The 113760-nt window shown below is 45.8% G+C and overlaps 5 protein-coding genes, 2 long non-coding RNA genes, 1 other non-coding gene and 1 pseudogene across 13 annotated transcripts; 3 read left to right on the forward strand and 6 right to left on the reverse strand.

Moving 5' to 3' along the window:
- The first annotated feature begins 4414 nt into the window (after window positions 1–4414).
- Window positions 4415–12189, forward strand: PSMC4 (proteasome 26S subunit, ATPase 4). The gene is made up of 11 exons (XM_028529889.2): window positions 4415–4494; window positions 5376–5474; window positions 5599–5785; window positions 7198–7344; window positions 7427–7536; window positions 7638–7731; window positions 10861–11028; window positions 11113–11189; window positions 11324–11492; window positions 11706–11761; window positions 11950–12189. Exons 1-11 carry the CDS (start codon window positions 4459–4461, stop codon window positions 12061–12063), a joined length of 1257 nt encoding a protein of 418 aa, XP_028385690.1. The 5' UTR covers window positions 4415–4458; the 3' UTR covers window positions 12064–12189.
- Window positions 12190–21620: 9431 nt separating this feature from the next.
- LOC114510576 (vomeronasal type-1 receptor 4-like) lies at window positions 21621–27736 on the reverse strand. Its single transcript, XM_036012440.1, has one exon. It carries the CDS (start codon window positions 23854–23856, stop codon window positions 22885–22887), a length of 972 nt encoding a protein of 323 aa, XP_035868333.1. The 5' UTR covers window positions 23857–27736; the 3' UTR covers window positions 21621–22884.
- Window positions 27737–52784: 25048 nt separating this feature from the next.
- LOC118497490 lies at window positions 52785–61540 on the forward strand. The gene is made up of 3 exons (XR_004900014.1): window positions 52785–52794; window positions 53939–53948; window positions 61461–61540. It is a non-coding gene; the product is annotated as an uncharacterized LOC118497490 (long non-coding RNA).
- Window positions 61541–61696: 156 nt separating this feature from the next.
- LOC118497489 lies at window positions 61697–85458 on the reverse strand. Of its 2 annotated transcripts, XR_004900013.1 has the most exons (5): window positions 85301–85412; window positions 65210–65339; window positions 64721–64865; window positions 63841–64054; window positions 61697–61824 (listed from the first exon to the last, which is right to left on the reverse strand). It is a non-coding gene; the product is annotated as an uncharacterized LOC118497489 (long non-coding RNA). The 2 variants fall into 2 exon arrangements; XR_004900012.1 differs by lacking the exon at window positions 64721–64865 and having other exon boundaries at window positions 63841–64057; window positions 85301–85458.
- LOC114511729 lies at window positions 70350–70865 on the reverse strand (annotated as a pseudogene).
- Window positions 74041–74150, reverse strand: LOC114511772. Its single transcript, XR_003685739.1, has one exon. It is a non-coding gene; the product is annotated as a U6 spliceosomal RNA (small nuclear RNA).
- Window positions 85459–85545: 87 nt separating the features above from the next.
- Window positions 85546–101917, forward strand: MAP3K10 (mitogen-activated protein kinase kinase kinase 10). 4 transcript variants are annotated; one of them, XM_036011906.1, is made up of 10 exons: window positions 85546–86776; window positions 90705–90885; window positions 93726–93874; window positions 94328–94503; window positions 95025–95271; window positions 97200–97316; window positions 99372–99546; window positions 99641–99753; window positions 99989–100732; window positions 101327–101917. In XM_036011906.1, exons 1-10 carry the CDS (start codon window positions 86092–86094, stop codon window positions 101647–101649), a joined length of 2910 nt encoding a protein of 969 aa, XP_035867799.1. In that variant the 5' UTR covers window positions 85546–86091; the 3' UTR covers window positions 101650–101917. The 4 variants fall into 4 exon arrangements, 3 of the variants coding, with proteins under 3 accessions (XP_035867799.1, XP_028385389.1, XP_035867800.1); XM_028529588.2 differs by having other exon boundaries at window positions 85548–86776; window positions 100067–100732; XR_004900011.1 differs by having other exon boundaries at window positions 85549–86776; window positions 100119–100732; window positions 101327–101459.
- On the reverse strand, window positions 99018–105450 carry TTC9B (tetratricopeptide repeat domain 9B). Of its 2 annotated transcripts, none has more exons than XM_036011908.1 (3): window positions 103905–105450; window positions 103140–103322; window positions 99018–99102 (listed from the first exon to the last, which is right to left on the reverse strand). In XM_036011908.1, the coding sequence occupies exons 1-3, from the start codon at window positions 104317–104319 to the stop codon at window positions 99092–99094; spliced, it is 609 nt and encodes a 202-aa protein (XP_035867801.1). In that variant the 5' UTR covers window positions 104320–105450; the 3' UTR covers window positions 99018–99091. The 2 variants fall into 2 exon arrangements, with proteins under 2 accessions (XP_035867801.1, XP_028386091.1); XM_028530290.2 differs by lacking the exon at window positions 99018–99102 and adding an exon at window positions 102091–102304 and having other exon boundaries at window positions 103905–105441.
- A 1698-nt stretch (window positions 105451–107148) lies between these two features.
- Window positions 107149–111136, reverse strand: CCNP (cyclin P). Its single transcript, XM_036011910.1, has 7 exons — window positions 111082–111136; window positions 110814–111011; window positions 109370–109459; window positions 109141–109296; window positions 108402–108560; window positions 108149–108306; window positions 107149–107426 (listed from the first exon to the last, which is right to left on the reverse strand). The coding sequence occupies exons 1-7, from the start codon at window positions 111085–111087 to the stop codon at window positions 107180–107182; spliced, it is 1014 nt and encodes a 337-aa protein (XP_035867803.1). The 5' UTR covers window positions 111088–111136; the 3' UTR covers window positions 107149–107179.
- Window positions 111137–113760: the final 2624 nt, after the last annotated feature.

Below are 113760 nucleotides of genomic sequence, written 5' to 3' on the forward strand. Positions count from 1 at the left end.
GCTGTCCACTTTCACCACTTCTGTTCAATATAGTACTGGAAGTTTTAGCCACAGCAATCAGACAAGAAAAAGAAATAAAAGGCATCCAAATAGGAAAGGAGGAAACAAAACTGTCACTGTTTGCAGATGACATGATAGTATACATAGAAAATCCTATAGACTCTACCAAAAAACTGCTTGACCTAATAAATGAATTTGGCAAAACAGCGGGATACAAAGTCAATATCCAGAAATCAAAGGCATTTCTGTACACCAACAATGAAACAGCAGAAGCAGAGATCAAAGAAAAAATTCCATTTGAAATAGCAAAAAGAAAAATAAAATATCTAGGAATAAACCTAACCAAAGAGGTAAGAGACCTGTATTCAGAAAACTATATAACACTCAGGAAAGAAATCAAGGAAGACACAAACAAATGGAAACATATACCGTGTTCATGGATTGGAAGAATTAATATCATCAAAATGTCCATACTACCCAAAGCAATTTACACATTCAATGCAATTCCTATTGAAGCACCAATGGCATATTTCACATAGAACAAACACTTCAAAAATTTATATGGAATTATAAATGACCCCGAATAGCTGCTGCAATTTTGAGAAAGAAGAGTAAAGTAGGAGGGATCACAATACCTGACACTAAACTATACTACAAGGCCACTGTAATCAAAACAGCCTGGTACTGGCATAAAAACAGGCACATAGACCAATGGAACAGAACAGAGAGCCCAGAAATAAGCCCAAGTCTCTATAGTCAATTAATATTTGACAAAGGAGGCAGCAACATAAAATGGAGTAAAAATAGCCTCTTCAACAAATGGTGTTGGGAGAACTGGACAGCCACGTGCAAAAAAAAAAATGAAACTTGAGCACCAACTTACACCATATACAAAAATAAATTCAAGGTGTATAAAAGACTTAAATATAAAACATGACACCAATAAAGTCCTAGAGGAGAACGTAGGTAGGAAAATCTCAGATATTTCACGAAGAAACTTTTTTACTGACTTGTCCCCTAGAGCAAGGGACATAAAGGAAAGAATAAACAAATGGGACCTCATCAAAATTAAAAGCTTCTGCACAGCCAAAGAAAACAGTATCAAAATTAAAAGAGAACCAACTGTATGGGAAAACATATTTGCCAATGATACCTCAGACAAGGGTTTAATCTCCAAAATATATAAAGAACTTACAAGACTGTACTCTAAGAAGACAAGGAATCCAATTAAAAAGTGGGCAAAGGACTTGAAGAGGCACTTCTCCAAGGAGGACATACAGAAAATCCAAAGACACATGAAACGATGTTCAATATCGCTAGCCATCAGAGAGATGCAAATTAAAACCACAATGAGATACCACTTCACACCAGACAGAATGGCCATCATAAACAAAGCAACAAACAACAAGTGTTGGAGAGGTTGTGAAGAAAAGGGATCCCTAGTGCAATGCTGGTGGGACTGCAGACTGGTACAACCACTATGGAAAGCAGTATGGAACTTCCTCAGAAAACTAAAAATGGATCTGCCTTTTGACCCTGCAATTCCACTGCTGGGACTCTATCCTAAGAATATTAAAACACCAATTCAAAAGAACCTATGCATCCCAATGTTCATAGCAGCACAATTCACAATAGCTAGGTGCTGGAAGCAACCTAGATGCCCATCAGTAAATGAATGGATCAAAAAACTATGGTACATTTACACAATGGAATTCTATGCAGCAGAAAGAAAGAAGGAGCTCATACCCTTTGCAACAGCATGGATGGAGCTGGAAAGCATTATGCTAAGCGAAACAAGCCAGGCAGTGAAAGACAAATACCACATGATATCACCTTTAACAGGAATCTAAACAACAAAACAAAAAAAAAACTAGCAAAATATAACCAAAGACACTGAAATAGGGGATAGTCTGACAGTGACCAGAGGGGAGAGAAGAGGGAATTTCAGGGGGGAATGGGTAGGGTTTACAGGAACAAATTTGGAGGACACATGGACAAAAACTAGGGGTGGGGGGTAATGGGGGGGAAGGGGGAGGGTTGGGTGGGTGGGCTGGAATGGGAGTAGGGGGGAGAAAACTGTACTTGAACAATGATTAAAATAAATAAATAAATAAATAAATAAATAAATAAAAAGAATACTAAAACACCAATTCAAAAGAACCTATGCATCCCAATGTTCATAGCAGCACAATTTACAAGAGCTAGATGCTGGAAGCAACCAAGATGCCCATCAGTAAATGAATGGATCAAAAAACTATGGTACATTTACACAACAGAATTCTATGCAGCAGAAAGAAAGAAGGAGCTCCTACCCTATGCAACAGCGTGGATGGAGCTGGAAAATATTATGCTTAGCGAAACAAGCCAGGCAGTGAAAGACAAATACCATATGATCTCACCTTTAACAGGAACCTAAATGACAAAACAAAGAAACAAACAAAATGTAACCAAAGACACTGAAATAGAGGACAGGCTGACAGTAACCACAGGGGAGAGTAGAGGGAATTTAAGGGGACAGTGGGAAGGGTTCACAGGAACAAACTTAAAAGACACATGGTCATAAACTAAGGGGAGGGTGGTAATGGGAGGGAAGTGGGGAGGGGTGGGAGGGAGGACTGGATTGGGAGTAAAAAGGAGAAAACTGTATTTGAACAATGATTAAAAGAAAGAAAACAAACAAACAAAAAAATACTACTGTACACTTAATAGACTACAGTATAGTGTAAACATAACTTTTATATGAACTGGGAAACCAAAACATTCATGTGACTTCTCTTCGATATTCACTTTATTGTGATGGTGGGGAACCAAACCTGCAATATCCCCCATGTATGCCTGCACTTAACAAAGACTGTAGCTGGTATGACAGCAGCAGTGTATCCCTGGGGCCAAAAGCATAGGCTTTGGGGATAGACAGATCTGGGGCCCTGTGATCTGGCCCTTGTGACTGGCAAGTGGCTTCATGGCTCTGTTTCCTTCTCTGTAAAAGAGCAAACATAATGTCAAGATTCAATTCATTGTTGCAAATAAGACTTAAGCACAGGGCCTGGCATAGGATTGCAGGTCCCTCATGTTAAAGAACAAGATCCAACCAAGTAAACTTGTTGATCTATGAATTGGGCAGTATCCCATCTAGCAAGTAGAAGGGCACTCAGGTGAGCTGTGCAAAATGGAAGGTTTTAACAGGGAGAAGGAAGGTGGGACTAAGGAGTTAAAAGAATGTATTACTTCAGGCAAGGATACCTTCCCTTAGAGCAGGGCTGTCCAATCCCACCGCCAGACTGGCTATGAATGTAGCTCAACACAAAATCATAAGTTTACTTAAAACATTAGTTTTATTATTAGGTTTTATTACTTAGATATGTACATTTTCTATATTCATGATCACGGACTTGGGACCTGCTCAATGATTTTAAAAGATTGCTGAAAGGGCTGCTGCATAATTAGGGTTATTATGTGAAGACTTTTTGCTTATCTGTGGTGGCAGATTATTATGAAAATTATGCATGGACCTTTCTTTTGCTCACTGGTTTTCGTTAGTGTTTGTGTATTTAATGTGTGGCCCAAGACAACTCTTCTTCCAGTGTGGTCCAGAGAGGCCAAAAGGTTGGACACCCTGCCATAGAGGAAGGGGGGTGGGGGGCTGTCAGGCAGATGACCTCAGTAGTGATGATCAGGAACCACCAGACTGATTGGCTTAAAATTCCACCCCTGGGAGTGGTTAAAACTGCAATTACTAGGTTAGTTACCAAGTTTTGGCTTGGTGGACTGGTTTAGCAAAAGCAACTCCATTTTGGCCTGTTGTTCCTTCCTTTTCTCCCTCTTTCCCTCCCTTCCCTTTTTAACACCTGTGTGACTCAACTTCTGGAACCACTGCTTATTTCCCCCAGCCCTCACATGCCTGGGTTCTACTAGATTCTCTGCTAATGCTAACCAAGGTTTGGAGCTGAGGCCCGATGTCACTCTGCGGGGTAGCCCGGGCTTTCAGACCCTTCTGCGGACAATCCACCCGCGTCGCCCACGTGGGGCTTCCCTGAATGGCGCCCCAGGCGTCTCCAGCCCCGCCATTAAATAAGGGCGAAGAGCACTTGGCTGCCAAACTTCCTGAGAGGTTTCCGATCAACTCTTCAATTGAAAGAGCGGCAGAATAGTGCCTCCTATTGACCAGGAAACCGTGACCGAAGCTGCCGCGCGAGGTGGCGCCACTACGCGCTACTGCGCACGCGCACCGCCGGGCCCACCCACACGCGGTACGACGTAGGGAGAGCTCCAGATCGTGGGGGCGGAGCGCAGGGCCAGGGCCTCCTTTCCCTCGGTCCTACCCTTCCCAGTCAGCTCGCTCTCGGCGACGTCTTAAACTACGTTTCCCACAATCCACCCAGGCCCTCGTCTTCCGGTGGCGGCAGCGGAAGCGGTGACTGGCGCTGGCCGGGCGGCACTCAGGCGGGCTTGGTCACTATGGAGGAGATAGGTATCCTGGTGGAGAAAGCTCAGGTCAGGTGGGGGCATGGCTCTTGGGGACAGGGCAAGACTGATCTGAGTGGGGTGCTGAGTGACTGCAGGGATCCGGTCCCGGTCGGGGTGATTTTGGAGCCCTCGGTGGAAAGCTTTGTGCAGTATCGAGGCCTGGCCTGAGAAGCTGAGTGATGTTAGAATGGCAGTAAGGCTCGGAACGCTGGCATGGGAGAATGAGTGACGTTAGAGGTTCTTTGAGTCTGAATGATTTAGAGATCTCTCTGAGAGTGCTGAATGACATCCGGGCCCCGGCGGAGCTGGGGCTGGGGTAGGGTGATGAGTGATGTGTGGGACTCGGCCTTGAGGCCGAATGATATCGGAGGCTGGGCTGGGTTGCTGACTGATGTTCGGATCTTGGCTGGCGTTGGAGGGCTAAGTAAAAACTGTGGTCTGGCCGAATGTTTGGGGCCTACCCGGGAAAGTGGATGACATAAAGGCCTAATGTGAGCTGGGGGTTCTGTGACATGAGGAGTCTTTTGGGGCGGGGAGGTAACTGGGTAATTCCACGACTGTTTGAAGGCATGGTGACTTTAACAGCCTATATGTGAGCCATATGACATTAGGGACCCGTTGAGGGGGCTGGAAGGCATTGGAGTCTGGTACAGAATTGATGAGACATTTAGATCCTAGTTAGGTGACATTGGAGACATGTTACAAGTGGCATATGATAGCAAAAGATCTGTTTGGGAGACTAACTGACATCACGGTCCTATTAAGGTGCTACAAGGTTTCCAGGTTCTATTTAGAGGGTCTGAAGGACGGCAGGAGCCTGTTAGGGGATGTGTGACTCCATGGTTAAGTCAGAGTCTTTCATGAGCGGGACCCTCTTCCTCCAACCTGCATTTCCCACCTTGGTTTAGGATGAGATCCCAGCATTGTCAGTGTCACGGCCCCAGACTGGCCTGTCCTTCCTGGGACCTGAGCCTGAGGACTTGGAGGACCTGTACAGCCGCTACAAGGTACATTTATCCCCAATCCAGACCCTGCATAAGGTCCAGTGTCCCACACTCCCACCACCTTCCACTACTCCCTGGCTTAGCAAGGCCTGGAGCTGTCCCCTACGTCTCCCCTCTCTGCTCACAGAAGCTGCAGCAAGAGCTGGAGTTCCTGGAGGTGCAGGAGGAGTACATCAAGGATGAGCAAAAGAACCTGAAGAAGGAATTCCTCCATGCCCAGGAGGAGGTGAAGCGAATCCAGAGCATCCCACTGGTTATAGGGCAGTTTCTGGAAGCTGTGGATCAGAATACAGCCATTGTGGGCTCCACCACAGGTGTGTGGGGGGGTGGGGGGCGTGGGGAGCACGTTGTTTACTCATCTGTTCATTGAACAACTGTTCAGTGTTTCCTGGCATGTGCCTGGAACTGTGCTGGGGCCTTGTGACAGCAAACAAGGCAAGACAGTATAATGGTGTTTTTCCAAGTATTTTGAGTCTGATGCAAAAGTGGAAATATGTTTTATATTCTCTCTTTTCCTCTGTGCATGTGTGTATGTGTATAATTTATGTAGTAAAAGTTTGACCAAATGTTATTTAGCCCTACATTGTGTGATATACTCTAATTGCTTTTTCATTCTGTTCTAGTCTTTTGTTTTAAACCTTGTTCTGGTCATGACTCTCTAAGTTAATTCCATGACTACTTCTGGGTTGGGACCTGCATTTTGAAACTATGAGTACAGTGTTAAGAGATTGGGCTCTGGTAAGGACTTACTGTATGGGAGCTGCTGCTATTAACATGCGTCCAGGCTCTGCCTTAATGATGGTCGTTGTCTCCGTATCTTATCTGTCTTTCCTGCTTCTGCCCACTTCTCCTCTGGACCAAGCCATGTTCTGGTGAAGGTTGTAGGGAAGAGTGTGTGACTGGGCCTGTAATTGGACTGATGGGCTGTTCGTGAGGTAGTGAAGGAAGAGAGAGATCCAGAATGAAGCCTGTGTCTTTGACCTGTAGGACATAGGGTGACAGTGGGGCTATCCCTGAGGTGGCAACATGGTGAGAGGAGTAGATTTACAAGGAGACAGTGAGGGCAGTCTAGGACATCACAGGGAGGTGTCTGGGAGGCTACTGGATGTCCAAGTCTGAAGGTCAGGAGAGAGACTGAGACTGGAAGGAGATGTGTACGTCACTACCATAAACAGAGAGAGGGGACTGGAGAGGTGAGACAAGTCTGAGTGAGCAGGAGAGAGTTAGATGGTAGGACTTGAATCAGGGTAGGACCTCGGGAGAGGGGAGGAGAGATTGGTTGCAGTGACATTCAGGAGGCTGGGTGGAAGGTCATAGCGACTAATGGGTCGTAGTGACTAAAGAACTGTGAAGGGAAGAGGAGGAAAGTCCAGGGTGAGGCATGGGACTCTTGCTAGTGACTAGGAACTGTGGGCCTGCCTGAGACAGACCCAGGAGGAGCAGCATAACTTGGGGGAAAATACGGAGAACACATAGGGACACAGCAGTGAGAGATGGCCAAGAGATAGCCAGGGGAAAGTCAGGCAGAAGCCTTCCAGGAGGCTGCTGAACACCGGGGTGTGTGTGTGAACGACAGACTAGAGGGACAGACTAGAGGTGAGGTGGGGCAGTCTGGGTTTGAGTGAGAGATAATGGTGGCCTGAAGGGCACAATTGTGAGGTCGCAGGGAGAGGACAGTTCTGCCACTTCTCATTTTCCCCTCTCCCTTTCCTTCCCCTTCCCAAAGGCTCCAACTACTATGTGCGCATCCTGAGCACCATCGACCGGGAGCTGCTCAAGCCCAATGCCTCTGTGGCCCTCCACAAGCACAGCAATGCACTGGTGGATGTGCTGCCTCCTGAGGCAGACAGCAGTATCATGATGCTCACTTCAGGTGAGGGGGCAGCCTGGGGCCAGAGGGGCCTGAGAGGACCCGGTGGGCCAGGCTGGGAGTCCCAGCTCTGCTCTCCCACCAGACCAGAAGCCAGATGTGATGTATGCGGACATTGGCGGCATGGACATCCAGAAGCAGGAGGTGCGGGAGGCTGTGGAGCTCCCGCTTACACACTTTGAGCTCTACAAGCAGGTGAGGAGCTGCAGTGGCAGGGAAGGAAAAGGTCCTGCCGAGTTTCGGGTTGTTGACGGGACCCCCTGGCTCATCCTTCTTCCTCTACTTCTGCATTTCAGATAGGCATTGATCCTCCCCGAGGCGTCCTCATGTACGGCCCGCCCGGCTGTGGGAAGACCATGTTGGCAAAGGCCGTGGCTCATCACACCACTGGTGAGCCACTCAGTCTCTCCCTTGGGCTCTGGCCTGGGCTTGTCCAACCTTGCTCGCTCATCCTCCCCAGGAGGTGGCACAGTGCGGTGATTAAGAACACTGGCTCTGGGGTCAAAAGCCCCATTTTGCCTCCTACTCATTGGCTGTGTAGTCTTGGACAAGTGACTTCACTTCATGCCTTAATTTCCTTATTTCATAGAAGACTCACTTCACAGGATGATTGTGAAAATTAACAAAATAGTTCAGTGTTTTACTATAGTGGGTTGTGGCCTATTAGTAATTAGGAATTTGAATTCATAGGTTCAACCAGCATTTTATTTTTTTTAAGTTCTTTAGTATATTTTATTGATTATACTATTAGAGTTGTCCCATTTTTTCCTCCCCTTTATCTTCCTCTGCCCTGCGCCCCTCCTCCCTCCAGCATCCCCCCGACCCACCCCTGCGTATTTTATGTCCACGGGTCATACATAGAAGTTCTTTGGCTTCTTCATTTCCTGTATTATTCCTAACCTCCTCATCTATTTTGTGTCTACCATTTATGCTTCTTATTCCCTGTGCCTTTTCCACCCATTCTCCCCTCCCACTCCCCACTGATAATTGTCCATGTGATCTCCATTTCTGTGATTCTGGTCCTGTTCTAGTTGTTTGCTTAGTTTGTTTTTTTAGGTTCGGCTGTTGACAGTTGTGAGTTTGTTGTCATTTTGCTGTTCATAGTTTTGTACTTTTTCTCAGCTAAGTTCCTTTAACATTTCATATAATAAGGGCTTGGTAATGATGAACTCTTTGAACTTGACCTTATCTGAGAAGCACTTTATCTGCCCTTCCATTCTAAATGATAGCTTTGCTGGATAGAATAATCTTGGATGTAGGTCCTTGCCTTTCATGACTTGGAATACTTCTTTTCAGCCCCTTCTTGCCTGTAAGGTTTCTTTTGAGAAATCAGCTCATGGTCTTATGGGAACTCCTTTGTTGGAAACTGTCTCCTTTTCTCTTGCTGCTTTTAAGATTCTCTCCTTCTCTTTCATCTTGGGTAATGTAATTATGATGTACCTTGGTGTGTTCCTCCTTGGGTCCAACTTCTTTGGGACTCTCTGAGCTTCCTGGACTTCCTGGAAGTTTATTTCCTTTGCCAGATGGGGAAGTTCTTTATTATTTGTTCAAATAACTTTTCCACTTGTTGCTCTTCCTCATCGCCTTCTGGTACCCCTTTGATTTGGTTGTGGGAATGTTTAAAATTGTCCAGGAGGTTCCTAAGACTCTCCTCAATTTTTTGAATTCTTGTTTCTTCATTCTGTTCCAGTTGAATATTTCTTTCTCCCTTTTGCTTCAAATCATTGATTTGAGTCTGTGTTTCCTTCCCTTCACTGTTGGTTCCCTGTATATTTTTCTTTATTTCACCTTGCATAACCTTCACTTTTTCCTCTGTTTTGCAACCATACTCCATCATTTCTGTGAGCATCCTGATTACCAGTGTTTTGAACTCTGTATCTGAATGGTTGGCCATCTCCTTATCGCTCAGTTCTTTTTCTGAAGTTTTGATCTATTTTTTCATCTGGGCCCTATTTGTCTTGAACACCTGTTATGTGTAGGGGGTGGAGCCTTAGGTATTTGCCAGGGTGGGGCAACCCACTTTGTGGTATTGTGGTGCTGTATGTGGGGAAGGGGTCAGAGATGGAATAATGCTGCAACCAGCATTTTAAATAATGAAACAAAAGATGTAAGAGTCCATCCCACACAGTGAGATGTCATGCTGTTTTGATTGCTTCACACACCTATATATTGTGGTTGTTTATAAAAGTATTCTGGTAGGTTCCAATCAAAATGTCAGGAAGTCAATGCATTACTATTTATAAAGCATAAAGTCAAGGCTCAGTACATCTTAAAATCTTAATACATGGGAGGCAGGGAGTAGAAGGCAGTGGTTTAGCAGTGGGTTTTCTGGGCCAGACTGCCGGGTTTGAAATCTGTCTCCCCTACAACCATTTGTGTAAGTTAGTACTACTTAATGAAGTTAGTTTATGTAATTACTCAGTAAATTAGCCTCTCTGTGATTCCTGTTTCCTATATTTCTGGATTCAGAGGATTAAATCAATATAAATCTTCTAGAAGTATACCTGGCACATAGTAAGTAGACAGTGGATGTTAGCCATTGTCATTATCATTCACCTGCTTAGCAGTTCATTAGACTCCTGCTCTCCCAGGCTCTGTGCTGAGATACAACAATGAATCAGAATTGTCCCCTGGTCCCTGGTCTTGGAGAAGCTCCCAGCATGGCTGAGGACCCAGAACTAAACACTTAGAACATAGTCCTACATTTACTATATACTGACTGAGTGCCTAATGTGCCAAGCTGTGTTCTAAGTGCTGGAGACATGACAGTGAACAGAACAAAGTCTCCATCTCTCATGTCGTCATGGAGGTGGTATCTTAGCCGGGGAAGCTCTTGAACAGATAAGTGAGTAGATTATATGTCACACAGTGCTGAATTCATGAAGAGAACAACTAAGCAGAATAAGGGGATAGAGAATAATAGCCACAACTTTACATGTTAAACTTTAAGAATAAGCTGAAAAGGAGGGAACCAGAACCTGTCTTCATCCCCATTGCCAGTTGTCAATTATGTCAGGAGACGTGCTTGTGGTCCCTGATTCTTGCAAGATATTCAGAAGTGGGTCCTTATAGCAAAGGGAAGTTGGAGCCCGTAGTGAGGTAATATGATGTCTTTGTGTGTGGCAACTTACCTGTTTTCTTACTAATTGTTCAAGTGCTCTGGAAATCCAGTTTTTTCTGTATCTGGACTCCATGAATGTCTCTAGCTCTTCTCCATATAGGCACGTTGAAGCACATACGCATTTTTCTTTAATGTCCTGATTGTTAAATGTTGGTGGGGGGGAAGACCCACCTGTAGATAGGGTTCATGATTTGTGCTGCTGGGTGGCTGTGGGATGCAAGCAGATGGCTGGTCCTCAATGCTACAGGACTCAGTGCAGGGTGTTAAAGAATGACCTGGCTACTTGGAGTGGGCATTCAAAGGAAGGGATGTGCTCAGGGAATTCCTAGTTTCAGTTACAGCAGAAGGGGCCTTGCAGGCGGCCCATCCTTGTCTAACCCTTGTCATCTTGCCATCAGCTGCGTTTATCCGGGTTGTGGGCTCGGAGTTTGTACAGAAGTACCTGGGTGAGGGCCCCCGCATGGTCCGGGATGTGTTCCGTCTGGCCAAGGAGAACGCACCTGCCATCATCTTCATAGATGAGATTGATGCCATAGCCACCAAGAGATTTGATGCCCAGACAGGGGGTGAGTGATGCCCAGACAGGGACTGGGGTCTTGGGCAGGCCTGTCGTACATAATGCCTTGGACTGACTGTGTTGCATACTCCAGCTGACAGAGAGGTTCAAAGAATCCTGCTGGAGCTGCTAAATCAAATGGATGGATTCGACCAGAATGTCAATGTCAAGGTTCGGGGTTTGTGATGGGCAGGTGTGGTATGGGAATCTGGAAGGTGGGGCTGGCATGTGAAGGGGTGGGTATTACGGCGGGAAGGAGGATGTAGCAGGGATAGAGGTGTGAGCTGGCCTGTCCCCAATGGCAGGTGATCATGGCAACGAACAGAGCAGACACCCTAGATCCTGCCCTGCTGCGGCCAGGACGTCTTGACCGTAAAATCGAATTTCCACTCCCTGACCGCCGCCAGAAGAGATTGATTTTCTCCACTATCACCAGCAAGATGAATCTCTCTGAGGAGGTTGACTTGGAAGATTGTATCCTGCGCCAGAAGTGAGGGGAGGGTCGCATTTGGGAATAGGGATTGGCTCTTCACTTCTACCTCTTCCATCACCGTGACCCACATTGTAGAGATGGGACACCAAAGTCCAGGGAGGGGAGTGGTGACCAAGATGGCCCAAGGATGACTTCCAGCTCCAGGCATTCACCCCATCATGCCGGGAATGGTTTCCTTAACTCACCCACCGCAGATGTGGCCCGGCCAGATAAGATTTCAGGAGCAGATATCAATTCCATTTGTCAGGAGGTGAGTGAGAATTTTTCTCTGGATCCAGGCTGGGGGTAGATGAAGACCCTTCCTCTTTGAGAGCACTCTACTGCAATGCCCCACCCCTCATTGCCTCCCTGGGATATTGGGCCCTGTCTGTCTCTTCCTTCACCCTCACTAGAGGTGGGGAGTGCTGGGGGCAGGTTTTAACTCTCACCCTTTAACAGAGTGGAATGTTGGCTGTCCGAGAGAACCGTTACATTGTTCTGGCAAAAGACTTCGAGAAAGCTTACAAGACAGTCATCAAGAAGGATGAACAGGAGCATGAGTTTTACAAGTGACCCCCCCCCCCCTCCGCACAGGACCCGGGGACTTACTGCACTTTCCCAGCCTCTGTCCCCAGACCTAGTTCTTTTTTCTCTTTACCCAGGATTGATTTATTCAATAAATACACAAGAATGAATCCATTTAATTTCTTGGAAGTCTTAAATTCTTTGTTATCCTGGGCCTTGAATAGGATCCTTTGTGCCCTTCCTGTTCTGACAGATGAGTGGGTAAGGTACAGGGCCTGGGCTACAGCTTGAGAAGCAAAGAATTCGAACAGAATGACTTCAGAAACTTGGGGAAAGGGATGGAAAATGAAATTCAGACCATGGCCCCTGACCACAAAATAAAGCCCCCCGTATATCTCCCACCCCTGTTTCCTATGGGTAGAAGGCCATTTAAGTCTTTGGTGAGTCCTGCCTTCCTCACACTCAGGTATATCAATGAAAGCCACAGCCCCACAGAATCCTTCAGAGCAGGGATGGGGGGTTGTGAGGGGTGGGAGTTGGATGCCCTGGTTTTGTTACTGCCTCTGGCTCTTCTCCATATGGTTTTATCAGGGCACAGATGCTTTTGGTTGGACCAAGCCCCACTCTTAAGGTCTCAGCTTAGACACCTCTCCCTCTGGGCAGCCTTCCCTCATGCTCCAGTTTGGGCAGGAACCCTTCCTCTGTACATGCCTGGCACCCCCGTGTGGCCAGACTTGCTCACTGTGCTGGCTCCAGACTGAAACCTCCTGTACAGTAGTCAGGGATTATAGTTTGACCACAGTTAAGTCTCAGCTATTTCCACACACAGCAGACATTCAGTCTCTTGAACAAATATGTGGATGTTACTGTACACTTTGAAGTGAGATGGGAAGAAGGTATAAGGAAAAACATTTGGGGAATCAGATCTTGAAGGAACAGGGGTGATTCCTCCTTTGATGGGCTTGGCAGGTTGAGCAGAAAAAACTTCCTCCTTCCTGGAACCTCACTAAAAGGAAAGGAAAGGAAACTGACAAGGATGCAGGAGAGGAGATGGCACTAGTGCAACTTTGGAAAGAGGCGGATACCTTCTCGTGGGTGTAGCAGACCTGAGGAAGCATGAACCTGAACTGAAGGGAAGCACAGAAACATGCCCATTTCACAAATCAGGTGCTAGGTACTGAAGGGGAGGGCTGGAAATGAGTACCTGAAAAGTTATATAAAAATCAATTCATCCGAGGACTTCTGGCAAGATGGAGGAATAGGTGGACGCACCATACCTCCTCGCACAACCAAGATTAGAACAACGATAATTTACAACAATAATTTACAGTCAAAATAACGCCCAGATCCGGCAGAGGATTTATCTGAATGGAAGTCGGGCAGCCAAGAAGTTGAAGTAGACGCGTTCATCCGGACTGGTAGGAGAAGACGAGCCGGGCGGGCGCGGGGCTGGCTCGGGTCGGCGGCGCGCGGAGGTCGGGGAAAGTTTGGCTCGAAATCGGTGCGACAGCCATCCGGGGCACAAGAACACAGCGGTGATCCCTGAGTACGCAAGGTGCGACTGGCAGACCCAGAGGGGCAGTGATTGTGGACCAGGGCAGAACTCGCAGCCCAGGAGCCCAGAGAAGGGTCTGAGTCCAGGAGAACGGAACTACCACCATTGTTTTCTCCCATCCCCGCTCCCGCCCCGCCCCCACATAAACGTCACAATCTAGCGACTGGGGTGCCCAGCCCCGGTGAACACCTAAGGTTCCGCCCCCCACCGTAACAAGAGCGACCAGACAGGAAAAGAAAAAAAAAAAGAGAGAGACGGGAAAAATATGTTTTCAACAGAGCAGATCAGTCCCCCAGGACTCATCCTTTTGAGCGACCAGGAAATAGCCAATCTATCAGATGCGCAGTTCAAAACACTGGTGATCAGAAAGCTCACGGAATTGGTTAATTTTGGGCGCAATTTAGATGAAAGGATGCAGGTTACCATAAAAGAGATGCAGGAAGATATACGGAGGAGAGCCAATAGTGAAAGGAAGGAATATGAGTCTCAAAACAATACAGTGGACCAGAAGGAAGATAGAATCAACCAACCAGGAAAGCATGACGAAATAAGAATTCAAAAAATCGAGGAAAAGATTAAGAGCATCCAAGACACCTTTAAACGTTCCAATATCCGAATTATAGGGGTACCAGAATCGGAAGGGGAAAAGCAACAGATTGAGCATGTATTTGAACAAATAATAAAGGAGAACTTCCCCAATCTGGCAAAGGGAACAGTCTTCCAAGAAATCCAAGAAGCTCAGAGAGCCCCAAAGAAGTTGGACCCAAGAAGAAACACACCAAGGCACATCATAATTACATTAGCCAAGGTAAAAACGAAGGAGAGAATCCTAGAAGCAGCAAGAGATAAGGGGATAGTAACCTACAAAGGAGTTCCCATCAGACTGTCAGCTGATTTCTCCAAAGAGACCTTACAGGCAAGAAGGGGCTGGAAAGCAGTATTCGAAGTCATGAAAGGCAAGGACCTCCATCCAAGATTGCTCTATCCAGCAAAACTTTCATTTAGAATGGAAGGGCAGATAAAGTGCTTCTCGGATAAGGCAAAGTTAAAGGAGTCATCATCACCAAGCCCTTATTCTATGAAATGTTAAGGGGACTTATCTAAGAAAAAGAAGATTAAAAACATGTACAGTAAAATGACAGCAAACTCATAATTATTAACAACCACACCTAAAATGAAAACAAAAACAAACTAAGCAAACAAACAGGAACAGAACCACAGAAATGGAGATCACATGGAGAATTAGCAACAGTGGAATGGAAGGAGGAGAGGGGAAAAAGTACAGAGAATAAGTAGCATAGATGGTAGGTAGAAAATAGACAAGAAGGGGGTAAGAATAGTATTGGAAATGCAGAAGCTAAAGAACTTATAAGTATGACACATGGACATGAAGTAAAGGAGGGGATGTAGGTGGGAGGGGGTGTGCAGGGTGGAGGGGAGTGAAGGGGAAAATGGGACAACTGTAATAGCATAATCAATAAAGCATATTAAAATTTTTTAAAAATTAAAAACAAAACAGAAAAAGAAAATAGCAAAATGATACATTACTCCAGGCTGGTTATTGAAAATCAAATCTAAAACTAATAAAGGGGAGGGTTACTTGTGACAAAATTGTACATATTGCTAAGCAGGTAGTCAAAACAGCCCTTAGTGACTCATTGAATAAATGACTTTTTTATTAAGTGCCTATAAAGTCTGTTGGTGAAAATTTAGAAATTATATCCCATTCATCTTTAACAAAGTATATAGTTACAGACCATTTAGATGACTAAAGTGATGAAATGTCTTCTCATATGTAGATAAAGCAAATTAATAAGGCCTACTTAGAAGATTCTCAAAAAGCTCACTCAGTGGACAAAATTATTTACTCAGGCATGTTTTTCTCTGTAATTGCAGAAATTTATTTTCAGAAGTTCATTAAACACACTGGAAACCTTAGAAATTCTCCTTTGATTCTTTTGGCCAAAAATATTAACCAAAATAAAAGATATTTAAATTTCTAATAAATGATATGTTATGACAAAGCCTAAAACTAATGTTTTAAAGACTTACATTTTTAAACTTAAAACTTAAGTGTGTAGTAAAACCGTGATTTGTCAGTTTATTTCAGAAATTGTCTTTACCACATTATTAAGAAAAGCAAATATACAACTTCTAATTACAGAAATGGGGTGTCACCTATCATCCCAAACACAGCACACACCACTTCATTCTAATTTTGATTTTACAAAATTCTACAACTCATATATTTATAGCAGATTGGAATGATATACATCCAAGGCAAACATGACCAGAATTTCTTTTTTCTTTCTGTTTGATGACATTTTAGTCATATATTTCATATTTTCTTTTATTTGTTTATCTCAAGTTTGGAAATATTTGGAAATGAACAATTATTATTTATATAAGGAGAAAAATGGGTCGCTAAAAGAAAAAATAAAACTCAGTGACAACAAGCAACTTACAGAATACTGAGATTCAATCCAGGGTAAAGTAACAGGGTCTTAGCTCTCCTGGAGTTCAGGTTGTCATTCAAAAATCTACTGAGTATTACTTAAGAACATTGCACTGTCTTCCATTCATGTCATCCTTTATAGATTTTTATTGAATTTATTAGGGTGACATTCATTCACAAAATCATACAGGTTTCAAGTGTACAACTCAACAAACATGAGCTTCACACTGTATCGTGAGCCCATCGCACCAAGCAAAGTCTCTTTCCTTCCTCATTCTCCCCTTCTTTGCCCAACACTTACCCCCCATTCCACTTTTCCTCTGGCTATCACCAGACTTTTGTCTGTATATATGGGGGGGGTTTGCTTAATCCCTTCACCTTCTTTCATGCAGCTCCCATCTTCCCTCACCTCTGGCAGCTGTCAGTCTGTTCCATGTATCCATGCCCATTACTATTTTGTTTGTCAATGTATTTTGTTCATCAGATTCCACATATAAATGAGATCATATGATATTTGTCTTTCTCTGACAGGCTTATTTCACATAGCATGATAATCTCCAGGTCCATCCATGCTATTACAAAATATAAGATTTCTTTCCTTTCCTTTTTAGTAGCCAAGCAGTATTCCATTGTGTAAATATACCACAACTTTTTTATATACTCATCTACTGATGGATACTTGGGCTGTTTCCAGATCTTGACTATTCTAGATAATGCTGCTATGAACATAGAGATACACATATTCTTTCAATTTAGTGTTTTGGGTTTCTTCTGATATGTCACCAGAAATGGGCCCTGGCCCATTTGGGCTGTTGTGGCTCAGTGGACTGAGCGTTGGCCTGTGAACCAAAGGGTTGCTGGTTCAATTCCCAGTCAGGGCACACGCCTCAGTTGTGGGCCAGGTCCCCTGATGGTGGATGTGCAAGAGGCAACCACACGTTGATGTTTTCCTCTCTTTCTCCCTCCCTTCTCCTCTCTCTAAAAATAAATAAATCAAATACAATATTTTAAAAAAAGAAGTGGAATCACTGTGTCAAAAGGCAGTTCCATTTTTAATTTTTTGAGGAAATTCCATACTGTTTTCCACAGTGGCTGCACCAGTCTGCATTCCCACCAACAGTGCACTAGGGTTCCCTTTTCTCCACAACCTCTCCAACACTTGTTGTTTGTTGATTTGTTTGTGATGGCCATTCTCACCACTGTGAAGAGGTGTCTCATTGTGGTTTTAATTTGCATCTCTCTGATGGCTAGCGATACTGAGCATCTTTTCCTATGTCTCTGGGTCCTCTGTGTGTCTTCCCTGGGGAAGTGTCTGTTCAGGTCCTTTACCCATTTTTTAATTGGGTCGTTTGTCTTCCTGGAGTGGAGTTGTGTGAGTTCTTTATATATTTTGGAGATCAAACCCTTGTCCAAGGTATCATTTGCAAATATGTTTTCCCATACTGTTGGTTCTCTTTTCACTTTAATGCTGTTTTCTTTAGCCATGCAGAAAGTTTTTATTTTGATGAGGTGCCATTTGTTTATTATTTCCTTTATGCCACTTGCCCTAGGGGACATATCGGTGAAAATATTGCTGTGTGGAATATCTGAGACACCAATTTAAAAGAACCTATGTACTCTAATGTTCATAGCAGAACAATTTACAATAGCCAAGTGCTGGAAGCAGCCTAAATGCCCATCAGTGAATGAATGGATAAAGTGGGCTTTTAAAAAAAAACATGATTGTACTAATTTGCACTCATAGAAAGTACAGAAGAGTTCCAGTTGATTTTCAATCCACCTCAGTACTTGATATTTTCTTTTTCAGTGTGAACATTCTGACTTGTGGGTGACAGTATTTCTTTTCTGTGTGTTGTTAATCCACACCCAAGGATATATTTATTGACTTGAGAGAGGTAGGAAGGGAGAGAGAGGGAGGGAGAAACATCTATGTAAGAGAAAAACATCCATTGGTTGCCTCCAGCACACACCCCCACCAGGACGGAACCCACAACCTAGGCAAGTGCCCTGAGCGGGGAATCAAATCTGTGACCTTTTGGTGCATAGGACGGCGCTCCAACTAACTGAGTCACACTGGCTAGAGCTAGTACTGTTTCTTTGATCCACTTTTGTTATATTTACTGACCTTTGGAATATCCTCTCTAGTGAAGTGGCTTACCACATTTTTTGTTACTTTTTCCTTTTGAGATGTATTTTTCTTATTGATTTTTAGAAGTTTTTGATGTATTGTGGATATAAATCTATATCATTCATGTGTATATATACATATATACATATGGTACTCTCTCATTTTATGGATTGATTTCTCACTCTCTTAATGTTAATATTTTATGAAAATGTTCTTGACTTTAATATATTCCAATTTATAATATTTTTATTTTATGGCTAATGCTTCTTGTGTCCTGTTAAAAATATATTTGTCTACTCCATGGTTAAAATTGTTTTTCTGCTCCCTCTAAAATCTTTATTTTATATTCAGATTTAGAGTTTCAAATATCTGGAATAATTTAGGGCAGCATCGCTGCTCTGCAGTGACACCGTTGTCATGAATCAGGTGGCCACATTATTCTGTTCCCTTTGTCAGTGTGTCTCTCTTTGTATCAGTATCGCACTGTCTTAAATTTTGCACATTTATAATACATGACAGAAAATGTCCAATAGCTGTATTATTCTTCAATACTGCTTCAGTTCTTTTTGGTCTTTCCCATTTTCATGCAAATTTTAGAATCAGCTTGTCAATTTCCAAAAAAATATATCATTTTTAATCAGTATTGCATTACATACATTTGGTGAAATTTTCATATTTTTACAATATTGAGCCTTCTAGTCTATTAATGTTATATTATTCTTTATTCAGGGCTTCTTTAATTTTCTAAATAAATTGATCAGGGTATTAGAGGGCTTGCACATTTTGTTAGATTCTTTCCTAAGTATGTGTCATATTTTAATGTAAATGGAATTGTTTTTCACTTTTATTTCTTTATTGCAGATATATAAAAATACAATAGGCTTTCATTTATTGACCTATACACAGAAACATTGCCAAATCCACAAGTTAATACTAAGCTTATGTAGACTGCATGCCTAGAAAACCCAAAGCAAATACAATTTGGAAATAATTACAGTTTTGGTCTTTCCTTTCTAGTTTATATGTCTTTTAGGTTTCTTTATACCCTCATTCAATCACTAGAACCTTCACTAGACTTTTGAATAGTGGTTGTAATAACAGACATTCTCGTTTTATCCTGAATGTTAGAGGGATGCTTTTAACATTTCAATATTGAGAATACTGCTTGCTGTAGGGGTATTTTTTTGTAGATATCCATGAACAGATTCAGGAAATTGTCTTCTATTTTCAGTTTGCTAAGAATTTTCATCATGAGTGGGTTTCACATTTTGTCATATGCTTTCTTGGGATGTATCAAGATGATAGTATAATTTTTGTCTTTTTCTTTGCTGGTGTGGTAAAATACACTGAATGTTAAAAATACATATCATTCCTGGAATAAACCTTACTTGTTCATGGTATAATATCTTTTTATATATTACTGGCTTTGATTTGCTAATATTTTGTTAAGAATTTTTGCACTTGTGATTTTGAGAGTTTGGTCTGTAGTGTTTCCTCTAATATCCTCCTGAGACTTTGGAATCAAGTTTATTCCAGACTCACAAAAAAAGATGGGTAGCGCTCCCTTTTTATATTTCCTGGAGGAGTTTTCACATAGTGTTAAGCATAGGGTTTTCCTTATGAAAAATTCTTAAATAGACTGCTCAGATTCCCTATTTTTCTCCTGCTAATTGTGCAGTGTTGCACTGCCATACAATGTATGGGAAGCAGACAGCAGGTCAAGTAAATAGGAGCCTGGAACTTTTATAAATCTCATCTGTGCTGGAAGCTGGCACAGAAATGACAAGGCAATAAAGACCTGTGTTTACCTGGGGATTTAATGACCTCAGAAAAGAAAAAAAGACAAGTGTATAAAAGTATATGTGATTTGAACAATGCTCACCACTTCCACTGTTATGGCACTAGTCCATCATACTTCACTGGATCATTCCAGTTTGCCTTTTAAATGGTCTCAAGTCTCCTACTTTGATCTCCTGAGCAAGAGCACAGGAGAAATATCAATGTATCTGTTAGGATTCAATCAGAGAAGAAGAGGGATGTGGAATATGAGATTTTTAAAATAAGGATTAAGCCCTGGCTAGTGTAGCTCAGTAGACTGAGCACAGGCCTGTGAACCAAAGGGTCCTGGGTTCAATTCCTAGTCAAGGGCACATGCCTGGGTTGCAGGTCAGGTCCCCAGTAGGGGGGCACACAAGAGGCAACCGCAGACTGATGTTTCTCTCCCTTTGTTCCTCCCTCCCCCGTTCTCTATAAATAAATAAAATATTTTTAAAAATAAGGATTAGACTCTTCACAATTGTGGGAGCTGGTAGAGAAGTCTAAGGGAAGTCTCTGTGTGTTGGGGGACCTAAGGCCACTGTAGATTGGCAAGCCTGTCATTGGCATATAAAAGGTGGACATGAAACATGAGAATGAAGACAAATGGGAACCTGCATTGGTGCCTCATGACCTCCAACTTCTACAACATGGGTTACCTGCAGAAGCTGGCCCCCTGCCATAACCTGCACGCACACCTGGCCCACACGAGGAGAAGAAGAGGACACCTGGCAAGACACAGGCAACTGCAGGCCCAGGTGGGCCATCATTCCAGCATGTCAGTAGATGAACAGCAACGTGGAGAGTGGCAGCAGCACCTGAGGTCGACACTGCCCCTCAGAGCACATGGCTGCTTCTTTTCTGCCAACTTTTAAATATGGCACAAGTGTTGCCTTGACCAACCCTAACTGGAAACCATTCAGAAAGGGAGCTCTTCAGCTCAGTCAAATTGAGGCAGTATAAAACCACCACCATCATTCTTTTTAAAAAAATCAGACCATGTCATTCCTCTGCTCAAAAACCTCTAGTGGCTTCCTATCTCTTAGGGTAGGTAGAAGTCAAAATACATCCACTACCTGCAACATTTCACATGAGCTAGCACTTTCACTCCTATACTGGTTCATTCTCACTGTGTGGTTCCTCCCTGCAGCCACACTGGTCCCTTGTTTTTCCTTCATCACACAAACAATGGTCCTTCCTCAATCTTTCCTCTGCTCATTTCCTCCACTCTCTACATTCTTGCCAAGGGCTATATGCATTACTTCCTCCCTCAAGTCATTCTGGGCTCAGGTGAAATATAACAATCTCAGGAAGGGATCTCCTGACCAGATTCTTTAAAACTGAATCACCTACCTTGGCCTGCGTGGTTCAGTTGGTTGGGTGTCATCCTGCAGGGTGAGAGGTCATAGGTTCGATTCCAGGGCCCATGCCTGGGCTGCAGGTTTGGTGCCCGGTCAGGGTGCTGTGTACCAATTGATGTTTCTCATATCAATATTTCTCACCTTCTCTTTCTCCTCCTTTCCCCCCTCAATAAAAATAAATAAATAAAATCTTTCCTAAAATATAACATTACATTTTATTGAGTGTTACATTTCCTGTTGAATGTAAACTCCATAAGAATCATTGGAGTTTCTTTATTTTTCTCATTTTCTTTATTAATATACCCAGTATCACCTGTGATTTCACAATGACTGGCATATAATAAGGGATCATTGAATATTCTTGATAAAATCAATGAATAAATGAACTAAAATTGTAAGCCCACCTCCTCTATCTGATCTTTAAATGAAGCTAACTTATAGACCTCAGGCCTATCCTCTCCACTCTCAAATTTCCCTTTCCCTTATTCCAATGCTACCTAAGCTCCTATTACCAATATATGTTGTTGACAGACAAATGTGCATTTCCAAAACAATCCTTCCATCTTTGCTCCACTCATATATACGTGTGAGTGATATAGGACCAGAGATATGCATGTTGCAATGCCTTAGAGACATAACACACTCAGCATGCTAAAAAGAATGTGCAGTATCTTTACACCCAAACTACAGCTGCCCCAGTTTTCATTTCAAAAAACATCATCACAACCAATTCAGTTGCTCGAGTCATTATGAGTCATTGTCCGTACTGGCCTTAAACAACACTTTATGAAACAATTGTCAAGTTCAGTGCATACTTCTTTCCAAGGAAGTATTTCTCACGTCCTTGTGGTCCCCTTCATGGTGATTTTCATCATCTTTGTCAGAATCCTCATCCTCTCTCACCTGCTTTACTTCAAAGTTCTCCTTATTCTTTCTCCCAAGCTTATTCTTGATCAGGTCAATAAACTGTGCCCATAATTGTTAGCCAGATTGGATAATTTCTTAAATGTCTCCTTTACCCTTAATAGAAATCCTTAAACTGCCTGAAATTACTGTTGGGATTCATGGTACAAATTCTTAACCTAGCCTGTAAAATCTGGCAAATTGTCATCCACCCTAACACAATAACTTCAGCTCCTACTGAATTCTCTTGTTTTCGGCACATGAGACACATAGGGTTTCTTTCAGTTCTTTGTATGCTCCATGTTCCTTCCTGCAAAGTGTATTCAAACATGCTTTTCCATTTGCCTAAAACATCCACTATGGTGGATGGACTCCTTGAAAATGTTCAGGGAGTAGTCTAAAGTGCAGATACAAAGGGAAGCTTTCTGTGGTTCTGAAACATGCTATCCTGAGCTCCTTATTGCAGCAATCTGTGCACCTCTTGTGTATAACGGTTTGTTTGATGTCTGGGTTCCCCATAGACTTTATTGGAGCAGATAGCCTCTGCTCACCACTGTGCCTAAAGCGTGTGTCATATACAGAAGTTACTTTGAAGTGTGAGATGATGGATGAATCAATATTATACAAACATAGGGTAAGTTCTACAACTTCCTCAGCAAAAGGAGCAGAGGCTGGAGATATGGTTGTCACTTTTTAAGAGCAAAAAGGGACTGAAGGTTGGAAAACAAGATGTTAGAAGCATGCTGGTGCTCACCAGCCGCCATGGTGGATTGTCAAAAAGATAGACCCACGTTTCAAAAGCAGAAGAGAGAGAATAAAATAAGACAAACATGCTCACAAATATCAGGATAAATTTTGTGGCTCTGGTCTCTGAGGATATTTGGGGTGATTTCCTAGTTCTGTGAATGTATTGGACTTGCTGTTTGTGCCGGCAGAGGAAAAATATCATGGATCCACTGGCCCATATCATGAGTCCCAAACAAATAACATCAACAGAGGAGAAAATAACTGAACACATTGTTTCTGTAATTGTGTTAAGAAACACACGAGAGCAGTGTCCAAGATTTAATTTCATGCTGATATTTTTGCTATTCTCTGGTCCACTTACTCTCATAGGAACAATGGTATTTACCAGCAAATGAAATATCCAGCTCAAGATACATGAAGAATTGACATACTTTGGGGATTTGAATTTGAGTTTTGCCCATCTGGAGTTCGTGGGGTTAGTATGCAATGCTTGGAAGATACCCAAAAGACAGGTGATGCTGAGGGAACTTCCCCAGGCCACTCTTTGGAAATACAAGACAAGTTTACATCCAACATCATCTAGGAAAAATTTCATCCCAAAGGTTGCCATTGTCTGAGGAAGTCCTCCACAAAGAAGGACCAAAGTATTGGCTAAAGCAATATGGTTGATTATTTGCTCTAAGGGTCTCAATACATGTCTCCTAAAGAGAGAGCAGATATAATGGCAAAAGAGTAAGGCATTTCCCACAATCCCTATCCCAGTCTGAGCAAGGATGAGCATAAGTATTGGCAAGTCAACAGAAATCATGCCGTTAGTGTCTGAGGTACAATGACTTTGCTCAAATCCATAGAACCTGGAAAGAACAGAAAGACACATGAATTTCTTAAAGTCCAGTGAAATACAGTTTCCATTATAATTTCTTTAAAATTATAAAGAAATCTCCCTTCTGGGAACCCTGTTCTATTGTCATGCACTAAATCCCTCCAGTTTGTTTCTACTCATCACCTAGGATATTTCTTGTGGTCTTTACAACTGAACTTATCTTATCAGATGGTCTTATTTCTACAGAAGGAAGACCATTTCCTCCAATAGAAATATGAGGGCCATGAAATCAGGGATCTTTCTCACTAGTTTTCAATCCATAGCTAGGGTTTGGAACAATCTATTACTAATAGGTAGTCAATAAATGTCTATTACATGAGTAAATGAATAAACAAATTAATGACATGAACTTTCATATCAAAAGTTATTTCAATATGTTCTTTACATTAATAGATTTCTTAACATAAAATGCAGACTTTCTACTTAATAATTTTAAATATTTGGTGCATTAAATCACTAATTGTGTTATTCAAAACTACATATCCTTGCTTGATTTGAAGGTTTTATTTGTTTTTATTGATGTAAAAGCTTGACCTTTCTGAGAGATAGGTGTTCAAGTATCTTCTGTAGCACTAGAACCTGTCAAACACTCTTTATTTGCCCAACATTATCTTTCTATAAAACAATATAATTTTTAATACAACTTTTGAATCAAGGACCTAAACTTAACTGAGCAGTATAGCTTAATAATAATCCTAATTAATAATAATAATAATAACTAGCACAGCAAAGATATATTTCAAAAGTACACATGATTAATATGACACTGAACATTAGAAGCAATCCCATTTCATTAAGAAAAAAAACTAACATGATCACAAGCACACAAGTATTCAATATTTTTCTGACTTGGTCAATGAAATGACAGGAAAAAGTTATTCCTCTTTGAAAATTAGATCATTTGTGTTACATTGAAAGAGCCAATGGAAATGTTTTAGATGTAATAACATTGTAATTTGTTCAAATATTACACAAGCAAATATTTAAAATATATTGTGCATACACACTTTTAAAATCTTAGGATTAAACTAGACCAGTAATATGCTAGAAACATAGAAGTAAAAATTTAAATAGCATAAAAGAAATCATAAATGAGTAGAACTAAATTCCATGTTCTTGGATGGGAAAATATAATATGTTGTCAAGATTTGAAACTTCCTCAAATTTGTAGATTCAATTTAATATCAATCAAAATAGCAAGAGAATTTTTGAGCAACTAGGCAATTTCTCTCAAAGTTTATCAAAATTTTCAAACATACAGTCACCAAGTCATTTTTTAAAAAATACATGAATTTTAGGTAGAGATGCCTCCCTACACTAATCCATGCACCTTGAGGTACAGTGAAATTTCACTAAATCATCAAACCCATATGAGTCCTGTGCTAGTCACTGCCCTGACCCATCATACTTGCTCTCAGGAAACAGAGAACAGAAGGCAAAACCCACATCAGACATCTGATGGTAAGACCAATATCACATCTCATAATCTAAGTCTCGGACCCAAGAATGTAATCAGGAATGAGGGCCCAGCTGTGAGGATATTCACTGGTTAGCATGCCTTCTTCTGTAATCGGGTATTCTAACAAATACTATTTTGACTTGAAGATCAGAATTTATAATAACATGTAATGTCCTAGTCTATCAATTCTGATGTAGATTCTGACAATGTCTTAAAATTTCCATGCAGTCCACACATAGAATTTTTCAGTATAAATGAATTTCCCAATTTCAGTCTCACCTACATAAGGTCCAGTGGAAACAAAAAACATTAACTTTTACTTAAGATGGTCTGTACCCCAGCCTTATAATGTTCTTTATTATATACTTAATTCATCTTGATCCCATGCTTAGGGAATCTCAGACTAAGAATGTTTTATCAAAGAACAGAAGTGATGATTCTAACAGACCGAATGCAGGTAAAGAATCAATGAGACACTGTAAGCAAGTGGGTGGGAAGAGAATCTTCGCAGTCATCAGAGAACATCCCTTCCCAGGTGGGCTCTGTTAGGGACTCTCATATGCTTTTGTGAAAAAGCGTAAAATGTCTGGACATTGTGTAGATTTCCACCTTCAGATATTCATCCCATTTCTTTCCCAAGCAGTTTCTAAGTCTGAAATAAAACTCCACTCACCTGAGTAACCTTGGTTCCAGAATGTTAGACCCAGTGATTACCAGGTTTGACATGGGACAGAAAAGCTGAACTCTCAATTATAGGTTTGGTTTTCCTGACCTCATCTCTCTTGAGCTGTGATTATTATGTTATTCCTAACATCAATGACAGCGTCTCCAAGAAAAATCTCTAAACATTTTTCTCATCATACTAATTATACAAATTAATTATGAGTGTTGAAAAAGAATATCCCAAGACACTGTCATAGGTAACTGAAAGAAAACATTTCTCTGAATGCTCTTCTGGGATAAGGTCAAATAGTTGTGAAGCTTGAAAAGTGAGAGCTTAGAGAATAAACAAATGACCCTGTCTATGTTCTGAAAATCTCTGAGGCATGTATTTCCTAGAAAAGAACTTTTAGATTTCTAAAAACTTTAATGAATTCCACCTATTAAAAATTTGGTAGGAAAAAAAAGAGGCCTTCCAAGGAGAGGGTGTGGGGGACATCTAAATAAGGTAGCAGGTGTTGACAGAGAACCCATTAGAAAAGGTAAAATAAGTTAGATGGGGCTGTCTGGTGAAACGTCAACTTACTATGGACTCAATGTATGGGAGTGAGGAAATGGAGGGGAGAGAAGATCACCCTCAATAAATGTAATTGTAAAAGAGTAACCAGATCCTCATGGGGTGGAGGGATGGTTTAAATACTGCTGGTAGATAAGAATTTGTTAGATCAGGATTTGTTGAATCACAGTAAATATATATTTTATGTTCATTATATCAAAGGCCATTATTAGTAAAAAAAAATGGCATCCATGCATAAGTAAAGAAATTAATCTTGGTTCTAAAAAGGTATATGTCAGTCCATTTAACATATACTCAGGAAAAAAGAATGGGTATAAAGTGAGGATTGTTCTAAATTTTGGAAGGAAATAGAGGCACTTCTCAACAGATGGAGAAGCATAGAGATTTCAGGATAATTGAGAGTATTTGAAAGCATAGCAGTAGATAATGACAGAAAGAGTTGAAAGTGAAACAGAAGATATCTTTAGGGCAGAATCACAGGAGGAGCTCAGGTTACCACCAATGAAATATTTGCATTGACACCAGTCTACCCAGTTCTGTACGCAGCTGCACAAAACTGCCAGAGTAGCCCGCCCTGGGGGAAAATGGACACTAAATTCACTCAATGCTGAGGTTTTTCCAGGTCAGGGTGATGAAAAGAAACAAGAAAGGAATTAAGAATGCTGATACTGGAAGAGACTGAGAGGATCGGCCAGGAAATTAAACTAAGGAGAGAAAAAAAAAACATTGACAGAGAACTAAGAATATATATAATGGGCTCAAAAGGTAATGAGGGACAATGGAGAGCTATGCAGAAAAACTGCTCTGGAAATCTGCATGGGGCCTCCTTGAGCCTCTGATGAACACTATGCTGTGCGTGCATAGCATGAAACTCCTTGAGGATGCGCATACAAAAACCAGCTAACTGTGAATTAAATAGCTCCTAGAGCTCATTCAAAGATGGAAAGTGCTCAAGATACGACTAACCAGAAAAGAATCCTCACTAATCACATGCAGCATTCAGTGGAGACACCAGAGGGGCTATGACTTAGTAATTGGACCAAATAGCTCTACAAAGAGAGTTTTTCTAAACCCACTTAACACAAATTGAACGTAAGCTTTGAAAAAATTAAACTGAACCACAAGTAAATTAACTGCATACAAGAACCAGCCTAATGCTCCTTTTAAAAACAAAATACCCTGGCCAGGTAGCTCAGTTGGTTAGAGCATTGTCCCAATATGCCAAGGTTACAGGTTCAATCCCAGTCAGGGCACATACAAGAATCAACCAATGAATGCATAGATAAGTAGAAAAACATATCAATCAAACTCTTTCTCTCTGTTTCACTTTCTCTCTCTCTCCTCCTTCCCTCCCTCCCTCTCTCTCTCCCATCACCCAGTAAATAAATAAATAAATAAATAAATAAATAAATAAATAAATCAGGCAAGCCTAGGCACTCAACAAAGTAAAATTGACAAGGTGCATTAAAGAATTAAAAATTATTAGCTATGCCAAGAAACCAGAAAAAAAATATGTTCCATGAACAGGAGAAAAAAGTCAATAAAGTAGATGCATATAACTTTTTTATTTGCTTGTTTTAATCACTAGATGGGAGTAACACATACTGGAGAAGAAATGGTCAGTTAACTAGAAGATACATCAGTAGAAACTATCCAAAATGAAGTTAAAGAGAGAGACTTCCGGCCAGCAGGCATAGGTAGACACACTGTACCTCCTCACACAACCAAAAGTAGGACAGCAATTTAAAAACAAAAAAACAACCAGAACTGACAGAAAATCGAACTGTATGGAAGTCCGACAACCAAGGAGTTAAAAAAGAAACATTCTTCCAGACTGGTAGGAGGGGGAGAGTTGGGCAGCCAGGTGGAAAGGGCTTGAAGCAAGGGAGACGCTGGCAGACCCAGAGAGACAGCAGATTGTGGAGTGGGGTGCTGCTCAAAAGGCAGCTGGTGGACAAGGCTGGGTGGTCCCACATTCACATGCAGATAAACCAGGTGAAAATAGGTAGTGGGACAGACTTCACAACTCAGGGCCCCAGTTTGGGGAAATAAAGCCTCAAACCACTGATTGAAAATACCTGTGGGGGTTGAGGTGCCAGGAGAAACTCCCAGCCTCCCAGGAGAGCTCGATGGAGAGACCCACAGTGTCCTAGAACAAACACAAACCCACCCACACAGGAATCAGCACCAGAAGGGCCCATTTGGTTGTGGGAAGCAGGGGTAGTGACTGAAATCCAGCAGAGAGCAGAGCCAGAGCCATTGTTCCCTCTTGGACCCCTCCCTCACATACAGCATCACAACACACCTACAGGGGTTACCCTGCCCTGGTAGACACCTAAGGCTCCATCCCTCATACATAACAGGCATGTCAAGACAAAAAAAAAATGGCCCAAATGAAAGAACAGATCAAAACTCCAGAAAACATACAACTAAATGATGAAGAGGTAGCCAGCCTATCAGATGCACAGTTCAAAATACTGGTAATCAGGATGCTCACAGAATTGGTTGAATTTGGTTGCAAATTAGATGAAAAAATGAAGGCTATGCTAAGTGAAAAAAAGAAAAATGTACAGGGAACCAATAATGATGGGAAGGAAACTGGGACTCAAATCAACAGTGTGGACCAGAAGGAAGAAAGATACACCCAATCAGAAAAGAATGAAGAAACAAAAATTCAAAAAAAAAAAAAATGAGGAGAGGCTTAGGAACCTCCAGGACATCTTTAAGTGTTCCAACATCTGAATTATAGGGGTACCAGAAAGGGAAGAGGAAGAGCAACAAGTGGAAAAGTTATTTGGACAAATAACAAAGAACTTCCCATTCTGGCAAAGGAAATAGACTTCCAGGAAGTCTAGGAAGCTCAGAGAGTCCCAAAGAAGTTGGATCCAAGGAGAAACACACCAAGGCACATCATAATTACATTAGCCAAGATGAAAGAGAAGGAGAGAATCCTAAAGGCAGCAAGAGAAAAAGAGACAATTACCTACAAAGGAGTTCCTATAAGACTATGAGCTGATTTCTCAAAAGAGACCTTACAGACAAGAAGGGACTGGAAGGAAATATTCCAAGTCATGAAAGACAAGGACCTCCATCCAAGATTGCTCTATCCAGCAAAGCTTTCATTTAGAATGGAAGGGCAGATAAAGTGCTTCTCAGATAAGGTCAAGTTAAAGGAGTTCATCATCACCAAGCCCTTATTCTATGAAATGTTAAAGGGACTTATCTAAGAAAAAGAAGATAAAAAACATGTACAGTAAAATGACAGCAAACTCAAAATTGTTAACAACCACACCTAAAACAAAAACAAAAACAAACTAAGCAAACAAACAGGAATAGAACCACAGAAATGGAGATCACACAGAGGGTTAGTTAGCAAGAGGGGAGTGGAAAGAGGAGAGAGGGAGAAAAGGGACAGAGAATAAGTAGCATAGATGGTAGGTAGAAAATAGACAAGGGGAGGGTAAGAATAGTATGGGAAATGTAGAAGCTAAAGAACTTATATGTATGGCACATGGACATGAACTAAAGCGGGGGAATGTGGGTGGTATACAGCATGGAAGGGAGTGAAGGGGGGAAAATGGGACAACTGTAATGGCATAATCAATTAAATATATTTAATAAAAAAGAGAAATAAAAGACTGAATTTTTTAAAGGTAACAGAGTTTAATTTACCCATGAGATAATATTAAGCAGGCTAATATTCATGTACTTAAAATCCCAGAAAAGGGGGAAAATATATCTTTGGAAGAAATAATGGCTGATAATTTTCTAAGTTTGATGAAAACTATAAATTCACAGATCCAAACACACCAAAGCTCATGAAAATTGAATTCCTCAAAAGTAAATATAAGTTTTTTAAAAAAATTTAAATTCTTTTATTTTTGAATTACAGTTGATGTACAATATTTTATTTGTTTCAAGTGTACAACCCCATGATTAGACATTTCTATAACTTATGAAGTGATCACCTCAATAAATCTAGCACTCATCTGACACTATATGTAGTTATTACAATAGTATTGACTGTATTCCGTATGCTGTACTTTACATCCCCATGACTATTCTGTAAATGCCAATTTGTACTTCTAAACCCCTTCACTTTTTTCATCCATTCCCCAACCCCTCCCAATATGGCAACCATCAAAATGTTTTCTGTATCCATGAGTCTATTTATGTTCTGCTTGGTCACTTGTTTTTCAGACTCCACATGTAAGTGAAATCATCTGACAAATTTTCTTTCTCTGTCTGACTTATTTCACTTAGCATAATACCCTTTAGGTCCATATATGTTGTTGCAAATGGCCAGATTTAATTCCTTTTTATGGTTTAATCATACTCCATTGTATATATGCATCACTTCTTTTTTATTCATTCCTCTCTTGGTGGACACTTAGGTTGCTTCCATATCTTGGCTATTGTAAGTAATGCTGCCATAAACATATGGATGTATATGTCATTTCAATTTAGTGTTTCAGGTTTCTTTGGATAAACACTGAGAAGTGAAGTTTCTGGGACCTTCTTTGTCTCTTGTTATAGCCTTTGTTTTAAAGTCAATTTTTGTCTGGTATAAGTATTGCTACCCACAAACATCAAATCATAAAAGCAACCAAAGAAAAATACACATTAGAAAAAGAGGGACAAAGGTAAGAAACACTTATGACTTCTTGTCCGAAGTTATGTGGATTGTAAAGACAATAGAATTATCTCTTTACAGATCTGAAAGAGCAAAATGTCAACCTAGAATTTCATACCCAAATACCTTTCTCAAGTGAATTTAAAATAAAGACTTTCTCTGGTTAAACCAAAAAAATAATTTGCCACCAACAGACATTTATTATTTTAAATGGAATGAAAATAATGCCAGATGGATACCTAGGCAAACACAAATAAATAATTAGCACTGGACATGGGAAATACATAAGTGAATGTAAATAATTTTTTATCTTTACTTTCTTTTTTATTTAGTCTTTACTATAATTTTTCTATTACCATTTAGTCCCCTTATACCTGCCCCCCGGCAATCACCACACTGTTGTCCATGTCTATGAGCCCTTTTTGTCCTTTTTGCTTAATCCCTCCACCCCTTAGCCACACCCCCCACTACTAGCTATCATCTGCTCTCCATCTATGAGTCTGTCTCTGTTTTCCTTGTTAGTTCAGTTTGTTCATTAAGTTCCACATATGAGTGAAATAATGTGGTATTTGCCTCTCTCTGACTGGCTTGTTTGACTTAGCATAATGTTCTCCAGGTCCATCTTTAATTTCTTTTTTTTTTAATATATCTTATTGATTATGCTATTACAGTTGTCCCATTTCCCCCCTTCTCTCCCCTCCACCCTGTACCCCCTCCCACCCACATTTCCCCCTTTAGTTCATGTCCATGTGTCATACTTATGAGTTCTTTAGTTTCTACATTTCCCGTACTATTCTTGCCCTCCCCCTATCTATTTTCAACCTACATTCTATGCTACTTATTCTCTATACCTTTTCCCCCTCTCTCCTCCTCCCACCCCCCTGCTGCTAACCCTCCATGTGCCCTCCATTTCTGTGGTTCTGTTCCTGTTCTAATTGTTTACTTTGTTTCTTTTGGTTTTGCTTTAGGTGTGGTTGTTGATATTTGTGAGTTTGCCGTCCTTTTACTATACATGTCTTTTCTTTATCTTCTTTTCTTAGATAAGTCCCTTTAGCATTTCATAAAATAAGGGCTTGGTGATGATGAACTCCTTTAACTTGACCTTATCTGAGAAGCACTTTATCTGCCCTTCCATTCTAAATGAGAGCTTTGCTGGATAGAGCAATCTGGGATGTAGGTCCTTGTCTTTCATGACTTGGAATATTTCTTTCCAGCCTCTTCTTGCCTGTAAGGTCTCTTTGGAGAAATCAGCTGACAGTCTGATGGGAACTCCTTTGTAGGTTACTATCCCCTTATCTCTTGCTGCTTCTAGGATTCTCTCCTTCGTTTTTACCTTGGCTAATGTAATTATGATGTGCCTTGGTGTGTTTCTTCTTGGGTCCAACTTCTTTGGGGCTCTCTGAGCTTCTTGGATTTCTTGGAAGACTGTTCCCTTTGCCAGATTGGGGAAGTTCTCCTTTATTATTTGTTCAAATACATGCTCAATCTGTTGCTTTTCCCCTTCCGATTCTGGTACCCCTATAATTCGGATATTGGAACGTTTAAAGGTGTCTTGGATGCTCTTAATCTTTTCCTCAATTTTTTGAATTCTTATTTCATCATGCTTTCCTGCTTGGTTGATTCTATCTTCCTTCTGGTCCACTGTGTTGTTTTGAGACTCATATTCCTTCCTTTCACTATTGGCTCTCCTCCGTGTGTCTTCCTGCATCTGTTTTATGGTAATCTGCATTCTTTCATCTAAATTTCATCCAAAATCCACCAGTTCCGTGAGCTTTCTGATCACCAGTGTTTTGAACTGCGCATCTGATAGATTGGCTAATTCTTGGTCGCTCAAAAGGATGAGTCCTGGGGGACTGATCTGCTCTGTTGAAAACATGGTTTTTTTTTCCCCCCTGTCTCTTTTTTTTTTTTTTTTTTTTCGGTCTGGTTGCTCTTGTTACAGTGGGGGGTGGAGCCTTAGGTGCTCACCGGGGCTGGGCACCCCGTCGCTAGATTGTGACGTTTATGTGGGGGCGGGGCGGGAGCGGGAGCGGTGCGGGAGAAAACAATGGCAGTAGTTCCGTTCCCCTGGACTGAGACCCTTGTCTGGGCTTCCGGGCCGCGAGCTCTGCCCTGGTCCACAATCGCTGCCCCTCTGGGTCTGCCAGCCGCAGCTTGCATACTCAGGGATCACCGCTGCCTTCTTACGCGCCTGATGGCTTTTGCGCCGATTTCGCGCCAAACCTTCCCCCGACCTCCGCGCGCCACCGACCCGAGCCAGCCCCCGCCCACTGGCTCGTCTTCTCCTACCAGTCCGGATGAACGCGTCTACTTCAACTTCTTGGCTGCCCGACTTCCATTCAGATAAATCCTCTGCCGGATCTGGGTGTTATTCTGATAGTAAATTATTGTTGTAAATTATTGGTTTTCTAATCTTGGTTGTACGAGGAGGTACAGTGCGTCCACCTATTCCTCCATCTTGCCGGAAGTCTAATTTCTTTAAAATATTATTTTTAAATAAAAATTATGGCAATGTGTTAGGTTTATAACATAGGTAGAAATAAAATATGTGACAATTGCATAAAAATGAGTGGAGAAATAAAAATATATTGTTGCAGAGTCCTTACTTTATATGTGAAGTGGTTCAATATTATTTTATGGTAGGCTATGGTAAGTTGTCTATTGTAAACCCTAGATTAACAACAGAAAATAACATAACAGTGGATAATCTAACAGTGGAGATAAGAAATCCTTAAAAAATATTTAATTAATCCAAAAACAAAAAAGGGAAAAAATAAATAACACTGAGAAAAAATAGAAAGAAAGTGTCAAAAGGGGTAAATTTAAATTCAACAATATCAATAATCACATTAAAAATGGTCCAACCTCTTCAATTAAAAGGCAGAGATTGCCAGACTGGATAAAAAGGCAAAACCCAATCATTAGCTATATGTAGGAAATTAATTTTAAAATTTAATGTAAAGAGGCTGCTGGAACGTTGTCCATTTCTCCATCTGGAAGGATGTTCACGCTGAGGAGAATACAATGACCATGTCTCCCAGTGCTTTGACAAGAATCTCAAGTGTGTGGCCCCCTGGCCAAGCACCTGCAATTTCATCTTGTTGGGGCCATCCTTGTATTCCCGGGGGTTGCAGCTTCCTATAAGTTTGGTGTGGCTAAAAAAAGAAAGACAGCATATGCATATTTCTACAGAAATTATGATTCCAGGAAAGATTTTGAGGAGATGAGGAAGGCTGGTATCTTTCAGAGTGCAAAGTGATCTTGGGACATAAAGAATTTCTTTGGCATGAGTTCCATGGAAGGTTGTCACTGACCTGTGTTCCTGAACTATGAAACACGAATATTTGAGCTAAGAAAAAGCCTCTCTTGGTAAATAAACAATTAAGAAATACTGTGGAAAAAAATAATGTAAAGACATAGAGAACAATTCAACACCCATATGCAAAAAAATGAACCTGGACCTGTATCTCACACCTTATACAAATATTAACTCAAATTTGATCATAGAACTAAATATAAAAGTTAAAACTGTATATGCACCAGGAAAAAAATATTTCCTTCTCTGAGGTAGGTACAGAGTTCTTAAATAGAACACAGAAAGTACAAGCCATAAGTGAAATAAGCTAGGCAGTGAAAGACAAATACCATATGACCTCACCTATAAGTGGAACCTAATCAACAAAACAAACAAGCAAAGTATAACCAGAGACATTGAAATTAAGAACAAACTGACAGTAACCAGAGGGGAGGTGGGAGGGAAGCAACAGGGGAAAGAAGGGAAAGGGTCATCAAAAAACATGTATAAAGGAGCCATGGACAAAGCCAAAGAAGGGTAGGATTGAGGGTGGGAGCTGGGGGTGGGTGGGATGGGGGAAAGTGGTGGTGGGGAAATGGAGACAACTTTATTCGAACATTAATAAAAATGATAAAAAAATAAAATAGAAAAAAATAAATACTCTGTACATAGTATCAAAAAGAAGAGAAAATTTTGATCTTCATTAGAATTAAATTCTGTTCTTCAAAATTCACAGTTAAGAAAACAAAAAGGCAAACCACAGGCTAGAAGAAAATATTCACAATACTATACCTAACTTGTATCTAGCATATATAAACAACTTTGCAAATCTATAAGAAAAATAAAACTCAATTTTATAATGAACAAAATATCTAACACTCACTTCCCAAGGGAGATATAGAAATGGTCAATGGGCACTTGAAAATATACTTTATATCGTCAGTCAACAAGGAAACACAATACCACAGTGATATACCACTATCCAACCACTCAAATGCTAAAATTAAAAAGACCTCTCATATATGGCTGGCAGAAATGTAAGACCACTTTGGAGGACAGTTTGGCAATTTCTTATAAAGTTAAACATACACTTTTATAATTCAACAATTTCACTTCTAAGTATTTATCCGAGAAGTGAAAATGTATGCCCTCACGAAGCCTTACACATGATGTTCATAGCAGCTGCATTAATAATAGCCGAAATTTGAAAACAACCCAATGAACAGATAAGCAAATTTTGGTACATGTTACCCAGCAGGAACCAGGCCCAGAGTGGGTCTGCCTAGGGTCGAGTGGTAGTGTGTGAGTTCTTGACTTTGTGCAGAAAAGATTTCACAACACAAGTCCAGGTGATTTTGCGAGTATGTTTATTAAAGCTGGGACAGTGAAACCAGAGAGCTTAGGAGAGAAGCAAAAGGAGAGAGCCTGGATGGGGCTGCTCTGGCCCCCTGGAAAGTCAGAGGAAAGGGGGCCTTGGAGGCAGGTTCCAGGGATCAGCCCATGAGGAGCTGCCACTGCCCATTGCTTCCATTGGTTGCCCATTGGTTGCAGGTCTTGTGGGAACCCTTAGAGTCTAGAAGATGCATGCCTGAGAGAAAGGAAAGGTGCGGGCATGCTACCAGGAAGGAAAATCCATCCTGAGTTGCTCATCTTGAGGGTTTTAAACCCTGGGAGTTTAGGGGAAATCTTAGGGAAGGATCTCAATAGAATATTCATCAGCTTCATGCTGATAAACCAAAATGAGATTTATCCTCTTAACTTCATCTGTCCTTGGGTGTGGTTAGCACAAATGGCACTAATTAGATTTCAATTTTGTATATAAAATTTTTATATCCCTTCTAACCACTCGCTTCTCCAGCCCCGGGTGGAAAATTTCACAGCCTGATGTTTTCAAAAAGCCTGTCTTTTCGTGCAAACCCAGTTTGTCCCCAGCTTCTAAAAGCAGCCAAGCAGAGCCAGACCCTAAGCTAGTTCAGAGAACCTTCCTTTCCTCTGTGCCACCTTCTCTGTGCTCAAGCACAAGCTTAATATGATCTGTTTGGAAATTTCTTTGGGGTTTTCTAACTTGGGGAATCTAAGAACCCCAACACCAGTGACAAAGTGGCTCTGATTTCCCCACTGCATTTCTCAGTGATCAACATTTGGCTCTGTTGGTGCAGCAAGCAATGAACTCTCCGTCCAGTTACACTTCCAGGGTTGCGGAGCACCAGGCCACCAGACTGATGAGAACAACTCCAGAGGGCACAGATGGAACCCCAGGAAGCCAAGAGCTTATCATTGTTAGGGCACCAAGCAGGACATGCATGGGTGAGGCAGGACCGGCTAACAGGTCCCCCAGGGTGTCCACTCTTTCTGAGCCCTCGGCCTCAGGTTTACCAGACTGTGGAAGAGAAGGGGCCACGTATTAATATAACAAACTCAGGGGACGCCTACTTAGCAGCCTTACAAACTCAGAGACCTAAAGTAACCACAAAGGATGGCCTGAAATTAAAACTTATTAACTAAAAGCAGTTCATGGTGGTTAGTTAGCTAGAACTGAAATCAGGTTCCAATGTGAAGAAAGATAAACTATTTTATTTGGAATTGCTCGGCCCAGGAGAACCACAAGCTAATGCTCAAAATCCCAACTCCCCAATGGCTTAGAGTCAAAAGTTTTTATAAAGCTAAAATCATGAGTTAGGGGTTTAGGATCATGGGTTTTGTTGATGGGTCAGTAATTAGGTAATTATTTAATTTTCATCTTTTTAAAGCATATTTTATTGATTATGCCATTACAGTTGTCCCATTTTTTTCCTCCCCTTTATCCCCCTTCACCCTACAACCCCTCATCCCTCCAGCATCCTCCCTACTTAGTTCATGTCCATGGGTTGTACATATAAGTTCTTTGGCTTCTCCATTTCCTATACTACTCTTACCCTCCCCCTGTCTATTTTGTACCTAACATTTATGCTTCTTATTCCCTGTATGTTTTCCCCCATTCTCCCCCTCACTCCCCACCCCACTGATGACCCTCCATGTGATCTCCATTTCTGTGATTCTGTTCCTGTTCTAGTTTGCTTAGTTTGTTTTTGTTTTGGTTTTGGGTTTTTTTTAGGTTCAGTTTTTGATAGTTGTAAATTTGTTGTCATTTTTCTGTTCATAGTTTTGGTCATCTTCTTTTTCTTAGATAAGTTCCTTCAACGTTTCATATGAGGGCTTGGTGATGATGAACTCCTTTCATTTTACCTTATCTGGGAAGCATTTATCTGCCCTTCCATTCTAAATGATAGCTTTGCTGGGTAGAGGTCCTTGTCTTTCATGAATTTGAATACTTCTTTCCAGCCCCTTCTTGCCAGCAAGATTTCTTTTGAGAAATCAGCTGAGAGTCTTATGGAAACTCCGTTATAGGCAACTTTCTTCTTTTCTCTTGCTGCTTTTAAGATTCTCTCCTAATCTCTGATCTTGGGTAATTTAATTATGATGTGTCTTGGTGTGTTCCTCATTGGGTCCATCTTGTTTGGGACTCTCTGAGCTTCTGTACTTGAATGTCTACTTCCTTCACCAGATTGGGGAAGTTTTTTTTCACTATTTTTTTAGATAAGTTTTCAATTTCCTGCTCTTCCTCTTCTCCCTGTGGCACCCCTATGATTTGGATGTTGGAATGTTTAAAGTTGTCCTGAAGGTTCCCAAGCCTCTCCTCATTTAAAAAAAAAATATTTCTTTCTTTCTTTATTTCTAGAGAGGGGAAGGGAGGGAGAAAGAAGGAGAGAAACATCAATTTGTGGTTACCTCTAGTGTGCCCCCAACTAGGGACCTGGCCCACAATCCAGGCATGTGCTCTGATTGGGAATCAAACTGGTGACCCTCTGGTTCACAGGCTAGCACTCAGTCCACTGAGCCACACCAGCCAGGGCCTCTCCTTATTTTTCTTTTAATTCTTGATTGTTCATACTGTTCTGACTGATAGTTTATTTCTTCCTTCTGCTCCAAATCACTGATCTGAGTCCTAGTTTCTTTCCCTTCACTGTTGGTTCCCTGTATATTTTCCTTTATTTCACTTTGCATAGCCTTCACTTCTTTCTTGATTTTGCATCCATACTCAATCATTTCTGTGAGCATCCTGATTATCAGTGTTTTGAAGTCTGCATCATATAGGTTGTCTGTCTGCTTGTGGCTTAGCTCTTTTTCTGGAGTTTTTATCTTTTCTTTCATTTGAGCCATATTTCTTTGTCTTGGCATGCCTGTTACTTGTAAGGGGTGGAGGCCAAGGTACTCACCAGGGTGAGGCAGACCACGTCACTGCATTGTGGTGTAGTCTGGATCAATATTTCTTCTTTACTCCTTGGTTGTCAGACTTCCATACAGTTCGATTTTCTAGCAGATCTGGTTGTTTTTTGTTTTTAAATTGGTTGTTGTCCTCCTTTTGGTTGTGCGAGGAAACAAAATGTATCTACCTATGCCTCTGTCTTGGCCAGAAGTCTTTAATTTTCATCTTTTGATCCTGGTGTTTCCTTATTTGGGTTCTTCAAGGTTGCCGTGGGGTGGTGCTTCTGCTGTACAACTCCAGACTGCAAAATACCTTAACAAGGTGTCAATATCATCTCGGTGTGCAGAAACAGGTGCTATTCATCTTGTGGCCATTACTCATTTAATGCTAATATTGCTTTGTGCTTGACTAGCTGTACTTTTCTATTATCTCAAGCAAAGTGTGCTTTTAAACATTTTCCTGGAACTTGTTTTACAAATAGGCCTCTAGATCAGGACTACCACTCTTTCTTAATCTTTGATTACAAGCCACAAGACAACCAAAGTAATCAAGACATTTAGTTAAAGCTAATACCTCTAGATTCTATGATTTCATACCTGAACATGTTTAATGTTGACTGTCAGTTTCAGAATCATACATTAGGAATATAATTAATCTGTGTCAGAAATACAGAGCTGATCAGCTCAACTTACACAGTCCTATCAGGAAATAAGCCCTTTCTTGTGGGAACTGTAAGTGACCCCAGTGGTTTAGCCAGCATGCAGTTCTGCCCCTACAGGGCACTACCCTAACCCTGTAACAGTGTCAGAGTCTGTGAGTTCTATTTACCGAGCCTACGACTACTTTCTGTTCAGCACAGTTCATGTCAGGTTTTCATAAACTCACATCCCACAATATATTCAACCACTCACTAATGGAAATTATAATTGCTTTTAAGTTTTCTGCTTCTAAAAATTGTGATATAATGAAAATTTCACACATACATGTCATATATACTGATACTTTATTTCAATAGAGTAGACTCAAAGAATATTTCTGGATTGAAGGGTATATGTATTTTTTATTTCAATATATAATGCCAGATTATTTCCAGAATTTCTGTAACAAATCACATTGCTACTAGCAATATGTGAGAAAATCCTTTCCAGACTTCCCACCAGCATTATTAGCTTTATAAGTTATTTTTGGTTTTACCAATAAATGGGTATATAATGATGTCTTATTCTTGCTTTAACTTTCATTTCCCTGGATATTAAAAGTCGAGTATCATTTCCTATGTTTATTGATCTCTTGGATTTTCAATTTTATAACTTATCTATGTATGTTCTTTGCCCAATCTTCTACCTGGTTATTGTTCTTTTATTTACACAACTACCTTTCATCTGCCTTGCATGCTATCATTTTTCCCATTGCCTTGTTTATATCATCTGCCATTTGATTTCTATATTGTCAAATATATTCATATTTTATTACATGGACTTGAGATTCCTTATCTTAGTTAAAGGGACTTGCCTATCACAAAGTTGTACATAAAATCTCTTCAGTTTTCTTCTAAGATTCTTGTTCTTTTTTATCCTTAATTATTTTGTCCACTTGGAATTTTTTTCTGTATGGCATTATATAAGGATCATACTTTATTTCCTTCCAGCTATGCCAGTATCACTTTCTAAATAAACAGTTCTTCTCCTACCAAGTTCTAATACCACCTTTATGTGTAATAAAATCACATCCTTTCTGAGCTTTATTTCCAAAGTCCCCCATGTATCTACCTAGTCACATGGTACTACTACACTGTTTTTATTACAGTGACTGCATGGAGTGTTCAAATATTGGATAAGAATAACCTCCCCTCAGTTTTATGTTCATCATTTTATTGTGTTTTATGAGATATTTATTCTTCCATGTAAACCTTAAGATTATTTTAGTCAATTAAAACGTCCTTTGGGGATTTTAACTGGCACCATGCTGAATTCACACGTTCTTGGAGACACTGTGCGAAGTGCTAAGTTCCCCTTTCAGAGCGCGGCCCGGCTCTCCACCGGGCAGGCCGTGTTCTGCGCTGTCCGCGATGGTTTTACGGAGTTCATTTCATGCAGGTCCTGTGTCTGTCTCTCTTGTTTACTGTACTGAATTTTAACCCTTCCGTTGGTCGTTATTTCTTACTCTGGTTTACTTCATAGTCACATCCTCACTTACGTTCTTCAAACACAAACCCACCAGACAGAGAACGTTTATCCCACTCGGGGTAGGCTCCGTCATGCTACAGGAACACACGGCCCCCCAAATCTTGGCACTTTAACATAATACACGTGTATTTACTGCTCATACTATATGTCAAATGTCAGTGAACAGGAGGCTATAATCCTTCTAGTCACTAAAGGACCCAGTCTGACGGTGACTCATCTCAAAATGTGTTTTCGCGATGGCCTCCGCAACAGGGAAGGGCAGGAGCGAAGGACATATTTCCTCTTCTCAGTTGCACTGACCGAAGCCTGGTTTGTGACTCTGCCTGACAGAGCGCGAAGGGGGAGAAACGGACTGTGCAGACGACCCTCACAGAGTTTTCCTGGAAGCACGCAGCATCCTCGTGTCCACTCCCCTCGCAGCAGACAGGGACGGGGGACACGGTGATGTTTATTGGGTAGGGACAAAGGTGCACACTAATACTTATCTACCATAAGAAAATAACAGGATTGGCATCATCAGGAATGACGAAGTAGAGACCACCAAGATTTTTTTCCTCTATCAAATTAATGATAAAACTTGCAAAAAATAGTCCAGAATCAACTTTTTCAGAATGCTGGGAATTAATCAAAGGATTACAGCAATGTGGGGGGCACTTACTCAGTATAAATGTCTAAAACTCAGCAAGATGAGTGAGGTCTGTGGAATTTTAATTCACCGCTGTCCCGTCTCCTGCTCTCCAGCCCCACTGCCCTAGCTCGCAGTCACAGTGGAGACGCAGCGGCCTCGCAGTCGCGGGAGGGAGCGCAGCAGGGCTGGAGGCGTTCTAAGCCACACTCGCAAAGAGTTGTCACGTTTAACCTGCGTGGTGGACCCTGGAGACCCCACTCTCAAGGCTGTCCATATTTGACCTTAGAGTTTTCCCAGGGGAAAATGTCTTCTCACCGTTGGTTGGAATGTGTTAAAAAGTTACTAGCAATTGTTCAATGCCATGGCTTCCTGAAGTGGTGAATAATAGTACAGACAAGCAATTTACTAACAAAGAAAGCCACAAGGAAGAGCTGCAGAATAAGATTTCCATGGGACCTTTGAAAATCTCTGACATATTTTGAGAATGTAGAAAGCCATTCACTGCATAGTACGCCCAAAGGTCCGTGCCTGCTCAGGAAGGACGTGAGAACGCCCTCAGCTGTCACCTTGGCTTACCGTGAGGCTTCACAGAATGAGACATTGTTTCTGTAAGTGCTGACTCTGACTAATATAGGGCTTGTACATGAACAGCATGTTTGTGTAAGAATCCTAGGAACTAACTTCAAATGATACAGACTCTGACCTTAGGCACCCCAGCTCCGGGAGATTTGCCGACTTTCTTCCAAGACAGGGTGATGTGAAGCCAGGGTGACACACACCAGGCCATCACTTGCCCTATCGGAATGGACTGTGCTCATCTGCATGTAGAGAACTTTCAACCCTCTCCCTCGATCTTTTGATTCTCTTTCCCTCTCCCTCTTTATTAAAAAAAGAAAGAAAGAAAGAAATCCCTGCTTCCAGGTGGAGATCGACTTAAAAGCATGAGCTCCCCATCTTCCCAGGAGATGGGCTTGGAGGTGGGCTTGGCCCCCCATCTTCCAGGCAGCCGGCATCTGCAAATAAACCACTTTCCTTTCCATCAGCAACTGCCAGCTGGACCTGCCTTTCGGTTACAGTTTTTGGCACCTCTGATGGGACCATGCAGACTCCAGGGAGGCCTGGAGGCCCCAGGCTGAGGGTCCCAGCTGCTTGGGACAGGCTGACCCCATGGCAGGCATTGCAGGAGTTTCCCAGTTCCTTACCTCAGGGACTCTCCCTGCTCCCGCTCAAGGCATCAGCTGCCTTTAAACACTTTGTTGGTGAAAGGAAAGTGGTCTCTGGGGAGGTGGCAGGTTCCAGTCTCCAGAGTTGATGGACTCCAATCTTAATAGTTGTTTTTCCGATTTGGAATATTATTGTTCAGAGAAATCTGCATGGGAATCATACTGCTCTTTAATTATCTGTTAGTTTTGTTTCTCTGTTCCTCAGTGGGAGGAAGTCGGTTTTGGTGTGAGAGCTCTCCTCTGTCTGTCTTGGTTACAGTTACTCTCTGCTTGCTGTCTTATGACTCTGGGACTTGGTTTGATCTTTGCTGTTTTGTATACACTGGGAACCCTCTGTCTCCACCATTTGGGCTGTGCCATGGGGGCCTCGTACAGGTTATTCTGTGCTGGTCAGTACTGGTCGGTGTGAGGTAATGTCTGCCACTGGGGCTTCGTGCCATTTGGACCTCAGCAGGATCGTTTGCAATACGGGTTGATGTGAGATATGATTCTAAGTCTGGTATCCCAGTCCCTCCTGGAAATGTTGTCTTGCTTTTGTTTTTGTTTGTTTTGAAAAGAATGGCTCCACCTTGATCTCAAATTAGTTTTCCAAAGGTCTGGTAAATGGGATAAGATATCTAATGTGCAAGCTTTTATGTTGTTACATCACAAGGATTTTACTCAGAAAGGATTTAAATTGATGGTTTAAAGAGAGGGAAAGAGCTCCCTTCCCTCTCAGACAGTAAAACTCAGGGAGAAAAGAAAAAAAAAATGAGGGAGTGAGTCTTTTAAACACTCTGAATCCTCCTTCTGGAGAATCCAGGAGCTGTTTCAGTCCCGGTAACAAGCTGTGCCACGCCTGGCATCTCCTCCCTCCCTCTTCTCCAGCCTCCTCAAAGTTACCGAGGGCACTAGATAATGAAGCAGCTGGCTTCTGAGCACACTCGAGGAATGCAGTCGTCACCAAGAACCCAAAGGAGTCATTTAAGTTCAGATGATAGCTCTTAAAGTTATTAACAAAAAAAATATATTGTTTTTTCCTGGGTTTACAAAAAAGTTCATGTTATCTCTCTTAAGCCTCTTAAAAATGTAAATGTATTTGCCAATGGAAGTGAAAAACTGTTTCTGAAATTTACAAAGTTTATTCATAAATCTGTCAATTGAAAGAATGCTAATTACTTTTAGTTGTCACTAAAAATTGAAAGTTCTAATTAAGTAGGGAAAGAATACATGGCTCTGGTAATAAAAGGTGTAAAGTGTGACAATATATTTGGAAGAAGAACAAGCTGAAGGGGACTGGGAAAGTCGCAGAGGGTCTCTGTAAGATGTAGAGGGCTCGTATAAGTTGCAGAAAGTCTGTGCAAGTTGGAGAAGGATTGTGTAGAGAAAAGAAGCAAAAAGTCAATGAACTGAGGAAGTGAAAAAAGGTTAGAACGGATAAAGAAAAGATGTACATGTTACAGGAAGAAAGGACATTTGGAGTAGGACACTCAAGAAGGGAAATGGAAAGGGGAAGAAAGAATTAAGAAAGGAAACTAGGATGCAATTACAAGAAGGAAACTTTTTGTCTCTCCATGACTTCTTTCATGCTCTGGATCAGGTTGTGAAATGGGAATTGGAGGAGAGACCAGGGGAGCATGGGCGCAGAGAGCTAACCAGGTGAAAACACAGAAAGAAGGGAGCATCAGAAAGCCGAGGAGAGAGGCTTCCAGAAGAACCCAGCCTGCAGCACGTTGGTCCCTGGTGTCCAGCCTCTAGAACCAAAGCTTATCCTGAGCAAGAAGAGAAACATGAATTCAGAAGACTCACTGCTGAGAGGCACAGACCAGAGGGCCAGTGAGGGACCGTGTTAGGCTTTTGCTCCTCAGGCCACGCTGTGCGGGAAGTCTCTTGAACAGTCAAATGTAAAACTGGACATGGCCAAGCATTCCTCAGTCATTTCTCCTTTCCTCCCAGCACACCCAACTTGCTCTGGCCTGGAAACAACGGAACCTACAAATCTAATCTACTCCTAGCTTTCAGCAAATGAACTTCTGTACTTTCACTGCTGGATCCCTGATCTCAGTCGTCTCTGCCTTCTTCCTCCACTCATTTCTGTCTTAATCCATTGCAACTAACAAGCTGCCCTCCTCTCTATTCCCTAACCCTCAACACTCATGCACATTAAATAAATAAATAAATAAATAAATAAATAAATAAAGGCACATAGGTGGATGGTAAAGCAAAGTGATAATTTTAATGACAAGTGAAAAAGCCAAAAGCTCCCTCTAATTTTCCAAAACCAATTGTTATTTCCCAACAGAAACCCCAGGTACAGCTGGGGAACAAACCAATTGATTTCTTGACCTGATATATTTTCATTTGTAATTCTGATTGTTAACTTAAATGTTGTTACCAAAAAAACCACAAATTTCTTTGTCAATTGCATTGTAGTCAGATCTATAACCATGTCATTTAATATTTTGTCATTTATAGAGTTATTGTGTTACTCTGATGCATTTGCAAATATGTTGTATCATCAAAAGATCCATGGAAAGGACTCTGACTTATTCTAAAATATGAATTTCTGAGAATAAATTTACAGATCATACCTTTGAAATTAGTGGGGATCTGTGGAGCTCAGGGGAATGACTAAATTCATAGAGATGCTGGTGGATAATCAGGATAAACAAGAACTGATTATGGGACTGAATGAACTGAGGACAATTATTCTTGTGACTTTGTTTAAAAATGCAGGGACTTCGGGCCAAGATGGAGGTGTAGGTAGACACACTGTGCCTCCTCGCACAACCAAAAGAAGGACAACAGCAAATTTTAAAACAAAAAACAACCAGAACTGACAGAAAATCGAACTATGTGGAAGTCTAACAATCAAGGAGTTAAAGAAGAAACATTCACCCAGACCAGCAGGAAGGGCAGAGACTGGCAGCCGGGTGGAGAGGACTCACAGCAAGGCAGCAGCTGGTGGACTGGGTGGTCCGACATTCAAGTGCATATAAATCAGGAGGAACAACTGGAGAACGAGACAGACCACGCAACCCAGAGTTCCAGGGCGGGGAAATAAATCCTCAAACCTCTGACTGAAAACACCTGTGAGGGTGAGGCGGCAGCGGGAGAAATTCCTAGCCTCACAGGAGAGTTTGTTGTAGAGACCCACAGGGTCCTAGAATGTACACAAACCCACCCACCCTGGAAATAGTACCAGAAGGGCCCAATTTGATTGTGGGTAGCAGGGGAAATGACTGAAATCTGGCAGAGAGCAGAGCAAGAGGCATTGTTCCCTCTCAGACCCCTCCCCCACATACAGAGTCACAACGTAGCATTGTGGGTTACCAGGCCCTGGCGAACACCTAAGGCTCCACCCCTCACTACATAACAGGCCCACCCCCTCAGCATTTCTGTCTACTGGGAAGTTATCAGAAAAACCTGCCTGGAGGAGAGGTAACCAGCTCTGGTAGAGGAAAAGAGCCAGGCATGGAAAAGAAGGGGCTCTCTGGTGGAAGAACAGTGTATGCCTAGTGGGGACAGGCCAGTTGCCTGGGCTGCAGGAGGCACCTCACCTGTGAGCATACTGATTTCTCCTCTGTCTCCCTCCTCGAGCTCGCTGTGTCCTTAACGAGAGTGGTGGTCATTGCTGCTTCAAGCGTTGAGTGTTCCCTTACATGCTCAGCTGGATTTCATCTTTAGCCCAGTTCTAAGCAGGTGAATTCTGAGTTAGCCTCATTTTACAGATATAGAAATTGAGGGTCAGAGAGATGAAGTAACTCACTCAAGATCGCACTGGATACAGCTGTCAAAACTTATTGTTTCTTTTTGTTAAAGTGTTTTTTAAAATTGATTCTAGAGAGAGGGGAAGGGAGGGAGAAAGAGGGGGAGAGAAGCATGGATGTGGGAAACACCAATCAGCTGCCTCTCACACGCACCCCTACCACAGATTCAAGCACAACCCAGGCAGGTGCCCTGACTGGGAATCAAACCCACGATCTTTCCATCTGCAGGACAATACCCAATCAACAGAGCCACACCAGCCAGGGCAAAATTTATTGTTTCTATGAGTATTGAAGCCCCCAACTATTATAGTACTAGTGTTAATTTCTGCCTTTATGTCCACTAACATTTGCTTTTTATACTCAGGTGCTCCTAAGTTGGGTGCACTGATATTTGCAACTGCTGTATCTTCTTCTTGGGTTGATCCCTTTAAAATTATGTAATGTCTTTCTTTGATTACCAGAAGAAAGGGGTCAGGGGCTGGGTGAAAAGGTAAAGGGGAAAATAGTCAAGAACATTGTGACAGTTTGCATGGTGACAAATGGTGACTGGAATTAGTGGGGTGATCACATTGTAAGGTATAAAAATGCTGAATCATTATATCACACGCATGAAACTAACATAACCAATATAAAATTGTATACCAACGATACTTAAACCTTTTACAACTAAAAAAGAATACTAAACCTCTTTGATGCCAAATCCCTGCTCTTTGTCATTGCCTCATATTTTATGGCTCAGATGTGTGCCCTTTCGGAGCAAGTTCCACTTACTGTTCATGGCTAGTCTCCGCTGCCCTGTGCCTGCACCACTGAATTGCGACAATATGGGCCCTCAGCTTATGAAGTAGATGCTTCAGCTTCTCTCCCTGACTGCACCAGACCTTCCTGGAAACACAAACCTTGCAGGATTTTGCCGAGCACATAGCATATGCTATACGAGTCCTCGGCATCTGCCTATAACAATTCATTTCACCTTCACAGCAACCCTAGGGGATGGACACTGTTGTCAACCTGCTTTACAGCAGAAGAAACTGAGGCACAGAGAAACGTCTGGCTCCATAATACTTGGCACACCTAGCAAATGTCAAGCCAGTGGGTGAGTTCCTCAGTTCACACCTGACCACATGATGCTGTGTCTTGGAAGGCATGAGGGAAGCACAAGGAGGTGTGATTTTTGCCAAGAAGTCCACCATCAGGAGGCAGGCTGGACAATGGCCCCAAAAGGTGTCCTTGTCCTAATTCCCAGAACCTGGTTATATACCCCTTACGTGGCAAGAGGGACACCGCAGATGTAAAGATGTGCAGATGTTAGGGATCTGTGGGTGGGGAGATTGATCTGGATTATCCTGGTGTCCCAATGGGATCACAAAGGTCCTCACAGAAGGGAGGCAGGAGCATCAGAGCTGGAGACGGAAGACGTGAGGGCGGAAGCAGAGGTCAGAGGAAGAAGATGCTGTGCATCTAACTGTGAAGGCAGAGGAAGGGGCCATGAGCCAAGGAATGCAGGAGGCCCCTGGAAGCCTGAAAAACTGGGGAACTGGATTCTCCACCAGAGTTTCCAGAAGGAATCCGTCCTGCCAACACCTTGATTTTAGCCCAATGAGACCCACGTCAGACTTCTGGCCTTGAGAACTACAAAACAATACATTTGTGTTGTTTAAGCCCAAGCATGTGGCTATTTGTTATGGCAGCAACAAGAAACAAACAGTCTCTTCAGTAGCAGGTGCCAATCTGCCTCTCCTGTCAGACCCACAGTGCGAGGGGGTTTCACAAAAATGGGAGGAATATTTGGCTCCTGGGCAGACAGTGGGAAACGTCCATTACCCACATGATGGGGGGCTTTGCGCTTCCTACTGTTTTAGTGACTCCTGAGAATACATTTATCTACCAAGAGTTGAAATTAAATTAAAGAAAGAACAAATTCACTCTCCTGTAGCAGTAAGTGCTACACAAAATTCATTCTTGCATTCATTTAAAAATATTGATGAAGCACTTGCTGTGTGCCAGGCACTTTTCTAACACTGGAGACACAGCGAGAATGGAAGGGATAAAATGCCCAGTGTGTCTTACGCACGCTGGTGGGGAGACAGACAACGGACAAAAGGAGGAAGTAAAGTACATTGGATGGTGACGAAGGCTATGGAGAAACATGAGGAAAAACATGAGGCCTCTGTGCCAAGAAGACGCAGAGTGCCGAGGCAGGAGTTGCGAGTTTGAGAAGGTTGTCAGGGACACCCCCGCTGAGAAGGCACCTTTTGAGCAGAGGCCTGAGGGGTGGAAGAGAGGGAGCCATGGGGATCCGAGGGGAAGACAATCCAGATGGAGCAGAGCAAGTGAGGAGGGGAGGAGAACGGATGAAGTCAGAGTTCATGGGGGTGGCAGGGGTCCTTGCCATGCCCCATGGGCCGCTGAAGGGGTGCTGGGATCACTGTTAGTGAAGCCACTGGTGGTGACAGCAGAGAAGGGGCGTGGTCTGGTTGGCCCTTCAACAGCAACAAACTTAGCAGGGCAGGGGTGGAGGCCCGGTTAAAAGCAACTGCAAAAACTCAGGGAAGAGGTGATGTGTATCTTGGTCCAGGGTATTCACCTCTGGGATATTTCACAAATCAAGTCAATGGGGCTTGTGCACAGATCAGATGTGATGTAAGGAAGCAAGAGGGGCATCCATTGAAGGTGATTCCAAAGAATCTGGCCTCAGCAACAGGACTGACGGAGTTGCTGTTAACCAAGACAGGAAGCCTGCAGGAGGAGCAGGTTTGGGAGGAAGACCAAGAGCTTGACTTTGGGCACAAGCAGTTTGAGATTCCCCTAGATATCCACATGCAGATGTGGGATAGATGAGTCCAGAAGTCAGGGAGGAGTTTGGCACTGGAGATGGAGCAGCAGGACTTGCCACTCCAGCAGCTGGGAATGCCATCAGCTCCTTCGAGGTCAGCCTCAGCTGCAGAAAGCCACCCCGCTCAAATCCGGGCCGGTGCTGCGATGGCCATGTCAGTAACTGACGCAGGCTGGGGCGGGGGGCCCAGGAATCCGAGCCACAGGGGATAGCCCGAATGGGCTCTCCATGCTCTGGAGCTCTTCACAGGTCAGCCAAGGCCAATGTGGTCCCTGCATCACAGTTCAAATTCTCCATCCGCCCAGCCCTGGTTCCTCCCTCTGCCATCCACAGGTGTCAATCCCCAATAAACATTCTGCATTTCCAACTGCACCTCAGTGTCCATCCGCTTCCAGGGATGCCAGGTTGCAGTGGGAGCCTTCGGCATCCAGAAGGTGTACAAAGCCCATTTAATGTACATACAGGACCCCCCGTGTTTCAGCCCTACTTCCCAAGGCGCAGACTCAGATCTCTGCCCTGGGCCTGGCATCCTGGCCCTGAGAAACAAGGGGAGAATGTAAAATAGCTGCCATAAGCATTTCAGACCGGCCATGACAGGAAAGGCCAAAAACGCCCAACGTTAATCATATTCAGTGTTCAGAAACAATCTTGTTAAAACCACAGAAGCATGCCATTTCACATACATCAGAATGTCAAAAAGTAAAAAGTTTCTTGATATCAAGTTTTAGTCCATAGAAGGGAACAAATACCCACATTCCCACACCAATCTAAGTAAGTGATCAAACAAGTAAGCAAATGGGGAAGAGAGACAGCTCTGGGTTTCAGCAGAATTTAATGGATAAATGGAGAAGGAAACAGAGGCATGAAAAACCACTATGAGGCAGATGCCCAGGAATAGCTGTTACAGACAAGATCCACCACTGGATGTTAAAGTCAGCGGGCGGCCCTGGCTGGTGTGGCTCAGTGGATTGAGCATCAGCCTTTCTAATCAAAAAGTTGCTGGTTCGATTCTCTTCAGAGCACAGGCCTGGGCTGCGGACCAGGGTCCCAGTTGGGGGTGTGCAAGAGGCAACCAGTCGGTGTTTCTCTCCCTTCCCTTCTCCCTCCCTCCCCTGTCTCTAAAAATAAATAAGTAAAATCTTTAAAATTACTGCATGGAAGTTTGAGGAGAAACAAGACTATAGGGTATAGTCTTGGAGTATTTCCCTAAGGTACTTATTAATTACAAGGAGAAAGACAATTACTTCACAGTGAGGAAGTGCAGCTGCGGCACGATAACCAAGTGGTCAAGGTCAGCTTCACCAGTAATGAGACACATGGGACACACGGACGTCATGAAACCCCTGATATGATGCATTCCATTGTACTTGTGGGGGAAAAGTGCATAACTTCATGCATTTCGACCATTAAAAACATCAGGAAAATCCAAATTAAGGGACATTCTATAAACAGCTAGTCAGTACTCTTCAAAAGTGTCAAGGTTGTGAAAGACAAGAATACAGAGGAACTGTTCACAATAATACACTATTGCTTTGAGCAGCCTTTTTGGAGAAAAACTGCTGTTGTGCACAGTGGCCACCAGATGGCGTTTGGATTCCAAGGATGGAAACCTAAACGTTGCCTGCATTATAGAGAGGTCAGTTCATTGCCCCGATTTTGCTTGTAAATCTATGCTAGTCCAATAAAAATGTCATCGGGTGTTTTTTTTTTCTAGTTAGACAACTTGATTCTAAGGTTCATTTGGAAGAACAAAGACAAAAAAGGAGGAGGAAAAGTGAGGGAGTAGCTCTGCCAGACATAAAAACAATATAAAACAATATTATTGATACACGAATAAGCACAAAGATCAAGGGAAAGATTAGAAAATCCAGAAATAGAAACAATTGCTTATGGAAATGCATTATGTGATCGTATAATAGTTTTAATTTAGGAAAGAACTTGAGAGAAATCTTTAATGTAATAGGATTGGAGCAACTAGATAACCAAAAGGAAAGCTCGAATCCACTTCTCACACTGCATACCAGGTTAAATTCCAAGTGTATCAAAGATCTAAGTGAAAAACACAACCTCACAAACAATAAAAGGAAACTCTGCTGAGTCCCCTAATGACCTGCAATAGGGTAAACTTTCCAAACCATTTATCAAAATCCAGAAGCGATAAAAGAATTTTGTTAAATGTCCAAACAAAAATATAAACCTTGTGCTCTTACAGAAAATAAACCTACTAGACACAAACTAAAAGCTTCCGGTGCCCTGGTTGGTGTGGCTCAGTGAATGGAACACTGACCTGTAAACCTAACGGTCACTGGTTCGATTCCTGGTCAGGGCACATGCCTGCGTAGGGGGCCAGGCCCCTGGGCTGCAGGCCAGCTAATTCATATTTCTCTCCCCCTCTTTCTCCACCACCCTCTCTCTATAAATTAAAAAGTAAAATCTTTTTTAAATTTTTCAGAAGAAAAATATGTACAATTTATGTCACAGACAAAGAATTAGTATCCCTAACTTATAAAAAGCACCTAAAAATTGAGGGAAAAAGACCAAGAAACCTCTTGAAAGTGGGAAAGACAGGTGAACAGAGTTCACGTATAAAGAAATACAAATGTCCCGACGTGTATAAAAAGTATGCTCAACCTCACTCGTAATTTAAACAATTAAAACTATACTGAGACCTTTTTCCTCACCTATCTCATTAGCAACACTCCAACTGTTTGAGGACACTCCCCTGGCAGCCCTGTGGGGAAGGAGGGATTCTCACACCTTGCTGCTGAGATACAAACCAGGTAAAACAGCATGAAGGAGACCCGGGCAACATCCAGCAAATATACCCTTTGATCCTAGACCCTCATCTAGGAGTTTATCAGAAAGACCCACAGATGAAAAAAAAAAAGTCATATGACCACATGAGTGTGCCTTTTTGTTGCAACGCTATTTGTAATAGCAAAAAAAGAAGAAGAGGAGAACTGGAAAACTATTGACGTGGCCCTGAAATAACAGGGTGTTGGTTAAATCAACTCTGCACATCCATAAAAATGGAATACTACATAGCTGTGAAAAAAATGTGGTAGGTATATTAGGATTATACAATGTATACATAAGATGTATGTGCAGTGACCTCTGAGATACAGTAAGTTCTCGCTCCACATCATCAGTAGGTTCTGTGACTAAGCAAAGCAACTTATAACGAAACCAAGTTTACCAGGGGCTAGTAGAAACAAGAGTTAAATTCTCAACATTATACAAAACGACATTGAACAAAACGAAGTTACAGGGTTTTCCCTAGTTGTCTGGGGCCTGGCCCTGGGCGATTAGGGCAGATGGACAGTGGCCCAGAGGGGGACAGCCTGATGCAAGAGGTGGTGGTGTGTGGGCTCTGAACTGGTTGTTTTGTGTTTGAAAATCACCTCACTGGTGAGTCACTTCCTGTCTTTAGGGACTGGGCAGTCCTGGCAGAGGCGGTCCCTCCAGAGCCAGCAAGACCCCAGATGTCAACGCATCAGAATACAGGGGGGAAGCACTGGTTCATAGGGCTCCTTGGCTTCCCTGCGACATTCCACACGCCTTCTTGAACCTCCCCCATCCCCCACTCTCTACCACTCCTCAGTCCTCTGGCTCTCCTGCCCGACCCTGCCCACCCCTTCCCAGTGTCTGCCCTGATGGCTGTGCCTATGACGCTTGGCTGGGCCATCTCCTTCTCCTGCTGCTTGTCTCCTCGGGGAGACTTGCCCAGGCACCTGGCTTCAGCAGCCACCTGGACACTGGTTATTTCCCAATCTTGATGTCTATTCAGACCTCTCCCTTGAGCCAAGACCCTGCAGCCAAATGTTTATGGGATGTCTGCACCTGAGTGTCTCAGCTGGAAGCTAATCAAACCCAAGGGCAACCCCAACATGTCTATAACCCCAACCCTTGCCCCTCCTCCTGTAGTGCTGATATTTTGTGAATGGCCACCACAGCCTTCCTGGGACCCAGGCCAGGGGATTGGGAGCTGTTCTAGACTCCCCCTCCCCACAAACAGTAATCCGGTCATCTCCTCTCCACCCCACCCCCACTGCTCTGGTCTGAAGACTGCAGCCTGCTCCGGATCAGCCAGTGTCCAGTGGAGACAGAAGCCGCACCAGTTATCGTCTTGGTATAAAGTTGTTATCTAGAGAACTGAACGGATAAAAAGAGAGCTCGAAGGCAGCAGCCCTTAAACTTGAACAAATTGCCTGGAGGACTTGTTAAGATACAGACTGCTAAGCCTGACACTAGAGTCTCTGATTGGTCTGTCAGTGGACCTGGAGTTTTGTGTCTCTACCGAGTTCCTGGCAGAGGCCGAGACTACTGGTCTGCGGACCACACTGAAACCCACAGCTCTAAGCGCGGGAGGACCGGGTGCAAGAAGCAGCTACATGGCGCTCCTGGAACCCCGGGAACAACGACTCTGCACCAGCTGCCTGGCACTGGCATTTCTGATGAAACCGGTTTTGCAAGTGTTGGAAAACGACAAACTCCAGGAAGGAACTGCTGTGGCTGCCGCGGGAGGAGTGAAGTGTTGCCAGGGTAACGTTAACAGTAACAGCCGGCGAGTCCCTCCGGTGGAAGGTGTGCGGAGGTGCTGGGAAGAGGTTTCCAGGAAGCAGAACTTCCAGTGCTGAGACTGGGAAAGTCCTGGGCAAACCGAGCATAGAACCATCCGTCTGTCAGAGCCGAAATGTCGTTTGGCCGCTCAGCATCCCAAGTGGGGAATAGGAGGGCGGGCTGGGAGCCCAGAAACAGTAACTTCATAAGTGGTGCTGACTCCTAATGGTCTTCCTGGCCTCTGCGCCCTAGAAGCTGCCTCAAGAGAAGCTTCATAAATTGGTAAAACTGACCATTTCAGTCTCTTGATAAAGTTTTTCAATACTGCCTGTGATTTTGTGATTTATAATAAATAGATCGTTGGTCTCTGTTCGCTTTCCCAGCACAGAGCTCCTAAAACCCTTGGAGTTTCCGAAGTGATAAGAGAGATAAAGGTGAGAAGAGTGTCTTTTGTTAACAAGCCTCTTTCAACCACACCTGACTTTTGGAAAGCCCCTAGAACCTAAGGATAGGGACCGGTTGCAGTTGCGGGGGGGGGGGGGGGGGGGGGGGGGGGCGGGGGGGGCGGGGGGGGCGGGGGGGGGCGGGGGGAGGGGGGCAGGACACCAACCTGTGATGAGAACACAGGTGGCAAACACAAGGCCCGAGGGCTGAATCTGGCCCTCTACCTTGTTTTACCTGGCAGCAGCGCTGAGCTCTCCCTTAACTGTTCAAGAGCAGTTACATTTATACAGTCCTGAAATTACATTCAGCCCTTTGAAGGCAACCGTGAGGCTGATGTGGCCCTTCATGAAAATGAGTTTGAGACCCCTGGATTAGAGTGTTGGAACTTTCAGAACCACTCACCCCACCCCCACCCCAGGCTGGAGGTTGAGTTAATCACCAGTGGCCATAGATTTAATCCATCATGTCTACATAATGAAGTCTCCTTAAAATTCTCTGAGGCGTTCAGATTGCTTCCCATGCAAGAAACGTCCTACACCACCCCCCCGCCCACCTTGCGCTATGTATCTCTTCCATTTAGCTGTTCCAGAGTTGTAGCCTTTTATAACTAACCAGTAATCTAGTAGGTGAATTTTTTCCCTGAGTTCTGTGAGCACTTCTAGCAGGGAGCCCCCAATTTGTAGCCAAGCTGGACAGAGTGTGGGGAACCTAAAGGGCCCACTACTGCTTGCAATTGGAAAGGGGAGGAGGGGGTTGAGAGGGTGTCTTCTGGGACTTGAGCCCTTACCCGGTGGGAGCAGATGCTGACTTCAGGAACGCAGTGTCAGAGTTTAACTGAATTATAGGACACCCGGCTGGTGTTGGCAGAGAACGGGAGGATTTCTTGGTGTGGAAAAACCCCACACACTGCTGAGCAGAATTGAAGTACTGGGAGCAGAGTGGTGGGCAGAGGCAGAAACAGGGTTTTTCCTTTTCACTCTCTACCAGCCAATCAGGGTGAAACTTCAACTTTTTACGGCAGCGTAAAAGCCTCTTCAAAGTTACCTTCCATGGCAGCCTGGCCTCATCTCTGTTCCCTATCCCAATGTTCCAAAAATGCACAAATCTATGGGTTCCTAGAGCAAATCATACTCTCAAGACGCTGAGCTTTGGTTATACTATTTGCCCATCTGGATGAAAAGAACGTAGACCCCCCTTTTTTTACAGGGAAATATAAGATCAGAATATGTGCTTCCTCTTTAAGAACGGAAGTTAGTTGTTTTTTTTTTTCATTCTGTAAAGTGTTAGCTGGACTCGAAGGCCAAAGAAAATCTCAAAGCAAATATACTTTTGAATTCCACAGTATTTACTGTTCTTAAGCTTCTGACACCCATGGAGGAAAAAAAGATAAGAACACTCCCAGTGCTGATGAAACTTGTTAGTTTTTTTTCCTGTTAAAGATATTTTTACTTGAATTCTCTTTGAGGCTTGAAACATTTTTAGACAAATTCCATAAATGAAAAGCAGTGGTTGGTTTAAAAATTAGACATGGTTTATAAAATCATGTCAGATGATATCTAAGATTTAGCAAGTTTTCTAAGCCTGTTGTCCAGTTCAAAGGCCATCAGCTTCTTGTGTGGTTATGTGGTTAAGACAATGATTTTGCTCACTCACTCACTCTCTCTTTTTCTTTCTCCTGCAATACTTTTTTTACAATTAATTATGTGGTTCTGGCCAGTCTTGTTTGGTTTTTCGCCAGTGTACATTCCTTTGTGGCCCTGGCTGGTGTGGCTCAAGGGATTGAACACCGGCCTGCAGATCGAGAGGTAACGGGTTCAGTTCCCATTCAGGGCACATGCCTGGGTTGTGGGTTCAGTTCCCGTCTGGGGCACATGCAACCGATTGATGTTTCTCTCCCTCTCTTCCTGTCTCTCTAAAATAAAGAAATAAAATCTTCAAAAAACACTCCTTTGTGAAGACTTCTAAGGCAAACTCTGGGCTCTTTATAGGATCCCAGTAGAATCAATACCTTCTTCCTCCATTGAGTTAAATTATAGTTGTTTGAATAAGTATCTTTCCACTCTGCTGATGCCCCTTTTAAACAGTAACCGTGGGTTTTGGTGTTTGGACTCCATGTTTTTAGCATGTCTTTCCCATGGTAGACCCTCATCAAACAGTTCTTTAGTGAATGCAACTAAAGACTTTTGATAAAGCTGAGTTCCAAGGCAGCCAGCCAGCCATTTTTAACCTTAGGCAAGTTTATGGTTACCTGTGTCTTAGCTGACTCTTCGGCAGAAGGCGGAGTGCAGCAGGCATGGTGAGCACTCTGGGGCCGGACTGATACAGAGATCTGATCATATCACTGGGAAGGTATAGGACGGGGCCGTAGGAGGAGTTTGTCGTGGCAATGGTAAACAGTCTAGGATGGGATTGGCTGAGAAGCTGAATGTCTCCAGAATGCATGGAATTATGGGTAAGAAGATTTGAAATAAAAGCTGGGCTCTCAGGCTCTTGGGCTCTCTGCCTCCTTGAAGATTCCTGGACGATTGTGCCACGCTGCCTGTGTTTCCCAATGGACAGTATTTTGGATGGGAAGGAACTCCAGGCATAGCCCAGGGTCGGGCTGGCCTGGCAGAGGGTGCCAGGTTTATTCTTTGCATGTTCTATAGGGAACAGACTCTGAGGCAGAAGCTTGCCATTCTTCCAAAACTGTGTAGCCTTTGTATCTTATGTTGTTTTAGTTTGTAAACAAACCCTAAACAAATAAGAAAATTAAAACTCACAGGGGAATGATACTAGAACTCAGGTGTTAAGCAGTTTAGCCTTAACTAAAGGGTTAAATGCTTTTTTTTTTTGACAGAGGGGATAAAAGGGAGAAAGAGAAGGAGATAAACATCAATGTATGGATGCCTCTTGCACACCTCCTACTGAGGACCTAGCCTGCAACCCAGGCATGTGCCCTGACTGGGAATCGAACCAGCAAACCCTTTGGTTCACAGGCTGGTGCTCAATCTGCTGAGCTACAGCAAGAGTTTAGCTTTAATTGATAGGTTTAAGTGACTAATATATGTAGAAAGCTGTTACTCCAAAATTGTGAAGCTCTTTTTAAAATTTACTTATTTATTTATTTTTTAGAGAGAGGAGAAGGGAGGGAGAAAGAGAGAGAGAGAAATACAAATGCAAGAGGTACCTCATCAGTTGCCTCTCACATGCCCCTGACTGGGGATCTGGCCTGCAACCCAGGCATGTGCCCTGACTGGGAATAGAACCAGCAACCTTTCGGTTGTCAGTTGATCTCTTTGTCTGTTCCCCTCTCCCTCCTAATGAAAACACCTGCCTGCACTGAGAGGTGGAGATGGGCTTTGTGACCTTTGTGACATGACTCTCCCATCTCCCAGATGGTGGGCATCTGAATAATCCACTTTCCTTTACATCAGCACCTGCCTCTTGAGTATTGGCTTTTGAAGCAACAGGCAGCCAGACCTGCTTTTGGTCACCCAGTCAGCTGAGCTACCCAGCAAGGCTCTCCTGGGCACTTTCTCAGGCTGCCTGACTGATGGTTTGGGTCTGTTGTCTCTGAAAGCCAACTCAGTATCTTGTTAGAAACAGCAGAGGGCCGTTTTGAGCTGGTTCTGTGGTGACAGGTTGCAGCAATGATGGGTCCTACCTCATCTGTCACCGTGCGGACTAAATGAACTGATGCATGTGAGGTCCAGAGCCCAGTGCTTGAGACTTCAGACAGTACTTCAGTGTTCACTGCCGGAGCTGCTTTCTTTGAAGTGTGGTCGGTGGTCCTCACTTCACAGCGCTGACAGGAGTCATCCATTCAGGGCCTAACAGGGATCTGGCATAAAGCACGCACTCCTGCTTGTCTGAGGCAGCTGTCCCAGGGCAGCTCCATCTCCCCAGCCGAGCAGCTGGCTCTGCTACTTCGTGTGTGTTGCCCCCTCCACACACACACACACACACACACACACACACACACACAATGTTCTCCAAAGAAGGACCACTGGCCTATGCCTGGATAGCAGAGCCCCTCAGCCATACCCCCTCCATCTCTCCATCTCTTACTATGGAGTCGTTTGAGGAACCGCAGTAACTTTCCCAGGCCTCAGGGTGTCACACCGTATGGAAAAAAGGAGCCAACTGCCCGCTTGGGCTTCTTAGTAGCAAAGGCCACTCAAAGGAGCAGCAAGGCAGAGCTACCGTCTGGGCTTGCAGTCGATTGCCCAGGTCCTCCTGGTTGCAGCCCTGCTCCTGGCCTTCCCGGCCCCCCCCCGCCCCCCCCCCCCCCCCCCCCGCCCCGCCCCAAACATGCAGCTGTGAGACTGCTGCAGGGCCCCGCCTCCCCAGTGGAGCGTGGACCACCCAGCAGCTTTGACGCAGCTTGCTTATTTGCGGAGGCCTGGGACTCTGCAGTACCTAGCAGTGACAGAGAACTCAGTGTCTTGTGAGGCCAGCCAGCTTTGGATGGGGACGAAGAGAGGAGGAGTGGTTCCTGTAGGAGGGTCATCAGCCTGGTGGCCAGAGCTGACCGACATCACCTTGCACAAGTGCACCTAAGCCCGAGTCCTGGTTTGCTAGGGCTGATAACAAAATACCACAGATGGAATGGCTTAAACAACAGAAATGTGTTGTCTTGCAGTCTGGGGGTTGGAAGTCCAAACCAGGTGTTGGCAGGGTTGTTTCCTTTGGAGGGTGTGAGGGAAGTGCCCATCCCAGGCCCCTCTCCTTGGCTTGTAGATGTGTCTCCTGTCTGTGTCTCTTCCCATCTTCCCTCCACATGTGCCTGTGTCCAAATCTCCTCTTCTAAGAGGACACCAGTCATACTTATTAGGGACCCCCCTGATGACCTCATTCTAACTTGATACCTCTGTGAGGACCAATCTTCAAATAAGGCCACATGCTGAGGTACTGGGACTGGGACTTCAGCATGGGAATTTGCGGTTGGGGGATACAGCTCCACCCATCACAGCCAGTTTAGCCCGTTCACAGTTATTAGGGATGTCCATCGCCTGCAGGGATGAAGAGTGCTAGGGCTTCACCCTGCAGCCTCAGTGCCAGGTGGTGCGCTGCTCCAGCACAGGCTCGGTCCGGGTCCTGCCACCCATACAAACACTGACAGCAGACTGGCCACAGAGCAGCCATGCCACCTCCACCGTGAGGTCGTGAGGCCCGGGTTCTGCCGCATCACATCCAGTAGGCGCCTTGTATGAAAGGTCCGGTGGAAATAGATGCCACGGCACACCAGCTGCACCCCAACTAAGCTCATCGAGATTAGGTGGCAGCAACCCCCAACCAGCGGGGCACAGGGTCTGCAAAGTCTGGGGCGGGGTTGCCATCGTGGAGAGCAGAGGCTCCTGGGATCCTGGGACTTGAACCTGCATGAGCCTGTCTGCCCTATCTCCATCCATTCCTCATTTCACCTAAGAAAGAGCCCCCCTAACATCTGTTGTGCTAATTCAAAGGCCTCTGTGTTACCTAGTGAGAAGGATCACTGAATGCTTGCCACAGCCACCTCTGGAGAGTGGCCCTCTAATTAGAGTCTCAAATGATAATGAACCTGCCTGCAGCATATAGATGCAAACAAAATGCTCATGTATCTATCACTGTGTGCACAAGTACTTTTGTCCTCAGATTCTACACCTTTAATAGCTCTCTTGGAAATAATCTTTATTTTTTTAAATAAACACACGCACACTGTTGATAATGAAAACACCCCCTAAACACACTCCTTGCCCATCCTCAACCTCAGCTCTACTCCTCAGAATACGCGGCTGCGTATTGTAAACAACTCAGTGACTCTCAACAGCAAAGCCCCCTCTTTCTAGACTGCTGTTGAGATATGTAGCTTAGATTTTACCCCGGGGGGAAAGGAGGTAGTGAGGAAGGATGAAGGCTTTTTTTCTAACTAGCAGGACTCAGAGGGGATGCAATACAGCGGATTCAAGGAACTAAAGGAAATCCAGTATGACAAGCAATCATTTACAAAATTGAGATACCATTCCCCTGCTATAAAACTCAGTTTTTAAGAACATAATTCAGTAGTTTTCAGTACATTCATAATGCCATGCAACCATCACCACTCTCCAATTCCAGAACATTTCATCACCCCAAAAAGAAACCCCATACCCATCAGCAATAACTCCTCACTCCCCTTACCCCCACCAACCCCTGGCAACAACTAGTTTATTTTTTCTATCTATGCATTAGCCTCCTCTAAACACATAAATAAAATGATACAATATTTATCCTTTTATGTCTCATTTCTTCCACTAAGCGTGTTTTCAGGGTCCGTCCACGTTGCAGGGTGTATCAGAATTTCACCCCTTTACAGTTGAATGACATCCCATCGCATGAACGTAACGCATGGGTTTTTGTTCATCCATTCGTCACCTGACAAAAATTCAGGTTGGTTCTACTTTTTGGCTATTACGAACAAAACTGCTACGAACATTCATCTACAAGTTTGTGTGTGAACATGTGTTCAGATGTCTTGGGAATATGCCTAGAAATGGGACTGACTGGTTACTGAAGGACAGGAATGTAGTTCAAGGGAAGCACTGAAGACTGGTGAGAGAACACGCGTGTGTCGGTTTATAAACAGACAGCTGCACGCCAGGTGGCTAAATGACAGGATCTATTTCTTCACAGCTCTGGAGGCAGGAAGTCCAAGATCACGGGGCCAGCAGCTTTGGGTTCTCCCAAGGCCTCTCCTTGGCTTGCAGGTGGCTGCCTTCTCCCTGTGTCCTCGCCTGGCCCCTTTGTGTGTGAGGGCCCTTGGCGTCTCTTCCTCTGCCTGTAATGGAACCAGTCCTACTGGATCAGGGCCCACTCTTATGATCTCATTTAATCTTAATAAACTCCTAAAAGTCCTATCTCCAAATTCAGTCACGTTGGGTGTTAAGGCTTCAACGTATGGATTTGGAATCGGGGAAGGGGGCCACAGTTTGGTCCATAATGAAGTGATGAGGCAGGAGGGAGCAGAGTCAACACCGGATCACAGGGAGCCATGGACACATGTTTGGGGGCATGTGTCTTCACCCACGCACCCTCAAGGTCTCCTGGGAATTGGCTCCAGGGAGAGTCCCCTTCTGTCCTTCAGCTTCCAGACAGGACTAAGCTCAAGGTGCATTTCTCAAGGTTGCCTGGGTAAGAGTGGACCCAGTGGGAATCATTAGAGAGAAGTTGCCTAGGTAGCAAATATGCCTGGGAGGAATGCATGCAAATTAGATACAAACGACCTGCCTAATTAGGGTGCATTCTTTGGGTCAGCTTTGGGGCTTTTGAAAAAGAGTCTCAGCCTGAACAGAGCAGTCTGTTTTTCTTGCTTTAGACAAGTTTGAGGGTCTGTTGCACCAGGGAATGTTCTAGGCCCAGGGACCCTTGCAGAGGTTATGTTCTAGGCCTGCACTGTCCACTATGGTAGCCACTGGCATGGTTGGCTATTTAGGACTTACAACTTGGCTAGTCCAAACTGAGATGTGCTGAAAAATAAAATACACACCAGTTTTCAAAGACTCAACATAAAATACCTCATTAATAATTTTTATATTGAATGAATGCTAAAATGATAATATTTTTGATATATTGGATTAAATTAAATGTATATTATTAAAATCAATTCCATCTATTTCTTTTTACTTTTATAAAATAGGACTCCTAGAAAATTTGAAAGGGTGTATGTGACCAGCGTCTGTGGCTCAGTTTCTCTGGGACTGTGCTGCTCTGGAGGCTCCACCAAGAGGTGGTGTCTGATCAAGCTCACTCCCCGGCCTGTAGTCAAGGGGTGCCTTAGCTTGGATCACCACTCATAAGAATTAGAAGACTTGGAGCAAATGCCTCTAGCTGATGATAGCTGTCTTAATGAGCTCCAAGGACAGGGATAAATGGGAGGAGAAAAAGAAATGAGATAAGCACACAGCAGGGGACACTGGAGAGGAACCCTGAGAGTGTGTTGATGCCTGGCAGCTAGTTGCCAACTTGTCCCCTGTGAGAGGAAGAATACTGATCCCCAAAGATGTGCATGTTCTAATCTCAGGAACCTGTCGATAAAGTATCTTACATGGCAAAAGGAACTTTGAAGATGTGATTAAGCCAAGGATTTGGAGATGAGGAGATGATCCTGGATTATCCAAGTGAGCCCAGTGTAATCGCAAAATTCCCTATAAATGAAAGCAGGAGGCAGGAGAGTCAGAGAAGGAAATGGGACAATGGAAGCAGAGGTTGGAGTGATGCCATTGCTGGTTTTGAAGATGGAGAGGGGCCATGAGCCAAGGAATACAGGTGGCCTCTAGAAGCTGGAAGTGGCAAGGAAATGATCTTTTCCTAGCACCCCCAGGAGGAAATGGCTCTGAAAAACCTTTATTTTAGCCCAGTGAGACTCACCTGAGATTTCTGTCCTCCCAAACTACTAAGACAATAAGGGTGTATTACTAAGTTTCTGGTAATATGTTGCAGCAGCAACAGGAAACTAATACACTCCGTGCCTGCTGGATACTTCTTGGAGTCACCTTCCTAGAGAGCTGAGAGAGCCACTTCCTTCTAAGATGTAGTGGGGAAAGTCCTGGATTCAGTCTTCAACCTGCCCTGTGGGTCTTTGGACAAACCCCTTTTCCTCTCTATAAGGGTGGGAGCAAAGAGATGGAAAACCTGTGTGAGGGTCTAGTGGAGAGGAGAGGTATATTTATCTGTACTAGGCATCAGCATGGATGTCATTACCAAAATTAGGACAAAACAAGTGCTGAAGAACTGGATGGTAGTTCATGATGGATGATTTACGAGCGCACCTGCCCAGGCCACACTGAGTGTTCAGCAGCTTTTAACCAAAAAGCATGACCCCCATGCCCCACCCTCCCTGTTCACCTGATTTTGCCCTGAGTGACTTTTTTTTGCTTCCCTGGATGAAAAAGTCCTCAAAGGAAAACATTTAGCCAATGTGGAAGAAGTGAAACAAAAACAACAGAAGCACTAAAAAGCATCAAAATCGACAAGTTAAACCATTTTAAGTAGTGGAAAAAAACATCTCAATAGGTGTATTACATCAAATGGAGAGTACTTTGAAGGTGACTGAAGTTTAAACATGTAAGAATAAATACACAAATTTTAAATAAATACATTTCATTTTTTGGGTCCCCCCTTGTATAAGCCAGCTTCCCCCCAGCTATGAGAGCACACTTTCCACCAAGAACAGGGCAGTGCATGCCCCAGAATGGAGCTGGCCTCTCAGTTCATGCTGGCTGAGTCCGACAGGCTGGCGCCACGGAGCAGAGAGGCACAGCAGAGGGGGCCCATCAAGGAGTGCAGCTGCCTAGCTAAAGAGGGGCCTGGCCCCAGGTCAGCCTCACAGCCATGCTGTATTACCATCAAACCATTTTCACAAAATAAAGTTTCCTTATTCACTGCACCCCAAATTGGGAATTCCTGTAGGCATCTGAATTGATGCCTACACCAATTCACCATCGGGCAACAAACCACCATCGGGCAACACCTCCAACTCATACCTTAACTAAAGGCGGCTCCTTCCCTGAAGATGAGCACCACAGTCCTCATGCGAGGCTCTTCATTCCCTGCACCTGCCAAACAGCTCAAGGCCTAAAGGAAGAGAGGGGTAGCGTGCCCACCATGTCCAGCCCGAGTCTGCTGGGCTTTGCTCCCTGTCTTCACTTGGGGACCCAGGCTGTTCGTTCACGGGGCAGTTGCCGAAGCATTGCCAATCTCCTGGCAGAGGGCAAAGACACATGGACAGCCGTGAGTTTGCTTTTGACGCTTCCACTTAGGCATCACTTGTATTCACATTTCATTGGCAAGTCATATGGCCAAGGCCAATACCAACTGGGGTGTCTTTCAGGAGAGCCAGCAAATATTTTGAACAATGACACAATATGCCATCCCTTGGCACCACAATGCTGTTTCCAGATATTATTACTCTTTCTCCATACTCTTATTTTCTTTTTTAAAAAGCCCTGTTTCCCATGGACAGATCTCCTAGACTGACATGTAGACCCTCTTCTCTTCTGGCTCTGCACAGCCTTCCTAAAAACCTGAGAGTCACACTAGTTCCTCCCTCTCCCTGGCCCCATATCAGATCCTTTAGGATGTTCCAGAGCTTCTAAATCTGTCACTTTTCTCAGTGCTCACGGAAGTTACCCGCTTCCAAGCCACCAGCATCTCTCGCAGCAGCCTTCCAAACATGATCCAACCATCCGGGTAGGTCAAGTCACACTGTTAAACCCTGTAGTTTGCACTGGACTTCAGGGAGAGTCTGAAATACGCTTTCCTTAAAAACAGGCTTCTGCTTGTGGCCTCAAGCCCTGCCACTGTCCCCAACACCCCACAGTCCAGCCACTCAGCTTCAGTATTGTGAACTGACACTTGAATTACTTTAAAGCTTTGATAACACGGTTCTTTTTGCCTGGAACCCTTTCCCTCAACCTCCTCTGCTTTCAGGTCTCAACTTCACTGAAACCTTCAAATCCGGTCGGGTCTTTCTGTGCGCGTGCTCCTGCAGCGCCCCCTACTGCCCCCTCTGAAACGGTCAACACTCCTGTCTGCGCATGCTCAGTGCTTCTCCTACCGGAGTGACTTGGAGCTGCTGGAAACCGGCTGTCCCCTTCCGACTGCGGACCAATACAGTGATTATGCTCAGTAAATATGTTTTCAATGAGAAAATGAATTTGTCATAGAAAAAGGGTGGGGGAAGAAATGAATAAGGTTAATAGGTATATCATTCCCTTCCTGCATTTCCCTGTGTCTTTCCAGACCTCACAAAATACCTTCCTCACCCACAGCTATTGGGAGAAACCTGGTTTCATGCCTGAGAGACTGCTTCCCTCTTCCTTCTTCCGTCTTCCTAACTCCGGCTGTTCTCACCTCCTCCGGTCCTCCTTTCCAGCACACCCCACAGGTCTTCTAAACTAAGACATCTGGGAAAGACTGGAGCATCACAAAGATGTTGCCTCTCCTCAGATTCAGTCGTGAGCAGAAGGACTTGAATGACACTCTGAAAAGAGAAACATGATGTTGCGTGACTGGGATACATCCTCAGTCTGGGCTGATGAGTCTGTCTGCCAAACCAGGCTGTGCTATGGGTGTGATGTGGACAGCTTGGAAGGGCTCCAGGATGAAACCGTGGTTCCTCCCTCTAGGCTAAGACAGTGTCTGAAACTGCAGCATTCGGGACAGTGTTAGTTTGCTAGGGCGGCAGTAACAAAGTACCACAGACTGAGTGGCTTAAGCAACAACAGAAACTTGTTTTCTCACAGTTCTGGAGGCTAGACATTCAAGATCAAGGTGAAGGCAGGTTTGGCTTCTGGGGTCTCCTTGGCTCAAAGACCGCTGCCTTCTTGCCTGTGTGCACACATATCCCTGGTGTCTCTGTGTTCAAATTTCCTCTTCTTACAAGGACCCCAGTCAGACTGAATTGGGGCCAACCCTAACAGCCTCATTTTAGCCTAATCACATCTTCGAAGGCCCTATTTCCTACAGTCGTTTTGAGGTGCTGAGGGTTAGAGCTTCCTCATGCGAATTTGTGGTGAGAGTAGGAGACACATTCCAGTCTATAACAGAGATATTCCCTGGTCCTTTGGGTTTCTCTGAACAGGGAGAGTAACAATTGGATGAATGAGTAAATGAATTTGTTGTCCATGAAAGTAAGGGACAAGATATAATTAACTTAAAATGAATGGGTGTGATTAATTATGTAAATTAGCTCTCTAATTTAATGAAGGACTGCAGAGGAGGCCTGGGAGCCCAGGCACACAGGTTCTTCCTCTTGGTTGTTTCATTCTTAAAGTTTGTCCTTACAGACCAAAAACAAGAAAGCACGAACCCAGAGATGTAAAGGGAGCTGTACACTCACCGCTCCTCTGGTGTTCTCTGCATTAAGCCTGGGTATTAATAGAACATTTACACAAAAGCAAAATCCTGGGACTCAAGCAGAGTGAGAGGTAAGATCAGAGCCCTTTATATAAAATTCCAGAGCCCTCAGTTGGAACCCTCAAAAGGTACCCTCAGTGGTACCTTTTTAAAAAATGCCCCTAAAAACAAACAAAAAGCCAAAAAAAAAAAGAAGGTGGGAACCTATGTTTGTCTCTGCCTCTATAATTAGTAAAGTGAAAGAAAGTTTCCCATGAGAATTGCTAATGGTGGGCTTAAGAACCTAACTTCGAAGTATCGGCATGGCCTGAAAGACCTCTAGGCAAAATTTCAGAGTGTTCCCAAGTCAGCTATTCTCACAGGTCCATGGCATAAGCAAACACTAACTCTATCCAGGGAAATGCATTTTATTTTTCTAACTATATTTTATTGATTATGCTATTACAGTTGTCCCATTTTTTTCTCCCCATTATCCCCCTCCACCCAACATCCCCTCCTCCCACCAGCATCCCTCCACCCCCTCCGTTCATGTCCATGGGTCATACATATAAGTTCTGTGGCTTCTCCATTTTCTACACTATTTTTTACTTCCCCTTGTCTATTTTCTACCTACCATTTATGCTTCTTATTCCCTGTACCTTTGCCCCCATTCTCCTCCTCCCCTCCCTGCTGATAACCTCCATGTGATCTCCATTTTTGTGATTCTGTTCCTATTCTAGTAGTTTGCTTAGTTTGTCTTTGTTTTTGTTTTTTGTTTTTAGGTTCAGTTGTTGATAGTTGTGAGTTTGTTATCATTTTACTATTCATAGTTTTGATCATCTTTTTCTTAGATAAGTCCCTTTAACGTTTCATATAATAAGGGCTTGATAATGATGAACTCCTTTAACTTGACCTTATCTGGGAAGCACTTTATCTACCCTTCCATTCTAAATAATAGCTTTGCTGAATACAGCAATCTTGGATGTATGTCCTTGCCTCATAACTTTGAATACTTCTTTCCTGCCCCCTCTTGCCTGCAAGATTTCTTTTGAGAAATCAGCTGATAGTCTTATGGGAACTCCTTGTAGGTAACTCTCTCCTTTTCTCTTGCTGCTTTGAAGATTGTCTCCTTATCTTTTATCTTGGGCAATGCAATTATGATGCGTCTCGGTGTGTTCCTCCTTGGTCCAACTTCTTTGAGATTCTCTGAGCTTTGGGACTCTCTGGGACTTCCTAGAAGTCTATTTCCTTTGCCGGATTGGAGAAGTTCTCCTTCATTATTTGTTCAAATAAGTTTTCAATTTCTTGCTCTTCCTCTTCTCCTTCTGGCACCCCTATGATTCTGATGCTGGAATGTTTAAAGTTGTCCCAAAGGTTCCTAAGCCTCTCCTCATTTTCCTGAATTCTTGTTTCTTCATTCTGTTCTGGTTGAATGTTTCTTTCTTCCTTCTGCTCCAAATCATTGATTTGAGTCCCAATTTCCTTCCCTTCACTCATTGTTCCCTGTATATTTTTCTTTATTTCACTTTGCATAACCTTCACTTCTTCCTCTATTTTTGTATCTGTATTCAATCATTTCTGAGAACATCCTGATTACCAGTGTTTTGAACTCTGCATCTGATAGATTGGCTATTTCCTCATCACTTAGTTCTTTTTCTGGAGTTTTGATCTGTTCTTTCATTTGAGCCATATTTCTTTGTGTTAGTACACCTGTTATGTTAACAGGGGCAGAGCCTTAGGTAATCACCAGGGTGGGGCAACCTATGTTGCTGCGTTGTGGTATGGTCTGGATAAATGTTTCTTTTTTCTCCTTGGTTGCCAGACTTCCATATAGTTTGATTTTCTGGACGTTCTTGTTGTTTTTTATTTTTAATTTTGTAGTTATCCTTTTTTTGGTTGTGCGAGGAAGCAAAGCATGTCTACTTACACCTCCATCTTGGCTGGAAGTCCCAGGAAATGCATTTTAAACACAGGCCTTAAAGAATTTCCACAGATAAAATCCCAAGAAAATGAGGTCCACAAACTACAAAAACAGAAGCAATAAACCTCAGCTTCAGAGTCAAAAAGGATATAAATATTGAAACTATAAGATACAAATATAAGATATATTAAATTTTTAAATAAATTAAAGGCAGACTTCAAACACTAGTGACTGCTGAAGGAAAAACAGACTATCAAGATTGGTAAAGAAGCCCTGGCTGGTGTGGCTCAGTGGATCAAGTGCCAGCCTGCAAACCAAAGGGTCATGGGTTCAAGTCCTAGTCAGGGCACATGCCTGAGTTACAGGCTGGGTCCCCAGTAGGGGGCGTACAAAAAAAAACCAACTGGTGTTTCTTTCCATCTCTCCCTCCTTCCCCCTCTGTAAAAATAAATAAATAAAGTCTTTTTTTAAAAAAAAGATTGATGAGGAAGATTTGAACAAGAAAAAGTATAAACAAGAGAAGTGAAAAATTTAAAACCCAGTGGACATATTAAATAGCTTATACCACAGCTGAAAGAGGAAGAAACTAGAAAATATACATATTTGAAGAAGTTACACAGGGTGTAGCACAGGGAGAACAAAAGAGGGAAATTACAAAGAATGGGTTAAGGAATAAGTAACAGAGTGGGAAGGTCCAACATACATCTAATTTATGTTTTAGAAAATGATGATAGAAGGGGGAGAAGCATATTTGAAGTGACAGCTGGGAATTTTTCAGAACTGACAAGACTCTTCCTCAAATTCAGAAAATCTAATGAATCCCATGCAGAATATTTAAAAATAGATCCACATGAGACATACCGTAAACCTTAGCATACTAAAGAGAAAATCATTACAATAGCCAGAAGTGTTGCTTTTTATTTCTCAATAACAACAGGATGATAATAGCAGAAAACAATGGAATGAGATCCTAGAAGTGCTGAGAGTGCTGAAATAAAATAACCATCAAAGAGAATTACAATCCCTTAAAGGCCCAGTCTCCAAATACAGTCACTTTAGGTACTGAGAGTTAGAGTTTTCACATGAGAATTTGGGTGTGGGAGTAGGGGGAGAAATAATTATTCAGACCATAAGGGAGATGTTCCCTGGTTTTAGGATTTACTGGTCTTATACAACCTTTCAAGAGAAGAAATAAAATTGTTTAGATACACCAAAAACTAGGAACCAATTCCCAAGATACCCTCTTCCAAAGAACTTCTAAAGGATATTCTTCAGAAAGAAGAAAGATAATTCTAGAATGAAGGTATGAAATATAAAAAAGAATGATGAGAAAAGAAATTGGAAACTAGCCCTGGCCAGGAAGCTCAGTTGGTCCAGTAAACCAAAAAGGTTGTGGGTTTGATTCCCAGCCAGGGCACATACCTAGGTTGTGGGTTCAATCCCCAGTTGTGGCACATACAGGAGGCAACCAATTGATGTTTCTCTCTCACATTGATATCTCTCTCTCTCTCTCTTATCAATAAATATACCCTCAGGTGAGGGTTAGAAAAAAAAGAAATAGGAAACAAAGTGAACGGTAGACATATATTTACTCTATGAAAAGTACAGCAATAATGTCAAAACTTTGGTGTTAAAAAAGAATAACAATCTTGGAAAACATATAAATGAAGAGGACTTTTTTAAATCAAGTTTTTAATGTATGAAATCTGAATCTTGTCAGTGACATACACATACCTACATTGATTTTTTTAGGTCAAATTGTGGCTAAATACATTTTTAAATGCACAGCTTCAAGCCGCTGAGCCAGCTCTCTGTACTGTGACAACCTTTCTTCCCAATGAGATGAGTTTACTATAACAACCTATGCTAATTCTATCACAGTATTTATCACATTGTATTTGAATTATGAGTTTATCAGCCTCCTATTAGATTGGGTTCCTTGAGAGCAGAAACCTTCATATTCACTTTGCCTTGAGTAAGCACCAAATTATTTGCTAAATGAGTAATGAAAACTATTTCTATTCAAATGGTATGTATCTACCCATAATTATTGAGCAGTAATTTCCAACTATTCTGTAATCTGACAGAATCCTCAAATTTAAACAAACTTATACAAGGGCTTGACTTAGTTTGTGCTAAATCATTTTTAAAATTTGTAGCTTTCGGACATTTTATAAAAAGCTGGTACTTGCACACATAACTGATGAGAACTTTCAAATTCTTCATACATTTACTTCACTCTTTAGCTTGACCTTCTAGTCAATCTTTAGCTTCACTGATTTTGGCTGTTATATAAGGAGATCCTCCCTTGTCTGGCTGATTTAAAAGCATAATTCATCAATGAGCATCTCTTATCTTTCCTTTTTGGGCAGTAGGGCTTACACCTAGTATTAATGCTGCTTCCCATTTTCTCATTTTGGGTTCAAACCCGCTTCTGTAATAGCCACCACTGAAGGCAGATTTTGATAGACTGATAAACTTGTTTGACTTAAGGCTCCATATGCTTCAAGGCTTGCAAAACGTAACGGCCTGCAAATCCTGAAGCAGCAACAGTCAGTCCAACTGCTACCACTGTAGTGGTCATGGCTCCAACTCGGCTCCACTACCTCCGCTGAGAACGTGGTTCATCCCAGCACAGGCTGCAGCCACCCACTCCATGCCTCTACCAGAGAGCCAAGGATTTTGTTAAATACACATAACATTGTGCCCTGGCTGCTGTGGGTCAGTGGATTGAGTGCCGGCCTGTGAACAAAAGGGTCATCGGTTCAATTCCCAGTCAGGTTCCCATGCCTGGGTTGCAGGCCAGGTCCCCAGTAGGGGGTGCACAAGAGGCAACCACATATTGATGTTTCTCTCCCTCCTTTGCCCTCTCTAAAAATAAATAAATAAAATCTTTTAAAAAATGCACATAACATTGTGAGAGTAACCACTGAAAAAAGAGAAACTAAATGTAAAAGTTTCAATATAGTGTAAACAGGGAAATGGATGTGTTAGGAGGAGATTTGATCCAAACAAAAGTGAGAAATAAAAGGAGAATAATAGAGAAAGCAAAATGGGTGGATGTGATGACTGGAGAAATTCAGTATCTCCCCTCACTGGGGAGCAGATGAGAGCTTCTTTGTTCAAGGTCATGTGAAATATGGCATTGTATGGTTGTTGAATGGAAGGTCAACTATGTGTAGAAAGGTATATATGGCTACTGAGTAATCAAAAGTGTGGATGGACTGTGTGGGTTACTAATTCATTGTTTTGTAGCCCCACCTGTTCATAATGGCCCTTGTGGTGCTGAGGCTGGGAATCTACAAATCACATTCCCCCCTTGCCAGCTGGCTTTCTATGAGATTCTACCAAGAGGGAGCACAGAAAGAGAGACAGAATAGTTAGAAGCAGAAGGTGCCTGCTTCTTCCTATTTTGCTCTCTATTGTCTTCATCACCCCAATGGTTCTTCTGCCTGATAACAGCAGTTGACTGCTGTTTTTCCATATTCTGTCTCATTTTCTGCCTCCAATGTACCAGTACCAGCTGTCCGATGCCCTCTCACCAGAGGTCTGAGTCTTGGCTCTTACAGGAGTATCCCTTCAACCTTCTAGATTCAATATCCCCAACCTCATCCCTTTGTTGGCCCAGCCCTAGGGGATGAACACAGATTTGGTGACAGTGAGATGGCTTCAACCACATGAATCAGGATGATGCTCAGAACAGGACAATAAGAAAGGAAGGATCACCTGACAGGTATGGCTCAGTGGTTGGGCATTGTCTGCAAAACAAAAGGTTGCCAGTTCAATTCCTGGTCAGAACACAAGCCTAGGTTGCAGGCCATGTCCCCAGTTGGGGTGTGCAGGAGGTGATCAATGTTTCTCTCGCACATCAGTATTTCTCTCCTTCTCTTCTCCCACTCTCTCTCTCTCTCTCTCAGTAAGTAAGTAATTAAGTGAATAAATTTAAAAGGCAGGACCTGGTGACCCCTTGGAGCAAGGCTACCTACCCACTCTGGAATGTTTTGTGAGGCACTGCATTCTAGGATATCTTTGTTATACTGTAGATAACTCTAAAAACCCAAAAATATAGAAGCCCCCAAACTTAAATAACATAATATGATTAACTCTTGAGTTAAAAAATAAAACACAAAAGAAATAAATCCTTTGTCACTGTAAAAAATGTCCAAATCTATAAGAATTTTTGTGAGTTTATCTGAGCCAAACTGATAATTGCTAGGAAGCAAAACCTCAACGGACTGAGAAAATGCTCCAGAGAATGGCAGCTCTGCACCCTGCCTTATGCATTACAATCCAAAGAGAGGACGTAAGTGGGTTCCATGAAATCCACTGGTGATAAATTAGGGAGGCGGGAGAAAGCAAAGTGGGGAAACTTCTGGGTTTGGATAAAAAGTAAAATGATAGATACCTACTTCTTTTACATAGGTGGGTACAGGGTAGTTCACAGTCAACAGTTAACTCAGTAACAGTGAGGGAATCTATAGTCTCCGCTTTGCTGTTCTGGTGCAGTATCTGTGTTTTGAGGGGTCTGGAAAAAGGAAATTACTTTGACAATCCAAAGGTATGTTATCATGGATGCAAAAAGACAATAGACAAGTTTAATTAAGGTAAAGACTGACTTTTGTTAGGAAAGATTCTAGACTAGGACATGACTGCCTGCCATGAAATGCTTTGAGTTAATGTTTTAACTTCCAACCATCCTTTGTGGTTACTTTAGTTCTCTGAGTTAATAAGGCCACCACAAAAGTCTCCCCTAAGCTTGTCAGGTTTAGTATGTGGCACTTTTTTGTCCACACCTTAGAACTGAACGGCAATAAAAAGCACTGCCAAAGCAGTGTTTCAAGGGTTATTAACATTTGGCTTTGAACATTTTTATCAAAAAAGAGAGATTGGGCCCTGGCTGGTATTGCTCAGTGGATTGAGCACCAGCCTATAAATCAAGGTTGCTGGTTCGATTCCCAGTCAGGGAACATGCCTGGGTTTTGGGCCAGGTCTCCAGTTGGGAGTGTGTGAGAGGCAACCTACCAATGTATCTATTGCATGCTTCTCTTCCTCTCTTTCTCACTCCCTTCCCCTCCCTCTAAAAGTAAATAAATAAAATCTTTTAAAAAAGAGAGAGAGAGAGAGATTGGGCCTTAGCCAATGTGGCTCAGTTGGTTGGTTGGAGTATTGTCTCATACACTAAAGGGTCATGGGTTTGATCCCCGCTCAGGACATATACCTAGGTTGCAGGTTCAATTCCTGATTGAGGTGTATGTACAGGAGGCAGCCAATCAATGTTTGTCTCTCACATGGCTGTTTCTCTATGTATCTCTCTCCCTTCCTTCCTCCATCCCTCCTTCTCTCTCCTTCTTTTTACAGGGGTAGTTAAAAAAAAAGATTAAAAACGAAGAGAGATTAAAAACAAATGAAGAGAGCTTTAGCTTAAGAACTAAAATATGAAACAACAGAGGAAAATCCCAAAAACAAGAAGAAAAAATTAGAGGTAGAAATAAATAAGATAGAGAAAATTAACAAAAAACAAAAGTTGGCTATTTGAAATTCTAGTAAGATGGAAATGAATCAGGCAAGTCTGATGGAGAGAAAAAAGGAAGATGCAAATAAACATATAATGCATAACAAAAAGGGAAAGAACTACAGATGTAAATATTTTAAAATAATAAAATAAAATTTTGAACAATATAAACCAATATATTTTAAAATCTTGACAAGATGAACAGGTTACTACAAGCATAGAAAATGTCAATACTGAAATAAGAAACAGTCAACTATGACAGATCAATAACTATTAAAGAACCTGAAAATTTAATTAAAAGAGGCCCCAGAAGGCTTAACAAGGGAGTTCTACCAAACCTGCAGGGAACAAATAACATTTACAATACACAAATCATTACAGGGAGAAAAAAAGAATTTACCTTATTTTATTTTTTAAAATATGGAATGGTTCACAAATTTGCACGTCATCCTCATGCAGAGCCATGCTAAGTAAGCTTCTCTGCATCGTTCCAATGTTAGTACACGTGCTGCCAAAGTGAGCGTGAAAAGGAATTTATTTTATGAAGCTGGTATATTCTTGATTTCTAAACTGAATAGGGACAATCTGGGAAAAGACTATTAGAGGTCCATTTGACTTTCTAAGTGTATATACAATTCCTAAATAAAATATTAGATAAGCAAATAAAATACTGTACTAAAAATAAAAACCAAACATCACCAAGCAAGTAGGTTCTGGTAGGCATGAGAACACTAACAATGCAGTGAGTGTGCTCCGTTGGGGAGTAAAGGAGGGAAGTTCACACATGGTCGCCTCCACAGACTGAAAAAAGCATTTGATAAAGTGCAACATCTACTTATGATAAAAACTCTCAGAAAACTTGGAATGGAAAGGAACTTCCATAAATTGATAAGGATTCTCTACCAAAAATGTCCCAGAAACTTCACACTTCACACAGAAACTTAAAGTCATTCCCTTCTTCAGGAAGAAGACACAGCTGGCCACCCTCACCACTGTTCACTCCTGGGGGGCTCGCCATGGCAGTAACTCATTCTAAATAAGTGTCTAAGAAATGGGAGGGGAATGACGCAACTGTCATTCTGTGGATGTCATTTGGTATTCTATAGAGAAACTCCAAACCTTTAAAACTAATAAGATACTGCCCTGGCTGCTGTGCCTCAGTTGGCTGGAGCACTGTCCCTTAGATGGAAGGGTCAGGGGTTTGATTCCTGATCAGGGTATGTGCCGGGCCTCAGGTTGGATTGCTGGTTGACATGTACAAAAAGGCAGCGAGTTGATGTTTCTCACATGATGTTTCTCACCTGTCTGTCTCTGTTTCTGACTCTGTCTCTGTCTCTCTCTTCCTCCCCCCCCCCCAAAGCAATGGGAAAAAACTAAGATACTCAGCAAATTGGCCAAATAAAAGATCAAGTTGGAAAAATGAATAGCATTCCCCTATATAATAATAAATAGCTAGAAACTCTAACAAAATAGAGGATTCCATTCAGATTAGTAACAAAAGTTAAAAAGTAATCTAGGAATTCACCTATCAATCCAAAAGATGTTTATGAAAAAAATTAATCTTATTAAAAGGACATTAAAATCTAGTTAATTGGGCACCCTATCTGGCAGCTCAGTGAGTCAGAGCATCGTCTTGATGCACCAAGGTTGCGGGTTCAATCCCCAGTGAGGGCACATACAAGAAACCACCAATGATGCATAAATAAGTGGAACAATAAATGGATGTTTCTCTCCCCCTGCCTCCTCTTTTTCTAAAATCAATAAATGTAAAACAAAATTAACAAATTGGAAGATAAACCATGTTCATGAGTGTAATGATTTAATACTAAGATGTCTCTTGTACCCAAATCAATCAATAAATTCAATGCAGGCCCAAATTCCAGAAAGATTTTTTTTGAGGAACACAATAAACAGATTTAAAAATGTATCTGTAAGAGTCAAGACCCACAATGAAATAAGAATGGCAAAAGAGAGAGAGAGATTTTCTGTATTGCATAAAATATATTTAAAGCCAGAATTTAAAAAGAGGAAACAAAGGTGGTATAGCACATGAGCAGACAAAGTGATCAAGGGAACAAAGTAGAGAAGCCCGAAATAGATACCAGTACATCAAAGAACTCAAGGAATTTGAGTAAGCATCCTAATTGTAAGAGAAAGGATGGATTGTTAAAGGATTGTATTGGGAAAACTAACTCCTCATAAGGAGAAAAGTAAAGTACCTTTACTTGAAAGGTAGTACCATGCCTTTCACTGTAACACAAAGATAAAAAAATGGAGTAGAGACCTAAATATGACAGATAAATCTGTGAAGCTAGCATATTCATCTCCCAGGGCTGCTGGAAGGAAGTATCACAAAGTAGGTGGCTTAACACAACAGAAGAGCATTGCCTCACAGTTTAGAAGCTGAAGGTCCAAGATCAAGGTGTCAGTGGACTGTACTCCCTCTGAAACTTGTAGGGGAACCCTTCCTTGCTTCCTCTTAGTTTTTGGAGGTTTGCTGGCAATCTGGCTTGCAGCTGCATAGCTCCAATGTTTGCCTTTGTTGTCACATAGCATTCTCCCTGTGTGTGTCCATCTTTAAATGGCTGTCTTCTTAGAAGGACATCAATCATATTGAATTAGGGGCCAACCCTACTCCAGAATGACCCCACCTTAATCTAATAAATTATATCTAGAACAATTCTATTTCCAAATAAGATCACATTCAGGAGTACTGGGGGTTAGGACTTCAACATGTCTTTTGCGGGGGACTCAATTCAACCCATAACACTAGCAGAAAAATACAGACTATCTTTATGAATAGTCTTTATTCATTTGGAATGAGTAAACATTCTTAAATACAGAAAACATAAACCATATATTGAAAATTAAAATGAAAGATTTCTTCCAAACAAAGACATGATTGGAAAAGCTCACTAATGACTGACAAACTGGGAGATGTCTTCAGCTTCAAAAAAGTGATCAGTATCCAGAATATACAATAAAATATGCAAGTATTTAAGAATAAGAAACCTAATATAAAAAATGGGTTAAAGATACGAATGGACAGTTAAGAGAAAAGGAAATCCAAATTGCTAACAAGTCTGAAAAGATGCTCAACCTCATCATAATAAGTTAGGAAATTACATGTCAGTTTAAATCCACCAGAGTGCCCAAAATTAGAAGGCCAGAGAAGAACTTATTACTGAAGTTATTAGAATTAGTGAAGACATGTAGAATTTGGAACTATCACACCCCTACATTGGTATAATTCAGTGCATATGTCCTATGGTCCAGCAATCCCAATCTTAGGTATGTAATCCCGAAAAACTCTTGCACAAGTCCTAAAGGATATAAGTACAAGGTTGTTGATTGAAGTATTGTTTGTAGTAGCAAGGATTCAAGGCACTGACAGTCTTCATCAGTAGGTGAATAATTAAGGGTGGTGAATTAATAAATTGGAGTGCTATGCAGCAATTGGAAACAATGATCTAGATGTTTAAAAAAACATGGAATTCTCTTAAAACAATATTGAACAAAGAAAAATAGAAGTTTACTTAATACCATGTTTGTAAATTTAAAACATATATGTATATACAAAAATATATATTACACATATACATAAGCATGCAGACAGGGCTAACTCCATCTTAAAGATAATCTGCAGCCTTGACTCCTAGGGGAGCCCAGACCCTGCGCCCCACCAGGGATTCACACAAGAACTTGTGCTCTGCCTTGGGGAAGTGAAATGCCCTTGGCCATTATCTGTCTCTTAACCAGCTCTGGTGAAAGAGCCTTTTGGTATGTGGCAGTCCCACCCCCCCACCCCCCAGCAGATTATACACACATTCCTTTCCCAGCACAGGGACTCACTATGAAACACAAAATTAGGGGGACAGAGGATATCCACATTGATTGGCTGCTGTCTAAGACACACCTCATGTGTAAGTTCCCTTAATAAACTCTTCCTGTAATGAAGGAGTTCTCAGCCTTTTTCTTCCCTCCTCCAGCCTGGGAAATTTTACATAACACATAGGACATGTTTGTATTTTTATATAACTTTTAGAAATATAGACATATCTAAGAACCATAAATTAAACACATTAAGTGTGCCTATGTGATGGAGGAAGAAATAGAAGTGGAAATGGGGATACGGGGAGAAGGAACATGAAAGAGTAGCTTTACACAGGTATTGCTAATAGTGTGTCAGGAGCGAGATGGTATGGCAAAATCAGCTCTAAAAAATAAAAATAAAAGAGGAATGAATGAATGAGAAAAGAAACGCCAAGGAAATGTTAATAAAAGGAGCCTTAAAAGCAAAAATCATTGGGAAGAACAACAAAGGGTATTTGATACTGATAAAAGAAATAATTCACTGATATGTTAATATGATAAACCCTTATGCACTTAACAACATAACTTCAAAATATATAAAGTAAAAACTTATACAGCTAAAAGGAGAAATGGACATATCCTCATTCATAATGGGAGACTTCATTATACTTTCTGGAAGGCACAAACAGAAAAAAATATAAATAAGAAAAAATAAGTACATAAAAATTAGATAATAAACCTATATAATCACACTTCTGATCCCAACAACTAGAATGTACATCATTTAAAAACACATACAGAGCACTTCCAAAACAAAACCAAAAAGCCACATACCAGCTCAAAAAAGAAAGCTCAACAAATTCTTTTTTAAAGGTTTAATTTATTTATTTTTAGAGAGAGAGGAAGGGAGGGAGAAAGAGAGGGAGAGAAATATTGATGTGTAAGAGAAACATCTATCAGTATGAACCATGGATATGCTCTAAGAGGGGAATATTGGAGGGATGAGGGGTACCAGGCCAAGGGAAAGAAAGGAGAGAAAAAAGAATGGGACAACAGTATAGCATAATCAATAAAACATACTTAAAAAAAAAAAAAAGAACAGAGCTGGCATTTCCCCAATGTGAAAACTGGGCAAGGACAGCACAAGGAAAAAAACCATAGGCCAATTCCATTATGAAAACAAATGCAAAACAATCCTAGATAAAATATTATTACATCAAATCTCGCAATAGTGAAAGAGAGAAGGGTATGGTTCAATGTTAACAGATTAAGCCATAAAATAAAAACATCTGATCATATCAATAAATGTATACAAAGGATTTCATAAAAGTCAATACCTGCTTTAATAAAAAGACCTCTTAGCAAATTAGGAACAGAATTCAGTAAAGAACTTCTACTACAAATCTACTGAAAATAAAATATTTAGTGGTGAAACCTTAGTGTTACTCCTTTGAAAGTCCAGAACAAGACAAGGATTGTCTGTTATCATCACTATTATCCAACAGTTGTCAGAAGTCACAGCCAAAGGGAGAGAAATGAGTTACAAAGATTGGAAAGACTAAACCTTCTTTTTTCTTTTTTTTTTTTCTGACAGCAAAATCAACTAGCTAGGAAAGTATGTCAAGCTATTCCAGAACAAGTTAAGAGAGAGTTCAACAAGGTAGCCAGATCTGAGAGCCACATTAATAACACAACAGCAGCCTTGATCTGTGTAGCTCTGTTGGTTGGAGCATCATTCAGCACATCAAAAATCCGTGGGTTTGATTCCCGGTCGGGGCACCTGCCTAGGTTGAATGTTCATCCCCACTTGGGTGTATACCAAAGGCACATGATCGCTGTTTCTCTTTCACTTTCTCTCCCTCACTCTCTCTCTCTCTAAAATCAATAAGTATATCCTTAGGTGAGGGTTAAAAAAAAAGAAAAACAGTAGTAACTGATTAAAACAAAATAAAATCCCAGCCATAAATAAATAAAAACAGTAAAGTCCCAGTGAAAGAACCACAGAAAGCATGTACAAGATATCTCAGGAGAAAATTATATGTGTCCAAGGACAGAAGATTCAATGTTAAAAAGTCATAAATACTCCCCAAATTAACTTCATTACAATCCCAATTAAAATCCAAAGGACTTGTTAAATGAAGTTGACTAATTCCATCCCACTTCTCCCCATGGCCACTGCAGTGCCCAACCAGTTTAGAACAAGGCAGGTCCCTTTCCTCACCCAAGTCTAGGCATATGCTTGGACACCACCTGTTCTGTTGCCCGCCTGCTTCTTTGACTTGAATCACCCCATAAGCAGCTGGTAAACAGGGTAATGATGTCAGCATGACACAAGCATGTCGGTTAATATGCAATTTTCTCCAGGAAGTTAATGTTTTGAAGCAATGGGTGGCAGGGAGAGGACAGCTTTAGTAATAAAAGATCTTACAGAAAAAAGTTGCCTATCTGCAGAAAATATTTTCTTTGACACCCACAGTGGCTGATTTAGTGGCTTCAAAGACCACAATCCTTGCAATAAGGTTGTGGTACGTGGCAAAGCTGTGAATGCAGGTGAAGAACCTGCAACTTATTTTCCCATCTTAAAATAGTAGATTAATGAAGGCTACACCTAGGATTCAATTTTTAATCTTGATGAAAATAGTCTTCATTAGAATTGAATATCTCCAGGCCAGCATTTCCAAGTTAATACCTCCAGACAAGCCCCAGACTCTACAACCACAAAGGGACGGAGGATGTTGCTAAGCGCAAATATCTGTGAAAAATTTAACTGTGCTAGTATTCCTATTAGAATTGTTACTGTATTTTTTAGCACTCTGGTTATAACGTTGCATACATTTTGAACAATCCATCTCTAATCCTACTTTTCTTTTTGTGGGTGAAAAAGGGGCACTATAATAAATCACTGGGTGATCTGATTATAAATTCCTAACAGGGCAGACCATGGTGGGTAGTCAACATCCCAGGCATATAACTTCCTTAGTAAAGAGTTATCTTTGCCTTAAGGAAGTCCTGCCCATTGTTTCTGTGCATCTATATTAACACATATTTAAAATACCCATTTTCCATAACCCTCAGAGGGTAACCACCGTCAAGAAAGTACATTTTTAATTGTATTTTATTGATTATGCTTACAGTTGTCCCAATTTTCTCCCTTTGACCCCTCCACCCAGCACACCCAACTCCCTTAGACAATCCCCACATTATTGTTCATGTTCATGGGTCATGCATATAAATTCTTTGGCTATTCCATTTCCTATGCTGTACTTTACATCCACCTGGCTATTCTGTAACTACCTATTTGTACTTCTTAATCTCCTCACCAATTCACCTATTCACCCCTCCAATCTGGTAACATTCAAAATGCCCTCTGTATCTATGATTCGGTCTCAGTTCTTCTTGTTTGCCTAGTTTGTTTTCATATTCAATTGTTGATGGATATGTATGTATTGCCATTTTATTGTTCATAGTGCCTTATACATTTCATATAATAATGGTTTGGTAACGATGACCTCCTTTAGTTTTTTCTTGTTTGGGAAGCTCTTTATCTGCCCTTCAATTCTGAATGATAGCTTTGCTGGGTAGAGCAATCTTGACTATAGGTCCCTGCTTTTATGACTTTAAATATATCTTTCCAATCCCTTCTAGCAATCCCTTCTTTTGAGAAATCAGATGACAGCCTTATGGGAACTCCCCTGGAGGTAACTACCTGCTTTTCTCTTGCTGCTTTTAAGATTCTCTCTTTATCTTTAATCTTTAATCCATCCTGTTTGCAGCCCCTTGTTTGGGGTTCCATGCTCACTATATTTGCATGTCTATTTCCTTCATCAAATTAGGGAAATTTTCTTTCATTATTTTTTCAAACAGATTTCCAATTTCTTGCTCTTTGTCTTCTCCTTCTAGGACCCTCATGAAGCAAATGTTGGAGTGCTTGGAGTTGTCCCAGAGGCTGCTTACACTATCCTCATATTTTTGGATTCTTTTTTCTTCTTGTTGTTCTGATTGGTTGCTTTTTGCTTCCTTACATTCCAAATAATTTATTTGATTCTCAACTTCATCCACTCTGCTGTTTTTCCCCTATAAATTGTTCTTCATTTTAATTAGTGCATCCTTTGTTTCTGACTGGGTCTTTTTTATACTGTTAGAAGTCCTCACTAAGTTCCTTGAGCATCCTTATAACCAGTGTTTTGGACTCGGCATCCAATAGATTGCTTATTTCCATTTTGTTTAGTTCTTTTTCTGGAGCTTTGATCTATTCCTTTATTTCAGCCATGTTTCCTTGTCTCCTCATTTTGGCAGCCTACATGTGTTTGTTTCTATGTATTAGGTAGAGCTCCAACCTCCACCCTCCATCCTCCTCCACCCTCCACCCTCTGTAGAGGCTCAGCTGTGCAGGGGCAGAATGGTGGTGCTATGATGTGGTCTATAACTGTCCACTGGGTGCACAGGGTCTGGGGTTTCCTGGGTGGTACAGGCCAAGGTCACCCCCACTTATGTTCTGCCCAGGGGCACCCTGACTGAGCTACAAAGCAATCTGAAATGGCTGCTACTTGTGTTGTGATTAGAGATTCCCAGCCAAAGTCAAGCTGCGCACTTAGGCTGGCTGCTGCTAGTGCCAGGCCTGGGGCCATTTAGCAAGAGGTATGGGGGCTGGAAGCTGGGACTTACTGAGGCTGGGTGGGTGTTTGATAGGATTTAGGAAGTTGTGAAGCATGAGCCAAGACCAGCCATTCACATGTAAGAGCAGATTGGGTAGGCCTGTAAGTTATGGTGGATGGCATCTCCGGGGATCCCCAGGGAAGAGCAAACAGTGTTAGCTAGGTTGATCGAGACTCAGATATGGCACCCACTTGCCAGCTCTGTGGCTTTGTGGAGGAAAGGTTCAGAAAAGGGACATTGGCCTCTGCCCACCTTTCTGTCTGGAGAAAGCTATCTCCAAGCTCCCATCTTGACGACAGACACTTCAGCTTCTCCCTCTATGCCATTGATGCCTTTCAAGTTGCTATCCTGATGCTGGAGCTCAGAGGGAGTGAGTCTGAGTAAGTTCATGTGTGGGATCTTTTAAGGAGAACTGCTTGGGACTCCATAAGTTTCTTCCATTGACTCAATCCCTGCTGGGTTTTGTGGCCAGAAGTTATGGGAACTTATCTTCCTGTCACTGGAACCCTGGGATGGGGTCCTGGTGTGGGGCTGGGACTCCTTACTCCTGAGATATCCCTCCCAAATTTTTATCCACCACATGTGGATGTGGGACCAGCCCATTTCACATCTCCACCCCTCCTACCAGTTTGGATGGATGTGGTTTCTTTAATTCCATAGTTGTCAGGCTTGCATTCAACTTGATTTCTGATGGTTCTGAGTGATGAGTATTCTATACTTTAGGCATGATTTTAATGTGGTTTTGCAAAAAGGTGAGCCATGTTTACCTATGCCACCATCTTGCCCTGAAGTTACAACAGAGCACATTTTTAACTAGCCTGTACAGTAATCCTATCTCCACCTTGCTTTCTCCCACCTTCGCGTACTATTCTTTATGTTCCCTCTTTAATTTCAAATGCAAAAAAGCAACTGCAAACTGTCATTCTCGGAAGCATTTTTTACACTCTCTTGAGATCTTGCTTCCAGGTGTATCCTCCGTCTGAATCCAATAAATGCTAGGCTCTTTTAAATTTTCTACAGGTTTGTAAGTTCTTATCTGACATCATAAAGCCTTGTTATATTAGTGCACTGTGTTACAGAACTCTAGTTTTTCAGGAACTGCATGCATCAGATTATAATAACAGAACCATCGGTACTCAGATCGAAACAGGTCTTCTCTCTTCTAACAAGCATTCTTGGTGGGTCCTAATGTGCCCTACAGGTAGTCAGGATCCAGGTACCCCCCCTCCCTCGGAGAGTGGAACAACCCCCAGGGGGACTGTGAGGCAGTTCTCTAGAGTTTGGGAACCAGAGCCCAATGGAGTCCCCCTCTTCAATCCTCCCTCCAGACCCTCAGACCACTCAGGAGAGGCCAAGTGAAAAGACCCAGAATTTTGCCCTTTACAAGCTTGCAGATCTTGAACAAGTCACTGAACCGCTGCCAGCTCTTTTCTCTTTCCCCCTCTTTTTCAAGGGCATTTCAGAGGGGAGTGTATTGGGAGACAGGGTAAAAAAAGGCGATGGGATTAAGAAGTGCTACTTTGCCATGTATAATGTGCACCCACATTTTGGGCCCAAACTTTCAGAAAAAAATCTTTTAAGTTTTTAATTCAATTATTTATTTAGTTATATTTAGATAGTTGGGGTTTTTTTGTATTATAAAGGAATTTTAGCACTTATTTGTGAACATACTATGGTACAAGAAATTTTATGTAACAAATAATTACAAAACACAAGAACAGATACAAGGTGCAAGGAATGTTATGCACCTGTAACAAATTTACAATATTTATGCATCAAAGAAGGCCAAGAACTCTTCATCACTGTCAATATCAGAAGTATTATCTTCTTCAATTTCTACATTACTGGTGTCTTTTGAAGAGTCACTTTCCTCATCCCGGTAAATTTCAGCATCCTCAGTTCCATCCATAGCATTGTTGGTGCCACATTTTTAAAACCATTCCACAACCACTTCCTTCTTGACACCATTCCATGACCTTAGGATCCAATCACAAACCTAAGCGATGGATGCTTTCTTGATCCTGCTTATAGGTGATTAAATCATTACCAGCTGACTGTATCCAAGATGTCCACTCTTTCTTCTTTAGGGCCTTAAAGGGCTTGTTTACTGACAAATCAAGAGGTTGCAGTTGGCTGGTTAGCCCACCAGGTATCACAGCAAGTTGAGTTTTCAAGTTCACTGTGATTGCTTTTGCACTGTGTGTAATGTGTGCTTTTAAGTGATCAAAAACAAGCAAAGCCGGTTTAATACAGAATTAGCACTACCCATGCATAATGCGCACCCTTATTTTTCCCTCAAAAATTTGGGTACAAAAGTGCGCATTATACATGGCAAAATATGGTGATTGGTAGTTACAAAACAGGCATGAGGATGTAGGGTAGTGCATAGGGAATATAGCTAACAATACTGTAATAACTATTTATGGTACCAGGTGGGCACTTCAGTTATCAGAAGGAACACTTTATAACCTATAAGAATGTCTGTCAGTTGTGCTGTACACCTGAAAGTAATACCAAAAAAAGGGTTGAATTCAAACTGTAATCGAAAAAATAAATTTAAAAATTAATAAAATGAATTCATGGGCTGACATTTTAAAAATCACAGTTTTGTTTTTTAATTTAAAAATCCGCCTTTGATTCTTGCCATGTCATTTATAGTTCTAGACCTGGACTTCAATTCTCTACGCGTCATCTGTACAATGGGGTCTAAGCCCTCTCTGCCTCCCACCCACTAATCAAAGTTCCTATCATGGAAGGCGGGGATTCTTGCGGGTAGGAGTTCTGACTGAGGAGACAGAGGAACCCATAGCTTAGAGGGGAAGGCAGTTGTGGCTGTGTTATCCCCGGGACAGCAAACACATCCTCCCACCCCCGTCTTCCTCGTAGAGGCCTCGCCGTTGACTCTTCTCCCTAGCGTGCTGGTGCCACCAACCAACTCCAGAAGCCAGGGGTTGTGGGCTGCCTCCCGCAGCGCGGGTCCGAGCGGACTACGTTTCCCGGCGTGCACCTAGATAGGGACCCCCTCCCCCCTCACCGGGGCCTTGGAGCAGCCTCGATCACGTCCGGGCAAAGATAAAGGCTCTGGGCAGTAGCCTCCCTTTACATAGCACCTTTTCGCTTTGCGAAGCGTGTCTGACGCCCTCGACCCGACCCTGGGCCGTAGTCCCCGCAGGGTCTGTGAGGCACGCTCCCCGGTTCTCCTTACCTCCTTCAGGTGTTCGGCCTCTGGGTCTCAGGAAGGATCCGAGGCCAGGCTTTTCACCCCCGGAGGATTCCTTGGCCCCACGAAGTCCGCACTGCTGTCAGTGGCTGGCAGAGGGGTTCTGGGCAGGGGGCTGGCCGGGAATCCGCACAGTGGAAGACTACAACTCCCAGGCGGCACCGCGGCGGCAGCGACACGTCACTCAGGCGTCGCCAGAGGCCGGGGGAAGCAGCGCGGGCGGGGGCAGGGGCTGGGGCCGACCCGGAGGCTGGTGCAGAGGATGGGGGCCGCTTGGCCGCCCCGAGCTTGAGGAGGCCGAGGGGCGCGCCACCCCGTCCTGGGGCGGGCGCCCCCAGGCCCGCCACCCCCGCCCCGCCCGGCGGTCGTGGCCCGGGATGCGGAGCCGGGGGCCGCCGGTGGAGCTGCGCGGGGTGAGAGGTGCGGGGAAGGGGGCTGCCAGCTGCCCTCGCCCTCGTCCCCCACCGGCGGGCCCCGGCAGGAATTCGGGAACCGAGCGGCCAGGCCTTCTTGGTGCCCTGACATTCGAGAGGGACCGGTGAACCCGCTTCCCTACCCCCACCCCGCCCCGCCTGGACAGCTGAATCAGAGCTGACGACCCTGCCCTTTTAAAAGCGACTTCTTCCTGCTCCTGCGGAGGGCCCCCCAGCCATGGCCCCCAGGAACCCCCTAGAACCCGCAGGGACTGCCCCCCATCCTGGGCACCGGGGCCCGCCCTCTGCAGCCCGCGGGCAGCCTGTCTGAAGAGGTCTCCCGCAGCCCCCGGCCCCTCCCCCATGGAGGAGGAGGAGGGGGGCGCGGCGGCCAAGGAGTGGGGCACGACCCCCGCGGGGCCCGTCTGGACCGCAGTGTTCGACTACGAGGCGGCGGGAGACGAGGAGCTGACCCTGCGGAGGGGCGACCGCGTCCAGGTGCTTTCACAGGACTGTGCGGTATCGGGCGACGAGGGCTGGTGGACCGGGCAGCTACCCAGCGGCCGTGTGGGCGTCTTCCCTAGCAACTACGTGGCCCCAGCTGCACCCGCTGCACCCGCCAGCCTCCAGCTGCCCCAGGAGATTCCCTTCCACGAGCTGCAGCTAGAAGAGATCATCGGTGTAGGGGGCTTTGGCAAGGTCTATCGGGCCCTGTGGCGTGGCGAGGAGGTGGCCGTCAAGGCCGCCCGGCTGGACCCTGAACGGGACCCGGCAGTGACAGCAGAGCAGGTGCGCCAAGAGGCCCGGCTCTTCGGAGCCCTTCAGCACCCCAACATCATTGCCCTCAGGGGCGCCTGCCTCAGCCCCCCACACCTCTGCCTGGTGATGGAGTATGCCAGGGGGGGCGCACTGAGCAGGGTGCTGGCAGGTCGCCGGGTGCCCCCTCATGTGCTGGTCAACTGGGCTGTGCAGGTGGCCCGGGGCATGAACTACCTACACAATGATGCCCCTGTGCCCATCATCCATCGGGACCTCAAGTCCATCAACAGTAAGTGGTGTCCTCCCCCAAAACTTGCTTTCACAGAACCTTAGGAAACCAGGCCTAGGTGGCGGGAAATGGGGACACCTGAAAACACTGCCTGGGGCAGGAAGGGGCAGCAGTATACCTGCAGGGTCCAGAGTCTGGCCTGCCCCATTCAGGGAGAAAAGGGTTGCTCAGAAAGGTCGAAAGACTACCTGCCTCGCAGGCTACAGAGTCACAGTAGCTCAGTGAACACGGATCTGTGAACACTGTGACAGGCCCTGCCTCCCCAGTATGAACAGGGCAGATGCAGTGCCTGCCCTCATGGCGCTCCCTGTCCATCCAGGATGCTGGCATCCGCCAGGCAGAGACAAAGAGAACCTGGCCTAGAGTGAGAGTTTCTCAACCATGGCGCTACTGACCCTCTGGGAGGCGTGATCATAGGGTCTGTCTTGTGTGTTGCAGGTCGTTCAGGAGCATCCTTGGTCTCTACCCACTAGATGCCGCTAGCATTCCCCACCCCACCCCCACCTCCAGCTATGATAAGCAAAATGTCTCCAGACATTGCCAAATGTCCCCTGGGGGCAAAACTGTCCCTAGTTGAGAACCACTTCCTGGCATCCTCCTACACCTCTGCTCCAGCTGACTGAGGCAACTGGGAAAGATGAGGAAGAAGGAAAAGGGATGCGCCTTATAGAAAGGCGCATTCATTCCAGGCTGCTGGACCTAAAGCGGGCTGTCAGAAGTTGATTGGTTGTTGAATGAGGATGGGGACCAGGTAAAAGGGAAGGCTCCCCAGGACCCACACACATCTAGGTCAAGGAGCTTCTCATGACATCAGCAAATATTAATTGAGCACCTAGTAAGTAGGAGCCAAACAGGGAACAAGATGGCCATGATTTCTGCCCTAATGATCCTGCAAACTAGAAATTTCATTCATTCCCAGATAGTTCCAGAGCACCTCTTGTATCCCAGACCCCGTCCCGGCTCTTAAGGATACAACAGGGGACAATCCTACCTTCCTGGCTCTCCTATCCTTCTTCTGCCCCCTCCCATCTCCTTCCATTTCTGCATTTATTTATTCACTCTTTAATTTCATATTTACTGGGCCAGATCATGTGCTAAGCGAGAGGGATCAGTGGTGAGTAACACCAGCATGTTCCCCGCCCTCACTGTGAAGGGCTCTCCCCAGCGCTCACATCTCATCTGCTTCTCATCCCTGTCAATGTGACATGTTGAAATTTGTTTGAATCCATCCCACAATTTTTGTAAGTTTGTTGCTATGCCCCTACCACCACCTAAAACAGAGGGGTGAGTCTTCCTTACCTGCCAGGCCTGGCATTCGTACACTCAGCAGAGAGCTTCCAAGTGTCCGAGGTGTGGCAAGCCCTGAGCCAGGGCTGGAGAGTGAAACGAGATAGACATAGTTGGTCCCTGCCTTCAGAGATGCTCATGCTCGAACTCCTCTGAAATGCTGGGTAAGTGGAGGCAGGACCACCTGCCTGCTGCTTCTGAAGACTGGGATGCCTTCTCAGCTCTTCCTCACCTCCGCTAATTCACAGCCTGCAGTTGGGGTATAAGGATGCTGCAGTCTCACCCCATGTTTTTGTGTAGCCAGTGCCACATGGACAAAGCGTTGGTGGGACTCTGTAGGCCAGAGCTTCCTGCTCAGGCAATGGGACTGCTCCGTGCCTGAGACGGAGGACATGGGGCCTCGACAGCCCCCCTTCCCCCTGGCCCCTGTCCCTAAGGAGCTCCTCACCTGATGTCGTGCATTCATTGGGTCTTTCAACCAATAATTCTTAAACAGAATTAAGTATACCAAGCACTGTGCAAGGCTCTGGGATTACAGAATTGAACAAGGTGAGGTTCCCCCCTCATGAAAGTGACAGTCTAGTAAACAGAAATAGGTGATTAATATTTAGATAGATAAAATTTCCAGAAAGTATCAGGCTCTGAAGGAAATAAAGCAAATTAAGGATGGGGCAGAGAGCTCTTTGCATCAGATGGTCAGGGAAGGCAACATTTGAGCAGAGACCTGAACAAAGAGGACCCAGCCCTGCAAAGACATGAGTAGGGCAGAGGGCGTGAGGAGGGAACGAGTGTGCCTTGTTAGGGAGACAGCAAGGAGACTCAAGGGGTTGCGAGAGTCGGAGTGAGGCAGAGGTGGAAACAGATGAGGTCAGACAGGTAGGTAGGGGCCAGATCCCATTGACCTTGGGGGCTACGCTGAGGACTTCGGGCATTTTGCTCAGTGTGGTAGTGGCCAGTGGACCATTTTATGCAGGGGTGACATGATCAGATATATGTTTTAAAGGAGACTAATTTAGGCCCAGCCTGGAAGTTGCAGAAATAAAGTGACTATGAGGTTGCATCCTCTGTCACAGGGTCACTCCATAAAAAGGAGATGTGAGGGCCCAAGAAGGGAATACTCCTGGGAGAGGGAGTCACAGGCTAGAGAGCAGCCAGGAGGCTGCCAGGAGGAGGTGGCATTTGAGCCAGGCTTTGAAGAGTGGACAAGATTACCAACTGTGCGATTATGGGAAATGTGCTGATCTCTTTAACCCCCAGTTTCTTCGTCTGCCAAATCGACGTGATACTAGAATTACCTCATTGTTATTGTGACCGGAGAAGTAACCAAGAAGGGTCAAAGATAAAGGTGGAGAAATAAGGAACAATTAAATTATGGAGACATCACATACTGATAGTAATAGCTAAACTGATGCTTTTAAAGGGCCTACTGTTGCTTCAGGCAATAATCTTTCATACAACCCTATAAGATAAATAACACAGGAGGAATCTTAGTGGTAAGGAAAATAAAATAAATTGCACAAGGTCATGCAGCCAATGAGAGGCAGCACTGGAACTGGAACCCAGGCAGTACGCTTTACGCTCCGGGGCTCCTGTCTGATTGGAGGTAGTAGACTGTCACAGCGGTTTCGGGCTCTGATGACAGATCTAGGTCAGGCCTTTGCCCCATTGTTTTCAAGCTGTGTGGTCTTGGCCAAGTGACCTCATGTCTCTGAGCCTCAGTTTGCTAGTGCCTGGGTTGCTTGCTAGTTAATTCATGTAAATGAATATAACGAAATGAACGTAAATGAAGTAATTTGTGGGTTGTTTAGCACTGTGCCCGCCACAAAATATTCTCTTGCTGAACACCAGCCATGATGATTATTCTTGTTAGTATCCACTGTAGGCAGCAAGGAAGTTGGAACCATTCAGTGTGCTTGCAGGACTGACCCGTCAGATTTTGTCACAGTACTACTGTGTCACAAACTGTCCCCAAACTCGGTGTCTTTGAACTTGTCATGTATGACTGCTCATACGTTTGCAGGCCAGCTGGAGGGTAAATGCTTTAGGCTGGGCTCAGCTGGAGAGGCTTTGCCCTGAGGATGTCGCATCTTTCCTGGACCAGCAGAGCATGTTCTCCTGGTGACAGCAGAAGTGCAGGAGGGTAAGCCAGCACATGAGGCCTCTTAAGGCCTAGGCTTGGCCCTCTCCTTCCTACCTCACTCTGCTGGCTGACGTGAGTCACGTGGCCAACCCGGAGGAAAGGAAGGAGACACACGCTCTGCCTCCAGTGGAAAGACCAGCGAGGTCACAGGGCAAAGACTATGACACAGGAAGGAGTAGGATGGGGCCACAAGTGCAGTATACATGGGATGGCAAGGACATCCGTTCTGCTCACAGTTTGTAGTTGCCACTTCCAGGGAGGTTGGGAATTCAAGGCTTGGACCAAGGAGAACCAAGGCCTTTACCATCGACCTTTCACTGAGCTCCCCAGGGTCCAGGTTAGAGTCAGAAGGGCAGGGGACCTCCTGGGAACCTGGAGCAGGGATTATACTGGCCGCGTGAGGTGGGAAGGAGGAGACGAGGTTTCAGCTGAGGCAGGGCCGGGACTGGCAGGGTACAGCGCACCAGGTCTGGGGTGACCACCTTTCTTCCTGCCCCGCAGTCCTGATTCTGGAGGCCATCGAGAACCACAACCTCGCAGACACGGTGCTCAAGATCACAGACTTTGGCCTCGCCCGCGAGTGGCACAAGACCACCAAAATGAGCGCTGCAGGGACTTACGCCTGGATGGCCCCAGAGGTTATCCGTCTCTCCCTCTTCTCCAAAAGCAGTGACGTCTGGAGGTGCTGATGGTGGGGCTGGGGAGGCCTCCTGGAAAGGGAGGAGTGAGGAGGGGTGAGGGCAGAGCAGGAGGGATGATCTCCACCTGAATCCAGGATTCGGGCCTAGCAAAGGGGCCTGCCAGCAAAGTCAGACCATCAGGCAGGTACCGAAGCAGGTCTCTGCTCTGCTAGCAAAAGTGACAGCTGAGGATGACTTGGATTGCGGGGGGGCAGGGGGACCCACCCAATGATGTAGATGTAGGTTGCTAGCAGTACTGAAGGCCCTTCAGATCCCAGCAGAGTACACAGCCCCCACTTGTCAAACAGGAAGTTGAGGCCTTTGGAGACATCCATCCATCCAGCTGCGCCAGGTGTTAGGGATACAGCAGGAAATAAAAACATACACCTTCCCTGCTTGCAGGGATAGTAAATACACACAAAGCTCATAAAATTTGTTTTTAAGTTAAGAAAATTATAAAACAATGTTGAAGAGATAAGTTAATTCACCAGAAGAAGTATTAGATAGCATTACGAGCCAGGAGGTCGATGGAGAAGTGCTGGAGCACGTCTTGCAGAAGGCTGTTCTGAGAGGTGATACTTCAGCCACTTTCTGGATGGCAAGACAGAGCCAGCTCTGCCGAGTTTGGGGGAAGAAGCTTGCCAGGCAGAGGGAACTGCTCACACGAAGGAGGGACTGAGGCGAGAACAAGATTGGTATGTTCCAGAAACAGCTGCAAGGGCCCGTGTGGTCAGCTGGAGCGGACCAGGAGGAAGTGGTAGGAAATGATGTGGGACAGGCCCACATCATTGTGGCCCTTCGGATGAGGCACCAGACTCCGGTTTTGTTCTAAACGCAGTGGAAGGCCATGTGTGAATGGCACTATCTGACTCAGCAGTGGAAAGCCTCCCTCCAGCTGCAGGGCAGAGAATGGATCATAGGCGAAGGAGTGGGGCAGGAGGCCAGTGAGGAGGCTGTTGCGGTCACCTGTGAGACTTTAACGGCAGCAAAACTCTTTAGCCAGGGCCTCCTGCTGGGAGACGGCCAAACCCGGGGCAGCCTCAGCTGTGGCCCCTGGTGGACCAAGCAACAAAGTACTGGCTTTTGGGCCAAATAATCAGACAGGACATCTCAGCTACAGCAGCACAGCCCTTTGGGGGAGGTCCCGACCGGCTTCACCCTAGGTGTTCACTTGTGGTCCCAGGTGTGCAGCGGGGCCCAGTTCAGGGAACAGAAACCCTGAGAGAAAGCCAGACTGAAGCGTTTGCTGCTGTGCGAGGCCAGGACTGGTGTGGAGCTCCCGGTGTTAGAGACTCAAAGCCTTATGTCATGGTTCCTTAATGAGGTGTCATCGACTTGGGGCAGGACAATTCCTGTCTGTGTGGTGCTCTCCTGTACTTTTCAGAACAAAAGTACCCATGGTTCCCAGCCGCCAAACTTGAGTGTCACTTCCCATTCACCGTGACCATCAGAACACCCCAGCGGTTTCCAGGGACACAAGAGAGGTGGGCGTCATGCCACCTCTAATTACAAGCCACTCTTATTTCCTTCCACTGTGTGTAGCCTCCACTCCCAAGTTCACTGCATGGTCCAGAACGGCTGCTTGAGCTCCAGCTTTCTGTCCACAGTGCAGCCAGTAGGAAGGAGAAAAGCTGAAAGGGCCACACCCCTTCCCCTTAGGGATGCTTCCTGGAAGTTAGGTGCTCACTACACAGCCTCCTGCAGCCCCACTGCCAGAACCACTGTCACCGCATGCACGTAGCTGCACGGGAGGGTGGGAAATCACTGCAGGCAGCACATACCCAGCACAAAGTCACCAGGACTGTTGCTGAGAAAGGAGGCAGGGGCTGCCTCTCTATGGTGCCAGTGCCTAGAATGGTGTCTGACCCGGCGCGGAGACCTATTAGGTGTCCATTGGACGAATGCATGTGTGGGTACAGGGAACATGGGGTCTACTGCACGTCAGGTGCCACACGAAACAGTGGTCAGGGTCCAGACGGCTAAAAGGGACACACAGGTGGCTCTAGCGCAGCGATGCATGCCCTGGCGTCATACAGCCGTGAAGAGCATTGATTGCCCTGGGCATCAGGCAGACCTGAGTGTGAGTGTGACTCTTTGACTATAGGCAGGTGGCTTGACCTTTCTGAGCCTACATCTGCTCATCAGATAAAATGGGGGTCATACCAAGACCTCCTGCCTTCCAGGGCTGTTGTGGGAATTACTGAGAGTGCCCAATACAGCGCTAGCCGGAAGAAAGTGCTTTATAAATGTTAGTGTTAATTTGTTTTCAGAGGTAAGCGCCAAAGTTCAATGGGAACATAGAAGAGGAACCTTTGACCCAGCTTTGGAGGCTGTGGAATCAAGGAAAAATTCCTGGCAGAGGGAGCACCTGAGTCGAGACTTAAGGGACAGTTACACAAGAGAAAAAGTGTTCTTGACAAAGGGAACAGCATGTGCAAAGGCCAGATGTTAGGAAGAACAGAGCTTGCTCAGCTCCTCAGTGTGGTTGCAAGATGAAGCTGAGGTTGGTACAGGGGCTGAGAGTGCGCAGAGGCGAGGCTGCAGAGGTGAGGTCATCAGAGGTCAGGGCTAAGAAGGGTGGATTTGAGTGGACACAGGAGACCCACTGAAGGTTTTCAGGTGTGGATAAGTGGGGAGGGAGCAAAGGCAAGACATCAAGAGAGCAACCCTACCACGTGTATTTGAGATCGGGCCGATGGAGGTCACAGTAGGTTCTTCTGGCCTCGTTGGCTAGGCTGGACGTTGAGGTGAGGGACGCCCCCAGGGGACCGGAGGCGGGGCTAGCATATAGGTGAAGACTGGAGTGGACTGCAGCATCACCCTCCCTCTCCCCCACCTGCAGCTTCGGGGTGCTGCTCTGGGAGTTGCTGACGGGTGAGGTCCCCTACCGTGAAATCGACGCCTTGGCTGTGGCATATGGCGTGGCTATGAACAAGCTGACGCTTCCCATCCCCTCCACGTGCCCTGAGCCCTTTGCCCGCCTGCTAGAGGGTGAGCTGGGGCCCTGTGGAGAGGGTAGGGTCAGCTTGGGTGGCAGGTGCCCTGGGCCCAGACTTGCCCCTTCACACCGTCCATGCCGGTGGGTCCAGGAAGCAGGGAGAAGGGACTGGACCCATCAGAGCATGAACAGTCTCCCCCACAGTTGGCTCCATGGCCCCAAAGCCCTTATTCTGGCCAGGCCCTCAGCCCTGGAGGGCAACCCATCAGGATTCATCGGCCCTGGGGTCCCTCCCTGATCCCTGACTCTACCACCAGTCAGGGAGCAGGTCCCTGGGTTTCTCTCCCAGAGTTTCACCAAGTGAAATGTTGCTAGGAATCTGGGTTTGAATTCCTTCCCCTCAGGTCCATGGAGGCTGTTTAGCCACAGCCCCTTGATGTCCTGGCTTTCACTGAGCAGGCTGGTGCCCCAGAGCAGGGCCACTGACACCCCCACTCCCATCCCAGAATGTTGGGACCCAGACCCCCACGGGCGGCCAGATTTCGGCAGCATCTTGAAGCAGCTTGAAGTCATAGAACAGTCAGCCCTGTTCCAGATGCCGCTGGAGTCCTTCCATTCACTGCAGGAGGACTGGAAGCTGGAGATTCAGCACATGTTCGATGACCTCCGGACCAAAGAGAAGGTAAAGGCCAAGGGCAAGGCCCCTGAGTTCTGAGGCCTGGGGTGGGACAGAGTCCCTTCCCCTGGGTCGGGGCCACAGGAACTGCTTTCGTGTATTAAGGAAAGACAGCCTGCTATTGGTGGATTAGCAAGAAAGAGGCACCCTGCACTGAAGTCCTTACAAGTGATACTGCAGGAGAGAGGACAGAAGGAAGGGGTGCATGAAGAAAGATTTGTAAAGTATAGACAATTGTTGAACGATGGGGACACTAGTTTCTCTGCTTTTGTGGATGTTTTCAGTTTTCCAAATTGAAGAGTTAAAAAATTAAAAATCAAAGGAAAAAAAAGGCATTCTCTTCTTCAGACTAACACCCCCTGCCCTGGCACCTGGCTTGGCTAGCGAAATGAGTTGGGTTGTGTCCCCCGATTTGCTTCCCAGTGGGACATGCCTGGGCAGGGCCCAGCCAGACCAGGCAGCCCTGGGTCCATTCCAGCGGCAGAGTAGGTAAGCCTCTCCCCACACACCACCCATGTCCTCTCCAGGAGCTCCGGAGCCGTGAGGAGGAGCTGCTAAGGGCAGCTCAGGAGCAGCGTTTCCAGGAGGAGCAGCTGCGGCGGCGGGAGCAGGAGCTGGCTGAGCGCGAGATGGACATCGTGGAGCGGGAGCTGCACCTGCTGATGTGCCAGCTGAGCCAGGAGAAGCCCCGTGTCCGCAAACGCAAGGGCAACTTCAAGCGCAGCCGCCTGCTCAAGCTGCGGGAAGGCAGCAGCCACATCAGCCTGCCCTCCGGTACCTCCTCCGTCCCTTGCGCAACCCCAGCAGGCCACTCAGAGCATCCTGGGGTTTATCACTTTCTTTTTTTTTTTTTTTTTTACTTTTTTTATTGCTTAGTATATCACACACACAGACAACCACCAAAAAACTGTACAGCTTTATGAGTCTGTGTAACGCCCCTTGAAAGCGGAGAACCTGCAGCCGCCCAGATGCCCTTCACGCAGCCCCCACAGAGTGACCCCTGTGTCGACTTTCAGGGCCATCACTGCCTTTCTTCACAGTTCTGTGTCCTGCCTATTTGCTTCACAGCCTTTACTCCTCCTTCGTTCCCTCCTTGCCATCATTTGTTGAAAGTACATCATCCTGTGGCATCCCCACAGTCTGGATTTTGCTGCCTGCATTGCCCTGGTGTCACTCGCATGGCCCCTGTCCCCTGGCTTTCCTATAAAATGGTATCAGGTCGAACCGTGTGAAATTGCTGATGTTCGGTCATTTCTGTCATACAAAAACAGAAGTTTCATGTGGGTCTCAAGGCTTAATCAGTTTCAAGTTCAGGTTTGATGTTTTTTGTTCAAAGACTGCTTCCTAGGTGATGCCCATCTGCGGGTTGTCTCTCCCTGTGTGGGGCCACAGCCACAGGGTGGTGCTGTGAACGGCCCCAGCTAACACAGTGCAAGTCCCCTGTGCAATGTTAAATTTTCTAATAGCCACATTAAGAAAGGGAAAGAGAAACAAGTGAAATTTTAATAATATACTTTATTTAGCCCAATATAGTAAAATGTTATGTTTTCACTTTTTTAAAAAGATTTTATTTATTTTTAGAGAAAGAGGAAGAGAGGGAGAGAAACATCAATGTGTGGTTGCCTCTCATGTGCCCCCTACAGGGGATCTGGCCCGCAACCAGCTATATGCCCTGACTGGGAATCAAACCGGTGACCCTTTGGTTCACAGGCCAGCACTCAAGCCACTGAGCCACACCAGCCAGGGCTGGTTTCACATTTAATAAATACAAGAAAAACTTGTTATTGGTATATTATACCTTCTTTTTTCCACGCTAAATCTCTGAAATCCAGTGTGTATGCTATATTCACAGCATATCTCAACCCAGGGCTAAATTTTCATCAACAAGGCTTGACCGGTGTTTAGATTTCACAAAACATAATGTTGAAAAAGTAGATTCACACACCCAAGTCATTCCAAACATGTGTAACTGTTTCTTAAAAATGACCAAACTTGCACATCTGCCTTTAACAGTAAACTTTAATTAATTACAGTTAAATAAATAAAGGAAAAAATCCCCATTTCCACCCTGGCTGGTGTGGCTCAGTGGACTGAGCACTGGCCAGCAAACCAAAGGGTCACGGGTTCAATTCCCAGTCAGGGCACATGCCAGCATTGCAGGCCAGGTCCCCAGTAGGGGGCACAAGAGAGGCAACCACACATTGCTGTTTTTCTCCCTTTCTTTCTCCCTCCCATCCCCTCTGTCTAAAATGAAATAAATAAAATCTTAAAAAAAAATTCCCCATTTCCTCGGTTGCATAAGCCACACTTTAGTGTTTAACTGCCACATGTGGCTAATGGCCACCATAGTGGACACTCAGGCCCAGATCCTTAGTCAGTGAGGGCAGCAGCTCTCGAACCCAAGCATGTATCAGAGACACCTGGAGGGCTTGTTCCACCACAATTAGATCGCTGCACCTCACTTCCAAAGCCACTAATTGGGGGGGGGGGGGGGGTCAGATGCCAAGAACATGCATTTCTAGAATGTTTCCACTTGGTGTCGGTGCTGCCATTCTGGGAACCACACCTGGAGAACACTGCACCAGGGAACGCAAAACGGTGGCCTGTCTGTCCTTCCGGAGGGGGAGGGGATGGCCCTTCCATGCAGGGAGTTCTCGTGGCCCATGTAACCACTTGCTGAAGGGAGTCTCTCTGCTTTGCAGGCTTCGAGCATAAGATCACAGTCCAGGCCTCTCCAACTCTGGACAAGCGGAAAGGATCCGATGGGGCCAGCCCCCCCGCAAGCCCCAGCATCATCCCCCGGCTGAGGGCCATCCGCTGTGAGTGTCTCCCGAGGCCCAGACCAGTCCCCCAGTCAGCACACTTCCCTGAGCATGTGCGGTGCGCCAGACCGGAGGATCAGCAGGGAATAAGACAGGCAGGGTTAGGGTTAGGGTTAGGGTTACCCCTAACCCTAACCCTAACCGTAACCCCCTCCCTCGTTCTCATGGGGCAGAGACTAGGAATACGTCAGCAAGCAGGCAGGGTAACTTCTTGCAGGGCTGAGCGCTGTAAAGGAACCAGGGAAGGAAACCGAAGAGAAGAGTTTCTGCTTTCCATCGGGAAGGCCTGTCTGAGGCGCGGGGGTTGAGCAGGGCCTCTGAGCGAGTGAGGCGTGCAGAGGTCCGAGGGAGAGGGATCAGCAAAGGCAAGTCCCCAGGCGGGAACAGGTGCGGCATGCGTGTCAGTCCAAAAGGCCACTTGGCTGGAGAGCAGATGGGATGCAGAGCGGCCGGTCTGTGGTCAGAGGTTCAACAGTGGTCGGATCACGCTGGGCCTTGAGAGCCGGGATAAGGGACCTGGATCTTATTTTAAAGGTGACAGGGCAGCCCTGGAGGGCTGTGAGCAAGGCAGTGACATGATAAAACACACCTTTTCCCTCTGGCTGCTGTGGGGAACGTGGGTGGTAGGAGGGCAGGAATTAGGGCGTGAGACAAGGGAGGGGATGGGGGCTGGGCCAGGGCCGGGCCTCGGAGGGAGGTGGCTGCAGTGGGGGCTGCCTGGCAAGGGTGCAGCAATGGCCGTGTGCTGACAAATTGAAGGATACGGGGCTGAATCCCGAGTCTGTTCTGCCCCATCACTCACCCAGCCTTGCATTGCACACTGGCCCTGCACACCTCTGTTTGGGCACCTGCTTTGTACCGGGCCTGGAGGTCATTCTCCTGGCAGACACAAAGACACGAACGGCTGTGTGGTGGAATCAGTATTCTGGTATCAGGGTGCCTTCCATGTGCTGTAGGAACAGGGAAGACAGGCAATGACCCTCCAGGGAACAAACTACTCTGGAGCTGGAGGCTTGAAGGGCAAGCAGCCAACCAGGTCAGGAAAGGGACTGAAAAAGAGCAGAATTCCAGTGGAAGGGAACAGCCTGTGCAAAGACACAGAGATGTGAAAACACCCACCGGAATGCTGTAGACGTGGGGTTCCAGCTGTGGCACTTACACCCTCTGCCCGAGTACCTGACTCTAGCTGCCTCCCGCGCCCCCACATGCACACACACATACTCACCGGCCTCCCAGTTGTGTGGGCTCACTCCCTGCGGTCCAGCCCCGGGGCCTTGGCGTTTGCTGTCCCCCCCACCCCAAGTGCTCCTCTCCCTTTGTATCTTCTTTTTTTTATTTATTTATTTTTAGAGAGGGAAGGAAGGGAGGGAGAGAGAGAAAGAGAAACATCAATGTGCGGTTGCTGGGGGTCATGGCCTGCAACCAGGCATGTACCCTGACTGGGAATCGAACCTGCGACACTTTGGTTCACAGCCCGAGCTCAATCCACTGAGCTACACCAACCAGGGCTCCCTTTGTATCTTCTTGACTCACCCCCGCACCGCCTCATCCTTGCCCACGAGAAGTCTTGCCTGGCCACCAGGTCCCTTTCCTGCTTCGTGTTTCCCACAGCGTGTGCCGCCCTGTCACGCTGCATGGATGACTCGGCCAGTGTGGGTCTTGTTGGTCATCTGTCTTCGCCCACTTAGATGCCCACACTGTGGGCGGGGCGTCCTGTCTGCTTCGCCCACCACTGTCTTCTCAGCACTTGCCCTGGGGCCGGCAACAGGTGCTCAGTAAACGTCTGGGAATGAGTGGATGGTTGAAGGGTGAGGCCGTGCGGTGTGATGGAAATAGAGCTGAGGAGCTCAGCTGGGAATAGCATCTGCAGGGCTTCGTATGCCAAGCTGAGGCGCTGAGACAGTCTCCTGACAGTCCTGGGGAGCTGTGGGAGGATTTAGGGCACAAAGGGTCATGATTCAAGTTCGGACTTCCAGGCAGAGGATGAATCCGAGGTAGGGAGAGTGAAGTTGGGAGTCCAGCACAGTAACCGAGTGGCTTCTCTCGGCCCAGTGACTCCCGTGGATGGTGGTGGCGGCAGCAGCAGTGGCAGCAGCAGTGGTGGCAGTGGGACGTGGGGCCGCAGCGGGCCCCCAAAGAAGGAAGAACTGGTTGGGGGCAAGAAGAAAGGCCGGACGTGGGGGCCCAGCTCCACCCTGCAGAAGGAGCGGGCTGGAGGAGAAGAGAGGTATTGGTCGCTGGAGCCCACCCTGTGCCCCACCCCCAGGCCCGCGGCCCCCAGAAGGCCCAGGGCCACTCCCGCATCTCTGGTTCCCCTGCAGGCTGAAGGCCCTGGGGGAAGGAAACAAACAGTGGTCATCAAGCGCCCCCAACCTGGGCAAGTCCCCCAAACACACCCCCATTGCCCCAGGCTTCGCCAGCCTCAATGAGATGGGTAAGAGGATAAGGGTGCCTTCGAAGGGGAGGGGAGGAGACATTCCCGGCTGAAGGGGACCCTAAGTCGAGATAAAGCGGTTACGGTTCCCCAGGGTTGTGGGGAGGGAACCGGATGTCACTGGGCCAGAGGGCAGAAAGCATTCCCAGAAAGGGGGGTGTGGGCATCACTCTCAGGGGCAGGGGGTTTTAGGGGGACGCCATGCTTAGTAGACTTGGTGGTCTTGCTGTTGGAGGGGTCACTGGGGGCAGCCTCTTGGCACCAAGTCCCCAGGGACCTCCTGGAGTCGAGTGCCGGCCCTCTCCGGTTGCAGAGGAGTTCGCGGAGGCAGACGGAGGCAGCAGCGGGGCCCCCTCTCCCCACAGCACCCCGGCCTACCTCGTGGTGCCACTGCCCACCGAGCCCTCTCCGGGGGTGCCGGGGCCTGGCACCCGGCACGGGCTCAGTGCCCGGCGGCGCTGTGAATTCGCGCTGCTGGGCTGCGCCACGCTGCTGGGCGCCGTGGGCCTGGGCGCTGACGTGGCTGAGGCGCGCGCCGCGGATGTCGAGGAACAGAGGCGCTGGCTGGATGGCCTCTTCTTCCCCCGCGCCAGCCGCTTCCCGCGCGGCCTCAGCCCGACTGCGCGCTCCCCGGGCCGCCGCGACGATGTGTGCCCGGGCCTGGCGCCCTCGGCCACCTTGGTGTCTCTGTCTTCCGTGTCCGACTGCAACTCCACGCGCTCGCTGCTGCGCTCTGACAGCGACGAGGCTGCGCCGGCCGCGCCTTCCCCGCAGCCCTCCCCGCCCGCGCCGGCGCCCACGCCCAGCACAAACCCCCTGGTGGACCTGGAGCTGGAGAGCTTCAAGAAGGACCCCCGCCAGTCGCTGACGCCCACCCACGTCACGGCCACTCGCGCTGTGAGCCACGGGCACCGGCGGACTCCGTCAGATGGGGCGCTGGGGCAGCGGGGGGCACCGGAGTCGGCGGCCCCCGGCCCTGGTGAGTGAGGCAACCTGTGCCCCAGTGCGCAAAAAATGTCCCCTTCTTCCCTGCCCACGCCGAGGTCCAGTGCCCGAGCCTGGCCGCTATTTCCTGCTTAGCACGGAAAGGAAGGGTCTGTTGTCCCCCTGGCCCACACTGCTGGGGGCGTTGCGGGGCCCCAGGTGATGACTCACAGGGTGAAGGAGAGGCGGCAAGCCCGGGGACCCACAGGGCCAGGTAGTGACTTTCTCTAGGCCCTGTTCTCTGTGCCTTTTTTAACCTGACAAAGATGATGGGAACACAGAGAAGTGAGTACCTCCTATCAGGCACTGAGCTACTGTTTTACGATTATTATTATCATTCGATATATTTGTCACCCATGGGAGAGACAATTATCCCCACGTGGAGACGCTGCCGTGCCTGAGTCTCTCTGTGACTCTGAGTACTCTTTCTGGCCCCAGCCCAGTGCAGGAGAGTTGGGAGGGAGGTGGCTTTTTCTCCAGCAGATTTCTGAGAGAAGTCAGAAACTCCAATCTTCAAGTCAACGCTCCTGGCTTTTCAATACCACCCTCTGCCCCACCCCACTCACCTGGTCTGATCCTCTCTTACCAGGCCCTCGGGATCCCCTGGACTTCCCCCGCCTGCCTGAACCCCAGGCCCTGTTTCCTACCCGCCGCCGGCCCCCCGAGTTTCCTGGTCGCCCCACCACCCTGACCTTTGCCCCAAGACCCCGGCCGGCTGCCAGCCGCCCCCGCCTGGACCCTTGGAAACTGGTCTCCTTCGGCCGGACACTCAGCATCTCGCCTCCTAGCAGGCCGGGTACTCCGGAGAGCCCTGGGCCCCCCAGCATGCAGCCCACGCTGCTTGACATGGACATGGAGGGGCAGAGCCAGGACAGCACAGTGCCCCTGTGTGGGGCCCACGGCTCCCACTGAGGCCTGCCCACTGCTACCCGCCTGGGCAGCCATGAATGTAGCGCCTCAGGCCTCCCACCAGGCCACAAGGCAGGGGAGGCCTTGGGCAGGATACTCACTCTATTTATTGGGGAAGGGGGGAGGGGAACATTTAATTTATTTCTTTGTACCCTGGGGCTGGGCCCTGTGCTCACCCTGCAAGGGGGAGGGTGGGCAGGGATACTCAGGGACAGGGTGACATGGGGGATTCAGCACAAAACACAGCATTAAAGGTAACCCCTGCCCCCTACCGTGCTTGGCTCTGTGTCTTTCCCTGGCCCAGGCCCTGATCCTGGCTCATCCCCAGTGGGGTACCCCCCACCCTTCCTCCCTCTCTGGACTTCTCTGGATTTCTGAGGTCCAGGAAGTAAAGCCCCAGTCTATGCCCCTTCCTGATTCCCACAAGAACGTCACACAAAGAGGTTATGATTACCAGTGATAAGTGCTTTACCAGCGGACACATGAGTCAGGGAAGTTACACAGTGACGTGGGAGGGAGGGGGGTTAGGTAGGGACAGGTCCCCTAGGTGGGCTTCAGCCAATGATATTCCGAGGCCGGGCCCCACTGTCTTCCCGCTGGAGACTGCACCGGCTCATCTTCAGCTGAGTCAACTGGATGTAGCGAAGGACATTGGTGTCTGCAGGGGAGGTGGGCAGGGCATCAGCTGGGAGTTTGGGAGCAGCAGGTGGCATCTGTAGCACCCCAGCTCACACCTCACTGTTCCCAGCTTCAGTGGCTCCCTCCCTGGTTGTCACCAGGGCACTTCTCCAAGAGCCCCAGCCTGAACAAGGGGACACGCCACATCTCCAGACTGCATTTGCTCCACCTGCCCGCTGCCAGGGCTGCCTCTGCTCAGACTCCTGTGGCACTCTCCTCACTGCCCAATGGCATCTGCATAAGGCCTGTTCTCTCCCAGCCATTTACCTGGAAAACTCATCTTGCTTCCGCTCCCATGGCCCCATGTCATCTAACGGCTGTGCTCCTTTTCATTGGCTTTTAATACAAAGTTGTGTTTTGTATCTGTCTGCACACCCACGCACCCTGACTGACCCCCCAGAGGGCAGGGAACAAGCCTTCAGGTCCACCATCCCCTCCATCTTACCACCCCCGCCCCCACAAATTCCCTGGCATTTCCCATCCTGAGGTCTGCCTCCCAGCAAGTGGTTCACAAGTGGTGGCTAGGAGAACATGTGGATAAACAGGTGAGTGTGGGAATGGGTAAGTGAGGGAGGGAGTGGATGAATGAGTTGGGGGGGGAGTAGATAATCAGGAATCGGCTGAATGGGAAGCATCAGAATGAAAGGGTGACAGAGGAAGGAAGGGTGAGCGGACGTGTAGGAGCAGGTGGAGAGGCGGACGTCGGGTGGGCAGAGCAGCACTCCCTTGAAGTGACTCAGCCCTGGCCCTCCTGCCCTTGTTTCCTCTGCTCCAGCCCCTCTCCTAGCTCTGCCCCGCTCCGCCCCTCACCTCACCTGTGGGCTCCCGGCTTCGAGCCTCCTGCAGGTAGCGCAAGGCGCGTGCATAGTCTCCCAGGTGGTAGAAGGCAATGCCAGCCCGGTAGGTGGCCTTGAAGTTCCCCTGCTGCTTCTCCAGCACCTTGAGGCAGTACTCGCGCACCCGCTCATAGTTCACCAGCTCCGACTGCAGCAGGCAGGCTGCGGGGACACCGGACCCGTGCTCTCAGAGCCTGCCCCCGACCCCAGACTTCACTGACAGCGAGGAACATGGCCCTCGGGCTGCGGGGAATACCCACCCTTTCTCACAAGAGGGGGGACTAAAGGCTTATTCAGGCCACCAGAAACTCCCGAGCTTCTGACCAATCAGGATAGAATCAACCTGCGCCTCCGCTAGAGGGCGCGAGAAACACAGACACAAGCGCTGGGGCGATTTCAGTGGGAGGCGGGAGGCGGGGGGTGGCGCGGGGAGCGCGGGGAATACTACTAAAGGCGATCTCAGGTAACGAATGGGGCTTTAAATGGTTCTTCCAAGGTAAGTCTCTCTTACCTGAGGTTCGCGGGTGGCAGCTTAAAGCCCATTTTCTGCACCCCAGCTCCTTCCATCCCTGGCCCCCTAAATCCCTAACGCCTCTCTTTGATAAGTTCTGATGTCTCCCTCAACAGACCCCAGCCCTGGCCCCTTCAAGCTTCCGGCCCCCACCCTGTCCAAGGCTTCATGGTTGCCCCTCTCTCCCCACCCCTGTCACACATACACTCCCTGCGCCCCCGGTGGCCGCGTACCCGTGAGACAGTCATAACATTCCACCTCCGTGTTCTCCACCAGTCGCTGCTGCTCCTCGCTGAGGCGGGCTGGCCCCGGGCTGGTGGTGGGCCCTGAGGCGGGGGCGGGCAGGCCTCCAGGGCGGGCCCCCTGCGCCGCCTTCAGTTGCAGCAGTGCCCGATGATACTTGCCGATGGCTTCCCGGAACTTCTTCTCTCGGTAACAGCGCTGGCCCTCAGCCTTGAAAGCCACGGCGGCCCGCAGGCTGCTGTCCAGCGCCGCGCCCAGGCCAGCGGACGGCTCTGCGGCAGGACTGGGTCGAGCTGACCCATGGCGGGGGCCCGGGCCCGGCGGGGAGAGGGCGGGAGGCGGGCGCGGCGGAGGCTCCGGGGCAGCGCTGAGCATCAGCACCGGGGACAGCGCGCCGCGCTGCATTGTGGGAAACTCCTGCGGCCGCTGCTGCAGCTACCGCATCGCCCCCCGCGGGGCCGGTCCCCCACCCTTTCTCCACCCACGCACCTCCGGCAGCAGGCCCCGGCTGCCCCCTATGGGTCTAGAGAAACCCCTCAAGACTTCCCCACTCTCCTTCACATCAGCCCCAACCCTCATCCTCCAGCCCACCTTTTCTCCTCCCCACTCATCTTACTCCCCACACCCTCCTGCCTGCTCTCCTCCCTTGTGCTCAAAGCTCCCAAAGCTTTCTAGAAGGAAAGGACAAGTCTGGAGAAAAGAACACAGAGAGTTCAACTTCATGGAAAGCTGGTTTTCAGTTCACTAGGCATTTGGCATGTTGGCTAAGGACTCGGGCTATGGAATCGAAGCTGCCCGGATTCACGTCCCTGCTTTTTTCCCCCTCACCTAAATTACCTGTGTCCTCCTCAGTAAAATGGAAGGGACAATGATAGCAACTTTGAAACTCATTTGTTTATCTACGCAACAAATATTCATTGATATATTTTCTGTGCCCAGCTTTGGGGATTCTGGGACACAGCAGGGAGGGAGGGAGGTAGCCTCGGGCCCTACCCTCATGGAGCCCCTAGTCCAGCAGCGAGCAGATAGACCAGTACCCAGTGACAGCCCAGAATGGGCTAGCCTGGGAAGCTCAGGCAAAGTGATCAGGGCAAGGCACAGGCAAAGAGGTCAAGCCCAGGATGGAGGACACACAACAGGTTCTGAGGGCCCAGAAGAGGCACCTTCCCTAGACTATAGTGGTGAGTGAAGGCTTCCTGGAGGAGGGGATAACTCTATGAACAAGAGATCTGCTTCTCGCCCTCATTGAGCTCACTGAGTAGGAAACCAGTGGGAATGCAGGTATATGGCAGCCCAGAGTGAGCCGCTCAATCATAAGAGTATACAGAAAAGAACACATGTGAGAGGCTTTGGGGGAAATGAGGCTGAAGGAGGTGGCTGTCTGTCGACCCTTCTTAGCTACTCAGCAGTGGAACCTTGGGCAAGCTCCTTGATATGCCTCCATCTTGTCTGCCTTCTGTGTAACATGGGGATAACAAGTGAGTTTACTTCAGAGTAGTCGTAGGGACTGAATTATGTTCTGCAGATAAAGAACTTAGCACAGAGCCCTGGCCAGTGTGGTTCAGTGTATTGAGCACTGGTCTGCAAACCAAAGGGTCACCGGTTCGAATCCCAGTCAGGGCACATGCCTGGGTTGTGAACCAGGTCCCCAGCAGGGGGTGTGCTAGAGGCAACCACACATTGATGTTTCTCTCCCTCTCTTTCTCCTTCCCTTCCCCTCTCTCTAGAAATAAATAAACAAAATCTTACAAATAAAAAAGAACTTAGCACAGGGCCTGGTACATACTGGGCAATTAACAACCCATGTTTCTTATCATCATTGAGACTGTGAGAGAGGTAATCATAGTGCTGAGTTCGGAGTCAGCATCCCTATATGGTTGTTGAATGAGTGAATCACTTTATATATTACCACCCCCAGCCCCACAAGACCCTAGCTTGGTTCTTAGCCCCAAGAACTACACTTGTATTGCCTCTGTCCCCTCTCCCTCCCACTGCACATCCCCCCAGGGAGGTCCCATGGTAGCCCCCACCTGACAGTCCCAATCCCAAACAGGGCACCTTCCATTCCAAAAGCAGTATCTGATTTTATCTCTTATTGTACTTTGCTGAGGAAGGCTCTCCCCATCCCTGGCCCTACTACCTTGAACATCCTAGAACAGAAACTCCTCCTCCCTGCAGATCCAAACCCTGGCTTGGTTAAGAATCTAATATTCCTGAGGATGAATTCCAGAGCAGTGAGGTCACCTTTCTGCATCTCAGGTGTGTTTTATTTTAGTTAAAAATGTGGATATTTACCCTGGCTGGTGTGGCTCAGTGGATTGAGCTTCAGGCTGCTAAAGCAAAGAACTGGTGGTTCATTTCCCAGTCAGAGCACATGCCTGGGTTGCAGACCAGGTCCCCAGTAGGAGGCGCTCGAGGGGCAACCACACATTGATGTTTCTCTCCCCTTCTCCCTCCCTCCCTCTCTGTCTAAAAAGAAATCTTTTTTAAAAACATGGAGATTCATTAAGTCATTAAAACATTTTTCTGTGCACCTACTAAATGGCTAGGTGCCAGGGACTCGGTAGAAACCGAGAGACCACTATCCCTAATTCACAATCCTGCTAGGATGCAATGATGTCACTTTCAAAACACCTACTAGGTGTAAGGCCATGTCCTAAAACATTGTGAATATATTGATTTACAACCTTATTACAATGCAATGAGATTAAATAAATCAGATCTCATTTATCAAACTCTTGCTATCAAAGACCCGTAATGTTACACACTGGTGCAGGCCAGGATATGTGATATGTTGGGCTTATGCAACCATTAAAAAACATTGAATTAGTTGCCAAAATATGGAAGCAGAGATATTTATGGAATTACAGGTTTTCAGGGTCACCTGAGCAAAATCCAAAAATCTGGCAACATCGAAGTTGCCTTTATGATTGAAGCGGACATTCTCAGTTTCCCACAGTCCCCATCCCTCCCGGATTCTCCCCAACTCTGAGAGTGAGGGCCAACTGCATTGCAATTTTTCTGTCAGCTTCTGGCCATCTAGCTCCCGCAAGTGTTTGCGTTTGGGGTCCCAGTTTGACCCAGCGGAGCCGCGCTTGCGGAAGCCAGCCAGTGCCCCTAGCGGAGGAGTCCGTAGTTTGCAACATTAAGGGACTTGGTAAAAGCAGCCAATCAGAAGGATGACCATAAAGTAACCAATCAAAAGCGAGAGTGGAACCGTAATTAGACCAATGAGCACAGAGAGCGCTCGGAATAAAAGAAACTTTTATTGAAGTAGGAGACAGACATAATACACGGGATCTTTTTTTGCTGAGGTCTCAGGACTCAGGACAGCCGGGGCTGGGGGCAGCGGAGCAGGCGGGCGGCGGCGAGGCTGGTACCCTGACGTTGAGGCCGAGCATACTTGAGGAAGATGGCAGCACAACCTGGCGCGGGACCTCGGAGCGCGGCGCGGACCATGCATAGCTCCAGCGGGCCCAGCTCTGAGGGGCTGCGGCAGGGAGGTGGGGAAACTAAGGTGGACGCAAGGGGTAGTGGTGGAGATGACCCGTAGTTGGAGCTGGGGGCTCGAGGTCGAGAAGAGACACTGACTTGAGTCGCCGGAAACCGCCCGGGGGGAGGGGTAGGTCAAACACGCGATCCGATCCACCATCCAGAGAGTGGCTGGAGGGGACCGGAGATAGGTAGACTGCCTATTCTCTCTGAAGGGCGTGGTTAGGGAGAGCCTGAGCTCTCGAGGAGGAAAGGAATAGGGCTGAGGATGAGCTGGCATCCAACTCTACCCCTTGGGCACAGGCTAGGATCAAAGACAATTCACCCTGTTCCTTGGTGGCTTGGTTAACAAGGAAGTGGGCATTCTAGCAGGCAAAGGGGCATCCCATTTGCGGTTAGAGGGAAGCTGGGGAATGCTAGCCTGGCAGACCTCTCATTCTCAACCCTGGAACGCAGTCAAAGCATTTTCCGGGCCTGGGGAGTTCCTGTATTCCACCCGGAAGAAGATTAAGGGTCCCCGAATCTGGGTAAATACCCCACTCTCAGACACTTTCAGAGAAAAGCAAATGGGACCCCCTCCAGCTAGGCAGAAACCCCATTCTCTCTCACGCCCAGAAAAATCAAGTCTAGGTGTCATTGTCCCCTTCCTGCCCCACCCCCATTGTTTCTCACTTTCTGAGACAGAAAAGACAACTTCCAGGAAGGCAGATTCTGAACCCATCACCCGCCCCTGTGGCCGTACCTGTAAAGCGCCAGCTCTGGTCCAGAGCCAGAGCCTGCCCCGTGGAGCACACTGTGCGCCAGACTCAGTGCAGCAGCTGCACAGCGACCAGGCTCCCACCCAGCTGCCTCAGCCTCCAGCAGAGACAGCTCCAGGAAGTAGGTGGCAAGTAGCATCACCTGCCAAACATGGGGGAGGCAATCAGGCCACATCTCTACACTGCAGAGATCACTCCCCTAGCCGCACAAGCCACCCCCCCCAATCTCCACCTCACCTGGGGGTTGCTCCCTGCCAGCGCACCCAGTAGCTCCAGGCAGAGGAGTGGACCTGGGTGGTGCAGCCGAAAATCCAAGCGGCTCAGAATGCGGCGCTCAGCTCGCAAAAGCTCGAGCTGGGAAAAGGAGCCAGCACCCAGGAGGCAGAGGGAGGCAGGCTGTGGATTTGGGAAAAAGAGGTGGGGGGTAGTCTTGGACTCTGGCTGTTATTCCCTGCCTTGGGTTCAGTTCTGTCCCCATCCTGGACCTCCGTTTTCTGTTCTGTAAAATGGGGCCATTGATTTGTTGTCTAGAACTCATGGAAAATACAGACTGCAGAGTCAGAAACCCTAGCACTTCTCACTGTGTGACATGGACCTTCACGGAAGTGCTCTGAGACCCAGTTTATCTGTAAAACAGAGATATTGCTCCTACTTCACTGGACAGTTCTGAAAATGCACTGAGTTTACCCATGTTAACTGTAACTTCTCAATAAGGACTATAACTACTGTAACTATATTAAGACTGAGTCCAAGTCCCAACTGCTTGACTTTGGGCAGATGTCTTCCTCTCTCTGGGCTTCAGTCTCCTCCAATATTAAAGGGCCACACTGCCAGCCCCGACCTCATTGGATCTGCTGGGATTCCAAGAAGACAAGAAGTGTTCGCTGGGCGCGACGCTTGGCACAAAGTAGACGTTTGACCTGTGTCTGCAACGAGTAGAAAGGGCTCCACCCTCCCAGCCCCACCCCGGAAGTACCTCGGGCAGCACACACTCTTCCATTTTGCAAGCTAGGAACAGGCAGGCCATGCCCAGCAACTGAAGGCGGTGGAGGCGCACCCGGCCTGACCGCAGGTAGGAATCGAGCAGGTGCACAGCCAGGTACAGCGTGTCCCCTGCCAGACCCAGGTACTCCTAGGGAGGGGCATAAGTGACAACCAGGCTTCGATGCAGGCCCAGCCCCGCCCCATTCCCGGTATGTACGTACATGCACCTGGACCAGCCAGTCCACCACTAGCGCTCGCATCTCCGGGGTCACAGTGTGGGGCAGGGCCCTTTGGGGCAGCACGCGGCACACCTGGGGTTAGGTAGGGAGTGCCTCACTCTCCACACCTGTGCATCAGCCTCTCTCCTGAACTCCAGCCCTGGGTGAGGCAGCCTCATCGCCCCACTTGGAGGAGGCACGATGCCACACCCAAACTGGCCTCTGTGTAACCATCCAGATCCCAAGACTACTCTCTTCTGGATGTTTTCCTGTCCACCTCTCCACCCTGCAGCCCCCATGGCCACAGGGCCTCCTGAGCATCTCCCCCTGGGTTCCCACCACTTCTCAATTCATCCTCCTTGGAGCACCCTGAAGGGTCTCTCTAAAGTACAAACCTTTGGAACTCCCCAGCTTAAAACACTTGTGAGGCTTCCAGTACCCTCAGGAGAAAATCTGATTCCTCTCAGACTCTCTTAGGCCCTGCCCCTGCTCCCACATCACCTCCTCCCTCTCCCCACACTCCAGCTGCCTCAGCCTTCATTGGGCTCTGGGCTCTGCCAAGCCTATCCCTACCTCAGGGCCTGCGCATGCATATATGTACCGTTCCCTGCACCTGAAATGGTCCATCCTCTGCTCCTCGCATTGCTGACTTCTGTCATTCAAGTCTCAGCTAAAATTTCTGCACTTTTCCCAAACTCCTCCCTATCCCTCATAGCATTTCCGGTCTGGAGATAGCTCGAGTTTCCTTCTGTTTTGTCTGTCTGACCCACTAGGCTGCCGGTGCCAGAAGGGCAGGGATTTCTGTCCAAATCCCAGCTGTATCTCAGTTTCTAACAGAGACCCTGGCCCAGGAGAGATGTTTGCAAGAATGTGTGTTAAATAAATCCATTGCTTGAGTGTTTCTTCCGATGGCGCTTGTCTCAGACAGATGTCTGAGGACTCCCACTGCCTGTGTTTTGGTCTTTATTGCCCTTCTGAAGTTGTCAGCTGCATTTGCTTGCTTGTCTTCCACAATGAATTCAGACTGCCTGTATTGTTCATCACAGCATCCCCAACGCCTAGGGCATGCTCAAAAACGTTTGTTAAGTTTACTTTGACACTCTATAAATCTTTTAAGGTGCAGGGAGGACAGTGGGGAAAACATTGTTGATAAATCGCTGAATATTTGTTAAACCAATAGATGTGAGAGACAAGTACGAGGGGCTCTGAAATATCAAAGGGGTGGGGGGCGCTGCAAACTGCCTGGGAGGGTGGGAAAGGGTATTCAAGGGTAACTGCAGGAAAAACCAACCCATAAACTTGGAGCAGGGCTGAGGCTGACCGGGAAGGAGTTCCGAAATGCCCGTTGGGCTGGCTCTGGGCGAGCGGGGCAGCCCTGGCCTCAGCCAATTTGCCCCCCTCTGCTACCTTCAGGGGGTCTCTCCGGGGGCGGGGGGGGGGCCCTCACCATGACCTCGGCAAAGATGTCCCCAGCGTACTCGCGTTCTCCATGCAGCCCCAGAGCGCTCAGCGCCTCCTCCAGCCCCGGCGGTGTGCACGGCCCCGGGGGCCTTTCCAGGGGTCTTGGGGAGGCGCTCTTGCCCGCGGGAACGTCGTCGGGGCCTGGGGCGCTCGCAGGCCTTGAGTCGAGGGAGGCTGCCGGAATCTGCTGGGGAGAGGGGCCGGGGTCAGAACCTGGAGGAGCCGAGAGTGAGACCCCGGCTCCTGCAGCTCACCAGCATCCTTCAGGCTGGCGTTGGGGGCAAAACCGAGAGCCCACCTCTTCCGCTGGAGCCAGGACTCCACGAATGGCACTTTAAAAGAGCCTGGGCGCATGCGCGCTGAGCTTGACTCACCTGGGCAGATGGGCAGGTGCGCAGGCACGCGAATACTTACACAGGCCGGCTCTGCCCGGTCCAGACCCTCAGGTCAGGCAGCTGGACTCCACCCCTCGTCCTGCTACTTACTACGTGACGAGAAGCAGCCCCTCGGGGCCTCATGTCCCTCAGCTCTGCAGAGGGAATTTATTTCAAAACCTAGCTGATAGAGTAGTCCTGAGGATTTTACAAGATTGTATTTAAGTGGCCAGCACAGGGCTTAACACAGTCTAAGCTCAGGTTGTAGAAGCGACAAGTCATTTCATAACTTAAAGGCCTCTGTGTTCTGGGAATTTGGGGGTGAGCAAATCCCCTGTGGCTGCTGCCTTTAGGCCCAGAGCTGCGCCGGTGATGCGGCCAAGGCACCAGCGCTTGGACGTCTCTGGAGTGCAGCGGCTCCCCACTGGTCCCCCTGTTCCCATCCGCTACAGCAGTGGTCCCCAGCCTTTTTGACACCCTGGACCGGTTTCGTGGAAGACAACTTTTCCACGGTCCGGGGGAAGGGAGTTGGGGACAGGAGGCGGAGCTCAGGCGCTAACGGGAGCGAAGTTTTGCTCACTTGCCCACCGCTCACCTCCTGCTCTGCGGCCTGACTCCTAACAGGCCACGACCTGTACCGGTCTGCCTCCGGGGGACTTGGGGACCCCTGCCCTACTGTCTGTTCCCCACATACTCCCAGGAGGGATCCTGTGCACACCTAGTCAGTCAGATCGCACTTGGCCTCTGCTCAGAACTCCACCGTGGCTGCCATCCCCCTCAAAGTGCAAGTCCACAAGGACGTGTATTACCTTCCCACCCCGACCCCCCCCCCCTACCGCGAAAACACCCCCGTGAGCCATCTCCTCTCCCAGTCTTCCCCACCCCTTCCCCTCTCACCCCCACCAGGCACGCTCCTACCTCAGGGCCTGAAATGCTCCTCAGATAGCCCTCCCTTTAAGGTGTTTACTCGGATATTACCCTCCCTGTGAGAGGAGCCATCCTGAGCACTTCCTGTCCCACGCTCTGCAATTACTCTCTCCTTAGTCCTCAGCTGCCCCTTGCCTCCCTCCCGACTGGAATGCCAACCCCACGAGGGCAGGGCTTGTCTGCCAGTTTTTCGTTGCTGTACCCCCAGTGCCCAGAACAGGGCTGGGCACAAAGTACTCAGTAAACATTTGAGTGAAGGAGTGGAAGGCTGGTTTTGTAATTTAGATATAGTGGTCTAAAAGGACATCTCTGAGGTGACACTGGTGCTGAAACCTGAGAGAGGAGGAGCCAGGAAAGCAAAGACAAGGGAGAATATCCCAAGTGACAGAAACAGGCTGACTGAGCAAAGGCCCTGGGGCAGGAAAGAGCTGGCTATTTCAGGCACCGAGAGGTCAGTGAGACTGGCAAAGTGAGCAGTGTGAGATGCTGGACCAGTGGCTTCCTGTCGCACTTACAGTAAAACCAAACTCCTTACCACAAGGTCCCGTTGGCCCACTGTTGCCCCTCTAACCTCATTTCCTTCCTCTCTCCCCCACCCTCACTCCACTCAAGACACCTTGTCCTCTTCATCGTCCCTAAGCACATCCAGCACCTGTCTGGCTCAAGGCCTTTGCACTTGCTGCCCCTTTCCACAAACACTTGGTGAGAACCGGGTGTTTACATTCTCTGAACACCTCTACTCAAGATCCTAACTCCAAAGAGTGACTCACAGTGGAGGCCTGATAGACACCCCCTCAACCAAGGGACCAGTCACCACCGCCAAGGGGATGTTTGGGATCCTCCTGGTAAGCTGAACTGAGGGCACATCATTTCTGGGAATTTCTGCCAAAAATAGCTTGACTACAGCCACAAGGAAACATCAGACAATACCTGAGGGGCATTCTGCTAAATAACTGCCCTGTAAGCTTCAAACCCAACAACTAAGCTCAGCAGTGAGCCTGGGCTGAGTGGCTAGCCAGGAAGTTTTTTCTTCTGTCCACAAGGATGCTGGTGTGACCATTATAAAATCTGATCATCTGGGAAGAGCAGACCTGACTGTTTCAGTGTTAACTTCCTGACCTTGATCACTGGACTGTGGTTCAGTAAGAGACTGTTCTCATTATAGCACCGACAGATAAATAGGGAGAGGGGAAGGAATAAAGTAAATGTAAAACATCATGAGGAACATGCCTGAAGGGGAGATGAGAATTATTTGTGCTTTTTAAAATAAAAAATGTAGATGAAAAGTGGCAGAGATAGTACAGAGCACTCATGTGCCACCCACCCAATTTCCCCCACTTGCATCTTACACACTAGTGTGGTGTGACGATGTGTCAGTTTAGTGAGCCAAAAGAAATTCAAGTCCGTGCTTTACTCAGATTTCCTTTTTACCTGATGTCTTCTTTAACCCAGGACCCCGTTCAGGACACACTACTCAGCCTTCTCATTTCCTAAGATTCTTCCTGGCTGTAACATACTTTCTCAGGCTTTTCTAGTTTTGAGCAACCTTGACAGCTTTGAGAATTCACGGTCCAGTATTTCGTAGAACATCCTTCAGCTGGGGTTTGCCTTGTCTGTGTTCTTCCTTTGACT

Source organism: Phyllostomus discolor, chromosome 12, assembly GCF_004126475.2.
Source record: "Phyllostomus discolor isolate MPI-MPIP mPhyDis1 chromosome 12, mPhyDis1.pri.v3, whole genome shotgun sequence".
In the NCBI taxonomy this organism is placed as follows: domain Eukaryota; kingdom Metazoa; phylum Chordata; class Mammalia; order Chiroptera; family Phyllostomidae; genus Phyllostomus; species Phyllostomus discolor.

Coding starts and splice junctions, on each gene's coding strand:
- CCNP (XM_036011910.1), bottom strand. Junction 109,297..109,369: donor ACTGGCTGGTCCAGGTGCAT/GTACGTACATAC, acceptor GCCCCTCCCTAG/GAGTACCTGGGTCTGGCAGG. Junction 107,427..108,148: donor CCAGAGCTGGCGCTTTACAG/GTACGGCCACAG, acceptor CGTCCACCTTAG/TTTCCCCACCTCCCTGCCGC.
- TTC9B (XM_028530290.2), bottom strand. CDS start 104,319: ATGCAGCGCGGCGCGCTGTCCCCGGTGCTGATGCTCAGCGCTGCCCCG. Junction 103,323..103,904: donor ATGTTATGACTGTCTCACGG/GTACGCGGCCAC, acceptor GTGTCCCCGCAG/CCTGCCTGCTGCAGTCGGAG. Junction 102,305..103,139: donor TCGAAGCCGGGAGCCCACAG/GTGAGGTGAGGG, acceptor CCTCCCCTGCAG/ACACCAATGTCCTTCGCTAC.
- LOC114510576 (XM_036012440.1), bottom strand. CDS start 23,856: ATGTGTCTTTCTGTTCTTTCCAGGTTCTATGGATTTGAGCAAAGTCAT.
- PSMC4 (XM_028529889.2), top strand. CDS start 4,459: ATGGAGGAGATAGGTATCCTGGTGGAGAAAGCTCAG. Junction 7,345..7,426: donor TATCATGATGCTCACTTCAG/GTGAGGGGGCAG, acceptor CTCTCCCACCAG/ACCAGAAGCCAGATGTGATG. Junction 11,029..11,112: donor ATTTGATGCCCAGACAGGGG/GTGAGTGATGCC, acceptor TGCATACTCCAG/CTGACAGAGAGGTTCAAAGA.
- MAP3K10 (XM_036011906.1), top strand. CDS start 86,092: ATGGAGGAGGAGGAGGGGGGCGCGGCGGCCAAGGAGTGGGGCACGACC. Junction 97,317..99,371: donor CCGGCTGAGGGCCATCCGCT/GTGAGTGTCTCC, acceptor CTCTCGGCCCAG/TGACTCCCGTGGATGGTGGT. Junction 100,733..101,326: donor GTCGGCGGCCCCCGGCCCTG/GTGAGTGAGGCA, acceptor CTCTCTTACCAG/GCCCTCGGGATCCCCTGGAC.